General features: G+C 35.6%; 5 protein-coding genes and 2 pseudogenes across 7 annotated transcripts in view; 3 read left to right on the top strand and 4 right to left on the bottom strand.

Annotated features, from left to right (window-relative positions):
* Positions 1-9,407: 9,407 nt before the first annotated feature.
* LOC126698735 (pentatricopeptide repeat-containing protein At5g48910-like) lies at positions 9,408-62,168 on the bottom strand. Its single transcript, XM_050396152.1, has 2 exons — positions 62,094-62,168; positions 9,408-11,649 (listed from the first exon to the last, which is right to left on the bottom strand). Exon 2 carries the CDS (start codon positions 11,620-11,622, stop codon positions 9,706-9,708), a length of 1,917 nt encoding a protein of 638 aa, XP_050252109.1. The 5' UTR covers positions 11,623-11,649; positions 62,094-62,168; the 3' UTR covers positions 9,408-9,705.
* Positions 15,990-96,183, top strand: LOC126698738 (alcohol dehydrogenase-like). Its single transcript, XM_050396154.1, has 11 exons — positions 15,990-16,008; positions 91,972-92,047; positions 92,280-92,416; positions 92,984-93,030; positions 93,899-94,224; positions 94,335-94,417; positions 94,521-94,596; positions 94,678-94,739; positions 94,853-94,948; positions 95,403-95,564; positions 95,681-96,183. The coding sequence occupies exons 2-11, from the start codon at positions 92,011-92,013 to the stop codon at positions 95,795-95,797; spliced, it is 1,143 nt and encodes a 380-aa protein (XP_050252111.1). The 5' UTR covers positions 15,990-16,008; positions 91,972-92,010; the 3' UTR covers positions 95,798-96,183.
* On the top strand, positions 16,048-20,366 carry LOC126698737 (alcohol dehydrogenase-like). The gene is made up of 10 exons (XM_050396153.1): positions 16,048-16,208; positions 16,473-16,609; positions 17,179-17,225; positions 18,090-18,415; positions 18,520-18,602; positions 18,706-18,781; positions 18,864-18,925; positions 19,039-19,134; positions 19,589-19,750; positions 19,867-20,366. Exons 1-10 carry the CDS (start codon positions 16,067-16,069, stop codon positions 19,981-19,983), a joined length of 1,248 nt encoding a protein of 415 aa, XP_050252110.1. The 5' UTR covers positions 16,048-16,066; the 3' UTR covers positions 19,984-20,366.
* LOC126698739 (uncharacterized) lies at positions 21,369-102,819 on the bottom strand. Of its 2 annotated transcripts, XR_007646574.1 has the most exons (5): positions 102,429-102,819; positions 100,715-100,776; positions 100,476-100,580; positions 97,291-97,544; positions 21,369-21,493 (listed from the first exon to the last, which is right to left on the bottom strand). XR_007646574.1 is itself a non-coding variant. In XM_050396155.1 (4 exons), the coding sequence occupies exons 1-4, from the start codon at positions 102,670-102,672 to the stop codon at positions 97,404-97,406; spliced, it is 552 nt and encodes a 183-aa protein (XP_050252112.1). In that variant the 5' UTR covers positions 102,673-102,819; the 3' UTR covers positions 97,275-97,403. The 2 variants fall into 2 exon arrangements, 1 of the variants encoding a protein (XP_050252112.1); XM_050396155.1 differs by lacking the exon at positions 21,369-21,493 and having other exon boundaries at positions 97,275-97,544.
* Positions 37,818-39,886, bottom strand: LOC126698736 (pentatricopeptide repeat-containing protein At5g48910-like; annotated as a pseudogene).
* Positions 48,488-51,306, bottom strand: LOC126701120 (26S proteasome regulatory subunit 8 homolog A-like; annotated as a pseudogene).
* Positions 102,820-116,264: 13,445 nt separating the features above from the next.
* The window catches only part of LOC126698734 (glycine-rich protein 5-like), a 3,153-nt gene continuing 1,228 nt past the window's right edge, over positions 116,265-118,189 (top strand). Inside the window, exon 1 of one of the 2 annotated variants that reach the window (XM_050396149.1) lies at positions 116,265-116,651. In XM_050396149.1, the coding sequence (XP_050252106.1) occupies positions 116,345-116,651 (307 nt within the window). In that variant the 5' untranslated portion in view covers positions 116,265-116,344. The remainder of the gene's footprint in view (positions 116,652-118,189) is intronic. The other variant, XM_050396151.1, reaches the window with a different exon arrangement.

The raw sequence follows: 118,189 nt of genomic DNA, 5'->3' as shown, positions 1-118,189 counted from the left end.
GAAATCCATAAGCATGAGGGGGAAAAAAGAGAGAAATCCTTGGAATCAATACTTATAGGAATGCTTGAAATTAGTATTGTGTGGGTCAAAAAATCTATTAAAATTGATAAAGAACTAACCGTCACAATTAATTTATATATAACTTGTACAATAATGGAATCTGAGAAGAGAGAATCTATGTAAATGGGCAATACAAACTCGAGAAGAAAAAGACATCAGTTGTATCATTCATAATTAGTCCTCGGGAGTGTTGATGATGGACTTTTGAGTACAATTGTTTCGCACTTACTCTATTTTATACTTCACACTTTTTACTAGAATTTTCGAATCCCTTTTTTGTGGGATTCCCATCTTATTTATAGAGGAAGGGTTCTTGGAATGGAAGATACTTGTCTCATCTTGCTTTTTCCCTTCTTTTAAGGTGAAGGTGGGTGGAAGCATAAGAGCAATTACATCAGTTGATGTAAAATTGTGCAAAATGGAAAAAGGTGCTCATTTTACACAATTTGAGCAAAAAAACACTCACATCAGTGGGTGTAAACTTGTGTAAAAATGAAAAATGGCTACAGTATTTGTGCAAATATGCATGGTTACTATAGCATGTGCATATAATATCTTAATAGTTTTTTCTCTCTCCTCTGTGTACTGACTCTCACCTCCTTCTCTTTCTCATTTCATCAGAGACGCACACAGCTCTCTCTTTCTTTCATCTCATCAATCTGGCCTGCTCTAGCTTCCGTTGATCGCCGAGGAGCAAGCCGAGTCCATCGCCTACAAGATCGAGCAAGCCAAGTCACTGAACGAGTCCATTGACTACGCCGATTCTCTTTGTCAGCGTTGGGATTCTGAGATTTTGGTCAGATTTGGTTGGAGAACATGGCGTCGTCTTCGTCGGTGTCTACTTCGGCAAGAGCTAGAGGAGGCTCCGATCAACCTTCGCAGTCACAACAGAGGAGGATCAACCTTCGGAACCCACTGAAGCGACGAGGCGATGAACGACGTGATGAACGGCGTGATGAACGAGTGCTTCGTTGGAGCTAAAATCTAATGGTTTGTATGGTGGTGGTTTAGGTTTGTGCGAGAGAGAGAGTTGTTCTGAGGGAGATGGGTTTCGGTCCTTTCGGATTGGGTCTGTGAGAGAAAAGCGGTGAGGGAGAGAATAATAAAAAATTGTAAAAGAATGAATATTTTATTGAATAAATGTGTATAATAGATAAACTGATGTGGGTATTTTGTAAAAATGAGTGTGTAAAATAGAAAAAGTAGTTTTTTTTGTGCAAAATAGAAGGAAAATTTACACCAACTGATGTAATTGCTCTAAGTGTATGACACTATTCTAATGAGTCATTCCATAATAAATGCAGCTTGACTAGTAGGTAGAAGGCATTTAATGCGAAAGTGATGGTTTTTGAGTTTTGACATTATCTCACCTGGCTCGCTAGGCGCACTCACTCTTTTAGCTAAGCAGAGTCTTCTATAGACTTTAGAGAAGATCCTTGGATGGATTGTAAAAAATAAAACAATCCTCGGTTGGACCTTCTTGATTAGGCTTTTTGTTGCCTTTGTCCCCCATTTTCCTCAGCTTTTTGGTATGCTTCCTTGAGGCCTGCAAGCTGGGCTTGTCTTGCCCTTCTTGACCCTTCTCTTTCCTTTTTGCCCTAGGTTTACTATGCTTATTTGATCCACCCCCCCCCCCCCCCCCCCCAAAAGTACCGAATACTAGAAGGATATTCCCAACCAAAATTTTATTAGCCCTAAATAAGCGGTTTTACAATAGTGAATCCAAGAGCCATGTTCCCAAATTACATCATAAAAGGAAAGAAAATAATTGGTAATCAAGTAATTGAATACAAAAATAAAAGTAAATTAAATTAAATCTCATCATCAATTACGATTAATGAGGTCTAGTAGAATCAATTAGCATAATCAAGTCAATGGCTATAACTGGTTGTGAACGATCACGACCCTGGCTTGCCAATTTGTTCTCGAATTGGGCCTAACCCCCGAACAAGTGGGATTGTGATGCTCAAAATGTCGAATTCACTGTAAAATGTACTCCCCTTAGATCGAGGGTTTTACATGGAGTCGCCACTTATTTAATTTAAATGGAAAAATAAGAAAACCTTCTCTATAAAAAAAATACTTCTGTTGTATTAATATATATGTAAATTTACATCAATTTTGTAACAAAATTTACGATGTTTTTTTGGTCCTAGATACAATATAAGAAAGTAAATTACATTACTTTGTTTCCTAATTACATTCTAAAAAATGTAAAATTGCATATATAGGAGCCTAGTCTAGAATCCTTGATCTTGGTTCGGAGGCTAATTTATGAGATGGGAAGGGATTAAGCACCCATCTCACTTGGTACAATCGGTCTCCTAGGTTAAGTTGGCCAATATCATGTGATGTCAAACAAATGCAAATTCACATAAACATGTTAATTTGCAAGAATTGTAAACAAACATGTGTTAGGGAATTTAATGTAAAGAGAAACAAAAAATGAAATTTGTTAGATAAAAATGTAAATGTAAAGAAAGCATGATAGTAATGGCATGTTCATCCAAGAATTTAATGTAAAATAGAGAATTCCTAGCTTAGACATGTTCATCCAAGCATGTTTGATAGATCAGAAAATTAGATATGTTCATCCAATCATGTTATAAAAAGTAAAAAATAACTTAGAAGTGTTCATCCAAGCATGTGAAGGAAAACAAAGAATTGTCATGTTATTTGTCATCCACACAATTGCAAAGAAAAAACAAAACATTTAAGCATATTTGATCATTCAAGCAATTATGGAAAAAAAAAGTAAAGAAAAATCAATTAGACATGTTCATCTAGAGAAAATCAGAATATTTAGACATGTTTGTCTAAGCATTTAAAAAAGAGAGTAAAACAACTATCTAGACATGTTCATCTAAGCATTCAAGTGAAAGTTGCGCATTAGCCTAGAAGTGTTCATCTAAGCATGTAAAAGGAACATCAATGAGATCTCTAGACATGTTCATCCAAGTATATCACTGAAACTTTAGAAAATTTGAATGTCATGTGTCATGGGATTAGGGAATCTTATTACATTAATTTCATGTGAAAATGCATTATATTACAAGAAACCAATTCAATATACATATTTGTTAAAAAAAAACAGCATGTGTTATAAGAACAAATTCAACATATCGAGGAAAGATCAAGGATTGGCATACAAAAGGAAGTCGAGTATTTAGTATGTGATGAAGAACTAACATTTGAGCATGTTGGAGGAAAAAAGAAAATCAAGCATGTGGCAGAAAACAAAAGTTTAAACATGTTAGAAGGAAAATCAAGCATGTGAAAATCAAGCATGTGATAGCAAACAAGAGTTTAAGCATGTTGGAGGAAAATGAAACTTAGGCATAGGATAACAAACCAAAGGTTTAAGAAAACTCAACATTTAAGCATGAATATCAAACTAAAGGCCGAATATAAAAAATGTATGAGATCAAAAACTCAAGTCAATGCAATACATATAGTTTATATACATGTGATAGCACATATAGTTTATTAATATGATACATTATATAAACAAGATTAAAAAGAAAGAAACCAAGTAATGAAAAAAAAACTTAATCAAAATTTACATATATTTTATGAGAACATAGAGGAAAGCAAACCGGCAATTTGAGACAAATTATAATGAATCTTAATTTTTTTGAAAGACTAAAGAGATAGCAAGAAATATAAGGGATAATAAACTAGTGCAAAAATTTAAGGAACATAATTAACTACTTACTAGCATAGAGCAAAAATTAAAGGGGGAAGTGATCACTTAAAGGGCTAGAGAGAAAGCAAGGAAGTGCTAAACTACAACCAAAGCAAGAACAATGGTTGCACAACAACTATTCTTTTCTTCTTTCTACCTAGCTCTCCAGAGGGAATATGGGTGCTAGAAATGGAAGACGTCTTCTTTATTATAGGGGAAGGGATGGCTTAGCTTTAAAGCTAAGTTGTTAGCTTTCTTCTGAAGCTAAGGGAGGAGATAAGCCTATTATATAAGCTGGAACAAATTTGGTGTTGAACCCCATTTGAAATTTGAAAGGAAGTTGAAGATGATGCTGAACTTGTGTTATCTTCTGCACTTGTTTGGTGTTTTAGCTAAAACTTTCTGCTCAAAATTCCAATTGATTTGGAATTGATATTTTCTGAAAGGAAATTTAATTCTCTACAACTTTTCCAGATATAGAGAAAACCAAATTTCAATGTTTTCTAGGCCAAAAATGCGATTTAATTTGCTGCTGAAATAGTAATGTTTTTTGAGCTTTTTCTATTTTTTGAAAATTTTCATAAAATGTATCTTTTTCTCAATCCAACTTGTTTTTCAAAAGCTTTCTTCTGAAGCTAAGGGAGGAGATAAGCCTATTAGATAAGCTGGAATAGATTTGGTGTTGATCCCTATTTGAAATTTGAAAGGAAGTTGAAGATGATGCTAAACTTGTGTTATCTTCTGCACTTGTTTGGTGTTTTGGCTATAAATTTCTGCTCAAAATTTCAATTGATTCAGGATTAGTGTCTTTTGAAAGGAAATTTAATTTTCTATAACTTTTCTAGAAATAGAGGAAATCAAATTTCAATGTTTTTAAGTTGCTGCTGAAAATAGTAACATTTTTTTTTGAGCATTTTTCTGTTATTTTTTGAAAATTTTCATAGAATGTATCTTTTTCTTTGTCTAACCTATTTTTCAAAAGAGCTGATAAAATGCCATAAAGGAAAACTCTTTTTATTATTTTTAAAAAAATAATAAAATGAAATGAAATCCAATCAAAATTTACACTTAATTAATGTTAAATTAATTCTTGTTGGAACCAATCAAAATTTAGTGTTTAAAATAAGACGTGATTAGGGCCCATTGTGTAGGTGAGCCACGATCATTGAAAATTTTTTGTATGATAACTTTTGATCAAGTGGTCCAATTAAGGCTCATGACATACTATTGTGACCGTTAGAGCATCAAGATTTGTTTTGTATCACAAATCTGAAGATCTAATTATTGAAATTTCGATCATGCCCTTGGTACAAAATTACTGCTTTATCCTTGAATGTTGGTTAAATTTAAATTGTAAAATGGGGTGTCTACACTGATGTCGGCAACAAAGTCACTCTATTGTTGTATGCATGTACTGTTAACCCATATTTGAGTCCTACATTTCCCATAATAAGCCGAAGCCAATAGATTAAGTTGTGTTGCCATTTAGAATTTGTGAATTATATCTTTCTTTCTTTTGTTATCAAACAGTAAAAGTTATAGTCATCTCCAAACACCTCGCTACAAAAAGGAATCACGTCTCTTTGCATGAAAAGGGACACTCACAACATATGGGCCTCACAACAATGATGAGGCCCATTTGTTTTGAGTGTCCTTCTGCATGCAGTAAAAACACAAGATGCATTTTCCCTCACTACCCTCTTCAGTAATAAATTAAATTCTAATTGGAGATTGAACATGCCCAGTGCAATTCCAATTCATTGCTCCTACATGTACTTGGCTTACGTGTCCATTGACCAGATAGGAGCTAGAGCTACACTTGGTCTAACTTCTTTTTTTGTTGGTTTAAAACGACATTTAGTACAGGAATATTACAAATCTAGTTAGATTATTGAGTTTATTATATACTTATTTTCAAATTTTACTACCTACTTATGATATGGATGATCATAAATTACTATGTAAATAATTTGACCTCTGGATCCCTTTGCTTATTAGTAGAAGTACCTCTAAAAACCGATTAACTAATCTATATATATATATATATATATATTAATAAGTAAAATTCAGAGAAAATTTAATTAAAATTTGAAATTAAAATATAATTTTACGTCATGTGTCTATATTTATGTGAGGATCACATCATAATTATTCACTTAAGTTTGTGCCATGTGTCTACTTAAGTTTTTTAATTTTTGTGCCAAATGAGTTAATGAGTGCAAAATACTAAAAATCTATTTCTATAAAAAAAATTAAAAAAAAAAACCCAATCACATATACTAATAAAAATCACCACACATTTTATCTTATTAAAAATTAGAAAAAAAATGATCATAAGCAGTATTAAATTTAGGTAAAATTTTTAATATGTGACTAATTACAATTACTTTAAAAAAATAATTTGAATAATTATTTATATTTTTATGATAAAAGTTGTGTTTAATTTTAAATGTATCTATACGTACACATGTGTTAAATGCTATTTTTTAAAATAATTTGATTAATTATTTATAATTTTATAATAAAAACCGTGTTTAAATTCAAATGTATTCATGCATTTGCATGTGTTATATTCTAGTATATATATATATAAAAGCTAAATATATGAGATAATCCAATTAGTTTCTCAATTGGATTTCACATGTGGACTAAGTTTAATTTGTCGTACTTATCTAATTATCTAACTTTTTAAATTTTTGTGCCAAAGTGTGAAAACCAAAAGAGACGTAATTGCCAAAATGTAAAACACCAAGGAGACACAATAATCATAAACCAAGAGCATTTAGACTCTAATAGTTCTTATTATTCCACCAGGACGTTGAATAATAACATTACATAGTACATGCTTCGAAGGTACGTAGCAGATGAGACCAAAACAGCAGTTGATCAAAAGAGGAGGCTATGATATGATATGATGCTCCAAGAAAATAACATGCTTTAAGGGTAGCAGATTAGACCAAAACAGGAGTTTACCAAAAGCGAAAGCATTCATTCTTTCATGCCAAATGCTCCCTAATACTTTATGTTTCATGTACAGGAAGTTTTTTACTTTTATTGTAATTCATATTTATTGGACTTTTTACAAGGTTATAAATTGTCGGCATGCCAAATGCTCCCTAATACTTTACGTTTCATGTACAGGAAGATTTTTACTTTTATTGTAATTCATATTTATTGGACTTTTTACAAGGGTATAAATTGTCGGCCTCTCTTTGAATCCTTGCTGTGTTGTTCTCCTCCTACGTAGTTATTCGTTACAATCGGTAAATAGTTGAATGGATAAATATTTTAGCCTTCTAGTTTTTTTTTTTAAGACATGCTTTGCTTAGCTGTTAAGATAAGTATTTCATATATAATTTGTAATAATTTTTCTATTAATATACATGATATTTCGTTTCTCAAAAAAAAAAAAAAAATATATATATATATATATATATATACACATTATATTTCATATCTGGGAAACTAAGTACAAAATGGTTTGTTTCTAAAAAAGAAAAAAAATATAAAACGGTTTGAATATATTAGCTCCTTTTTTTAATATTGTAAGGTACAAGTCTAATTTTGCTTTTTTTCTCTTTTGATTTTTGTTTCACAAAATTGATTTACACTGTACTCTTCTTTTATGAGATTTTTATTTCATTGGAACTAGAATGTGGATAAAAATTGTCGACAATGTCAGCAAAACAAACAAACAATGTTTTATAATAATAAAAAAATGGAAAGAAAAATATGAAATATGATGATATGCGAATGATAGTTTTCTATAGTTTTTCTTTTTCAGCTAGAAATTTAAAGGTATTTACACTCATTTTAGTCATATAGATTTTATATTGTAGCACTAAAATTTCATTTCACATTTGTTTGTATCCTATATGTGCTTTGAATATATTATAAAATTAAAATATTTGCTTAGAAATTGAATATAGTATTGTAAAAACACTATTTTTGTATTTTTTTGGTTTTTTTTTTGCTCTCGTAATTTTATTCACTGTTTATTAACAGCTTATAGTATTGTTTATTGCAGCAACTGATAGAATAATCACAATCACAAGAGTTCTAAGTTTTATTTTTTATTAACATCATAAGGATTTGTCTTCTCTCTTTTGTATGTGTAGATATACAATTCTTTAAACTAAAAAAGTCATGGAATTTTGATTATATTCAACTTCAAAGTTCTGAACAATATTATTATAACTGAGTTTAGATCCTTTGAATAATAATAATAATAATAATAATAATAATAATAATAATAATAATAATTGTAGGGTCATAATTTGAAACCCAAACCCAAAATGTATGGAGTCTTGGTCTAAGGAGCCCAATACAATGAATTTGTAAAGAATGGGTTGGAAACCTGGACTTTTGCGAATTAGATGATCAACCAATAGGTTTTGATGATAAAGAAAGAAAGATAACAAAAGTTTACTAGGGAAAGACATCTTTGGATTTTACCCGAAGAGGTTGATTCTTAAATATTGTTTTTAAGACTTTGTTACAAGCCACCCAAATTGCTCCGGGCCCTTCTTTTTTCCTTTCTTCTTTATTTTATACTATCTTCCTCTCATTTCTACCATCCACGTGTAAATTTAGATTGATAGTGCTGATACTTGTCCCATCAGCCCCTCCCTAAAGTCTTTGGGAGTGGTTGTAAAGGCTGAAAAACACGGTTCAGTTAGTTGCGGAGCATTTAATGCAATAGTAGCAGCTTTCTCTTAGATATTTCTATACCTTCCTTTGTCCTGTTCTTTCTTAATACTTATCATCTTCCATGGAACTGTCCGGAATGTCGCTTTTAATGGCAGATCATTCCCTTCGTCCTTGGCCTTGCCTATTTGAGGAGGAGTTCTTCCTCGGATTGGACCCTTGGCCCAACATATACTTAGATATGGGCTTCCTGGCCTTTCACCCCACAATAATAATAATAATAATAATAATAATAATAATAATTATTATTATTATTATTATTATTGTGTTTCCATGCCTATTCACAAGTTACAACCTAGTATTGTTAATAGTTATGCAAGTGATCATTAAAATTAATGGTTACGTTTGCGATCATTAAAAAAAAAATTGCTTCTCAAAAAAAAAAAAAAAAGTATATGTGTAATTAATCTCTCTTTTGTGAGGTTTTGAAATGGATCAGGGCTTGTAACTCTACTATTAGCTTTAACAAACTTTATATTATGTCTAAAACCACCAAGTAAGCACCGGTCCATTTCTCAACATAGAATTGAGTTAATTCAAGTCAAGGATTCACAATTAGATGAGAGGTACTTAAAAAAAAAACAATTAGATGAGAGGAGAACATCTTTAAGATGATATTATTTCCAATTACCTTTTTTTTTTTTTTTTTTTTAAGGTTGCAATTACTTGTGTGTCACCTCATATACAAAGCTTCCAAGTTCCAACTAGTGCAATGCAAACTTGCCCATTTGCATCTAGGTATCTAAAAAAATACCTATTATACACACACAAAAGTTATTTTATATATTTTACAATCCAATTTTACAACTCACTCAACATTCCAATTCTTATTTTTCAACCCTATTCATTTATTTATTCATTTCTCTCTCTTCCTCCCCAACTCTTTCTTTCTCTTTCACTACTTTTCTATCTCTTCCTTTGAAACAAACCAAATAAAATAAAATAATTTTGTTTTACAACCATGCTACAGTGTTCATAGTTGCTAAAATGTATTAGCAATAGCAGCCCGGAAAAAAGCATGTTTTGGGCTTCTAAGAATATAAAATAGCAATTTGGAGAGTTTTACACCCCCGATGCCAATGCTAATAGACATACATCCACCAAATGGATACAAGCAAGGCTCTGTTTTGAAGAAATAAGACATTGGATACAATTGGTATGACTATGTAATTTTCTAAAATATTTTGAATCAATTGTGTATACGGTTGCACCAGAGAGTCGAGACCGCCAACTATGTACATATAATTGAGTTATTACCAGTAATCCTTACATGAACAAGACCCATGCTCAAAATGGTGAAAGCGCTTCCGGTCACGTATGATTATCTTACGTTTGTAAATTTTTGAGATTAGTTTCATTGAGGAGTGACAATCTTCACATATACGTAGGTTCTTCACAATCCAAAGTGGTGTATGAGGACTTGTACAGATTAAGCCAAAGGCAACTGCAATCTTCTCACTATGATATTGCAAGGCACTTTCTTTTTCTTCTTCATCCAAGTTGAGCAAGACTTGTGAGGTGTCTGGCCTATGGCCTATCAACCTTAATTGGTTGGCAATTTCATCCAACATTGAATGGATTTCTTTGGCTCTAGAATGGGAGTCATCGTCTACTAGAAACTCATGAATTTCTCCGTCAAGCTCTATCCAACTGCATCCAGGGTCTTTCCTTATGTCCATCTCCTTCATCATCAACCTCACATCTGCAACTGCCTCCCAATTTCCTGAAGACGCATACATATTTGAGAGAGCCACATAAGACCCGCTATCATGAGGAACCATATCCATCAAAACCTTTGCAACTCGTCTGCCCATTTCTATGTTACCATGAATCTTACAAGCACCAAGTAAGGCTTTCCAGATCACATCATCTGGCTCGATTGGCATGTTTAAGATAAGCTCTTCAGCTTCTTCTAAATGTCCAGCACGACCTAATAGATCAACCATACACCCATAATGTTCAATTCTGGGTTCAAAGCCAACTGCCTTAACCATGTGGCTGAAAAAAGATCGCCCCTCGTCCACCAAACCAGCATGGCTAAATGCACTCAACACACCAATATAAGTAACATCACTAGGTGTCACTCCAAATCTTTCCATCCTTGAAAAATAATCAAGTGCATCGTTTGCTCGACCATGCATTGCAAGTCCACCAATTATTGTGCTCCAAGTGATTGCATTCTTTCTTGGCAATCTCTCAAAAACTTGAAGTGCCTTCTCAATGCTCCCGCACTTAGAATACATATCAACCAAAGCAGAACCAAGAACATCATCAATTTCAATCCCATTCTTCTCTGCATACAAATGTACCCATTTCCCCAATTCAAGCGCCCCGAAACGTGAAATTGCTGGCAGAACACTAACCAAAGTCACGTAATTTGGGCACACATCTCCTATCTGCATCTCACGAAACATCTCTATTGCCTCCTTAAATAAACCATTTTGAGCATACCCAGATATCATCACATTCCATGACACTACACTTCTTTGAGGCATGCTATCAAACAATTCCCTAGCAGCACCAAACTCCCCAAGTCTCACATACCCATCAACCATTACGTTCCATAAAACTACATTACCCTCTTCCTTTTTTTTATTATTCCTCACAACTTCATCCCCTTCATCAAATTCAATCAAATTCCTTATAAACAACAAATGGGCATCCTTCATAACCCCACACATCACATACATCCTAACAAGATTGCTAACTACAAACTCATCACTATCCAGTCCATACTTCACAACCAACCCATGAACTTGCATCCCTTCTTTAAGCCTCGACGTTTGGGCACAGGCTTTCAACACAGAAGGAAACGTAAACTGATTGGGTTCCACAGAAGCATCACAAACCATTTGAAAGAACAACAACAAGGCAGCCAGTGGTTTACCATCGTCATTGCTCTCAGCAAGAGCTCTGATTATAGTGTTCCAAGAAAAGCAATTTGGTTGGTGCATTTGGTCGAATACCTTGTGTGCGTAGTGGATATCACGGTGATTCGAAAGAGCAGAGAATCTGAGAACTTCGGCAGCAGCCAGAGGGTCGTGGATTTGAGCGGTTTTGATCATATGGGCATGGACTTGCTTCAAGTGTTTGATGGTTTTGCAGAGTGTGATGTTTGGGAAGAGTGAAGATGGGTGGGATGGTGGTGTGGTGTATATTGTGGAATTCATGGATCAGTATGAGTATCAGAGTCAGAGGTTGAGAAGAGACTTGTTTAAGTTAGTTGTGGATGATTCTCTGTTGGAGATAACTGTTTTAACTGTAAATGGTCTTTAGGCTTTCCAATCTCATCTAGTCGAAATTAAGGATTTATCTTTTTATTTATTTTTAGTGAAATTAGAACTAAGGATTTGATTCATTTGAAAAATCACATTCTAAAATTTATTTTGATTTCTTTCTTTCCTTTTTTGAACCTATTATCATTTAGGGATAATTACACTTTATTCACCTGTGGTTTGCCTCTAATTTAATGTGCTTATCCATGGTTTTAATTTTGATACTTTACCCACCTGTGATTCCCACTGTTATTGTGCCGTAACCCACCTCTCCCTCAGCCGTTACTCTAACACAGAATATGTAAAAAACAAAAACCCAAACAAATCAAAAAGTTAAGACTTTTGATTGCTTAAGAACTTCTATGAGAACATATGCTCAGAAAAATCAAACCTAAGTCAACTACTATAAATATCATATTTTCCTTCTCTACATGTCTCTTTCCTCTCACCTATTCTTCTACAACATTCTCTCTCTCATCTCTTTGCTCTCTCTCTCTGATGGTGGAGTTAAGGAGGACATCGGCCACCACAGCGATGTGTTTCATTTTCATTCGTTCTTGCTTCATGGGTTTCATTTTTTTTTTTTTTTTTTTTGTGGTTTTGGTTGTGGGTTCATCTGATTTCCTTCGTTCTTGCATCCGTTGGTCTCAGCCTCCGTCTCGGCGGTTTGGAGCAGATCCAGGAAGAGGGCCGGCGGTGGTTTAGAGAGAATGGAGCTCAATCTCAGCCTCCGCCTCGGCCAAAATGGAGCTTGATCTTGGCCTTCGCCCGGTTCGTTGATGATTGCGAAATCCCTCTTCGTCTCTCTTTTTTGATCAACGATGGTGGTAGTGGGTTTGGTTACTTTGTTGGCATGGGTTTGTTGATTGATCGGTGGGTTTGGTGACTAATCAGTGGGGTGGATCTTTGGTTTGGTCGGCGGGGTGGTGGGGTGGTGGTGGGATCTGGGTTTGATTGTGTTGGTCTGGGTTTGATTGTGTTTTTCTGGGTTTGTTGTGATTGGTTTCTTGATCTGGGTTTGATCTGAGTTGGTTTGTTTACTAGGTTTATGGGTTTGATTTGCTGAGAATTTGGTGTTGATTATGTTAGAATTTGGAGAAGAACATGAAGAATTCGAAGGACCAGTTGTAAAATGAAGAACAAGTTGAAGAACATTAAGAAATGTTTTTTAATTATAAAATTTTAATTAAATTAAAACAGAGAAAAAAATTTGACAAATACCCATTTGATTGATAAATTCAAAGGAAACAAGAAGATAGAAAAATACCCTCATCTTCATTTGTCCTCTAAGCTTTGATTGATAAATTCAAAGGAAACAAGAAGATAGATACCCATTTTATTTTTTTAGTGTAACGGCTGAAGACAAAAACCCTAACTTTTTTGATCTGTTTGGGCTTTTGTTTTTGACATATTTTGTGTTAGAGTAACGGCTGAGGGAGAGGTGGGTTACGGCACAGTAACTGTGGGAATTACAAGTGGGTAAAGTGTCAAAATTTAAACCACGGGTAGGCACATCAAATTAGAGGCAAACCACAGGTGGGTAAAGTGTAATTATCCATATCATTTAATTTTTGGATTTATTGTTAAGTGAGAAAAAAGGGAATGTGAAATTCAAAAAATAAAAAAAATGCTTGCTAGACTAGACATTAAATATATATTATATATATCTAGACTTTATATCATGTTTCATACTAGGTTCCTAACTTTTAAATTGTTTGTCAATTTAGTTTATGATCTTTCAAATTTGTCAATTTAATCCCTAATCTTTTGGTATTATGTTAAAAATTGTTCCTACCGATGAAAAATGTTGACATATCTAACGGTCAAAATATAATATTATTTTCATGCCAACTAAGATGACACATGTAATTCCATGTAGATTAAAAAAAAATGGTTAAAGAGTTAGAGATAATGTCATATTTCATATTAATAGAGGAGTTTATTTTAGAGAGATCATTTGAATATCTCTAAATCTTTCACGGAGCGTAGTCCTACACCCACCTTGGTGGCTTCTAAGTCCTATCTTATAATATGGCATAATTTCATGCATTTGGCCAAAATTATTAGTATTTTACTACTGTTTGAGAAATATTTAGCGATTTATCACTTCGTAAAACTCGAGTTCGTAAAACTCGAGTTTTACATATAACTCAAATGCTAAAAAATCAAGTTACTTAAAAATGGGTCACAGTGATACCTACTAATTTGGCATTTTTTAATTAAAAAAGTTCACTCGGAACTTGAGTGGGTGAAAATTGAGCTGTGTGGAAAATTTAACATAGAACTTGAGTTTAAAAACCGGAGATCTTTGTACTATGGACTTAAAGATCTACTTTATAAGGTGGCCATATACTTTAGTTGATGGCCCACAAACTAGCCGCCTAATATGACTCTTGTTCATATGATGAAAACTTTATAAGCTGGATCATATACTCTTCACGTGTCCTACTTTTTTATATGACTTGTCTCTATTGTTATCTTTGAGTCTGACACTCTCTTCTTCTCTTCTCTTCTCTTCTCTCTCAACCAAATTTCAGCCCTTCCAGTAGGGAATTAGGCCGAATTTCCAACCTGTGAGAAACAAAAAAAATAGAGAAAACACACGCAAAAAAAAAAAACAATCACATGCACAAGACAATATTTACGTGGTTCGACAATTTATCTACGTTCACGGAGTTGCAGGGATTTCATTATTTTCAGGGAAGAATACAATACTACATGCAGCTACAATATTTTCTCTATATATGAAACACGGCAACTGACTCCACACTAAAAAACCCTAATTACAAAAGGCGGTTCCACAATGGGCTAAACGGGTCAAAAAAATTTTCTCAGGGGCAACGCCCTCGGACCCCAGAGGCGTTGCCCCCAAACCCCTAGAGGCTTGTCCATGAGCGCTCTGGCTTCAGTAAATCTTCCATTAAAAACCACGCAATATTATTCGGATCGGGTCAAGTCGTCAAACCAGATCAAACAAAACTAGGCTCCACAAATCCCAACACTTCCTTCCTTCGTTCTTGCTTTCGGTTGGAGAGGTAACTCACTCTCTTCTTTTTGCTTCAATATTAATTTTGGTTCCATTCTTTCACTTGGGAAGTGATGCTATTACAAAGATCCACGAGATTTTGAGGAAGGATGGGATCACCCATGTACTGAACTGTGTTGGGTTTGTTTCTCCTGAATATTTTGTATAAAATACTTTGGTTGCAAGATAGCCCATCTGAGGATTACAAGCATAGTAAAATTTATTCATTACTTGAGATCATTGAGCTTGAGTTTTATATCACAAGGAACTAAAGTTCTAGAAAATCGAGTTCTGCGTAGCATTTTTTAATTCAAATGATTCACATTAGCGGGTGCCACCATGGTATATTTCTATATAACTCAAGTTTATGGAGATGGAGTTTTACGTTAAACTCGAGTTTCACATTAAAAAAAAGGTGGTACATTACTAAATATTTCTTAACAGTGGTAGAATACTAATAATTTTGGCTGAAGGTAGTATTGGGCCATTTTGGCTATAGTTTCATCCTTGCAGGTGTTGAGTTCTTCCATGTCTATAGGCAAGGCAATATGCCTACTTATTTGTTAGCAAAACATGTTTTTGACATTGATGATTTTTTTGTTTAGATTGAAAATAGTCATTGTTTTCTTGAACAAGCTCTTGTCCATGATGTTATTTATATTTCCTAATTAATGTAGTTTCAGTTTCCTATCAATATATATATATATATATATATATATGAAACATGATGTTAACTCCACCCTTATATGTAATTCCCGAAAATAAAAATAAAAAGTTCTATAGTTTATTGATATTATTCAATTCAGCTCATGGAGAGGAATCTCAATTCAAATTTCTCTCACTAGTTATACTTAAAAAGAAAGGAAAATAAAGCCTGGCCGGAGAACTTTTTTGTGATAGAAAAATTTTCTGGGAAAAAAAAAAAACATTATAATGGTTGATAGGATTGATAGCAAAAGAGTGAAGAGGGAAAGAATCTACATTGCAAATGGTAACATTAAAACTTAACAATCGTGTACGTAAGGTATTGATTCCAAATCGTAAGAATTTTTGGTATAGAAATGTTGTGTCTGGAAAGGAGCAAAGGATTTGGCAATCCACAGAAAGCAAGCCTACTTATTGGGCAGTTTTACAGAGAAAGCAAACGGAATATATGCCTATAAACTTTGTGTGCTGCCTTCCTAATCGCAGCGGTTTATATTTTTGGCTTTGTAAATCCATGGGCAGCCAACAGCAATTTGTGTTTGAGTTTTACTGTAAGTTATATCAGTGTACAGTGTCATCAAAAAAATATCTTTGCACAGTGATATATAAATGTATAAGCGGTTGGGTTCTTTGGTGTCCTATTCCTATGCTCATAACTCTAAACTCCTCACACAGAAACATTTTCGCTTCGTTCATTCTGAAATTGAACCAACCATGTCTGCTACTTCTGGCCTTGTGATTCCCTGCAAAGGTATGAACACTTTTATATTTTATCATGCATTTACATTTTGTTTTTATTTTATTATTTCTGTGCTTTTTGGTTGTTAGAATCTTTTGTTTTGGCCAAGTGGGTTTTTTGTTCACTATATTTTAGGACTATGTATATGCTCTTTTTTTTTTTTTTTTGGTAGTCAAAAATTTATTTTTTGTTGATTAAGAAATGTTTTTTTTTTTTTTTTTTCAATGTATTCGAATTATAATTGGAGGTGTGGCTTTTGTACATGTTTATTTGAAGCTGCCATTGCGTGGGAGGCAGGGAAGCCACTGGTGATAGAGCAAGTGGAGGTGGCTCCACCACAGACTATGGAAGTGAGGATCAAGATCAAATATACTTCACTTTGCCATACCGATCTCTACTTCTGGGAGGCCAAGGTTGGATATGAAATATTTTTGTATCAAAATTTTTTTTTCCTAATGGTTTCCTTTCTTCCTATTTCTTTAAAAGAATACAGTTGCTACTTGCTACAGAGTCCTATGTTATGAAATTGCACAGTTCTCACTCTAAATTCGATAGAGATGTCTTGGTTCAGCCATTCACAATAAAGTGAAATTTAAGATTAACTTAGGAATATGGTAGTCGAAAATCTCCTGGACCTCCATGTTGTGCCAAAAGTAGATTGATGTATTGGTTACAACAGATGCAGTTGGCCTCTATACTAAAAAAAAAGTGGCGTCCGTTGTTTCCTTCTTGAATGCATTGAGTTAATTGTCCAGTTTGTGATTGTCATTACAACTCATATGTCATGGAATCTAAATTATCTAATAGAATCAATACCTTCTGGCCTTAATTTCTCTTCCTATGAAAACAAAGGCGTAAACTTGGTGATTCTTGTTTGAAACAACAATTTGAGTTGGCTTTTATTATTAATCCTTTGAGAATGCACTTAATTTCTCTCTCTTTTGTTTTTCATTTTTCATTTTCTCTTTTCTTTAATTTTCAGGGCCAGAATCCACTGTTTCCTCGAATATTTGGCCATGAAGCAGCTGGGTAAGTTGTAGATTTATATTGCTATGGCATATTTGTTTTTAATTAGTAATACTTTACACTGAGTGCCACATTCCCTAATCAAATTTTCTGAGTGAGAAATCTTAGGTTTTTGATGGAATTAACCATGATCTATGTCCATGAGTTCTGTTATGTTTGAATATTGCAGTAGTATGAGTCTTCAAGTAATGCAGCAGGCTACACGGACAAGTTTGTCAATTAATCCCATTATTCATTTAATACTTGTGTATGTTTGGATTGCACTGAAAACAGCAGAGGTGTGCGTCTGTTTTTGTTTTGTGTGGGTCCCGTGCATTGTTTACGGAACCCACAAGTATGGATTTCAACAAATTTTTCTTTAAAACTGGGTCTCATAGCACTATTCACACATTTAAAAATTATTTTGCTACAGTATTTTTAATTTTCAGCAATAAGCAGTATCCAAATAGACCCTATATGGGTTATCTTAAAAGCATCCCACGCGGCAGGAGCTCGCAGGCATGATGAATATCTACTATCTTAGAAGCTTTTGAAGCAGAAATCCTCTAGAATGAAGGTGTTACATGATGAAATGATTCATTATGAAGAAAACAAGTCATCATAAGAAATGAACAAAGAATTTGCAGCAATTTCACATCATCAAGATGGATTGCATGCTCACAACTCTGACAAGCACATAAATCCTGCATTTGACTACTAGAAAAAAAATAAGATAATTTTGTCCCCATGAAGTGTCTAATTACAACTTGAGTCTTGATTCTGTTCTTCATTCATTTTCTTAGATGATGAATTTATACAGTTATGTATTTTACTATAGTTTGTTATAAATGCAATAGCATGTTCATTGCCAAGATTTTATTCTAACAGGGTTGTAGAAAGCGTTGGGGAAGGTGTATCAGACCTCCAAGTTGGGGATCATGTGCTTCCGGTGTTCACTGGAGAGTGTGGTAACTGCAGGCACTGCAAGTCTGAGGAAAGCAATATGTGTGACCTGCTGAGAATAAATACAGACAGAGGAGTTATGCTTAATGATGGAAAATCCAGGTTTTCTATCAATGGGACTCCTATAAATCACTTTCTTGGTACATCCACATTCAGTGAGTATACTGTTGTTCATTCAGGATGCCTAACTAAGATTAGTCCGCTAGCACCTTTGGATAAGGTCTGCATCCTCAGTTGTGGCATCTCAACAGGTTTTATGTCCAATGAAATCTTGTGTTGGTGATTTCTGTATTACATCTGAAACTTCCACCTAGAGGTTTATGTAAAATCTGAAATTTTTTTAAAAAAATTTCAGGATTAGGTGCAACTTTGAATGTTGCAAAACCAAAGAAGGGATCTACAGTTGCTGTTTTTGGTCTTGGAGCTGTTGGGCTGGCTGTATGTTGTGGAAAATTTTGTTTGAAATCTTTGTTCTGTTTATTCTTTTTGTAAGATTTGGATCCTTTCTACACTTTAATTTATTTCTGTTCTATTTCTTTAGGCTGCTGAAGGTGCAAGAATTGCTGGGGCATCAAGGATTATTGGGATTGACTTCAACCCCAAGAGGTTTGAGGAAGGTAGGTACTCTTTCATCATTTTTGTTGATTGAGTTTTTATTTTCCATGATATTGAGCTTATGATTCTCTCTCTTATTGCTAGCCAAGAAATTTGGAGTAACTGAGTTTGTAAATCCAAAGGACCATGACAGACCAGTTCAAGAGGTGTAAAACTCTTCTGTATTCTAAAGTTCACTTTTCCTATAGTATCTTGCTGCATGAATTCCGTAGTATAAGTGAGTCATATTTTAGATTCCTAATACTTTGTAACTACTCAGGTTATTGCTGAGATGACAAATGGTGGAGTTGACAGGAGTTTAGAGTGCACCGGCAACATCAACGCCATGATCTCTGCTTTTGAGTGTGTTCATGATGTATGTTTTCTAGATAATTTAACAATTAACTCATCTTATTCATTGGTAATAATAAAGATAGAGCTTGGTCTGACATTAGGTTGGTTCTATGATAACAATGTAAACTAAAGAAGCTTGAATGTCCTATTCTTTGTATGATAATTATTCAATACTATGAGTACAACAATGTGATGCTTCCCCCCTGTCAGATAATAGTAGATCTCTTCTTTAATTTCATTATGGAAATTATCATTTATATGAGAAGAGGGAAAGAGGGAATACCACGGCGCTGTACTCCGAAAGTACCAAGTTGCTGTCCTTCAGGAATTGCTTATAATATTCCCTGTTCTTTTAATTATAGTTTTAGTAGTTATAGTTGGAGTGTGTGTATTAGTTTTAGGCCAATACTTGGCTTGGTACTCCAGACTCGTACTGTCAAACTTTAACCTGAGTCTTGTTTTTTTGGTTAATGCAGGGATGGGGTGTAGCTGTGCTCGTAGGAGTGCCGAACAAGGATGCGGTGTTCATGACCAAGCCCATTAATGTGCTTAATGAGAGGACACTCAAAGGAACTTTCTTTGGAAACTACAAACCTCGGACTGACCTTCCCTCAGTTGTTGACATGTACATGAACAAGGTACTCTCATTTTCTCATGCTTTAACGAGTTTTGGGTTTTTATATACTTGTCTAATGTCATGAAGAAACAAAGAGGAAAAAAATACCTTATTTTATTTTTTAAATTTTCCTTGCAGAAATTGGAAGTGGAGAAATTTATAACCCACCGGGTCCCTTTCTCCGACATCAATAAGGCCTTCGAGTACATGTTGAAGGGAGAGGGTTTGCGGTGTATAATTAGTATGGAAGAATAGAGTTTTCGACAGAATTAAGAAATAAATACAGGTTTTTGAATCTGGATTCTCAGGTTTAATTTACTCTTATGAATAAAGTTACGAAAAAAACATTTTCACAACAAACCTAAGTAGCAAATTATTAATGGTAAGCTTTATTGTGAAATTGTTGTGGATGTAATAGTGCCTGGATTCTTTTATGTATTATGGGAATGGGCCATCCTCTGACCGTTTAAATGTAATCATATAGAAATAATGTGCCCCGAAAGCCCGGGTTGTGCTCTCTCTTTCTGATACGCATATACATACATCGTATATGATGGGAACTTGTGCTTTGAGAATTAATTCAGGTGCTGAGGTATTGTATTTTTCTGGAATCTAAATGAAAGTTGAGTTGTATAGAACTGCCAAATTTGTACCAGCCACTTTCATTTTCCATATTGTATAATCTGTTTATTTTTAGCTTAAAATTCTACCATATTTTCACCTCCAGCTAATCTAAACACACAGTAATACGACTTTCTTTTGAAAAGTAAATGAATTTTTATGGAGAACCTATTAGATAGTTCATTGATCAGATAACAGAAGGTTATGGGGCAATTTGGAAAATAAATACTGAAGAATATGTTGAGATCATGATATCAAATTGTGACAGGAAACGAATATCTTTCTTTGACAATTATCAAGAATTGAATTGTGACAAAGAAGTGATAACCAAATCCTTTTGTCCGCATTGTGCCAATCAAACTTTTAGATGTTCTCTATTGCTGTGTCCACCAATTTTTGACAAATCATGGCCCACCTGTTTTGTTATTTGGCAAGAGCTCCAAGAAAATTTTTATATTATAATTTTTCAAAGAAAAGATGGGAGTATGATTGTATGCTTGCTGGTGTAGTTACAACAATTGACCATCCTAATCATGACACGGATCTTCTAGAAAAAGAAGCATTCATTTTATATCTTATGATATGACTGCTTTAATGTAGACTCAGATAGCAGCTTGATGATCAAGTTAGCTGGACCATTCTCAAAAGCATATTAGAGCAAAGCTTATGGATGGACTTAAAAAATGAAACAATAGTACAATACACGTGACTAGGCTTATTGTCTTGGCAGATTGGGTGTTGGATTGCCTGGTAATGTTCTACATGAGTGCATAAACAGCAATGATCCTCATCTTAAAATAAATAGGTGATGAAAGGGGTTGGGCTAGTTCTAATGGAAGGAATACCGAAATCTGAATAATACTAATTAACAAAAATATGCACAGACCATTTTGCGTATGCATAGCATTAGAACTCCCCCCCCCCCCCCCCCCCCCCCCATACAGCAACTCTAATGAAAGATAAAACAGAAAATGACATTGTATCTGTAGTAAGATTCATCCGAGATTATGTTAGCTCAATTTGACTCAACTTAAAAACATTGGACATATTATAAAGCTTTGCAGAACTCAAGATATGATTTTGGCAAAGCATAGAAGCATCTATAAAGTTGAGATATGATTCAAGCAATTTAAAAGAAAAGAAGGTATACTTGCATTCCTTTCTTGTATGTAAATTGAATAATGGAGAACCAGCATACTTACTCTTTGCCTATTTTACTTGTACTTTTCCATTATTCTTTTCGCTTCTTCTAGAGAGTCCTCCGTACAGGTGGTGCCTCCAGGCCCTCCACTCCCTTTTGGCCCATCATCTTTATTCATGGCTATGAATGCGAAATATATGAGTCCCATCGTGGCCTGCAATCAAGAAATCTATTACTTCTCGCCATTAAAATTTGATGCTGAAAAATCACTTTTTAAACATTGACTATTATATCATGTCATTACTTGAAACTTTGACAAATACCCCATCCCCTATGCCCTTCTTACCTTATCTTTTCCTTCAGCCCCTTCTAGAAACAGAATAAAATTAATTGAGAGATGATTTTTTAAATTTGTAAGTGTAAAAGTGAACTACTGATTTCAAAATAGTCCACTTTTGAAGAATTGTGCCTTAATTATTTCTATAACATAAAGAAAATAGATATAAAAAATTCTCTCTATAACCAATGCATCTCAGAAGTCAGAAGTGAATATTAAGGAGTCATCAGAAGTAAAATAAGTGAATATTTAGGGGAGTTTCTGGCAATTAGTTGTGTTATACATGTTTCTAAAAGAGTACTAAATATTTTTCCACAAGAATCATAATGGGAGTTGAATTTCCGATTTAAACAAATGAAAAGAGTATTATTACCAAATGAATGAATGACTGCACGTACGTGAGCGTACTAATAACAGCTCAAAGAGAAAATATGTATAAAAGATATTTGCAGGGTGTTGGACTAACTGAGAGAGGAACATGTTACTGGACGTATAAAGAGAATGATATATTGTTTCATCTCCATAACCCAGTTGTAGTGCCAAGATATTCTAATCCACACAACCTGATTATGATAGGAAACTGATTCAAGCAAGGTGTAAAAAGAAACCTAAATTCTTGAGAAGCATATTTAGTGAGACTCACAAAGAGATCAGTGATCTGAAGCAAAACTGAGAAAAGAGGGCCACGTTCTCACTTTTTAATCTAGGCCAAGACTCTAAATCAAGATTTGCAATCAGGCACATTTTCTTAGTTTATACTACCAGTGGCCATCCCTCGCGTGGCAAATTGTGTTGCATGAGCTACAAGGTGGTGAGGTCATAGATTATGAGTTCATTTTTCTCATGCCACCAGTCACACGCAGGTGACTGGATCTTGCCTATATTTGAAGGAGTAAACTATTTCGGTTGAAGTCGTAGTTGTTAATTTCATTCTCAAAAGACTAACAGGAACTTGCTGTGTTTATCTCAATTTATGCAGTTCAGGTGGTGAAGTCTCTTAAATTTGAAAGGAAGCTTAAGCTCTTTAGTATGTGTTATTCATTATGAAGTTTGTATGAAAGAAGTGTTGTATTTTACAGACATCACCATACTAAGTTGTATGAGTAATAATATTTTTAACCTCTTTCTTAGATAAAACTCAATACTTACTATTTTTTTTTTACTTTCAATTTAAACAAACCCCATTTATCCAAATACACAAATTCTGAGATAGAAACATGTTTAATACTTAAGCATACTCAAGAAGATCATCTTGACCCAAGGTGAATAACTTTTTTTTTTTTTGTTTAGTTTGATAATTCAATAGCTATAATAAAGGAAGGGGAGATTTGAATCCTGGACGTCTCGTTGGATACACCAAGAGGTGTTAGTTGAAGTAAAAGGCTCTTCACAACAAGTGATGCAATCAAGAACAGCAATAACAACAAATAAACCCTTAGTCCCAAAATTTTGGGATCAGTTCTATATTCTCAAAATACAAATTGAGATCGGTCACATGAATCGCTAGAAGGGAATGCCCCAAGTTATGTCTATAAATGTCCCATTCATAATAATGCGACTAAATTTTGACATTGGCTATCAATCTATTGCAACACTCCTTTTTTTGGGAGTGCAATGAGAATGATTTACTATAATTTTCCACTGAAGTCTATGTTTTTCAGAAGGAAACAAAGAGAACTTCTTGAGTGCTTCATTAAGCAAACCCTAGTGTTCTACAAAGAACCTAGAAACCAAAGACAATTTTCATTGATGTCAAAAGGTCCAGAAGTTAAAATGGCTTTAAAATCTTCTATCCATAACATAAAATGCTTAGCTTGTCATGGCTGAATGCCCTTGGATTATCCAACAATTGGTTTTGGCAGGTAGGGTTAGTTGCTTGTAGGTTTTCTAGCTAGAGGCAAGTCCAAAGGGTTTTTTCTTTAGAAAAGTTGACCAAGTTATTAAAAAAAGAAAAAAAAGTAGACAAGACTCTGAAACCCTGGAAAGAATTAGTCACGACCCTTCATTTAGACTAATCTTAACCATGCATTATAAAAAGAAACCAAAAAAACTCAAATACCCTTAATTAGCATTAGATATACTAGGCCAATATGGTACTGCAAACAATACAGCTACAGTAGTGTAAACTGTAGTCCCCTCCTCCCCCCCAATGTTGTCCTGCATCAGTAAAGACAGATCACCTTTATTTTTATTTTTATTTTTTTTGGTAAGATTAAGAAATTTTTCCTTAATTAAGAAAATATCAACAGACCTGAAGCACATATCTTCCTACTCTTAAGTCCTTTTCTTTTTTGGTGTCCCTGGGACTAAAGTGTAAGAAGCTTCTGAGTTCATGGACTTATCCCCATGCAAACCAAGATACATGTGCCTGAGACCCAAATCTTGGCTGCTTTGAGTTGAGTGGCAAAGGTAAACTTCGCGCTGCAAACTCACATGTTCATTCCTAAGAGATAAATGTTTTTTATCTAAAAAATGCATTTTATGCGAAAAGAACTTAATAATTAAAAGAGAGATAGTGTACTGCTGCTTCCAAAGTAAAAAATCAGTAAAAAAAAGGGAAAAAAACTTGTAAGTTACTGAAACAACACTATTGTATGAGTATTATGCACAATCAAGCTAAAATGGAATCAGCTTTCCCCAAAAAAGCCATCTGCTAGTTCTTTTTAGATTAAACCAACTGCATTAACTTTGAATTGCAATCATTTAAAAGATAAGAAGTACACTTCATATGCAGAATATGCAGCAGTAAAGATCAAATGGAATAAGCAATCATCAATCCTTACAGATGGAAAGGAAGTAGAAAAAATACCAGCGCAAAGAAAGCTGTAGACAGGAAAGACTTGAGTACAAGGAGTGAAACAGTCAGTGCAACTACTGTGACAAAAATCCTTGCTATTGGTCTGGGTACAGAATCCTAGAAAGATGTAGAAAAAAAAAATTTAGATCTTCCATTGAGAAAATAAAGGATGGTTTCAAACTTTCAATCATACATAAAACTGCTAATTAGTTTGTTAGTGTAGACTTGGAAGTGATACAAAATAAACTTACGGGCACCAAATTGGTTCCTGCCTCAACACCAAATAAACTCGGAGCGCCTTTTGTTGACCGTAGCTCGCTTACACTGCCACGGCGAAACTTGCACCAATATGAGCGTGTTGTGACAAAAATAAAAAAAGAGAACAATCTAATGATATTCCGTAGGTCTAGGTATCACATGCTATAATTGGCAGAAGAGCTGGCCGCTGCAACGAACAGACAACTCACTTTGACGGAACGTAACAATGTCCTCAACTACGAGAACTACCTGTCAGAGTGAATGCCTATGTGGTATATGTGTTATGTCTAGGGTTAAGCTAATAAAGTTTGTAGTGTTATTGTTCAATATGCAATGCATGCATATTGGTGCCATCGTATAAGTTATTTTAAGTTTTCTGTGTTATGTTGTAGGTACTTATTGAAAAACATCATGTGTGAGAATATTTAACTTTTATGGGTTATGTGGGAATAATCTAGATTACGAATAATGTACATGCTCCTCACAATCAATAATAAGGTTTACATAGTACAAATGCAATAACAGTGACACACATACATTTAAAACATAGTTAAGCAAAATAGTTTTCCAACAAAGTCTAATTACACCACGACACGATAACTCTTCATCTGATATCTCCACGTCTGATTGATAAATGGGATCAGCAAGAAGTGATTTAATGAATTATGCGTGCTCGCACCACCCTCCCTCCACTGACTCTCGAATCTCGACTTGGGTCCGATATTGATTAAGACGTATCTTCATTTGATTATTTTCTTCTCTTATGCAGTTTAATGTTTTACAAAGTTTGTCGATCGTGTCTCTGGGCATCTGCGATGCGAGTTGCCGAGGCACTAGTAACTTAAAACCAACCAACTAATTATAAAACATTTGTTGTTCACGAAATAAACAAGCCCACTCTTGTCTCATGGTATTGTGAACGTAAGCACTATTTCGCAGATTCGGATTGATCAGATAGCTGAACTCATCTTCCAATACCCAGCAACGACCCATAGCAGTGAACACATCATGAGGCTTATAGAGTTGTGGGTTTCCAAAACCAGACATTGACGTTGAATACAATAACATCAAATGATCAAGTTAACAATATGCATCAACTGTTGGTAAATAATGTAATGCTGCATAAGATGGTACACAACAAAGACATTCATAAATTTGTATACTATTACATGCTAAAAATAAAATACTAACACTCACATTTGACCATAAACATTAGATGTTGTTAATGTCTACACGATGTGTGCAATACAAAATGTTGTTGTTAATGTCTGACTAGTAATAAGTATTTACATTCAAGTTTTGCAAATCTAAAGATTAACTATAAATTAGTTTTAGCAAATCTAAAGATTTTCATTTTCTGTCAATAAAATTTACACCAGCAAAGACCCAATATAACTCAATGTACACACATAACACTCATCATCATTTCTATAGATTATTGTACATTTCTTGTGGCACCAAACAACTAATATAACCCTAATCTACTCACATAACACTCATTCAAGAAAATACCAAAGCACAAGTAATACAACCTATTAAATGAAAATTCTTTTCTAACAAAAACATACATTATAGTTGATAAACTTTTATAATATCTACAACTACTTTTACCTACACAATAAAATTCTCTATGTATTTCAAAGAAGAAAATGAGTTTCTCACGTGAGATGATAGAGAGATAACACCAACTTCTGACATAAAATTCTGAAAATGAGGAGAAGCTGATCTGAAAATAATTAGGAGAATTGCATTAGAAGCTGATCTGTGGAGGGGGTAAGTAAATACCAGAACAACTCGACTATACTAGAGCCGAGTAAACTTAATAACTCGATTTCACGTTCATTGGGTTTGGCTTTACATGCAAATAAGTGATTTGAAATCCCGTCAAAGCATAGCAGAGCAACTCAATTATGCCAGAGCCGAGTAACATTAATAACTCGATTTTCTATCCATCGGGTTCAGTTTCACATGCTAATAAGTGATTTGAAATCCAGTCAGTAACTTGGTTTCCCCATTGCCAAGTTATAAACAGAAACTCGGGAATATTTTATTGGGTAAAAGCCAAGCTTGATTGCCAGTATGGCAAGAACTTGCCTAGAACTCGGCTTAAGCATAACCGAGTACTTTAAGTAACTCGATTTTAGTGTCATCGAGTATCGAAATAGGGGTACGCTCCTATATAGTTTGAAAATAGGGGTATATTGCCAAATATTTTGCCAAATAGGGGCAAAAGGCTAGATTCTCCATAATTAAAGTATATAAGAATATAGTGGCATTCTATTGCATTCTCTCTCTCTCTCTCTCTCTCTCTCTCTCTCTCTCTCTCTCTCTCTCTCTCTCTCTCATTTGTTTGATTTTTGTTTGACATAATAGTTAGTTATTTTGGAAGTGAGAATTTAAATTTATATCAAAATACAAATTTGGCTATGTATTGAAATGTGCCTATCTACTATTTCAGTAATATCAACTATTTGAGAAATTTGAATACTATATTTGAAACTTTAAAGAGTTTATTTGTACTAAAAAAAAATTTAGGAAAATATAATGCACCATAACATAGTTTAGAAAAATATGGACCACCTCAAAAATGAATAATATCAATCAAACACATCCAAAATAATAAAATAATATATTTGTAGAGATGGATAGATGGAAACAATTTTAGAAATTGTTTAATTTTTAGGAAAAAAAAATTATCCTCCACAAAATTTAAAGAACAAATTATACATTATATCACAATTACAAAATAATTATCTATTCCTACACATCATGTGAGTCTGTGTGGACACAACGGATGAGAGTCGCTACCTAGTTTTTGCAATGGTTTAGGAACCATATATATAGCGTCCTCTCAAGAAATGACCTTTTGATCTTGCTACTAGAGATATGGGTTTGGAGTTAAGGTATGGTCTTGGGAAGGTGTTAGGCATCCAAAACCACCTAACCCTAAGGCTGGCTTCCCTTCATTGTGTCTTATGTTTTAACCCTATTAAAGACACACTCAACATTGCATCTACTCACACACACACTAGCATCAATCATCCCTAACCATACATCTATCATGGCAATCAAACAAAGCCTAACATTCATCTAATATGGCATACCCTAACATACATCTAGCATACAAATAAAACAATCTAACATTCATCTAATCATGGCATACCACGACTTCAAACTATCATACATCTAGCATGGCATCTCCTATCATATTACATCATCTAAGGTAGCAACAAAATAAGGCAGAGACACAAACATGAAAAGATTCATGCAAGCATGTGATCAAGCATAACTCATCAAGCAAGCATGCTCAAATCTATTGTTAAGCAAAATCATATTTGAATATGCATATTCACGTGAATGTGTGACTTACCTGCCTTACCTTACAGTAACTCAGCACCTATGGCATTATGCACGAACATATGAATGAATGGCATAGCATTTAACAAAGAAATGAAAACAAACCCTAATTTAAACATGTGAAAGGCAAATAAACAAGCATACATGTGAAACAGAGACTCAAACTTATATACATATAAAAAGAGGAACAAAACAGAAGCTTAACATGTGAGACAAATAGAGAAAACAAAACAAAAACTTGAACAAGCCTGTGTATGCATAATTTGGCTTGCGTTCATGTGCTGAATTATGCATACGCGGGTTTAGCCCAGAAACCCTCGCCAAAAACACAGCAACACAGAAAATAGAGTAGAATTTTAAAACAAAAAATCTAACAATCTAACATGCTATAAATGTAAAAACTGCATAGACTTGACTAAACAAACATATTAAAACACATATTAAAACACATAAAAGCAAAAATTAAATCAAACAGAAAGATCAAAGTCAAAAAAGAAAAAGAAAAGAAAAGAAAGAACATCTCAAAACAAAACTCTTGAAGTTTGATTTTTGACCATTCCCCTCAGTCAAATCTATTTACAAATCAATAAAAATGCGATTAGTAATCTTAAAATTCAAAGATCAAGGCCAAAAATGGTCATAATCAAATAAAATTGACTTGAGGATATTTTATGAAAAACTCCCTTTTTGATTCACTATTTCTAGTGAATCTTAGTGTTTTCCAGTGGGATTTTTGTGTGTTTTAAAAAGGTACCATGTATGGCTATTTATATTGTGAAAATGAGGGTTTGGAACGGCTTTTAGACGACGTGGGATTTGTTCCAAACCTCAGTCTTTAATGCAGAAAAATTGTCTTTCATAGGTTTCCGAAAGCCTACCTGCTTGTGCAGGCTTATGCCTACGTGTGCAGGCTTATACCTGTGTATGCAAGTCGAGGGTTATTTTCCAAAAATAGATTTTTTGCTCATTAAAAAGTTATATTTTCCTTTTTAACATCTTTCAAGTCAATTTGTAATTTGATTGAGCCCTAAACCAACCTTAGGTCTTAGGATTTCGGCATCATTGAAGAACGGGGGCTTGAGTTGCAAAAGGTACAAAATGCAATGTCTATAGTTTGAAACTAGTTTAGAAATAAAAACTTTGACTTGAAATCCATAGGCATGAGGGGAAAAAAGAGAGAGAAATCCTTGGAATCAATACTTATAGGAATGCTTGAAATTAGTATTGTGTGGGTCAAAAAATCTATTAAAATTGATAAAGAACTAACCGTCACAATTAATTTATAGATAACTTGTACAATAATGGAATTTGAGAAGAGAGAATCTATGTAAATGGGCAATACAAACATGAGAAGAAAAAGACATCAGTTGTATCATTCATAATTAGTCCTCGGGAGTGTTGATGATGGACTTTTGAGTACAATTGTTTTGCACTTACTCTATTTTATATTTCACACTTTTTACTAGAATTTTCGAATCCCTTATTTGTGGGATTCCCATCTTATTTATAGAGGAAAGGTTCCTGAAATGGAAGATACTTGTCTCATCTTGTTTTTTCCCTTCTTTTAAGGTGAAGGTGGGTGGAAGCATGAGTGTATGACACTATTCTAATGAGTCATTCCATAAAAAATGCAGCCTGACTAGTAGGTAGAAGGCATTTAATGTGAAGGTGATGGTTTTTGAGTTTTGACATTATCTCACCTGGCTTGCTAGGCGCACTCACTCTTTCAGCTAAGTAGAGTCTTCTATAGACTTTAGAGAAGATCCTTGAATGGATGGTCGAAAATAAAACAATCCTTGGTCGGACCTTCCTGATTGGGCTCTTGGTTGGCTTTGTATGCTTCCTTGAGGCTTGCAAGTTGGACTTATCTTGCCCTTTTTGACCCATCTCTTTCCTTTTTGCCCTAGGTTTACTATGCTTATCTGATCCACCCCCCCCCCCCCCCCCCAAGTTCCAAATACTAGAAGAATATTCCCAACCAAAATTTTATTAGCCCCAAATAAGCGGTTTTACAATAGTGAATCCAAGAGCCATGTTCCCAAATTACATCATAAAAGGAAAGAAAATAGCTGGTAATCAAGTAATTGAATACAAAAATAAAAATAAAAGTAAATTAAATTAAATCTCATCATCAATTACGATTAATGAGGTCTAGTGGAATCAATTAGCATAATCAAGTAAATGGATATAACTGGTTGTGAGTGATTGCGACCCCGGCTTGCCAATTTGTTCTCGAACTGGGCCTAACCCGCCTAACAGGTGGGATTGTGATGCTCAAAATGTCGAATTTACTATAAAATGTACTCCCCTTAGATCGAGGGTTTTACATAAAGTCACCACTTATTTAATTTAAATGGAAAAATAAGAAAACCTTCTCTATAAAAAATGCTTTTGTTGTATTAATATATATGTCAATTTACATCAATTTTGTAACAAAATTTACGATGTTTTTTTGGTCCTAGATACAATATAAGAAAGTAAATTACATTACTTTGTTTCCTAGTTACATTCTAAAAAAAATGTAAAATTGCATATACAAGAGTCTAGTCTAGAGCCCTTGATCTTGGTTCGGAGGCTAATTTATGAGATGGGAAGGGATTAAGCACCCATCTCACCTGGTAAAATCGGTCTCCTAGGTTAAGTTGGCCAATATCATGTCATGTCAAACAAATGCAAATTCACATAAACATGTTAATTTTCAAGAATTGTAAACAAGCATGTGTTGGGGAATTTAATGCAAAGAGAAACAAAAAATGAAATTTGTTAGATAACAATGTAAATGTAAAGAAAGCATGAAAGTAATGACATGTTCATCCAAGAATTTAATGTAAAACAGAGAATTCCTAGCTTAGACATGTTCATCCAAGCATGTTTGATAGATCAAAAAATTAGATATGTTCATCCAATCATATTATAAAAAGTAAAAAATAACTTAGAAGTGTTCATCCAAGCATGTGAAGGAAAACAAAGAATTGTCATGTTATTTGTCATCCACACAATTGCAAAGAAAAAACAAAACGATTAAGCATATTTGATCATTCAAGCAATTATGGAAAAAAAAAAAGTAAAGAAAAATCACTTAGACATGTTCATCTAGAGAAAATCAGAATATTTAGACATGTTTGTCTAAGCATTTAAAAAAGAGAGTAAAACAACCATCTGGACATGTTAATCTAAGCATTCAAGTGAAAGTTGCGCATTAGCCTAGAAGTGTTCATCTAAGCATGTAAAAGGAACATCAATGAGATATTTAGACATGTTCATCCAAGTATATCACCGAAACTTTAGAAAATTTGAATGTCATGTGTCATGGGATTAGGGAATGTTATTACATTACTTTCATGTGAAAATGCATTGTATTACAAGAAACGAATTCAATATACATATTTGTTAAAAAAAAACAGCATGTGTTATAAGAACAAATTCAACATATAGAGGAAAGATCAAGGATTGGCATACAAAAGGAATTCGAGTATTTAGTATGTAACGAAGAACTAACATTTGAGAATGTTGGAGGAAAAAGGAAAATCAAGTATGTGGCAGAAAACAAAAGTTTAAACATGTTAGAAGGAAAATCAAGCATGTGATAGCAAACAAGAGTTTAAGCATGTTGGAGGAAAATGAAACTTAGGCATAGGATAACAAACCAAAGGTTTAAGAAAACTCAACATTTAAGCATGAATATCAAAATAAAGGCCAAATATAAAAAATGTATGAGATCATAAACTCAAGTCAATGCAATACATATAGTTTATATACATGTGACAGTACATATAGTTTATTAATATGATACATTATATAAACAAGATTAAAAAGAAAGAAACCAAGTAATGAAAAGAAAACTTAATCAAAATCTCCATATATTTTATGAGAACATAAAGGAAAGCAAATCAGCAATTTGAGACAAATTATAATGAATCTTAATTTTTTTGAAAGACTAAAGAGATAGCAAGAAATATAAGGAATAATAAACTAGTGCAAAAATTTAAGGAACATAATTAACTACTTACTAGCATAGAGCATAAATTAAAGGGGGAAGTGATCACTTAAAGGGCTAGAGAGAAAGCAAGGAAGTACTAAACTACAACCAAAGCACGAACAATGGTTGCACAACAACTATTCTTTTCTTCTTTCTCCCTAGCTCACCAGAGGGAATATGGGTGCTAGAAATGGAAGACGTCTTCTTTATTTATAGGGGAAGGGATGGCTTAGCTTTAAAGCTAAGTTGTTAGCTTTCTTCTGAAGCTAAGGGAGGAGATAAGCCTATTAGATAAGCTGGAACAGACTTGGTGTTGATCCCTATTTGAAATTTGAAAGGAATTTGAAGATGATGCTGAACTTGTGTTATCTTTTGCACTTGTTTGGTGTTTTAGCTATAACTTTCTGCACAAAATTCCAATTGATTTGGGATTGATATTTTCCAAAAGGAAATTTAATTCTCTACAACTATTCCAGAGATAGAGAAAACCAAATTTCAATGTTTTCCAGGCCAAAAATGCGATTTAATTTGCTGCTGAAATAGTAACGTTTTTTGAGCATTTTTCTATTTTTTGAAAATTTTCATAGAATGTATCGTTTTCTCTATCCAACTTGTTTTTCAAAAGCTTTCTTCTGAATCTAAGGGAGGAGATAAGCCTATTAGATAAGCTGGAATAGATTTGGTGTTGATCCCTATTTGAAATTTGAAAGGAAGTCGAAGATGATGCTGAACTTGTGTTATCTTTTGCACATGTTTGGTGTTTTGGCTCTAACTTTCTGCTCAAAATTTCAATTGATTCAGGATTAGTGTCTTTTGAAAGGAAATTTAATTCTCCACAATTTTTCCAGAAATAGAGAAAACCAAATTTCAATGTTTTTAAGTTGCTGCTGAAAATAGTAACATTTTTTTTTTAAAACATTTTTCTGTTATTTTTTGAAATTTTTCATAGAATGTATCTTTTTCTCTATCTAACCTGTTTTTCAAAAGAGTTGATAAAATGCCATAAAGGAAAACTCTTTTTATTATTTTTTTAAAACTAATAAAATGAAATGAAATCCAATCAAAATTTACACTTAATTAATGTTAAATTAATTCTTGTTGGAACCAATCAAAATTTAGTGTTTAAAATAAGACGTGATCGGGGCCCATTGTGTAGGTGAGCCACGATCATTGAAAATTGTTTATATGATAACTTTTGATCGGGTCGTCTGATTAAGGCCCATGACGTACTATTGTGATTGTTAGAGCATCAAGATTTGTTTTGTATCACAAATCTGAAGATCTAATTATTGAAATTACGATCATGCCCTTGGTGCAAAATTACTGCTTTATCCTTAAATGTCGGTTAAATATAAATTGTAAAATGGGCTGTCTACACTGATGTCGTCGACAAAGTCACTCCATTGTTGTATGCATGTACTGTTAACCCATATTTGAGTCCTACATTTCCCATAATGAGACAAAGCCAGTAGATTAAGTTGTGTTGCCATTTAGAATTTGTGAATTATATCTTTCTTTCTTTTAAATTTTTTCTTTTGTTATCAAACAGTAAAAGTTATAGTCATCTCCAAACACCTCGCTACAAAAAGGAATCACGTTTCTTTGCATGAAAAGAGACACTCACAACATATGGGCCTCACAACAATAATGAGGCCCATTTGTTTTGAGTGTCCTTCCGCATGCAGTGAAAACACAAGATGCATTTTCCCTCACTACCCTCTTCAGTAATAAATTAAATTCTAATTGGAGATTGAACATGCCCAGTGCAATTCCAGTTCATTGCTCCTACATGTACTTGCGTACGTGTCCAGTGACCAGAGAGGTGCTAGAGCTACACATGATCTAACTTGTTTTTTTGTTGGTTTAAAACGACATTTAGTACAGGAATATTTCAAATCTAGTTAGATTATTGAGTTTATTATATTCTTATTTTCAAATTTTACTACCTACTTATGATATGGATGATAATAAATTATTATGTAAATAATTTGACCTCTGGATCCCTTGGCTTATGAGTAGAAGTACCTCTAAAAACCGATTAACTAATCTATATATATATATATATATATATATATATTAATAGGTAAAATTTAGAGAAAGTTCAATTAAAATTTGAAATTAAAATCTAATTTTGCATCATGTGTCTATATTTATGTGGGGATCACATCATAATTATTCATTTAACTTTGTGCCATGTGTCCACTTAAGATTTTTAATTTTTGTGTTGAGTGAGTTAATAAGTGAAAAATACTAAGAATCTATTTCTATAAAAAAATTAAAAAAAAAAAACCAATCACATATACTCAATAAAAATCACCACACAACAAAAATCAATACACATTTTATCATTAAAAATTAGGAAAAAAATAATCATAAGTAGTATTAAATTTAGGTAAATTTTTTAATATGTGACTAATTACGATTAATTTAAAAAAAAAGAATTTGAATAATTATTTATATTTTTATGATAAAAGTTGTGTTTAATTTTAAATGTATCTACACGTACGCATGTATTAAATGCTATTTTTTAAAAAAATAATTTGATTAATTATTTATAATTTTATAATAAAAATTGTGTTTAAATTCAAATGTTTTCATGCGTTTGCATGTGTTATATGCTAGTATATATATAAAAGCTAAATATATGAGATAATCCATTAGTTTCTCAATTGGATTTCACATGTGGACTAAGTTTAATTTGTCGTACTTGTCTAATTATCTAACTTTTTAAATTTTTGTGCCAAAGTGTGAAAACCAAAAGAGACATAATTGCTAAAATGTAAAACACCAAGGAGACACAATAATCATAAACCAAGAGCATTTAGATTCTAATAGTTCTTATTATTCCACCAGGACGTTGAATAATAACATTACATAGTACATGCTTCGAAGGTACGTAGCAGATGAGACCAAAACAGCAGTTGATCAAAAGAGGAGGCTATGATATGATATGATGCTCCAAGAAAATAACATGCTTTAAGGGTAGCAGATTAGACCAAAACAGGAGTTTACCAAAAGCGAAAGCATTCATTCTTTCATGCCAAATGCTCCCTAATACTTTATGTTTCATGTACTGGAAGTTTTTTACTTTTATTGTAATTCATATTTATTGGACTTTTTACAAGATTATAAATTGTCGGCATGCCAAATGCTCCCTAATACTTTATGTTTCATGTACAGGAAGTTTTTTACTTTTATTGTAATTCATATTTATTGGACTTTTTACAAGGTTATAAATTGTCGGCCTCTCTTTGAATCCTTGCTGTGTTCTTCTCCTCCTACGTAGTTATTCGTTACAATCGGTAAATAGTTGAATGGATAAATAGTTATTCGTTACAAGTCTCATTTTGCTCTTTTTCTCTTTTGATTTTTGTTTCACAAAATTTTAATTGATTTACACTGTCCTCTTCTTTAGTTCTTTTATGAGATTTTTATTTCATTGGAACTAGAATGTGGATAAAAATTGTCGACAATGTCAGCAAAGCAAACAAACAATGTTTTATAATAATAAAAAAATGGAAAGAAAAATATGAAATATGATGATATGCGAATGATAGTTTTCTATAGTTTTTCTTTTTCAGCTAGAAATTTAAAGGTATTTACACTCATTTTAGTCATATAGATTTTATATTGTAGCACTAAAATTTCATTTCACATTTGTTTGTATCCTATATGTGCTTTGAATATATGTATAAAATTAAAATATTTGCTTAGAAATTGAATATAGTATTGTAAAAACACTGTTTTTGTATTTTTTGTATTTTTTTTTTTTTTTTTTTGCTCTCGTAATTTTATTCACTGTTTATTAACAGCTTATAGTATTGTTTATTGCAGCAACTGATAGAATAATCACAATCACAAGAGTTCTAAGTTTTATTTTTTATTAACGTCATAAGGATTTGTCTTCTCTCTTTTGTATGTGTAGATATACAATTCTTTAAACTAAAAAAGTCATGGAATTTTGATTATATTCAACTTCAAAGTTCTGAACAATATTATTATAACTGAGTTTAGATCCTTTGAATAATAATAATAATAATAATAATTGTAGGGTTACAATTTGAAGCCCAAGCCCAAAATGTATGGAGTCTTGGTCTAAGGAGCCCAATACAATGAATTTGTAGAGAATGGGTTGGAAACCTAGACTTTTGCGAATTAGATGATCGACCAATAGGTTTTGATAATAAAGAAAGAAAGATAACAAAAGTTTACTAGAGAAAATCGTCCTCGGATTTTACCCGAGGAGGTTGATTCTTAAATATTGTTTTTAAGACTTTGTTACAAGTCTGGTACCCAGATTGCTCCGAGCCCTTCTTTTTTCCCTTCTTCTCTATTTTATACTATCTTCCTCTCATTTCCACTGTCCACGTGTAGATTTAGATTGATAGTGCTGATACTTGTCCAATCAGCCCCTCCTTAAAGTCTTTAGGAGTGGTTGTAAAGGCTGAAAAGTACGGTTCAGTTAATTGCAGAGTATTTAATGCAATAGTAGCAGCTTTCTCTTAGATATTTCCATGCCTTCTTTTGTCCTGTTCTTTCTTAATACTTATCCTCTTCCATGGAACGGTCCGAAGTGTCACTCTTAATGGCAGACCATTCCCTTTGTCCTCGGCCTTGCCTATCTGAGGAGGAGTTCTTCCTCGGATTGGGCCCTTAGCCCAACATATACATAGATATGGACTTCCTGGCCTTTCACCTCACAATAATAATAATAATAATAATAATTATTATTATTATTATTATTGTGTTTCCATGCCTATTCACAAGTTACAACCTAGTATTGTTAATAGTTATGCAAGTGATCATTAAAATTAATGGTTACGTTTGCAATCATTAAAAAAAAAAAAAATTGCTTCTCAAAAAAAAAAAGTATATGTGTAATTAATCTCTCTTTTGTGAGGTTTTTAAATGGATCAGGGCTTGTAACTCTACTATTAGCTTTAACAAACTTATATTATGTCTAAAACCACCAAGTAAGCACTGGTCCATTTCTCAACATAGAATTGAGTTAATTCAAGTCAAGGATTCACAATTAGAAGAGAGGTACTTATAAAAAAAAAAAAAACAATTAGATGAGAGGAGAACATCTTTAAGATGATATTATTTCCAATTACCTTTTTTTTTTTTTTTTAAGGTTGCAATTACTTGTGTGTCACCTCATATACAAAGCTTCCAAGTTCCAACTAGTGCAATGCAAACTTGCACATTTGCATCTAGGTATCTAAAAAAATACCTATTATACACACAAAAGTTATTTTATATATTTTACAATCCAATTTTACAACTCACTCAACATTCCAATTCTTATTTTTCAACCCTATTCATTTATTTATTCATTTCTCTTTCTTCCTCCCCAACTCTTTCTTTCTCTTTCACTACTTTTCTATCTCTTCCTTTGAAACAAACCAAATAAAATAAAATAATTTTGTTTTACAACCATGCTACAGTGTTCATAGTTCCTAAAATGTATAAGCAATAGCAGCCCGGAAAAAGCATGTTTTGGGCTTTTGAGAATATAAAATAGCAATTTGGAGAGTTTTACACCCCCGATACCAATGCTAATAGACATACATCCACCAAATGGATACAAGCAAGGCTCTGTTTTGAAGAAATAAGACATTGAATACAATTGTTATGACTATGTAATGTTCTAAAATATTTTGAATCAATTGTGTATACGGTTGCACCAGAGAGTCGAGACTGCCAAATATGTACATATGATTGAGTTATTACCAGTAATCCTTACATGAACAAGACCCATGCTCAAAATGGTGAAAGCGCTTCCGGTCACTTATGATTATCTTACGTTTGTAAATTTTTGAGATTAGTTTAATTGAGGAGTGACAATCTTCACATATACGTAGGTTCTTCACAATCCAAAGTGGTGTATGAGGACTTGTACAGATTAAGCCAAAGGCAACTGCAATCTTCTCACTATGATAATGCAAGGCACTTTCTTTTTCTTCTTCATCCAAGTTGAGCAAGACTTGTGAGGTGTCTGGCCTATAGCCTATCAACCTTAATTGGTTGGCAATTTCATCCAACATTGAATGGATTTCTTTGGCTCTAGAATGGGAGTCATCGTCTACTAGAAACTCCTGAATTTCTCCGTCAAGCTCTATCCAACTGCATCCAGGGTCTTTCCTTATGTCCATCTCCTTCATCATCAACCTCACATCTGCAACTGCCTCCCAATTTCCTGAAGACGCATACATATTTGAGAGAGCCACATAAGACCCGCTATCATGAGGAACCATATCCATCAAAACCTTTGCAACTCGTCTGCCCATTTCTATGTTACCATGAATCTTACAAGCACCAAGTAAGGCTTTCCAGATCACATCATCTGGCTCGATTGGCATGTTTAAGATAAGCTCTTCAGCTTCTTCTAAATGTCCAGCACGACCTAATAGATCAACCATACACCCATAATGTTCAATTCTGGGTTCAAAGCCAACTGCCTTAACCATGTAGCTGAAAAAAGATCACCCCTCGTCCACCAAACCAGCATGGCTACATGCACTCAACACACCAATATAAGTAACATCACTAGGTGTCACTCCAGATCTTTCCATCCTTGAAAAATAATCAAGTGCATCGTTTGCTCGACCATGCATTGCAAGTCCACCAATTATTGTGCTCCAAGTGATTGCGTTCTTTCTTGGCAATCTCTCAAAAACTTGAAGTGCCTTCTCAATGCTCCCGCACTTAGAATACATATCAACCAAAGCAGAACCAAGAACATCATCAATTTCAATCCCATTCTTTTCTGCATACAAATGTACCCATTTCCCCAACTCAAGCGCCCCGAAACGTGAAATTTCTGGCAGAACACTAACCAAAGTCACGTAATTTGGGCACACATCTCCTATCTGCATCTCACGAAACATCTCTATTGCCTCCTTAAATAAACCATTTTGAGCATACCCAGATATCATCACATTCCATGACACTACACTTCTTTCAGGCATGCTATCAAACAATTCCCTAGCAGCACCAAACTCCCCAAGTCTCACATACCCATCAACCGTTACGTTCCATAAAACTACATTACCCTCTTCCTTTTTCTTATTATTCCTCACAACTTCATCCCCTTCATCAAATTCAATCAAATTCCTTATAAACAACAAATGGGCATCCTTCATAACCCCACACATCACATACATCTTAACAAGATTGCTAACTACAAACTCATCACTATCCAGTCCATACTTCACAACCAACCCATGAACTTGCATCCCTTCTTTAAGCCTCGACGTTTGGGCACAGGCTTTCAACACAGAAGGAAATGTAAACTGATTGGGTTCCACAGAAGCATCACAAACCATTTGAAAGAACAACAACAAGGCAGCCAGTGGTTTACCATCGTCATTGCTCTCAGCAAGAGCTCTGATTATAGTGTTCCAACTTCCAAGAAAAGCAATTTGGTTGGTGCATTTGGTCGAATACCTTGCGTGCGTAGTGGATATCACGGTGATTCGAAAGAGCAGAGAATCTGAGAACTTCGGCAGCAGCCAGAGGGTCGTGGATTTGAGCGGTTTTGATCATATGGGCATGGACTTGCTTCAAGTGTTTGATGGTTTTGCAGAGTGTGATGTTTGGGAAGAGTGAAGATGGGTGGGATGGTGGTGTGGTGTATATTGTGGAATTCTTGGCGAAAGTGGGTAATTACCCATAAAAAACTAACTATATAGTTAATAGGGTCCGTTTATAAAGTATTAGGAATTTTAGCAACTCGAGCCTCAAAGGCTCGATTTTGGGCCTCTAAATCGAGCCTTTAAGGCTCGGTTTAGGTAGTTTGATGTGGCAAAAATTCAGGCGGTGTCTACGTGGAACTCGAGTTTCTGAGACTCGAGTTCCACGTAGACGCCACGTCCACACGCTTTAAACTTGAGTCTTTGAGACTCGGTTTACTTAAAGTGAAACCGAGTCTCAGAGACTCGAGTTTCAAACACGTACCTACACTTGTGTGGGCGGGATGGGGCTGTTCTTTAAACTCAAGTCTTTGAGACTCGGTTTACTAAAAGTGAAACCGAGTCTTAGAGACTCGAGTTTCAAAGCACTATGCCCTGCTACTCTGGTCATGTCTGGTTGTCTGGTCATGTCAAACTGTCTTTGTTGCTTGTGCTTTGTGCTAGTCCATATATATTAACTGAGTACGTTGCTTATCTGGTCATGTCAACAGTCTTTGTTGCTTGTGCTTGTACTAGTCTATTAATTGAGTACGTTATTGAAGGACATGTCAAATGCTTTGTCTGTTTTGAGACATATTCAAAAAATATATTAGACTAGCACAAGCACCAAAAACTTCTCTCAGACTATTTTGAACCAGTTTTGTCTGTTTAGGAACATACTCAATGAATATTAGACTAACAATAAAAAACTCTCACACTACTCTCAGATGCAGAGAATATTTTGACTAAATACAACTCTCACGCCTTCAACAACTTGAATCACAGAACCTCAACAACTCTCACACTTTCAGCAACTTCAATCACAGAACCTCTCTCAACAACTCTCATAGAAACTCAAACTCTCATACATATTTAGCAGCAAAACATTGCTCCTCTCACTCTCATACAATCTCAGCAGTACATTTGCACATCATTATGTCAAGTAAGGGTCTCCTCACTCTCTAATTAGTTGTTTAGTGTATATAGCTGCTTTAAAAAGTGTTGCTTGCATTGAATTTGTCATGCCATTTCCTAATAAAATATTTGTTTGTATTAGGCAAATATATTTGTTTCCTGATAAGATATTTGTTTGTATTAGGCAAATATATTTGTTTCCTGATAAGATATTTGTTTGTATTAAAATATGTATATTTGTTTCCTTATAAAAAATATGTATATATATTTATATTTATATTTATACAACTATATAATTAAATATTTATATATACATATTTTTATTTATATATTTATAAAACTATATAATTAAATAATTAAATATTTATATAAATATATTTATATAAATATTTAAATATTTAATTATATAATTGTATAAATAGGCTAAATATATATATATATATATATATTAGAGAAAGATACAGGAATCCACTAATAATCCATCCACATAGAAATATGGAGTAGACATGCATAGGTTCCAAATATGGAGGGAGATTTTCTTCTTTTTCTCTCTTATTCAATCTTGCACACAAATTCTTCTACCCAATAATGGATATGTGAACCTGGCGGCTGGCTACTTCGCCCATTGTGGACAAATGTTTAAAAATTTAAAAACTTAGGCATATAGTTCGAAAGCTGTTAAAAGATGCTGAGTCTATCAAAATATGACAAGTTGATGATTTTTTGTTCATAGCTTTTTCTCCATCTATATATAATGAATTTTGCAGTGAAAATTATTTCATTGAAAAGTAGGCATATAGGACTTCAAAACGAATATAATTTGATTCAATGGTGATTTTAAATAAGTGAGATGCGACCGTTTGAAATTGGCAAAACTATATTTTCTTCAATATTTTCACTTGAGTAAAATGTTCTTGTTCCTATGCAAATTTTTAGGTTGTGAATTCTCATTTGTAGAAAATGTAAAAAACGTATACAAGGCACAAAACAGCAACTTTTTCGTCAGAGAGGGCAGTCACGAAATGAAGATCTTGAAGCCTTTCTCTTACTTAATTTAGAAACAAAAAATAAAATAAAATAAAAAACTTGGGAAAAAAAATAAAAAAACTCATCTATGTGCTGTGATCCAAAAAAACAAGTTATTAGAATTCTTGATAACACCTTAAGCCTTAAACCTTTAGAAGTTAAATCCCTAGAGTTGTTTTTCCTTTCAAGATTTAGTGTTTTACCTTAGTTACCAAATCTTGTGCTGATAATTAGGCTTTATCATTATTGCTTTAGATTTTGAAGTTATCTGCTTCCTTTCTCCATAATTTGGATGAAATTTGAGTTTGTATATCACATCTGGTATATTTGATTGTATATTAATGCCTTGATTTTGAAATTAGATGATATGTCTAATTTGATTGATCATGATTATATTCACACTAGTGTTTTTTTTTTTTTTTTTTTTTTTGTTTGTCTGATGAACCCTGCTCTATGTTATTTCATCAATAGTAGTGTAATAGGGTATGACATTAATTTAAAATTACTTGAATGATGTTGTTACATAATTGCACTCATTCATTTGCACATCCTCATGACTTTTGTTGTTTGGTTTGATATTTTTATTTATATTTTTGTTAGAGCTGAGTTTCAATTTTGTAATGGGGGTGAGTTTTGTCTTTAATTTTTTTATTTGTTTGAGTATGAAATTATAATGATTGAGTGTGTTTGTATGTGATGTGGGGTGAGTATATGCAATTGTTACACTTTTAGAAGTTGTGATTCTTGTACTTTGAGTAGATAGAAAAGATTTTGTAATTGATGTTAAATGAAAGAGATCAAATATGTCACTAACATAAATTTACTTGGCTCTCTAATAGGTTCACAATTTTTGAAGAATATTGACATAAATGTATACTTCGGTGGACCCCTTTACAATCCTGAAGGGATTGACGGATTCCCATTTAGAGGGGAGGGTATCGAATGCTACTACATGATGTTACGTCGTAAGTTGAAGACGTTGACTGATTTGAAGAGGAAAATAATGGACGAATTGAAATTGAACCCTGCTTGGTATGACATCAAGATTATTTATCGTTACCCACAAGAAGTCCTTCATGAACGGATAAATTACGGGTATATGGCGATTAAAGAAGATAAACATGTAAAGATGATGTTTAATAGGATCCAGAAAATGTCCCAAGTAAATGCTGCTGAGTTGTATGTAAGTTTGGAGGCGGGTGTAGACAACACTACTGAGGTGGTGCAACAAACATCTACGGCTTTACAATTTACAGCCCTAGATGATGGATGCACTACAATGGGAGGGTATGCAATGGGAGGTTATACGCTCCCATCTCAAGATTATGTTGCGAATATTGGTGAAACCCTCTACTCTCAAGAGACACATTTAGAGGAGGAAGACGAAGACGAAGATCATGCTGCGAATGATGGTGAAAATAATGATGATATTGATCAGTATGAAGAGAGGATTGAGCAAGGTGACTTTGAGAACGATGTGGATGAGCATGAAGTCGTTCCTAATTTTGAAGAGGAAAATATGGAGTACCATGATGAAGGTGATGCAGATGATGATGATATTGGTGTCCAGCATGATACAGATACGACCACTGGCTACAGACCTCCTGCGGACTCATTCTACGCAAATACTTGGGAAGATATGGTTAATCCTTCACGTCTTCAGATACCATTTCTTTGTACTTGGAAAGATGGGATGCATTTTTGTAAAGGGTTGACTTTTGCAAATAAAGTTGCGGTGAAGCGTGCATTGATAATATACGCAGCAAAGGATAATAGAAATTTCTCCATCCAAAGGTCGACCACAACTCAATTGTGCGCTGCATGCGTTGACGACAACTGCAAGTGGTACGTTGGGGCATACATGAAGCCTAAATTCAATGGTCTGTGGATAGTCACGTCTTATGTGGGTCCACACAGTTGTATATCCTTTAGGCTGCGAAGAGATGGTAGAATGATGGATTCTAATTTTGTTGCATCAGAAATTGTAGGAAGATTGCGAAAAAAGCACACTGCTACTATTGATGAGCTTTGGGAGATCATACGTACTAAGTATGATTATGAGCTTTCTTACTATAAAGTATGGGACGCAAAACAAAAGGCAATTGCTAAGATTTTTGGGGATTGGGAGGAGTCTTACCAAAGGTTGCGAAAGTTGTTGTTGGCATACTTGGATCAGGATTCGGGTACCCAGTACAGCTATCACACCATACCGAAGCCATTAGAAGGTACTACGTTACTGCGCTATGTATATTGGGCATTCGCTCCATGCATTGCTGCATTCCAGTATTGCAGGCCAGTGATCAGTATTGATGGAACTCATTTATATGGTAAATACAAAGGGGCATTGATGATTGCAATGGCAACCGATGCTAACCAAAAGGTTTTGCCTATCGCCTTTGCTGTTGCGGACAAGGAGTCAGGGCCTAGTTGGGGGTGATTTTTAGAGTGTCTTAGGACTTCGATAGAGCGTGTTATACCTAACAAGGACATTTGCATTATTTCTGACCGACATAAATGTATCAAATGTGCCATTCGAGAGTGGCCTAGAGGGCAAGACGGAAGAGAACGGGTATATCATCGATATTGCCTTTGACATGTTGCTAGCAACTTCAACACACACTTTGATAACCCGACTCTAAAGGCTTTGGCCTTGAAAGCTGGATATGCGACTCATAATGCTAAATTTGTGTCCATAATGCAAACCATTAAGGAGGCCGAGATTAATTTACTGAGGGGTGTAGACCCTACTGATCGCCGGATTACACGTTATATGCCATACACATATCTAATGAGTGAGGATCTGGACAAATGGACCCAGTTACATGATGGTGGAAGACGTTACGGGGCAATGACAACCAATATCTCTGAGTGCTTTAATGGGGTACTTAAAGGTGCCCGCGGTTTGCCCATTGCTGCAATGGTTGAGTTCACTTTTTTTAAACTTGTTGCATATTTCCACGATCGACATAAACAAATTACTTCTGATCTCTCTCGAGGTAAGGTGTGGAGTGATTATGCAATGGAGATCTATGACAAAAATGAGCAGAAAATTGCAGGACACACTCTGAGGAATTATAATTATGCAGAGGGTATATATCAAGTGGTTACCCTGTATAACGACCATAGAGCTGGAGGGGGAAATCACAGTCATGATGTGCGCATATTTGATAGAACTTGTGGTTGCGGAAAGTAGCAAAACTTGAAGATCCCTTATTCACATGCAATTAAAGTTCTTAAAGGTCTGCATCTCGATGCGCCCAGCTATATTGACCCATGTTACAGTCTGAACAATGCCATTCTCACATATTCACATAATTTTGTGGTGCCAAAGTCAGAGTCATTATGGACAGACGTTCACGGACCACGGTGGGTGCCTGACCTAAAATTGTTGTAAGGTTGAATTTATTCAACCATCTAATTGGCTTTATTCCGTGCCAAATTTGCTTGTAATTCAGCATTTAGTAACCCTGTATTTAGGTGGGATTGTTGTAAGGGTAGTGAGTGAGATAGAGTGAAGTTTGCTCAAGAGTGTGCAAGAAAACAGAGTGTCGCGGCTGGGACTCGCGGGTGGACTCGCGGCTTCAACCCGCCAGAAGATGCACACGTGCCAAGCATGCTGGAAGATGAACAGTCATGCTAGCTGGAGCACTACAGGACAAAACAGGACAACTGGCCATACGGTTAACTCGCGATTGGAACTCGCGACTTAGTCAAGCCGCGAGCCACCCCTGTTTTGGAAAAACCTGACGTTTCGCATTCCTCTTCACTCCAGTATAAATACCCTTTTAATCCACGATTGAAAGAGAGCTTCCAGAGAGAATTTTGAGAGAGAAACCCTAAAGAAAAACCAGATTGTTTCACCCACAATCTCTACCTTAGAGTCTCATCAAATTCCCTCACTCTCTTCCTCTCCATTGTCAAATCCTTGAGAGGCATTATACCAAACCTGGTTCTCACCATTATCATCTCTGTGAGACAGTCGTTTGGAGTTCTGGGAAGCAGTTAGGAAGGAGCCAATCTTCATTGGTTGATGCTACGGTGTAGTAGCGGAATCCGGAAAGCTAGAAAAGAAAAAGGTTCGGCGCAACCTCGTTGGAGCAAGAAGCTTGGAGGGCTTAGGTGCACTGGGTAGATTAGGCTTGGAGGGTCTATTGTTGTCCTTGTATCCCAACTGTATTTTCTAGTGGATTGATTACCGCTTGAAGGGCGGCGGAGAGGTTTTTCGCCGAGGTCTTCGGTTTCCTCTTCGATAACACATCGCGTGTTGTCTTTGTGTTTGCATCTTCCTTCCTCTCTATCTTTGCCTTTATATTATCTGCTGTGATTTTATTATGTTATGGCTTAGATAGTATTTAACCTATTTCACATTATAGCATATGTTAAGTTTCCGCACACTTGTTGTTTGACATATTGCTTGTGTTGGTTAAGTTTATTTTTGGGGGTCTAAACGTTCAAAAGTGTTTATACACGTTTTTGAACTTTCAATTGTTGCGGGCCAAAGGTCGTCCTACGATGTCAAGAATAAGGAATGAAATGGATGGGGTACGGCGAGAACGGGGAAGCCGGAGGGAAGATCCGGACTTAAGGGAGATTCAACCGAGGCAACGATGTGGAGTGTGCCATCAAGAGGGGCATAACCGCAGATGCTGTCCCAATTCCCGTGGGGCTTTGACAAGTGGTAGTGCTATGAACTAGGCAAGTGCCGTCACTGTTTTTATATAATATACTCAGAATGTCATTTGGTTTTTGTTCTTTGCATTTGGAAACTAATAACCGTATTTAATGTTTGTCAGGCAAGCGGAGATTTGATTTTCGTAAGTGACATTGTACGTGAGACTTGTCGTTATCTTCTGTATGGACAAGTGCTAGGTGATTATGTAGAGTATGTTGTATCAGTATGGACAAGTGTTAGGTGACTATGTATAATATGTTATATCAGTATGGAGCTTTCGCTAGGCGAATATGTAGACTATATTGTATTAACTTAGTTGTTATTTTGTTTATTGTTGTAAATTACGGATAATTGAATTATTTGCTATCCATTGTACTCGTTACATTAGTTGCGTGATGCAGCTTTTTCCTATAATACGAACAATGATATTACTTTGGCAAGTTCAACCACAAGGCCCTTCTAGTATTGAACTGCCATTGTGTGGTAAGAGGGCAACTATAATTTTATTGAATAGTTACTGTTTTAATTTGGTTGTAGAATTTTAATGTATGCTCCCTTTGCCTATCATATGCTTGTATGTAGTTGTTTGATGTGTTCTAGACCCTGGAAAATCTACTGCAGGGGAAAAGTAATTCTGGTCCCATGCTGTGAATACCTCCGGCAAAAAAAAAAAAAAACATCCCATAGAACTCGAGTATCTTATCCTCGATTTCCATAAATAGAAATCGAGTCTCTAAGACTCGATTTCTATTTATGGAAACCGAGTATAAAATACTCGAGTTCTACTGGGATTTTTTTTTTTTTTTTTTACCCCAATTTGAGAACTAATTCTGGTCCCATGACCTGCAGCAAAAAAAAAAAAAAAAAAAAAAAAAAAAAATCCCAGTAGAACTCAAGTATCTTATAGTCGGTTTGCATAAATAGAAATCGAGTCTTAGAGACTCGATTTCTATTTATGGAAATCGAGTATAAGATACTTGAGTTCTACTGTGATTTTGTTTTGGTTTTTTTTTTTTTTTATTACCCAATTTGGGAACTAATTTCAGGTAATTTCAAGTACAGATAAATTTAAACTATTCGTCCCCAATAGTTTTTTTAAATGTACCACATTTATCTAAATGAATAAAGCATCCTTCTCCAAAAAAATGAAAAAAAGACAGAAAAAAAAAATGCACGTTGTGACCAAGAAGAAGAATAATAATACAGGTTCTTTTTTTCCTTTATTACTCTTATATCACACACAAATATATATATATATATATATATAGCAGTATTAGCACATTAAATCAAAATATATTAAATATCTTTTTTCTTATATATATAAAATTATAAATTCATTATTTTTATTTTTTCTAATTCGATACGTACTAAAGATGGAAATTTGATTCTACAAGAAAAATAAACAAAAAAAAATGCTCTTCCTTGTACTCTGGTTGTTTTCTACTAAACCGCCAACATCGAGGAGTAAATACCTTGTAAATCCAAAAATATAACTGAAAATAAACAAAATAAAATTATACAATCTGGTTTTTTTGTTTTCAACTGCCAACATCTAAGTAACCCAACCCTGTAAATCCAAAAAAAAAAAAAAAAAGAAAAAGAAAAAGAAAAGAAAATCAACATCTCATGTCTTCACAATCCAACAATACACAAAAAGCACACATTCAGTATAATTTCATATCACATTGTAATGCACAAACTATAAGCAAGAAAATTGAGTGGAATATTAAAAGTTCAAACTTGTTCTTTTCATTTTATTTTGAATATAATTGAAGTTCTAACTCTAATTAGCTCATTTACAACCACTACATGGTATCATTGATCCCTGAGTGCTATGTCCCATGCTACAGCTACACATGCCCAGAAAACTAAGCCACATGTGCTTGTCCACTAGAGGAAATAATTTTTATTAATCATTCCGGTCGTCTAACCAATAGATTGATAAAAGATTGACAGTCATTGTCTACGAACATTCTTGTCAGATACTTGAAGTAAAACACATATTACATAAAAATGTATCACAAAAGAATATTTAACAAAATAAACAGAGATGCCAGTGGTATTTAAAAAACTTCAACAAAGTGTAGGCACCCCCGCCCTGTTTTTTATATCCATACAAAGAACAGAACTATTGGCTGTGTGTGAAGAACAAAGCCATGGATCAATGGCTCAAAGGGTGGTGGAGTGAAACAAAACATTAACATGGAGACACACTACTTCCATAGCTTCTGCAATGACATGTTTTTCTCGGTCTCCTTCTTCATTACCTTTGCCACTACCATCTCAAAATCTTCTTGTGTTACATCAACCCTCCTCTCCCTCAGAGCAAACATCCCAGCTTCTGTGCACACAGCCTGCAAAAAAAAAAATGAAAAAATGTGTGACAATATGATTATGGACAAAGAAAACACACAATCTTTCACTTCTGAAGACTTTAATAGCCCAGTGCAATAGCTCGTTATGGAATTAACAAGACTATACTTATCATTCTGTCCAAATCCATCCAAAAGAGTTGAGATTGTTTAAATTGAATAAAATACTGGCAATCTTTACAAGAATGAACAATATTTTGACATGCTTGCCAAATACTTACAATAAGAGATGAATCTGTTTAAATAGTTGAGGTCTCAATAAAGAAAAGTACCAAAAACTAAACAACCCAATTTGCATAATGAAAACACACACAATACCTTTATTTTATTTGATGCTTCAAATCCATCCAGCTGATTGAGAAGCTCCAGCATAGTCCGCTGCACTTCACTGTCACCATTGCCACTACCAGATTCCATTCGAGCAGATCCAATACTGTCTATTTCATCCATAAATATGATTGATGGAGCATGTTCCTTGCCAAAGAGAAAGAGAAGTTGATATCCAAAATGCTTAGTTTAAAAGAGTGTATGATTTACAACCTAATATGCCTCCCTAATCAAGGAAGTAATATGGAGACACAATAAGCATTGGAGTTTAAATGCATAAAATAAAAGGGTACACGAGGCAAACCTCCTTTATCTCTTTAATTTGTTGGTCAAGACCGCCAATCATGTCATATGTGGAATCTGGAACCTTTTCAACTTTCATGAGGTTGACCAATGGATCAACTTTGCTTGGCAAGATTAAATGAAGCACATAACTGTCATTACGGAGAGCAACTCTTGTTGATGGAGTTATCTTGGTGATATCTTCAAGCTACTTGAACGTGAGAGGTAGGGTCCAAGGAAACTGATGAAAAGACTAATGAGGTTCTAAAGTTGGATAACTTGGACTGTTGGACTCTAGAAAATCATTACAGATGGTCTAAATCTAGAAATGTTTAACACTTAGATTCAGTCCATCCGTAGTGATTTTCTGGCGTCCAACAATCCAAAATATCCTACTTTAGAACCTCATCAGCCTTTTCATCAGTTTCCTTGGACCCTACCTCTCACGTTCAAGTAGCTGCACTAATATCCACTGCATGTGATTGAATCCCCACCTAGAAAGAGTCATACAGTAGTCTGTGAGATATATACATAATTACTTTGACTAGAACAGGTACTCTCTCTCTCTCTCTCTCTCTCTCTCTGTTTATAAATTACCAATTTTCCCAAAAGTTTAAGCTAGGAAATAATGAATTCAATCACTTAACTAAAATTCTAACACTCTGTCTCATATGTGGGCCCAAACTCCCCCATATCAAGTGGGACTCAACACGTAGGATTTAAACATCATGAGGAATTAATTGTATGAGGAATTAATTCCAAAGACAAACGACTCATCTGATAACATCAAGGTACCAACCTTCCAGTAAATATATGTTCCCTAAGCCCAAGAATTGTATGGTGCCTCACACCATCATGCTTTTTAAGAAATTCTTGAAGCAAATTCCTCATTTTTAATGCTTCCTCCATGTAGTTATCCTAAGAAATAGACACTTTAACCAACTGATATATGTTAAGAGAGAAGGTAGGATGTATATTTAGATTTAATAATAAATATACCTGGTTCATATCTATTGTTTGCAAGCCTTCACCACGTGTAAATATAATGGCATGGTTCTGATTTTCTGGCTTTCCCTCACCTAAGATTGCTGGTCCAGGAAGTTTTATTTTATAAATAATCTGCATGGACATTGAGACAATCAAGTTGAATATATTTTAATTTGGGAGATTGATAAAGACTAAAGAGAGTTTGTGAAGCTACACTCATACACACACAAATTGACATTAAATTAATAAAAGAATAAATGAGTTTGAAATTTTTTAGAGAGAGTGAAAAGAAAATGAATTTATAAAAAAGAGTTATCTGCACAAAAGTCAACTGCTTCTCCCAGCCACTCACTCAACATTTTATCTCCACACATTTGGCTGTCACAAGGACTACTGTATACACATAAGATGGTTGTTCATTTTTTTTTTGGTAAGCAACAATAATTCATTCTTCTGGGGAGCAAATTTTCACCTCATTTACTCCCATCCCTTAAACTGTGCTAGCGAGCAAGTGAGAGAGGGCCACAACCTGTTATGTTATGCATATAAATGGATCTACTGGAGTCAACATAGACAGGCGATGATTCCTAGGTTTATTTTTATTTTCTAATCTTATTGAATTTGTCCTACATCAGAATATCTTCATTGGGAGATAATAAATAGAGACTATTAGTTAAGCACCATTACACTTGATCTTAGCCAAAAGGCTGAGAAAGGAATTACTAATAGTTACGCACTATTAAGATCAGTTCAGTAAAACAAAGGCTAATACAGTAACCAGGAAGGACAAAGAAAACTAACTTCAAGCACACTCATTTCATGACCAACTGGCATTTTCTGCCTGACGCCAGAAGCACTTGTTGTCTTGAGTAATTTTGACCCAGCAGCAGATATTTCACCATGTGAAACCTTTAAAAATAAATAATAATGTGAGAAAACAATATATGACTAGGAAGATGATAGAAGACAGTGTGAAAACTTAAGTCACCTTGGAGGAAAAATCATCATGATCAGAGGAACTTTTAAGTTTTAACTCTTCTTAGATACATTGCTTCTCCAGCATGTACCAGCTGTAAATAGAAGTGACAAAGGATGATTCAAGATTTTAGAGATGGCATTGGTTTGACATTGACATCTCCTCAGATATCAATATTAGTAATGAACAGTTTTGTCAACTGACTAGGAACTTACTTTCACTATTTCTCGATCATTCCAAGGCCCCTTGTCAGATCTAAGACACCCACCTTCATTTGGGCATGAGCAAGTTCCACCAAGAAAATCTGGTAGTTGGCTGTTTTAGCAGATAGATGTTCAAATAATTTTTGTAATGAGTAATAATAACAGTATGCTTGTAATTAAATACCAAAAATACTATGGTAAATGGTAAAAGTCAAGAAGGAATCCCAAACCTTGAGTCTATAGCCTCCAACAACTTACTATGGAATCTGCTGCCTAAAACCTGTGGAATTAGTGAAAGAACAACTATTGATGAGTTCATATAGTCTCCATAAGCAAAAAAACACGAATATAACAAAAGAACTTGTACATGTATCTTCGAAGTGGTCCTTGGGTCTAGAAAGCTTTTTGCTGTATTCCATAGTAGTTTGAACCCACTACCAGCATTAACAATGAACATCTGATGTAATGTCTGTAAAAAAAATGCTAATATCAGAAATGATTTGCAGATTCATAATCCAAGAATTCACATACTATATTTCTTTAGTTTCATATGCTATTAAACCACCTCAGGATAGTTATCACCATCAATTTTCTGCATGTGCATAACAAGATCATGGGCAACCTTGCCAAAGCTAACCCAATTCTGCAAAAAATAAAAAGAAACGGAGCAATGAGAAGCAATGATATTGTACAAACATATGCAGAGGTGAAATAGATACAATAGTAAGCTCAAATTACCAGCCCTTGCACGTCCAGTACTGTCGTTGTAGAATCTATGTGTCTCTTGGCTGCAATGGAACATGCTGGGAACTTCTCACTGAAGACCTTCTCAAACCCCTGAACATGATACTCTAAAAACCGGTCCACAGTAGTGACATTCATCAGCTTGCTGAGTTCAATTTTACCAAGTCTTTCAATATAAACAGGTCGCCCCGCTTTGTCTACACCATGGTAGCCATGTGGATACCAACGCCGAACTTCTTCGTATTCATCATATACAAAATCCTAGACATAAGTCATTACAATGCAGAATCTGTAAGAATTGGAAACATTATTATAAATTACTACTAATACAACAGGTAGTTCAGGAAAAAATTTCAACAAAAATACTACAAAGGTTTAATCCCAACCAAAACAACATGCCTTGACTGCCCATTCTGAATCCTAACATTGGCCAAGACTCTTTAGCTTCTATATGTTAGACCATTCTTCTTATCAAATTCATATTTAGGAGAAATCCTGATGACATATTACCTTTAGAATAGAATCTACTCCAAATTCTTTCCTCCAGTTAAGCATTTCAACCCACATATAGAGAGTTTTATCCATGTCAAACTTCCTTGCCTTTAGAAACCTGCAGCAAGATATCATTAAGTAGAATAAACAGGAAAACAAAACATAACATGCATTAAAAAAACACTTATTCAGGAAAATAAATTACATGGTATTACTAATAACTCATGATTACTTCTAAAATAATGATAAATAACAGATATAATTATAGATTACCCCCCCCGGGCAGGTGGTGTAGCACATTTGCACCTTGCCTACCTATGATTTAAAAAGTTGCACATTACCCACTCGATTCATTGAAAAATTCTAATTTTTTCTCAATGTTCCATGACTTGGTTATCAAATCCCAAATTTCTCAATTCTCAAAATAAAATGATCAATTTTTTTTTATTAGGAGCTTGTAGTAGTACTCCAGAATGATAAGTGTATTGAGATTTCAAGTCAGCCAAACAAATAAAAAACACCAAAACATAAGCACAAGAGAACATTTTATTAATAAAAATAAATAAATTCATTTCACTTTCTTTTTTTTCTTAAAAATTCTTGAATCAACCATTAATTAATTACATCATATACTAGAAGTGTGAATGTAGTACAAACAAAAAGCAGAATATATATATAATATAATATAAAGAGAGTGGTGTTGGTGTTACCTTCTGCTTGAGATAAGCAAGATCATTTAGATAAGCTTTGAGTGTAGCCAACCCATTTTCTCCGATCACATCGGGATGTGCCTCTGCAGAGACCAAATATTATTAAGCAGCAGAAACAAAAGAATCAAGCAAAAAACACAAAAACAAAAGAAGAAAATAAACCTGGATAACCAGCAACGGTAATGCCAAAGTAATCACCATATTGGAATATCTACCTCCAGCTAATGTCCTTATTTGAGGCATTCACCTAGTTCCAATAATGTGCGTTCAAACCATATTGAAAACATAAATAATCTTATTGAAATGTGAAAAGAGAAATAATAATGGAATAAAGTGTGTTGTTTCACATTAAGCTTTCAGATACCTTTTTTGAATTTTACGCCGTCTCGTATAATGAGAAGGAGGTCTTGCATGTCCTTCGTCAGATGCCTCGGGCCTAACATTGTGTCCATGTTTGTGCCCCCTGTCCCACACGGAGGTGCCTTTGATATGCGTTTAGGCCGACCTTCAGCCGCTGTAGGTAACCCAACCGCCTGCTTAGCCTGAACATGGGGTGGGTCAATGGCTGAAAAAGGGGTACTAAACGAACTATGGGAGGGTGGCTCCTGCTGCATGTCAGGTGGGGTTAGATTAATACCCAGGTCAAAGGATGGAATGGGTGACAGCTGAAGAAATGACTGTGGGGTGGGTGGACGAACGTCAGACCCAGGACAAGGAAGTGGGGTGGGTGGAGGGATGGTGGGGCAAGGAGATGGATGTGGGGTGGGTGAAGGGATGGTGGGCGTAGGGGCTGGATGTGGGCTAGGTGAAGGGATGGTGGGCGTAGGAGCTAGATGTGGGTTGGGTGAAGGGATGGTGGCGGTAGGGGATGGATGTCGGGATGGATGTGGGGTGGATGAAGGGATGGTGGGGCTGGCGGATGCATGTGGGGTGGATGGAGAGGGATCGGGGGTAGGGACAAGCTGAGAGGTAGCAACAGGCGGACGAGATTGACATCCGGCCGGAGCTATGCTTGTGCTTGGGCCGGCAGGCATAGCTGCCTCCTCAATCGGGGCCTCAGGGATAGGAGGTTGGACACGTGTCATCGCCTGCACTGCCGTCAGCACCTCAGTAATGTCGTTGTGGTCCTCCGTGCCCACTGGGTGATGCCTCAACAAACGGACGTATCCTTCAATCTGCACATAGAAAAACCACACATATTAGTAATGTAATACGAAATCAACAATGCCAATCGATAATAAAATAAATGTTGGTTCTGAATTGGTTCTGCTACTAATAATTGCAAATTAAAGGAAGATGAAGTGCTAAGCAAAAAATGTAGTAACAAACATCATGCTCTCTAAACAGTGGTTTCATGGTAAGAAATACGGTAAGATGTAGAAGACATTGAGAAGTTACCAGCAGAGTCATTACAGCACCAGGCCTATCGATGAACCTCCGAGTCACCCTTTTGAACCAGTCGTGGTACTTGTGCTGTAGAGACATATCACCAAGCACTGCTTCACAACGCCGATAAAAGCGATTACCCTACTCAAGGATATGCACAGCATGTTTCTGCATCCAATTAACACCGATCTTCCCCCTCAAATCAATGCCATGAAGCACTCTGTCAGTGTTAACATCGAGGGGAATTTCTTGGATCATCCCAAATTGACGAACTACACAATCTGGTGTATGTCTCTCTACTAGGTGGAAACATACAAGCGGAACCGTTGCCGTCCATACGGCCCTCCCTGCAACGCACCACGGTAGGAGGTCGTCAAAATGAGCTTCATATGGCTGCCACACCACCTACAATAGCCACAAAAGAAGTGCACAACACATTAGGGAACAATGTTTATATTTCAAAGTTCACGAAACCTATATAGACGTTCGTAAAAGCGTAAAATAAGGCATTTTCATACCTGGTCTGGCAATATGGAAGCTAGTTGCTCGCGATACCTGTCCCTGAAGATGTGGACGGGCCTATTTTTCTTGTTTGGGACCCACAACCACCTACAATCAAGAAGAAGGGATTAATAAGTACTGAGATAATCTTAAAACTATAATGTAATCACATATAATGTAAAAACTATAATGTAAAACTAAGATAATGTAATCACATATAAGTACTGAGATAATCTTAAAGATATTAAACTAATTAATAATATCACTAGAATAAGAAACGGCCCTTTTAAAAGACAAAGCACAAACCAGCTATATTGAGAGTCACAAAATTATAGTAGATTAACATAATCATATACATTGAACCTCGGTTTAAAATTTTGTTATGTTGACATAAAAAATTGCTAGAAGCCTTTAAAATCAATAAATAAAATCAAGTTACATGATTGTGGGGTTGGTAATGATCACATAACAGTATGTTATAGCAATATGAGGTAGAGACTTACTTCAGGGATAGTGGACCACGTACTGGAGGACCATAAGCACCCACTGGCGGGCCACACTTAACTGTCGGGCACAAATAGGGGAACCTGGCCCATGCCCAGTACTGGAGCAACAGTAAGCACCCACCAATCTGACTGGTGTCCTCGCTTGCCCTGCATAGCTCTCGATACAACCATGCAAGGCAAGCACTTCCCCAACTGTACCTCCGTGGGTTGTGAAGGTCTTCCAACTACTTCACCCACATTAGATGCACCCTATCGCCGAATTTGTCCATGAATATTGTGTCCCCCAATAGCGCTAGGATGTAGCATCGTTCGTACTTATGCAGCTGATTCTCTTCAGCATCAGGCGGCAATGGGTTAGCAACTTCCTCCAAAAGCCGGTTGATGAGAATCCTCTGCCCATCAAGTTGCTTATGGTTGTTTTGATTTACAGGTCGAAAGCCAAGGAAGTCCCGGCACACATCCACCCAAGTTTTTTGTGTGCTCCCTGTTATAGCGTCACCATCAACAGGAAGCCCGAGAAGAACCTCCACATCCTGCAATGTGATGGTAACCTCACCATGTGGCATGTGAAAGGTGTGAGTCTCGGGCCGCCATCGCTCCACTAAGGCCGTTATCAGGCCATTGTCAATCTCTCTACCCAGGACCCAGAGGAGTCCCTCCAAACCAACTGTGTTGATGATGTTCCTCACTCGGTCGTCCACCATTGGAGGTTGCTTGGAGAACTCTGAACTATGGCTACGGCAGGTAATGGACCCTGGATCCTGCACATAACAAAACCATGGATTAATATATGACAACAAATACGTGTACATTGTATGGATTAAATGCATGTGCACAAGTAAATATTTAGTGTTGTGTTTTACCTGCCCATTCCAAATAGCTTCGGACCGATGCTTCGCCTGCTGTGACAACACCGAGTTGTCAATGGGTCCAGGTTGTGTATAGTCAATCCGTCCAGCATTTGCAGCAGCCATACTGAAGAAGAATGATAAGCAGTTAGTTTCAGAATTGAACACACAATATGCTTAAATATATAGGCATGAGTTAGAGCAACTAAAGCCAGTTTGTACAATGAGAATTCAGTAAAAGATGAAAGACTGATCCAAAAGAGGCCAATATGAAACAAAGCTTTTTAGACTTAAGATTTTATTTTTAAGGTTACAGTTTTGAACACACGCAGTTTTTGTATTTATTTTTATTTTTTAGAAGAAGATCACACACAGAATAATGCTTAGTTACAAATACCACAATACAATGAAGGGCTTTGATAAACTTACTATCAAACATGAGATTAAAGGGTAATTTAGGAACATAAAAAAAGAAAAAGAAAAAAAGAAACTAATGTATTAATAAATATGATTGATTTCATATCAACAACTAAATAAATTAATTTTTGAATGAAAGAAACAATTTTTTTATATCAATTTTATTACAAAATGCTTACAAATTGACATGATAATTCTTCTCCAAAAAAAAAAAATGACATCATAATAATTGTGATTGATGTCATGACAACCACATAATAAGTAAATTTCTTAATTACTTTTTTTTATGTGTTTTAAATATCAAAATTATTAGAATTTAATTATTATCTCATTTAAAAGTATACATAAAACATAAGTTCATGGATTAGACAATAAAAAAAATCCTATTAATACAAAAATAGGTGTCCATAGTAAGAACAAATAAAATATATAATACAATTGTGGAATTTTCAAAATATTAATCCAATTAAAGGTTATTAAATAGTGTGATAATTAGCAGCTTTTTCCTATTATGAAAAATGTAACTTAATGCTAACTACCTAAGAAAGGGATTTTTTCCCTTTCTCTAAATTGGTTTGGGGGAAATTTTAGTTACATGACCAACTTAATAGTCATGTAACTTGATTAAATGATTTAATTAATCATGTGATTTAATACATAACGATGTCATTATAAACCACCCCTAATGAGTGAGGAGATTCCTCCATCTTGGATTGAAAGAAAACTTTATCCCCTAAGCAATTAAATAACTAATTTTCAAAATTCCAATCAAATCCTACGGAGAAGTTAAAATAGGAGAAAACTCATATCAGAGTTAAGAAACCAATGGGATTAAGAAACCAATAATTTAATTCGTTAGAATTTAACCATACATATCATCATTTTGGATTCAAGCCTCTTATATATTTTGCAATGACAAGCATTTAGTTTTCCTAGGTGAATGACATATAGTACAGAGGTTGAAACTTTTTCATTGTTTTGTGACCTTACTTATCCACCCTCCATGACCCTTTATGAATAAAGAGCAGTCATGGTTTTATCAAACTTGAAGGTTTGGACTCTCTCGAAGTGGTCCATTTTATCAAATTAGGAAGCCTTGGTTCACTTGAAGCAAACAATAAAAGAATTGTGTAAGTAAAAGTTAAAACTAACTTCCTATAATAAATCAATAAGACTCATCATTCATCCTAATCTAAACTAATCTAACTAATCCTAATTCAAAGTAATTTAATTGAATCAATAAAACATCGTTTTGTTAGTGAAGTCTTCCAACAAATTGATAGTGAATTCAACTATCAAGTAACTCGATAGTTGAATTTTTCAAGCATCGTTTTGTTTGATTTCTCTTTATCCTTTGTACACTGCCTGTGTACTTGGCTTCATTGCACTCTTTCGGTTTTTTCAATGAAGTCTTACTTATAAAAAAAAAAGAGTCGTCCAAGTTTGCGCCCAGAAGATTATGCCAATATCTCATGGTCTTCTACTCCTCCTCCTGGTACCATCTCTCACAAATTCTCTCTAAGAGCTGAAACTACTTCAAAGGAAATTAGAAAACAACTTAAGCTCTAGATTTGATCAACATTGGCATTACAAAAGATGAGAATATCGTCGGCGATCAGAAGATGTGATATCACCAAAGGTTCTCCTTCTGCACAGTTAAGAAATCCATTACCACACCAAAATTTTATGTTGCTCTCAATTGGAGTCTAGTAGGCTACTTTAAAGGGAGGAATTAGCTTAGGCACGGTGACTCTCTGTGCACTTAACTATTTGCAATTGCAATAGAGGCTTTTACGATGATTATGCAGCTAAGTGTCAAGGAGTACAAGGAAAGCAGGTTGCTTTTTCGGTACCCATTAATATCAGAGAGATTGAGCTTTCATGATCATCTCTGATTGATAAAATCAATCTGGACAGCTAAAAATCTCTCGGCAGGAAGACCTCAGCTCCTTCAATCAGTAGTCTATAGAATCCATGTTTATTTGGATAGTTGTTTGAACTGCCTAGAATTTTGTAAAAGCTATCGAGCAAGAATTCAGTAGCTTTTTGTAGAAAATTTGAGAGAAGTATGTTGGGGTGCTACAGTTGTTTTGGGCTTGGATTGTGTGCCAATGAAAGGAGGTTTGGGGTTGAAAAGGATAGAGGAATGGAATAAGGCAGCCGTTCTAAAGCATAATTAGAATTTGTTTGTACAAGCAGGTTCTTTATGTGTGACCTGGGTGCACTATAACATTCAAAAGGGGAAGAGCTTTTAAGTTGTTAGGGTCCCTCAATAGTGTACCTGGGGCTGGAGGAAGATCCTAAGCTTGAGAAGCCTTGCGAGACCTTATCTGAAGTTTCAGTTGGGGATGGGATCCTTATTTTCCTTATGCATGATTGGTGGCATGCTGATGGGGGGCATATGAAAAATATGGATACAGAGCAGTATATGGTTCTGCTAGCAACATGGATGCCAAGGTTGCTATGTGTTGAAGGGTTCTGACTGGTGTTGAAATCATGCAAGGCCAGATGACTTAGTCTCCATCCAAAGAAAATTATATCTAATTAAGCTAGAAGATGTGGATCAGCCTATTTGGGTGGTTTCTCTCTCTCTTTTTTTTTTTTTTTTTGGTGGAGAATCTATTTGGGATGGAGGATCTTAGCAAAGTTGTTTGTTTTTTTATGCTTTCTTGTCCTTTGCTTCACATGCAGCATTGAAGCTGCGTGTTGGTGTTTGAACTGAGTTTTTCAATAGTATTTTTCTGATTCATTAAATAAAAATTATAAGGAGAGAGAGAGAGAGAGATAATTTTTTATGTTTTGCTTCCACACATAAATACTCTTTAAGTTAATAACTTTTCTTTGAAGAACCTGCATTGTATGCATTGTTATCCCTACACATTGGTGGTACAAGTTGAATTATCACCTGTTAGTGCTTGTTGCTACTTTTGTAGCTCAATTCAGACTTAAAATGGTTGAATCCTCTTGTACTCTGTTATCTTGCACATAATAGCCCATGTTAGAATCCTTTCTTAGTTGATATTTTTAAACAGAAGGAATAATGCCACACAAGCTGTTCTGGTGGGTCTAATTTTTATCATGTGTGAAAACAAATTGCTTTTCATGTTAAGTTGAACTACCAATTCAAGATTTTTTGCAATTTAGATTTAGAGTTCTTCGAATGATGGGAAAGGTGGTTATTTATGGTAAAGTATGGTATGAAACTTATAAAACTTATGCAGCATTGGTTAACTAATAGAAAAACTATGATCTACTAGTACTATGGAAAAAAAAAAAGAAGGATCTGCATTTTAGTTGATAAATTCATATCAGTTTGGTGTAATCATTTCACCTAAATCATTTCACCTAAAGCATTCATTTCAGAATGCTTTAGCAAAAGTGCAGGAGTATCTGGAACCAGCAGATATCCCAATTGATTTAGAAACTATAACTGATGAGGAGAGACTTTTATTTTGTAATGCCAGATCAAACAGATCAAACAAGCCCATTCCAATACTTGGCTACCCTAATGCCAGATCAAACAGATCAAACAAGCCCATTCCAATATCTCCTAAATGTTTAAATCAATCTATTATAAGTATATTTTGATCATTATCCAATTACAATTACACTAAGCATACGCTTCATATGGAAAATTTAAAATTACTAAATGCGAAAAAAATTTAAAATGACAACCCAATTGAAATATTTAAATGTAAATAAAATTTAAAGGAGCACAGATGCAGAATTCACAAAATTAGAAAAATAAAAAGGGGTTTAAGACATTATCAAATTTACCAAGAAGAAAGTCATCAAACTTTCAGTAACATGGATCAAATTAAACACTAAATCATCAACTTTAACAAAACCTAACATCAACATTTTAATTTAACAAAGACCCAGTTAACAAACCCTAACATCATCACTGCAAAACAATGCATAGTTCAAGATTTGAGTATGAAATTTCCCTCATATCAATAGTTCAACCCACGAACAGAACAAAGCATAAAACAAAACAAAACAAAAAAAATCAAACCCACAAACCAATTCAATCTCAAAACACAATAAAGTTTCGCTCTTTTTTAGCAGGTTTAACAGTTTTATTACAAATTCAATACAGAAACCAAAATAGAAAACAACTTCGTGAAACCAAACTTTCTTTAATTTTTCATGCATGTTTCTCGGCAACCAAACAGTGAACGGTGGGTACAAAGAAACTCACCTTTTTCTTTAGTTTTGAGAGACTGCGTAGACTTAAAGCTTGCTGTGGCTTGATCAAAGCTTTTGGCGAAGGCTGACTGAGACTGAGAGTGAGACTGACTGAGAGAACAATGAGATGAAGAAGCAGGTGAGTGAGAGCGTGAGTGGAGAAAGTGAGTGATGGATCAGTGTGTGAGAGGGTGAGACAGTGAGTGAGAGCGTGAGAGTGCGCTACGCTCTGTGTGAGAGAGAGGGTGAGGGTGAGTGACAGTGGAGAGTGATTTGTGTGAGGTGAGTGAGGCATTATTTTTGAAAATGCCTTATTTGAAACTCGAGTCTCTGAGACTCGATTTCACTTTAAGTAAACCGAGTCTCAGAGACTCGAGTTTAAAGCGTGTGGACGTGGTGTCTACGTGGAACTGGAGTCTCAGAAACTCGAGTTCCATGTAGACACCGCCTGAATTTTTGCCACATCAAACTACCTAAACCGAGCCTTAGAGGCTCGATTTAGAGGCCCAAAATCGAGCCTTTGAGGCTCGAGTTGCTAAAATTCCAAAATCGAGCCTTTGAGGCCCAACTAACTGAATAGTTAGTTTTTTAATGCTAATTACCCATTTTCGCTTGGAATTCATGGATCAGTATGAGTATCAGAGGCAGAGGTTGAGAAGAGACTTGTTTTAGTTAGTTGTGGATGATTCTCTGTTGGAGATAACTGTTTACTGTAAATGGTCTTTAGGCTTTCCAATCTCATCTAGTGGAAATGAAGGATTTGTCTTTTTATTTATTTTTAGTGAAATTAGAACTAAGGATTTGATTCATTTGAAAAATCACATTCTAGAATTTACTTTGATTTCTTTCTTTCTTTTTATGAACCTATTATCATTTAATTTTTGGATTTATTGTTAAGTGAGAAAAAAGGGAATGTGAAATTCAAAAAAAAAAAAAAATGCTTGCTAGACTAGACATTAAATATATTATATATATCTAGACTTTTGTTGAGGTCTAAAAAGGATCATAGTGAAGGAGGCCCAAAAGAATGAGTCAGGCCCAAAAGGAAAAGATCAAGCTAAGTCCAAAGTAGCAGATGCAGGGGAACCACGAAGGAATAAAAAGGCCCAGGAGACTTGAAGCCCAGACGAAGAAGCATTCAGAAGAAAAAAGAAAACTACAGCAAGGGATAAGAAGTTAGGATCCTCAGCAACCATCAAGAGGCACGGATCCTTTCAGGCACAAAGACAAAGGAAGACTAGGATAGCTCGAAAAGAAAAAGACAGAAGAAGAAAATAAGAAACAAAGCAAAAGAACACAAGCGCCAGTAGAACCTAGCGACCTCTCATGGCACAGACAGAAAAAAACCTCGGGGAACCAGAACAGGGAAGCACAAAAAAAAGAATGATAACAAGCGGCTTTCAAGTTGGCAGAACAGGATTCCGCCCAGATGGGAAAGAAAAGGGAAATGTGGAAACTGCCAAAAAACGGTGATGCCGAGAAGGGCATACCTCAGCACATCCCAAAGAAAGTGGCCAATCAGGAACTTTCAAAAGAATCAGAGCTGAAAGAAGGAAAGAATGAGAAAAAACGGGAAATGGGACTTACCGAGTGATAGGCACGGAACAGGCTCTGCTCACAAGAAGGCAAAACAGGGGAACCAACAGTTCCCCGGAAAGACCAGAACTCCATTATAAAAGGAAGGGATGGGTTGCGAAGAAAAGGGCAGCGAAAAGAGAGAAAAAAAAGAAGAGATTTTCTAGAGAAAAACTATCAGTAAATTTGTGGTGAAGAGAAAGAAAACACTAAGGGAAAAACGAATATTGCTTCCCGGTATCCTGTAAAAGCCACTATTGTACATACTCGGATTCAAAGAGAATCAAACTTTGCAAGTTTTGAAGGCTGAAATAGCCACTCAAGACTGTAATTTTTGAGCTTGATTGAACCTTGTATCACGTCCTAGTGAGCTTTCTGTAACTTAACAAACAACGTATTAATGAAATATGTCTCAATAATCCCAGGATCCCCTTAGCATTAATTTTGTACCAGTTTGCTAATCCTGCTTCTTTCCTTTTGAATTTACCTTATTGTTTTGGCATTCTTCAATACGAATATCCTTGCTTGTCATTTTTTTTTTCTTGTATTGTCAGGAGCATCCCCTGTATATCACTTGATTCTTAAACAGCTTGTTAGCTGCGGTGAGTCAAGGCCCGGTTCACCAAACCTCTTATTTAGGCTCGGGATCCTTGGGCCTGAGTATTACAGAAAAAGGCACTCTCACATTTTGGCGACTCCGCTGGGGACTGGGGAAAGAAGAGGGAAGAAGCAATCCCTTCACAGAGTATGCCTCCAAGACAAAGAAACAACAAAGGAACTAATATGCCACCTACGGCCTCTGAGCTCGTAGGAGAGAACGAGGTAGCTTCCAGGCAAGAAGGCGGGATACCCCTGGTAGAACAGGAGGTTGTGTCAGAACAAAGACACACAAGGCAGGAACCATAACTCATGGCCAGGATGACAGCAATGTTGAAGGATCTGGAGCAAGAAGTTCATTTTCTCAAAGAAGGCAGGACACAGGAAATCAGAGACAATGTTCTCCCTACTGGTCACCAAGATGGAACGCAGCCGGAATGAGGGTCAGCAGTGGGAGGAAGAGCTAACCCTCAGTACTTAACACTGGCGGATGTCAATGCCCTTTTGGAGCAAGAAAGGGAAAAACTCTCAGGGATCCCCAAGCAATTCTCTCGGGATCCCCCGTTCCCTCCAGAACTTCTTGGCAAACCATACCCTAAGGGGTACGAACCCCCAAAGTTCCATCCTTTCGATGGAAGAAATGGAAGTGCTGTGAAACATGTGAGTAGGTTTATCTACACTATGGGCCCCTATGCAGGAGACAGAGAATTATGTCTAAGGGAATTTGCCAAGTCCTTAGTGGATAGGGCATACACTTAGTACACCACGCTGAGACTCGAGTCCATCAAAACCTGAGATGAGATGATGGAAAAATTCTGCGCCAAATATTATCCTGGTGAAGACAAGATCACTTTCCAGAACCTGCAAATGGTGAGGCAGAGACCTGGAGAGGATCTCGTCCAGTTCATTAAAAGATTTGAAGATGTGTCCCTAGACTGCTATGGGGACCACGAAGAAAAGGAGCTCGTGGAAACCTGTGTAGCCAACATGCTTTTTGATTACAGGCTCAACCTTGAAAATCTATGTATCACGCAGTTTGCTGACCTGCTACAGAGAACCAGAAGGACAGCGCAAACCATGAGGACAAAAAGGCTGCCCGTGTCCTAAGCTATGACAACATCAGTAGGAGAGAAAAGGAAGAGACCAGATGGGAAGGTGTTCGAGGAACCACCGGTGATCCCATGTACAGCTGAAGAGTTAAGCCATGTCTTAGACAAATGGATCGGAGATGGGGTTGTTAGGCCATTTACTGTGTCCAGGCCACCAACTGAAGAAGAAAGGAAGAACCCTTTATTTTGCAGAATCCATAATTATGTCAAGCACTCCACCAAGGATTGCTGGACCCTTTGCAGACTCTTCCACAAAAAGTTGAGGGAAGGAACCCTGGAACTCACTCAGAAGGAGCCAGAAGTGCAGAGGAACCCCTTGCCTAACCACAAAGGAAAAGGGGTGGTAGCAGTAGTAATACATGGGAACCCAGCAGAAGCAGGTGAATCTGAAGGATCCTTCCACCCGAGCATAGTCAGGACCCTCCAGAAGAATCCCAAGTTCAGGTCACTATTCAACCAATTAGGATCCGGACTAGAAGCAAGAAGAGTGGCCACAGAGTCTCTCATGAGCATAGCAGCAGATTTAGGGATGGAATGCTTTACAGCAGAGTCACATGCTAGTCGAGCTTTCCTGGAGACAACCAATGCAATAACTTTCACTGATGAAGACATGGAAATTGAGCACCCAGACCACCGTAGACCCCTTTATCTAATGGCCACCATAAACGGCGTTCAAGTCAGAAGAGCACTGGTGGACACGGGGGCATCGCTCAATCTCATAGCCTTGAGTACCCTGGAAGCTGTAGGCTTAGTTGACAGAAGGATCCTGGGGGCTCCCATGGAAATAACAGGATTTGGAGGATCGGTGGAATCAACAGAAGGATACGTGCAGCTAGCCTTAAGGGTAGGGCCAATAGTAGCCCTGACAAGGTTTCATGTGATTAATGCAGAAGTTTCTTATCATGTGTTGCTGGGACGCCCGTGGCTTCATAAACATCGCCTTATTCCATCCACGTTCCATCAATGCATTAAAGGGAGACTGAATGAGAGGCCCATAAGGATCCCTACCAACCATAATCCTTTCAGCTAGGGAGAAGTGAACTTTGCAGAAACGATGTTCTATGATGAATTGGAGCCAGATGCTGAGAGCCCCGCCCCAAGGACCCCAGGGGCACCCATCCTAGAAGAAGAAGAAAGAGGGAGGGGCACCCGTGACCTGAGGAACCTTCTGGAAAGAAAAAGACAAAAGAGGGAGCTCAGCTCTTCAGGATCCCGAGAATGTGTGGTGGTGCGGGAACCCGGAGGGAGGCTAATCTACCGTTTGTGAAGGTGCGCGGGACCCGAATGCATTATGCAGGAAGGTCCCGGACCACCAAGCTGCATGATGGCCCAAGAAGAAATTCCAGAAGAACCAGTTAAGGAGGCCCAGATTCAGCCTGAGGAAGAATTAAAGGAAATAGATTTGGGAACGGAACCGGGATCTCGAAAGCCTGTCTTCATTAGCAGTCAACTGGTGGCACAAGAAAGGGAACAACTAGTAACCTTGCTTCAAAAATACAGAGATGTGTTCGCATGGACCTATGATGAGATGCCTGGTTTAGACCCAGGATTGGCATTCTCTTAATGTGGACCTAGGGATGAGGCCAGTAGTTCAACCGGCTAGGGTCTTCCACACTGAGGTAGAAGCTCAAATAGTTCAAGAGGTCAAAAAATTGCTAACAGCTGGTTTTATCAAACCCATCCAACACCCAAAATGGCTTTCCAACATTGTACCTGTGAAGAAGAAAAATGGTCAGATCCGTTGCTGTGTGAACTTTCGCAACTTGAATAAGGCATGCTCTAAAGATGAATTCCCCTTGCCCAATATCAACCTCCTTGTAGATTCAGCTGCAGGAAGCTCAATGTTCTCATTTATGGATGGGTATAGTGGGTACAACCAAATCCGCATGGCTGCCAAAGATGCAGAGAAGACGGCATTCAGAACTCCAATTGGGAACTTTTACTACACTGTAATGCCCTTTGGCCTAAAAAATGTAGGGGCTACGTATCAGCGGACCATGACAGCCATTTTCCATGACATGATGCATGAGGAGATGGAAGATTATGTAGATGACATTGTGGTCAAATCAAAGAACAGAACAGGACATTTCCAAGTACTTGAGCAAGTCTTGGAAAGATGTAGGAAGTACAAGTTACGTATGAACCCCATGAAATGCGCCTTTGGAGTGTCTGCTGGAAAGTTCCTTGGGTTTCTGGTACATCACAAAGGCATAAGTGTGGATAGGCCACAGCTATCGCCACAATGAGAAGACCAATTACTGTTAGGGAACTCAAAAACTTCCTGGGAAGGGTCTCCTATATTAGGAGATTTGTGCCTGGTTTGGCCTCAGCTACAGCAGGTCTATCCAAATTGTTGAGAAAGGGGAATGAATTTACCTAGGGAACGGAGCAGCAGGAAGCTTTTCAAAGAATTCAGGGCATCATGAATCACTTGCCCACCCTCCAGGCACCAGTACGTGGGCGACCTCTGCTGCTATACTTAGCATCAAACTCCCAGGCAATAGGAGCTTTGCTGGCACAAGAAGACGACCAAGGGAATGAGCAGCCTGTATACTATGTAAGCAGAACACTCAAGGATACCGAGACCAGGTACCCCAGAATAGAGAAAGTCTGCCTAGTAATCATTTACACATCCCAAAGGCTAAAGAGGTACTTCTCAGCTCACCAAATCCTTTTGGTAACCAAGTCCCACCCCATAAAAGCACTCCTGCACCAGCCCCTTCTCACGGGAAGAATAGCACAGTGGCTAGTTTTGCTCTCTCAATAAGATATAGGTATAAGAACTCACAAGGCTGTCAAAAGCCAGGCCATAGCAGATTTGCTAGCTCAATTCCCAGGAAAGGAGGAAGGCCCGCTAAGCGAAGAAATCCCTGGTGAGGTAGCAGTAATGGAGATCCTAGGGAAGAAATGGACCATGAGGTTTGACGGGTCGGCTACAGCAACTTCAAATGGGGTAGGAATTGTACTAAGTTGTGAAAATGGGGATATCATACCCTTGTCTTTCAAGCTTGGTTTCTCGTGCTCTAATAATGCAGCTGAATATGAGGCATACTTAACCGGGTTGACTATAGCACTCAACATAGGAGTGAAACATATGAGAGTGTTGGGAGATTCCAATCTTGTAGTCTCCCAAGTGAAAGGTGACTTCGCGTTACGGGAACAAAGCTTAGCAGCCTACAGAACTTGGGCACAAAGGTTGGAGCTGGAATTTTAGACCTTTAGCATAGAGTACACTCAAAGAAGTGAAAACAGGTTTGCTGATACGCTCGCCACCCTAGGATCCCAAATACCATTTAATAGGAAGACAGGAACATTCTATTGTAAGGATCCTCCAAGGGATGTACCCCAAAGAGTCCAAACAGTGGGATTGGAGGAGCGAAGTCAAAGAAAAGATGAAAGAGGCAGGGCCTAGAGGGAACATCAAAGAACTAATGGATTACACTCAGATAGAAGGGGAATTGTATAGAAGGCTGCCAGGAGGAATATTGTCCAGATGTATCACCGAGAAGGAAGGAAAGTTGAAGCTAGAAGAATTACACACCCAAGCATGTGGAGTTGCAGAAAAGGTCAGCCTATATAGAAGGATGCAACGCATGGGGTATTACTGGCCAAATATGGACAAGGAGGCAACAATTATACAGGAGAAATGTCAAGAGTGTTGTTTGGCAATAGATAAAGAAGAAAGCTACGCGGTGTTTATTGCAGAAGATTGGCGGGTTCCTTTCATAGGATACCTGGCTCAGGGATCCTGCCAACCGACAGAACACTAGCCCACAAGCTCAAGAAGCTAGCGGGCAGATATTTCCTGCAAAACGACATCTTATTCAAAAAAGGATACAGTGGGGATCCCCTAAGGTGCCTAGGGCCAAAGGAAGCTAGAGAAGTAGTCAGGGAAGTACATTCTGGAGATTGGGGAAGTCACCCGGGGAAGAGAAGGCTGTATAAACAATTACTATTGTTGGGATATTACTGGCCAACGATGAAAAGGGACTCTGAGGAGCTGGTCAAAACATGTTATGCTTGCCAAGTACATTCAGAGGATACCCCATACCACCCACAAGGAAACGGCCAAGTTGAAGCTACTAATAGGGTAATGTTGAAGATTCTTAAGAAAATGAAGTATGAGTATGGAGGGAAATGGAGTGATCATCTGTCAGATGTACTTTGGGCATGTAGGAGCTCTGTAAAGACAGCCACAGGATTCTCCCCATTCTCCCTAGTCTATGGAACAGAAGCCATCAGCCCCGTGGAGTTAGTCATTCCTACACCAAGGGTAGTCCTGGAGGAAAGCCAAGGAGAAAGTGAGGACACAAACAATGAAAGGAGGCTAGCAGATCTGGAAGAGGTAGAAGAAGAAAGAGTGCTAGCCAAGAAAAGAAGCCAGAGGTACCAGCAAAGAATGACTAGAGCATATGCACAAGCAGTACGCCTAAGAATGTTCACTGAAGGGCAATTGGTATTAAGGATGACGGAACACGTGAGGAGGAACCTGCCAGGGCCCTCCAAGTTCACCCCAAAGTGGGAAGGACCCTACATCATTAGTGCAGCTCATGAGGGTGGGTATTATTACCTTACCAAGGAAGATGGGACAGTCCTGACAGAACCCATAAATGGGAAATGGCTGAAACAATACTATGCATAAGGACGAGGGGATCCCGGCACATCAGGATCCTTTTACCAGCTTCACAATCTGCTAAGTGTTTTTATTTTTATCTTTTTTTTTTTTTTTTTCATTCAGCCTTTGTCATGAATTCTAGTCTAAAATGATTTTGTTCAGGAACCTATGATAGATTGACACTTTGTGGTCAATATTGCACTAAATGATTTTCTTTGTTCCTTAAAAGATGACCATGTTTTAATGAAGTTCCTTTTTCTTCAATATTTAAGTATTTCTTTTAACACTACAAAGTCCAAGTTTGGATAGATTTAAGGAAGGATACCTGAGTCAAAAAAAAAAAAAAAAAAAAAAAAAAAAAAAAAGGTATGTAATACCCTTTTGCATATGGCCCAGGATTCACCTCGTAGATAATTTCAGATACCCCACAGACAGTTCCAAGTGCATAGGTCTAGGATCACAGGCAAAAATAAAATACCCAAGATACCTAGCCTAGCACTTGGCAAAAGAGGGGAACCTGTCAAAGTTCATGAACTAGGACCATATCTCAAAAATATATATATAGGAAAAGATACCAGTGTACCCAGTTCAATACTTGCACAATAGATCACCGGGTACCTGGACTTGAACTTACAGTGACGCCTGTGGGAACTATGGTCCAGGACTCAGGAAAGAAAAGAGAAAAGTCATATATAAAAAAAAAAAAAAAAGAAAAGGCAATATATCAAAGAGAAAGGCAGATTCACATACTAAGAAATTAGAAGCAGTTTTGAAACACAAACAAAAAAAGAAAGAAAGAGGAAAGCAATGTTCAAAAAAAAAAAACTTATACAACCCCAAATTGTTTATATAAATCTAAAGTAAGCTAAGGAATGAGGCCGGCCAATAGGGAGGCATCCGGAGGAATAACAGGCACAGTTGAAGCAAAAAGGATCCTCTGCCGCTTGACCTTCAAATCTTGTAAAACCCTGTGAGCACGACCCAAAGCTTCCTCAACAGCAGCTATCTCGATGTCTATACTCTTGGAGGATTGCCTCTGAAACAGCATATGAGCCAACAGGCGCAAGTGATCTAACAAAAAAGACAAATTGAACTTGGCCTCCAGAAGGTCTTGGACCACCCCTCTCCACTCCAGAAGCTTTTCTTCAGACAAAGAATCCACAGAAGAATTCCTCAGGGAAACCAGCACAGCACATAGCAACTCCATCAAAATATTACCCAAAAAAACGCCTCCCCTGAAGCCACTGGTGAAATCCCCGTGACTCTTGAGTAGACTCTCTAACAGCGGCAGGCCTTCAACAGGAACAGAGAAGCGCAGGAAGTTGCCATAAGAAGACCCATAAGCATGGAAGTGGCTGGCAGGAAGACTGTTAAACTCCAAGAGGTCAAAGCGAGCTAGGAAGGAGGAAAGCCTTGAATCAAGATCTGAGGCAGCCACTCCCGAGGCGTCCCCCATCACTGTGTCACCACTTGCAGAGACTAGAGGACTTGCAGCCTTTTGCTTTAACTGAAGATCAGCAATTCGAACGGATCTCACAATTCCTTCAGGGATAACAGGCTCAGAATCTTTAAAGCCTGTATCAATATTCAAAAAAAAAAAAAGGAAGAACAAATTTAGTCTTAAAAAAAAAAAAAAAAAAAAAAAAAAAAAAAAAAAAAAAAGAGAGAGAGAAGAACAAACCAGTACCAGCTTCTTGAGGCAGAGCCTGTTCTTCCTAATCCCCTGATTTCCCCGAAGATTCTGGGAAAGAACATAAGGCAAGTTGAAGAAAGGGTGAAGAACCAGTGGAAAAATGGCTAAAGGAAGGAAGAGATGCAGGGGGCTTCGCCATAAAAAAAAAAAAAAAAGGGGGGGCGTAGGGAAGGAAAGAAAGGAAAAGGAAACACAGTGGGAGTAACTCGCACTCACCTTCTGAGCTTTCTGATTCTAAGGAAGAGGCAACACTAGGAGCAGACTTCTCACTGGCTTGACCTAAAAGGAGAAAGAAAAGAAGGAACTCAAAAAAAAAAAAAAATTTGGAAAAGAAAATAGAGATGTAACACTATTTCAAGGAAACATGGCTCACCTATTTGTTTGGATAAAGGAGTGTCTCCCAAAGCACCTTTATCTGACAATGTTTGAGAAAACACAGTCCTGATGGGACTAGGAGTGTGCTCAAGATGGGGACTTTGAGGTGCAGGGATCTTAGAGGCTTTGGGATCCTGAGAATCCTGGGAACCCTGCATCGGTTGCCTGGTTTCCTCAGCCAGACCACCACTAGGGGGCTCCTCCCCCATAATAGAAAAAGCAACAAAAAGAGCTGTAACAGTTTCTTCTCCCAGAGTCTTGCCGGTCATAGGAGGAGATACCTCCACCTAAAGGAAAAAGGGGAGGGAAAAGCAGTGCCAAGTGAAAACAACGGGGTAATACTAACAACACAGTGCCAGAGCAAAAGGGAGAGAACATGAACAAAAAAAAAAACACACATACCACGTCGTCACCAGAAGATTGGCTTTTGCCCTTCTTGTAATCAGACTTGCGTTTGGATTGCAAAGGAAACCACCACTCGTCAGCAAAGAGGAAATAAGTGCAACAATGTGAACAAGTGAAAAAGAGAGAAGAAGGAAAGAAGTCTTGCCCTTCTCTCTCTCTCTACAGATTCTCTAGAAGTCTTTTGCTTACTACGAGTACGCCCAGAGGGTCCTAAAGGAGGTTGGGATACAAAACCAAAGGATCCTAAAGAACCATGGACTGAAGTAGTCACAGGAACCTGGGAAAAAAAAGACTCTACCTTGGTCTTCTTTCGGGTCCTTGAAGCTAAAGGTTCCCCGACATCCTTGCCTTCCTGAGATGCCAAGTGTGTTTGAGATTTCCCAGTTTTTCTTCTTTTCGTCTCAGGACCTATCTTCACACCCTTTGTGCTTTCCTCAACATCAACAGCTTTCATTTTTTCCGGCCTGACATCCTTACCTTTACTCGGAGCGGTGGTAGCACCTATTGTCTCCACTGCGCCTTTCTTGATAGGCATTCCAGAGGAAGTGCCAATGATGAGACTACAACCCAGCCAAGTCTTAGGAAAATCCTGTGCATAAGTCACCCAACCTCCCCTGGAGGCATGCCACTCTACGAACCCAGTCTTGCTGTTTACGGCAGCAGAAACAATCCAAGCAGTAGGAAGGGATAAACGCCTATTGGATGTCGGAGCAGAAGCAATACTAAGATTCGGGGTTTCCCGAACTATACCGAAGCCAACATAGTCAATGAAAGACTTCTGTACTCTTCTCCAATAACTAGTATAGCCACTAGAAGCAAAGACTCCTCTCTGGGAGTTGGGCACTGCAAATTGGGGGCTCCTCCATGACCAATAAGAAAAGGCCTGCAGCCTCAAGAAAGGATCCAAAGAAGGAAGGGACGGCACCACGTCCTTAAAAACCGGAGGAATGTCCTGGTCAAAACCAAACTGCCGGAGCACCCGGTGTCCTGAATAATGGGTATATTTTGGGCCACTCGAAGAAGGCACAGGAAGCCAAGAAGGGCTAATGCAGGCAAGATAAGCCAGACTGCCCTCATCACCACAGCGCAAGTCGAAAGTATTACCTATAGAAGATAAAAAAGAAGACAATACAGAATCACACGCAAAGCCAGGGCCAAACTCATGAGGGGATCTCCAATGTAAGTTCCCTGCTTGATCAAATAACTCCACAAGATTGAGGCCACCACCTTTCAAGCTAATCCAACGAAAAATAATGGGAAAAGCATCAGTTGAATTGCCACAAAGACCCTTCACTATGTCAAGGGATCCTTGGAATTTATCCTTCACAAATTTCAAATTCCTACACTTGGCCAAAGTAGCTACAGAACGGTCCCACATGAAAATCTAAATGATAGCACAATGAATAGATGAGGTAATCACATAACAAGAATCACCCTCGGTCTCATCTCCATGAAGCTGGTCCAATTGAGAGTAAACATGACCCAAAAATAGAGGGGCCAAAGGATATTGGGTACCTCGAGCCAACTTGATCGCTAACGGAAAAAATGAAGACTGAACTCCATACTCAGGGAACTCACTGAACAAGAACTTGCTAAGCCAAAAAGCCAGAAAACCAGCCCACCTCACTTCCTTATTTTTCTCACGAGAAAAGGTCATCACCCATCTCCCCATTCTAGCCGGCTTATCACCAGAAAAGGCAGCACGACCACCAAAATGACCAAACAGTTTATCTTCCACCACGAGATCCTCCCCAGAAAGGTTAATATCAAAGGGGCTCTCGTCACTAAATACTGGGAGGAGGAAGTTATTAACCACATCCTCCAAGGTAATCGTCAATTCACCAACAGAAAAGAAAAAAGTATGAAGGGAAGGGCACCAACGACGTACCAGATGCCTGAGCCCTTTGGCGTCTCTGAAACCCTCAAGGTTTCTGGAAATAGCCACTGCCTTTAGGATACTAGCGCACTACAAGCGACCCACAAACTCAGCATCAGACAGTTCCTTGTCTACCCAAATGGGCCAGCCCTGGATTTTTTATGGGACAAAATCAAAGAAGATAGGCACCGCCTCTCGAACTCCTTGTCTAATCTGAAGGTCGAAGATCTCTCTAGGGTCAGGAACCTGGGCGGAACCGGCGAAACCCGCTTGGCTAAAAAACATCCAAGCATGAGGAGATGGAGGAGCCTTGCCATGAGATACATGAGGGAAAAACGGACTGGGAGAATACCAAGGATCCCGTAAAGGAAGGCCGGACGTTCAGTAACCTCGCGAGAATCACTCAAAGCAGAACCAGAAGAACCTTCGCCCTCAGAAGGACTGGGGGTACGCTCTCTCCTCTTTCGAGAAGAAGAAGAAACCATTGGAACAACACGTACAATGAGAAGAGAAGAGATTGAAAGTGCGAAAAGGGGGAAGACCGGAGTAACAGAGAAGAAAAGAAAAAAGAAAGAGAAACCCAAGAATGAAAGACTCAGAGAAGCAAAGTGATAAGGTGAAACGGCTACAATAAAGGCGCAAATAGCAGTTGCGGAAGACAGTGTATGGAAAGACGCGCCAGTTGCCAAAAAATTTAATTTGAAGAAGGGATTAATCAGCGGTTATTAATGAGAAGTAACGGGAAACGAGAAAAGTGGGTAGAGGAATTTTACCTCAAATACTCAACTGCCACGTCCCGTGCAAAGAGGAAACTGCAAAAAAATAAATAAATAATAATAAGGGAACGCAACACACAAAAAAGGAGGTGACCAAAAGCAGCAGAAAAGGGCTGGGATCCCAAGTAAAAAGGAAGGGAACCCAGGAGAAGTTAAAAAGGGGGGGGGGGGGGGATCCTACGAAAATCTTAGAAAACCTGAATTACTCACGCGTGGGCTTCAGGCAACCCACGAGCTCGAGGGGCTAAATGTTGAGGTCTAAAAAGGATCATAATGAATGAGGTCCAAAAGAATGAGTCAAGCCCAAAAGGAAAAGATCAAGCTAAGTCCAAAGTAGCAGATGCAGGGGAACCACGAAGGAATAAAAAGGCCCAGGAGACTTGAAGCCCAGAGGAAGAAGCATCCAGAAGAAAAAAGAAAAACACGGCAAGGGATAAGAAGTCAGGATCCTCAGCAACCATCAAGAGGCGCGGATCCTTTCAGGCACAAAGACAAAGGAAGACTAGGACAGCTTGAAAAGAAAAAGACAGAAGAAGAAAATAAGAAACAAAGCAAAAGAACACAAGCGCCAGTAGAACCCAGCGACCTCTCATGGCACAGACAGAAAAAAAACCTCGGGGAACCAGAACAGGGAAGCACAAAAAAAAGAATGATAACAAGCGGCTTTCAAGTTGGCAGAACAGGATTCTGCCCAGATGGGAAAGAAAAGGGAAAAGTGGAAATTGCCAAAAAACGGTGATGCCGAGAAGGGCATACCTTAGCACATCCCAAAGAAGGTGGCCAATTAGGAACTTTCAAAAAAATCAGAGCTTAAAGAAGGAAAGAATGAGAAAAAACGGGAAATGGGACTTACCGAGTGATAGGCACGGAACAGGCTCTGTTCACAAGAAGGCAAAACAGGGGAACCAACGGTTCCCCGGGAAGACCAGAACTCCATTATTAAAGGAAGGGATGGGTTGCGAAGAAAAGGGCAGCGAAAAGAGAGAAAAAAATAAGAGATTTTCTAGAGAAAAACTATCAGTAAATCTGTGGTGAAGAGAAAGAAAACACTAAGGGAAAAACGAATATTGCTTCCCGGTATCCTATAAAAGCCACTATTGCACATACTCGGATTCAAAGAGAATCAAACTTTGCAAGTTTTGAAGGCTGAAATAGCCACTCAAGACTGTAATTTTTGAGCTTGATTGAACCTTGTATCACGTCCTAGTGAGCTTTCTGTAACTTAACAAACAACGTATTAATGAAATATGTCTCAATAATCCCAGGATCCCCTTAGCATTAATTTTGTACCACTTTGCTAATCCTGCTTCTTTCCTTTTGAATTTACCTTGTTGTTTTGGCATTCTTCAATATGAATATCCTTGCTTGTCATTTTTTTTCTTGTATTGTCAGGAGCATCCCCTGTATATCACTTGATTCTTAATCAGCTTGTTAGCTACGGTGAGTCAAGGCCTGGTTCACCAAACCTCTTATTTAAGCCCGGGATCCTTGGGCCTGAGTGTTACAGAAAAAGGCACTCTCACAACTTTATATCATGTTTCATACTAGGTTACTAACTTTTAAATTGTTTGTCAATTTAGTTTATGATCTTTCAAATTTGTCAATTTAATCCCTAATCTTTTGGTATTATGTTAAAAATTGTCCCTATCGTTAACTAATGGATGAAAAATGCTGACATATCTAACGGTCAAAATATAATATTATTTTCATGCCAACTAAGATGACACGTGGGAACAAGTCTTAATTAGTTTCTTTGTGAAGAGAAGTTGGGTTTTCCCTTTAACTCTGCTTTCACAATAGAATTTGTGTGTCCCTTTGACGAAGGTGTTGAGTATCCTGGGAGTAACACTGTTGCTTCTAGGCTTGTTGGGTTCTTTTTGGGGGTGTGGGAAACTGTTTGAGTGAGTGTGAGGATGGACGAATTGGCTCAGTCATGGAGTCGGCTTAAGTTGTCAGATAGAGAGGGACTAGGGTGTTGCTTGCTTGATGATGATAGTAAGGAGAAGTTTTCCATTGCTGCAAAGTTTTTGACAAAGCGAGCCATTAGCATTGAGGTCATAGTGAAGACGTTTAACCCGCTATGGAGAGCCAAGAACGGTTTCAAGATCTAGAGTTTTGGAGATCATAAAATTCTTTTCACCTTTGATAATAGGGAGGATGTGGAGAGAATTTTAGAGGGAGAACCATGGACTTTCGATAAACAGCTGGTGACAATGAGTTGATATGAGAATGAGTCCTTGCTTCAGGATATAAGGTTTGAGAAGACGAAACTATGGGTCCAAATGCATGGAATTCCAATGAAATTTATGACATTAGAGGTTGCGAAGAAAATTGGTAGTGTTTTGGGGGATGTTTTCATGCCCACGGATCCAAAAATATTTGATGGTGGTCATTTTATCTGAATCCAGGCCTCCATTGATCTATCATTACCATTATGTCGTGGTAGACTGATTTCTGTAGGTGAAGGAGGTAAGCAGATGTGGATATCGTTCAAGTATGAGAGGTTGCCGAATGTGTGCTACTGGTGTGGATGACTAACTCATGATGACAAAGACTATGAGTTGTGGATTAACAGTGAAGGAACTCTTACTCCTGAGCAATGTGAATTTGGTCCATTTTTGAGAGCTCCATCATTTGTTGTTGCAAGACGAAGTGCAATATTAGTCCCTGGGTTCTATGCCGAGAAGAAGAAGAGGAGTTCAGGTACACCGGAAGACATGGATTCAGGCCGGACCTCTGATTCTGGTGGAGAAAGTGTACCAGAGCAGCCACATGGAGTAACGGCTAGCAATAATATCAGTATTGAAGACGAGGAAATAATTGGATCATTAAGGCGTAATGAAGTGGATGGGATTAATAGGGAAGATTCGGTCAATCAAAATGGAGTTAAGGAGATAATTATTGAGGATTCAAAGACTCCTAAGGAAACCAAAATTGCTGGTGAGGGAAGTAATGAGGAGTTAAGTCTGGCTTAGGAGTTTGGGGCAGCTAATTTGCTTGGATCGGGAAGAAGTTTGACAAGAAGCCCTAGTGCACGTGATAACTTAAGTGCACGTGACAACTTAAGTGAGAATCCAACACTTAACAAATCACGTGCTGCTAAGGAAATTAGGGTTCACAAATCACCTACTTCACGTGCTTCTTCTACTTGGACACGCAGAGAAAGGAAAAAGCCTAAGGGTAGCACGGTAGTAAGTTTTCAGTTACAAGGGAGGAAAAGAATGGGACAGAGGCAGATCACACTGAGGTTTCAGCAAAGCGATTCCAAATAGCCCTCAGTGGAGAAAACAAAACTTTTGTAATGGCGGGAGCTGATGTTCAGCCCTGCCAATAGCAATGAGTTGTTTAGCTTAGAACTGTTGTGGGCTTGGGAATCTGTGTACAGGGAGGGAGCTTGTGGAAATCATACGGGCAAAAGATCCCACTGTAGTGTTTTTAGTCAAGACGCTTACAGATGATGCAAGGCTAGAGTTTGTGCAAAGAAGTATTGGTTTTGATCATGGATGGGTGGTACCAAGAGTGGGAAGAGGTGGAGGATTAGTTCTGTATTGGAAAGCTTCGATCAATCTAAAGGTGGAAGATTCGGATAGGTACTATATTGATGCGGTGATTGATAAAAATACGGAGAATGAGTGGAGATTAACGGGTTTTTATGGTGAATCGGATACAGCAAGATGTCATGAAGCTTGGGCAAAACTTAGGGCTTTAAACTCAAGACCTGAAAAACCATGGCTTTGTTATGGGGATTTTAATGAAATTATCAAACAAGATGAAAAGCTTGGGGGTGCAAGAAGGCCTTATAATCAGATGCAGCAATTTAGGGAGGTGATTGATGAATTTGGGATTTGAGGGCTCTAAATTCACTTGGAGCAAGCACTTCGAAAATGGGGTTTCAATTTGGGAGAGGCTTGATAGGTGTTTGGTAAATAATAGTTGGTTCATGAAGTTTGGAGGTTCAAGGGTGTACCATTTGTCATGTAACTCTTTGGATCATGTTCCAATTATTTTATGACTATCAGGCCTGAACCCACCTACTCGGAAAAAAAATTTCCGGTTCGAACAAATGTGGCTCTCAAATTCTAGTTGTGAGGAGGTGGTAGTTTCGGCTTGGGGCAGTGGGTATGAAGTTGGTGTTGAGGGTGATATACTAAGAAAAGTGGAGAAGTGTGGAAAGGAATTGGGGCAATGGGAGAAAAGTGTTTTTGGGAATGTGAGATTGGAATTGAACTGGTTGAAAAAGGATCTAGCTAGAGAAGATAGGGTAGCCATGGTTAGTGGGAATAATTTTAAGGTGAGATAGATTAAAAAAGAAATTGAGGTGTTGCAGGATAGGGAAGCTATGATGTGGGCTCAACAATCACGAATTCTATGGGCAAATCAGGGGGATAAAAATACAAAGTATTTCTATAGCTATGCCTCAAAGAGATATAGGAAGAACTCAATGGAAGGTATTAGAGATGGGGGAGGTGTATAGAGAACTAGACAGGAGGATGTTGGGGAAGTAATGGTGAACTATTACAAGGCTCTATTTACCTCAACAAATGGGAGGGTCTCCATAGGCATCTTAGATTGTGTGCCTACAGTGATAGATGAGGAGATGAATGAAAGTCTATGTAGAGAGTTTGAAGCAAGTGAAGTAGATACTGCCCTCCAACAAATGGCGGCCCTCAAGGCTCTTGGACTAAATGGCATGCCTCAGCTCTTTTATCAACATTTTTGGAGCACGGTAAATCATGATGTCACCTCATCCATCTTGTCATGGTTGAACTCAGGTACTATACCTACTCCCCTAAACCATACTTTTATCACACTTGTTCCAAAAATAAACTCCCTTGAATATGCACACCAATTTCGCCCTATTAGCCTTTGTAATGTCCTCTACAAAATTTATTCCAAAATTCTTGCAAATCGCCTCAAAAAATTACTTCCATCCATTATCACTGAAATTAATTTTTGATAATATTTTGGTGGCCTTCGAGACCTTGCATAGTCTACAAAATTACAAGGGGGGTAATTATGGTTATATGGCACTGAAACTGAATATGAGTAAAGCGTATGACCAGGTGGAGTGGTATTACTTGGAGGGGATAATGAGGAAAATGGGTTTTAGGGAGAGGTGGATAAATCTGATTATGGGTTGTGTGAAAACAGTATCATATTCTGTTTTGGTAAATGGAGAACCCTGTGGGATGATTTTTCCTACAAGGGGGATTAGGCAAGGAGATCCACTTTCCCCCTTTTTATTCCTTCTTTGTATGGAGGGGTTGAATGGCTTAATTAAAAAGGCGGACCTACATGGTGATATCCATGGCTACTCCCATTGTCGAAGGGGCCCAAAACTAACGCATTTGCTTTTTGCAGATGATAGTCTTATTTTTTGCAGGGCAACAATGGAGGAGTGCGACAATGTCTTGGAGATACTAAAAGAGTATGAAGAAGCCTCGGGTCAAAAAATGAATAGGAGTAAAACCTCCTTGTTCTTTAGCAAAGTCTACTCCAGAGGGGGTGAAGCATGGAATTAAGGCGGCTTTAGGTGTGCCAGAAATCTTGCATTATGAAAAATACCTTGGGCTACCCTCCTTGGTTGGGAACGGAAAAAAAGAAAGTTTTAGCTACATGAAGGAGAAGGTTTGGCGGAAACTTCAAGGGTGGGAAGCAAAATTACTTTCACAAGCCGGAAGGGAAGTGCTCGTAAAGGCAGTCATACAAGCCATCCCCACTTACACTATGGGATGTTTCAAATTGTCGGTGAGTTTGTGCAATGAAATTGAGGCTCTAATCAAAAGATTTTGGTGGGGCCAAAGGGATGACCGTAGAAAAATCCATTGGATTAAATGGGAAGAGATGACAAAATCTAAGACTATTGGAGGTATGGGCTTTCGAGATCTTGCTATGTTCAATGATTCCCTCTTAGCAAAGCAAGCATGGCGGTTATTGAATAATAAATCCTCACTCTTCTACAAAGTATTTAAAGCTCGTTTCTTCCCAAATTCATCGCTTATGGAGGCTGCCGATTCAAGGATGGGGTCTTATGCTTGGAAGAGTATCCTTAAAGGACGAGACATCATTCAAAGGGGGGCATTAAGGAGGGTAGGAAATGGAGAAAAAATAAACATTTGGCAGCAACGTTGGTTGCCAAGAAAACACCCAACGTTTCTGCCTACTTGCCCATTGGAGAGTTTTGAAAATTATACCGTAGATCCACTTATTGACCCAAGCACAAGAAGATGGAATGAACAAATGGTGGATGGATTACTTGTGGAAGAGGATGCTAAGTTGATCAAGAAAATTCCCCTAAGTCGACATGTGACAGAGGATACTTTGTATTGGCCTTACTCAACCTCAGGAAATTACACTTGTAAGTCCGGATATAGGTTCCTTAAAGAAGAAGAGGAGCTGCAATTAAATTCTCAAACTCCTCCTATCTGTCATAAGCAAGTTTGGAAGGAAGTATGGCAGATGCAAGCTCCTCCAAAGATAAAAAATTTTCTTTGGAGGGCTTGCCGCAATGTACTTCCAACCAAACAAGCTTTGATGCGTAGGAAAATTTTAGAGGAACCAATTTGTGAGAGGTGTAAACTGGTAGTAGAGGACTCGGTGCATGCTTTGTGGTCATGTCCGGAGCTGGATGTAGTGTGGGCTGATCAGGAAAAATGGGGGTTTAGGTGTGAAATTGAGTTCACATGTGTAAGGGAGCTGCTGTCATGGATGATATAGGAAGGGAAGTCTTTGGAGCTGCTGGCTTACATGACCTGGACTGTTTGGAATCAAAGGAACAAGGTGAGGCTCAATTTGCAAGCTTGTCCACTGCACCATGTTGCTGAACAGGCAGCTGAATTGTTGGCGCAATACCAAGCCAACACAGAAGCATCAGGTACACAGATAAGGAGTAACGGAAATGGAGGAAACAGGTGGAGAGCACCGCAAGCTGGTTTCGTGAAAGTTAACTTTGATGGAGCGGTCTTTGATGATGCAAATAGGTCAGGTGTTGGTGTTGTAATAAGGGATAGCTATGGTGCTGTATTAGCTTCTTGTTCAGAGAAGATTTTTCAGGCGTATAAAGCTGAGGTGACAGAAGCGTTGGCTGCTCGGAAAGCTTTGTCATTTGCACATGAGCTGGGGTTCCAAAATTTCATTCTCGAAGGTGATGCATTACGTTTGATTCAAGCTTTGAAATCTCAAGAACAGAACCTATGCCCATTGGGTCTGCTGGTGGAGGATGTGAAAATTTACTCAAGTAATTTTCAAAGAGTGTTGTATTCTCATGTAAAGAGAAACGGCAATAATGTAGCTCATAATTTGGCGAGACATGCTATAAGCATACCAGATTTTTAAGTATGGATAGAAGATGTACCTTCTCATATTGTGTCGGTTTTACATTCGGATGTAACTCATTTACATTAATTAAAGTACTCAAGTTCTTTCTCAAAAAAAAACTAAGATGACACGTGTAATTCCATGTAGATTAAAAAAAACAAAAAAAAAAAAATGGTTAAAAAGTTAGAGATAATGTCATATTTCATATTAATAGAGGAGTTTATTTTAGAGAGATCATTTGAATATCTCTAACTCTTTCACGGAGCGTAGTCCTACACCCACCTTGGTGGCTCCTAAGTCCTATCTTATAATATGGCATAATTTCATGCATTTGGCCAAAATTATTAGTATTCTACTACTGTTTGAGAAATATTTAGCGATCTATCACTTTTTAAAACTTGAGTTCGTAAAACTCGAGTTTTACATATAAGTCAAATGCTAAAAAAATCAAGTTCCTTAAAAATGGGTCATAGTGATACCTATTAATTTGGCATTTTTTAATTAAAAAAGTCCACTCAGAACTTGAGTGGGTGAAAGTGCCCATTTGTTTCAACTTTTTCAGCCCAAAAAGCCCATTTTGAAAAAAGTCAGCCCAAAAAGTCCGTTTGGTTAGTATAAAACGCAACTTTTTGGAAAACGTTGTGTTTTATACTTGTGAAAAGAACGCGCAAGGAATGAAAGGAGCTCTTCAGGTTCATTTTGCCAAAAGTCCATGCACGTTGTCATACATCCATTGGACGATTTTGGGCAATTACCAAATTACCCTTCAATAAATCATGCTCATGTCCTCAGTTCTCACGCCTGTTCTTCATTCCTCTCATCTCATCTCTCTGCTCTACCCTTTGCCATGAAACTCACTCACGCCTCTCATCTCTTCTCTCAGCTCTGCCTTCTCTGTGCTGCTACAAGCCTCTCTGTGGTAAAAGTCTCTCTTTTCTTTTGTCATCCATTGAATCTTCTTCCTCTTCTTCTTCTTTCTTCGTCTTCTTCAACGCGCATTCCTCTGTATTTTTTTAAAAAAATTTATTTGTCTAATCTGATCTGAGAAATCCATTTTGAAGGTAGAGTTTTGATCAACAAAACACCAAGCAATACTGATCTACTACCAAAAACCACCACGTACCAACATTGATTTGATTTTTTTTTTTTTTTTTTTTTCCAAATCTTGCATGCTTTGTTCTTGCTAAAGATCTATTTGTTCTCTTGCCAGGTACTGAAAAAAATTCGTGGGTACATGCTTTGTAATTTTTTTATTTATTTTGTGGATGCTCTATCTTTCTAAGTTATGCAATATCTGACAAAAAATCGGAATTGGGTATTTTAGTTCCAACCCCCCTTTCTCTGTTCAAGTCACTTTGGATTGAGATCTGATTTTTTAAGTTTAGCATGATTTGGGTCTTCTTTAAATTGGGTATTTTAGTTTTCGTTTCAGGTTTCACATCTTTGGAATTGGAATTAGGTATTTTAGTTCCTGTGGGGCAGTATAGATGTTGGGTATTTCAGTTGGGTTTAAATACAATAGAGCAGTTTTTCATTTTGGGGATGTATGACTAGTACATACGCTCTACATGATTAAATACGATAGAGTACTTGTGAATATTTTGTCAACATCTACTTCCAAAAGAATACTTAAATTCTCTCTTTGTTGCCTTCCACCATCACCTATCTTGAGTTATATTTCATCTTATCCATTTTTGTTGACCTGATTTCTTACATATAGCTATGAGGAACACTAAATAGAGTAGATGTGTGCTATACTTAATTGGCCTTACCATTATGGTAACATGCACAAACTCTCTCTCATTCATCTCCAAATGGTAAATGGGAAAGGCTGGGTATAGGTCTTTTGTTTGTTTTATCACTTGTGCATGCTGATGTTGAAATGGTATTGAATACTATTTGCCTTACTCTCGTACAAATCTTCTTTAATTTTGATGCGAATACACATACTGTTTGCTACTTAAACATTACAGAGAAGTCTTTAATTGGCCTTACCATTATGGTAACACGCACAAACTTTACTTTTTTACATAGTTTCTAGCTATGCATCCTCCATACTTTGTAGAAAACAGAAAAGCATTATGGGAAACTGACTGTATACAATAATAAAATGAAATGTTTATTCTAGTGGTGTGAAATGTGTATAATACAATAATACAAATATGTCTATGAAATGTTTTTTATGTGACCCTTAACATATAATGGAATTTGTATTTACTAGTGGTGTGATTGGCATTGTGAAATTTTGCAATTTGAATGTGTCAAAGATGTGCCATGGAGCCTATATGTTTATGCAAATACATGTTAGTGTGTCACATCTTAATGTTAGGAGTGTATAGGTGTATATGTGTGTGGGGTGCTGATGGGGAGTGCATGTGGTGCTGATGAGGCATGTGTGTGTTGCTGCATGGTGAGGTGTTGCAGGGTGTGCATGGGTTGCTGATGTGGGGTGCATCTGCTGCTGATGGGGCATGCATGTGCAGCTGATGGGGCAGCTGGACAGCTGATGGGGCAACAACACACGCATGCCTAGGGTTGGGTAAAAACACTAGATTATGGTTGCTAGTTCACTAGATTGGAATATTATGAATTTATTAGATCATGTTTGTAACTAGTTCACTAGATTGTGGATGCTAGTTCACTAGATTGGAACATTATGGTTGTAACATTAGATCATGTTTGTAACATTATGGTTGCTAGTTCACTAGATCATGTTTGTAACATTATGGTTACTAGTTCACTAGATTGTGGATTTATTAGATCATGTTTGTAACTAGTTCACTAGATTGGAATATTATGAATTCTATTTTTAGCATTTCTTATGGTAGCTTGACTCTATAGATGGATAAAAACACCATTTCCAAATCCGAGGCAAAAAAGGGTAGAGCATTATGGGGAGATCCAAGTTGGACAACTACTTTTTGTAACCTTTGTGTGGAATAGATTGAAGCCAAGAATAGAACAAAAGATGCTGCCTTTAGTCCCAAAGTTTGGACCATTTTGGTGACTAAATTTTGTGATGAGACCAGTCTAAACTATGATAAGGACCAATTAAAAAGTAGGTGGGATGTATTAAAAGTTGATTGGAGAGTGTGGGAACAATTGAAGAGTCATGACACAGGTTTAGGTTGGGATGCAGTGAAGGGAACGATTGATGCTAGTGATGATTGGTGAGACCGAAAGTTGAAGGTGAGTTGAGTATTTTATTAATATGTACTCCCTCCGTCCCACTTTGTTTGTCCTTTATTCTATTTTGAGATGTCCCAAAATATTGTCCTGTTTCTAAAAATAAAAGTCATTAATTTACTAATGTTCCTTTTATACCCCTATTTTATTAATAATTCAATTTTTTGATAAATTTATTTAAGAGTAGTTTTGGAAGCTTATACATTTTTAAAAGATAGACAAGACAATAAATGATGTCCCCTTAAAAAGTTTGACTTTTCAAATAGGACAAACAAAGTGGGATGGAGGGAGTAGTTAGTTGGAGATAGTTTTTTTATATTATTCTAATATGAGTGAAATGACAATTACATTTTGTAGGAAATACCCAAAGCTACAAAATTTCAGCAGAAAGGTCCACATAATCTAGAACAACTTGATAGAATGTTTAGGGATGTTGCAACAACTAGAGTAGCTGATAGAATTGAGATTCAATTTCTAGAAGAGAACATTAATAGTGAAGCAGGTAGCAGTTATGAGTAGAACTCAGGATCTTTAATAGACCCTGCGATGATGGTTCTTCGTGATTCCATTGCTAATTCCATTTGGGGGGATAATAATTAGTAGTTGTCTTATATATATATATATATATATATATATAATATCATGTAGTGCAATTTAAACTTGGGTTATTGGTATGTATTTTATTATCTTTTTACATTTTATGTTGTACAATTTAAACTTGGGTTATTGGTATGTATTTTATATCTTTTTACATTTTTATGTAGTACAATTTAAACTTGGATTATTGGTGTGTATTTTATCATCTTTTTACATTTTCATTTTGTGCTTCATGATGATGAAAATTATTTAGATTTAATTAATATTGATAAGAAGCCATTAATGGTAATAACAAATAATTATGACACTAAAAAAGAAAAATTGCCCAAACATTATTAAAATAATACCAATAATATATATTTATTATTATTATTATTATTATTATTATTATTTAGTAAGTATATGAAGTAGTTAATTTAAGTATGAATGCTATCAATACAAAGGAGCCATGCCATACTCTATTTGGCCACATCATTTAAGAAATATGGAGCTGTACTACATCTCTAGTGACATGTAATTTCCAACATGTGAGAAGGGAGGGAAACAAGTAGGCACACGCCTTAGCTAGAAGAGTAGTTATATCTACAGACATTGATGTATGGGTAGAAGAACTACCTTCAGATTTGGATGATGTATTCAATCTTGATTTAGTTTAATAAAGTTCACTTGTTCCTCAAAAAAAAAAAGTATGAAATAAACTCTCTTATATATACATTGTCCTTTTTAGTAATTTATCCCTCAAACTGCCACTTTTGTAAGTGCTAGCCAAACACTCAGCTTTTTTAAAAAGCATTTTTTAACAGCTTTTACCACACACTTATCTTTTTGAAAAAACATTTTTTCATTATGCACTTTTTGAAAACTTCACTTTTATCAGAAAGCACTTTTTCAAAAAGTTGAACCAAACTCACTCAAAATTGAGCTATGTGGAAATTTTAACATAAAACTGGACAAAATTGGCCTCTGCCCTTTTCGGGCAAAATAAATAACATTCTACCCCCTTTCCCAAACTAATTAAGAAAATTCCCCTCTTTTGAAAATCGACTTTCTTAAAATCGAGTTTTAAAAAAAAAAAAATTCTGGAGCCTTATAGTAGCGTTTTAAGGAGCCTATAGTGACGTTTTGATGACCTATAGTGGCGTTTTGTAACTCGATTTCCATGAAGTTGAGTTATATGCAATTTTTTTACCTATAACTCGATTTCATGGAGCTTGAGTTAAAAAACGTCAGTATAGGTCTTTAAAAACGTCACTATAGATCCTTAAAAACATCACTATAGTACTTAACTCGATTTTGAGAAAGTCGATTTTCAAAAGAGGGGCATTTTCTTAATTAGCTTGGGGAAAAGGATAGAATGCTATTTATTTTGTCGGCATAAGCCAATTTTGTCCCAAAGAACTTGAGTTTAAAAACCGGAGATCTTTGTACTCAGGACTTAAAATTCTACTTTATAAGCTGGCCATATACTTTAGCTGATGGCCCACAAACTAGCCGCCTAATATGACTCTTCTTCACTATGATGAAAACTTTATAAGCTGGATCATATACTCTTCACGTGTCCTACTTGGTAATATCTGAGATGAAAACTTAGGCCAAAATGGCCAAATACCACGAATTTTTGAAATATTTTGTAAAAAAACACTGTTTCGGAACTATATAGGAAAATACCACTTTTTATGGAACTCGAGTTTCTTAAACTCGAGTTCCTAGGAGTTTTGCCACCGTGGCGCTGCTGAGGTGGAAATTGGGTCATTAAAAAATGCTTTTTTTTTTTTCTAAGGTACTCGAGCTTGGTGAGCTCAAGTACCCTGTAAGGAACACAAGTTTAATAAACTCGAGTTCCTTAATTATTGACAAATAAACATAAAAAAAAAAAAAATAAGTAGCTTTTTTTATGTTTTTATTTATTTAAATAGAAGCATTGTAAAATATAGAGATTTTAATTTCAAAATATGAATTTAATTTCTACATTAAGTAAAACTGTTCATTGTTTTCTCATAAAATTTTTCCCGGGGGCATTGCCCCCGGACCCCCAAGAGGCTTGTCCATGAGCGCTCCGACTTGGGCCTGTCGGCCCAAGCCTCCGCTCCATGGACTAAGCCTCTAAAAATTTCCCATTAAAAACCACACAATATTATTCAAGTCGTCAACATGAATCAAATGATACCCTTAAAGTGTGGATGAAATGTTTTATAATGCTTAGATTTATAAAAGATACTAGTGAAAGTTCCATGCGTTGCATGGCTTTAATCCTGAATTTTCTTTATATATTTTTTTGAGAAATTATAACTAAATGAGTTATTATTACATAATTTTAGAATTATTTTCTAACTATATATAAGACAACTGATGATTATGTACATTCAACTTTTACAAATCTAAAGATTAACTGTTCATTAGTTTTGGTTAAGTTTATATGAAATCATTGTGTCATTTTTTTCCCTACTATTCTTTGTTGCTACATATGATTCTTGTGCTTTGGTTGGACAATGTCCTCTGCTTTGTAATGTAGGAAACACCTTAGGAAGTGAAATGCCTCCAGTTAGATATGTTAATGTTTCCAATATTTGTGTAATTTGAAATGTTAAACACATAACACTTATCACCCAAATTAGATTTATTGTACATTACTTGTAGCAAAAATTAATAAATTCAATACATACAGACTCATCCAAACCAACCACTCTTTCACAAAAAAACCATATGGCTCCTAAAGTAAGGACTTGCCACGTGAATACACAGATATGCAACCCTTTGTAATGCACCATTTTCAAGGATGCAGAGCATCCCTGTAAAGTTTATGCATCAATTTTGGGGGTGAGCTGTCCACCATTACTACACTGATGTTCGTAATGCTGCATGTGCTGCTCAACAATTTGGTACGTTCTTTGGTTTTCCATTGAGCTTACACGATTTTCTTCATTCAACGATTTCGAATTTTTCAACAAATTCAAATGATCAATACATTAGTACACAGTTTTCCATTTAATTTTCACGATTTTGTACATTTAACGAATTCAAACTTTTCAACAAATTCAGACTATCTGTACATCTAATTTACACAATTTTATTTTGTACTTTCAAGATTTTATACAATCAACGAAATCAAATTCGAACGATCTGTACATCTAAATTTTGTTTTTTACAAATTCGAATGATCTGTACATCTAATGTACACAATAACTAAATGAATTTTCATGATTTTGTACTTTTAACGAAATCAAATTTCTCAACAAGTCCAGAATATTTGTACATCTGTACATCTATTCAAATCTGCTTACTACATTCATAAAATTTGTTTTCTGCATTAATTAAAACTATTCATTGTTTTCTCATAAAAATTGTTCACTGTTTTCTACATAAACTATTTCTAGGATTTTGCATAAAATTATTTTCTATTCAGCATTATTTAAAAAATTGTTCACTCTCTTTTCTGCATAAATTATTCTCTATTCACTGCATAAATTGTTCATTGTTCATTGTTTTCTCATAAAACACCTAGTGAAATCGTGTTTTCTAAATTTAAACGCCAAATCTGAATGTTTTTTCTTGTTTGGATTTCACAATAATCGAATCTATTTTTCTGCATTGATAAAATCTATTTCTACATTAATATAATTTGCTCTCTGCACATCATGTTTACTGCATATTCAAATCTGCTTACTGCATTCATAAAATCTTTTTGAGGGGGAGAGAGTACAAAAGTCTTTTTGAGGGAGAGGGAAGGCTATTACAAAAGGCTTTCTAAAACTTGGAACTTAAACGCTTAGAATCTTAGAAACTTAGAAACTTGTCTTCTGTCTTTGTAGTCCGTCTCTTTTATAGGTGAAATGAACCATGGTAAAGTAGGTAAATTTAACTCAAGTTAATCTGTCGGTGGTATGGAAATTAGTACTGATGAGTAGTAGTCTGTCTGCGTCTGTCTGGGAATCTTTCAGATCTCGGGAATCTATCAGATCTCGGGAATCTATCAGATCTCGGGAATCTATCAGATCTCTTTTTACGCATGCTAGTAAACAGTAGTAACTTTTGAACATCTGTCTGGACTGTCTTGATTTGTCTGGAATCTATTCACGCGTGCTGGTGAATAGTAATCTGTCATGGATGCCATCTTTGGTGGTTCTACCCAAGCCATTAAAGATGCAATGGTTGTCCTGAATCAAGAAATTATGTAACTGTGGTAGTCAATGTTGATGTGAATTTGAATTGGTTCAGAACCTTAGGAACAAATACAACGAGTCCATGGCTTAGGTGATTATCTTGTTTTTTGTTTCATTCTCTTTTCCCTTTGCATACAAATTTCATTCTAGATATGATTCACATTTATTTGTTCATTCTAATGATTTCTGCCTTTATATAAACTACAAAATGACAATTCTTTGTTTGGGTTCTTGATTTTGAATAAACAGAGTAATATCAATAACATTCTGGTGAATGATCATTATTGACAACTACCCTCTAGGAAGCTGTTTTATATTCAAGTATTTGTTATTTTGTTAGCTTTAACACATTATTAAATAATTTACGCAAAAAAAAAGAGTAAACAATTTTTTAAATAATGCTGAACATAAAATAATTTTATGCAGAATACTAGAAATAGTTTATGCAGAAAACAAATTTTATGAATGCAGTAAGCAAATTCGAATATACAGTAAACATGATGTGCAGAGAGGAAATTTTATTAATGTAGAAACATATTTTATCAATGCAGAGAAAAAGAGATTCGATTATTGTGAAATTCAAACATGAAAAAGCATTCAGATTTGGCTTTTAAATTTAGAAATCACGATTTCACTAGGTATTTTATGAGAAAATAGTGAACAGTTTTTAAATAGTAAACAGAAAATAATTTACGCAGAAAAGATAGTGAACAACTTGTTATAAAGTTTTCACAGTAAGTTGTTATTAATTCTCATCTGGACCTATTAGTGACATTATATTTTTTCCTACCATTAACAACTTGTCATGCAGACTTTATTGTGAAATTTTTGAAAAAATATTGTGTCCATAACTTGCATAAAGAGAGGTAATTAAAACATATATATTTATATATATCTTGTCTTTTTTGGTAATTTACAAATCAAACCGCCACTTTTATAAGTATTAGCCAAACACTTAACTTTGTCAAAAAGCATTTTTTGATAGTTTTTACCTAACATGCTACTTAAAAAAAAAAAAAAAAAAAAAAAAAAAAAAAAAAAAAAACTCAGTTTCATATTTTACTTTTTAAAACTTCCACTTTTTCCAAAAGAACTGTTTGAAAAAGCTGAACCAAACTCACCTTAGTAGAACTAATAGATTGTGGGTTTTTTTTAGTTGCAACTTACGCATATGCAAGTAACAATAATATGCAAGTATTTATAAAAGATTTAATTGCTTGAGTTTCAAATCATCTCCTTCATTAATAAATAAGGAGTTATAAAAAAAATTAGAAAGGTTTTTTATTGATAATCTTAATTAAAGATATTATATATAAGGACAAATATACAAAATTATGCATGTGTATATTATAATAATCATTCATTTAGTTAGAAAATAATTCTAAAATTATGTAATAATAACTCATTTAGTTATAATTTCTCAAAAAAATATATAAAGAAAATTCAGGATTAAAGCCATGCAACGCATGGAACTTTCACTAGTATCTTTTATAAATCTAAGCATTATAAAACATTTCATCCACACTTTAAGGGTATCATTTGATTCATGTTGACGACTCGAATAATATTGTGTGGTTTTTAATGGGAGATTTTTGGAGGCTTAGGTTGACAGGCCCAAGTCGGAGTGTTCATGGACAAGCTTCTTGGGGTCCGGGGGCAACGCCCCTGGGAAAAATTTTATGAGAAAACAATGAACATTTTTACTTAATGTAGAAATTAAATTCATATTTTGAAATTAAAATCTCTATATTTTACAATGCTTCTATTTAAATAAATAAAAACATAAAAAAAAAGCTACTTATTTTTATGTTTATGTTTATTTGTCAATAATCCCAACAACAAAAAAAAAAAAGTTATAAGGAACTCGAGTTTATTAAACTCGAGTTCCTTACAAGGTACTCGAGCTCACCAAGCTCGAGTACCTTAGAAAAAAAAAAAAAAAAAAAAAAAAGCATTTTTTAATGGCCCAATTTCCACCTCAGTAGCACCACGGTGGCAAAACTCCTAAGAACTCAAGTTTAAGAAACTCGAGTTCCATAAAAAGTGGTATTTTCCTATATAATTTCGAAACAGTGTTTTTTTACAAAATATTTCAAAAATTCGTGATATTTGGCCATTTTGACCGTAAGTTATATCAGTGTACAGTGTCATCAAAAAAATATCTTTGCACAGTGGTATATAAATGTATAAGCGGTTGGGTCTTTGGTGTCCTATTCCTATGCTCATAACTCTAAACTCCTCACACAGAAACATTTTCGCTTCATTCATTCTGAAATTGAACCAACCATGTCTGCTACTTCTGGCCTTGTGATTCCCTGCAAAGGTATGAACACTTTTATATTTTATCATGCATTTACTTTTTGTTTTTATTTTATTATTTCTGTGCTTTTTGGTGGTTAGAATCTTTTGTTTTGGCCAAGTGGGTTTTTTGTTCACTATATTTTAGGACTATGTATGTGCTCAGTTTTTTTTTTTTTTTTTTTTTTTTCACCTTGTTTTTTTCAATGTATTCGAATTATAATTGGAGGTGTAATTTTGTACATGTTTATTTGAAGCTGCCATTGCGTGGGAGGCAGGGAAGCCACTGGTGATAGAGCAAGTGGAGGTGGCTCCACCACAGACCATGGAAGTGAGGATCAAGATCAAATATACTTCACTTTGCCGTACCGATCTCTACTTCTGGGAGGCCAAGGTTGGATATGACATGTTTTTGTATCAATTTTTTTTTTCCTAATGGTTTCCTTTCTTCATATTTCTTTAAAAGAATACAGTTGCTACTTGCTACAGAGTCCTATGTTATGAAATTGCATAGTTCTCACTCTAAATTCGATAGAGATGTCTTGGTTCAGCCATTCACAATAAAGTGAAATTTAAGATTAACTTAGGAATATGGTAGTCGAAAATCTCCTGGACCTCCATGTTGTTCCAAAAGTAGATTGATGTATTGGTTACAACAGATGCAGTTGGCCTCTATACTATAAAAAAAGTGGCGTCCGTTGTTTCCTTCTTGAATGCATTGAGTTAATTGTCCAGTTTGTGATTGTCATTACAACTCATATATCATGGAATCTAAATTATCTAATAGAATCAATACCTTCTGGCCTTAATTTCTCTTCCTACGAAAACAAAGGCGTAAACTTGGTGATTCTTGTTTGAAACAACAATTTGAGTTGGCTTTATTATTAATCCTTTGAGAATGCACTTAATTTCTCTCTCTTTTGTTTTTCATTTTTCATTTTCTCTTTTCTTTAATTTTCAGGGCCAGACTCCACTGTTTCCTCGAATATTTGGCCATGAAGCAGCTGGGTAAGTTGTAGATTTATTTTGCTATGGCACATTTGTTTTTAATTAGTAATACTTTACACTGAGTGCCACATTCCCTAAGCAAATTTTCTGAGTGAGAAATCTTAGGTTTTTGATGGAATTAACCATGATCTATGTCCATGAGTTCTGTTATGTTTGAATATTGCAGTAGTATGAGTCTTCAAGTAATGCAGCAGGCTACACGGACAAGTTTGCCAATTAATCCCATTATTCATTTAATACTTATGTGTATGTTTGGATTGCATTGAAAACAACAGACGTGCACGTCTACGTATTTTTGTGTGGGTCCCATGCACTGTTTACGGGACCCATAAGTACGGATTTCAGCAAATTTATCTTTAAAACTAGGTCCCATGGTACTATTCACGCATTTAAAAATTATTTTGCTACAGTATTTTTAGTTTTCAGTAATAAACGGTATCCAAACAAACCCTATATGGGTTATCTTAAAAGCGTCCCCCGGGTGGCCGGAGCTCGCAGGCATGATGAATATCTTACCATCTTAGAAGCTTTTGAAGCAGAAATCCTCTAGAATGAAGGTGTTACATGATGAAATGATTCATTATGAAGAAAACAAGTCATCATAAGAAATGAACAAAGAATTTGCAGCAATTTCACATCATCAAGATGGATTGCATGCTCACAACTCTGACAAGCACATAAATCCTGCATTTGACTACTAGAAAAAAAAAAGGATAATTTTGTCCCCGTGAAGTGTCTAATTACAACTTGAGTCTTGATTCTGTTCTTCATTCATTTTCTTAATTGATGAATTTTTACAGTTATGTATTTTACTCTAGTTTGTTATAAATGCAATAGCATGTTCATTGCCAAGATTTTATTCTAACAGGGTTGTAGAAAGCGTTGGGGAAGGTGTATCAGACCTCCAAGTTGGGGATCATGTGCTTCCGGTGTTCACTGGAGAGTGCGGGGACTGCAGGCACTGCAAGTCTGAGGAAAGCAATATGTGTGACCTGCTGAGAATAAATACAGACAGAGGAGTTATGCTTAATGATGGAAAATCCAGGTTTTCTATCAATGGGACTCCTATAAATCACTTTCTTGGTACATCCACATTCAGTGAGTATACTGTTGTTCATTCAGGATGCCTAACTAAGATTAGTCCGCTAGCACCTTTGGATAAGGTTTGCATCCTCAGTTGTGGCATCTCAACAGGTTTTATGTCCAATGAAATCTTGTGTTGGTGATTTCTGTATTACATCTGAAACTTCCACCTAGAGGTTTATGTAAAATCTGATTTTTTTTATAAATTTTTTTAATTTCAGGATTAGGTGCAACTTTGAATGTTGCAAAACCAAAGAAGGGATCTACAGTTGCTGTTTTTGGTCTTGGCGCTGTTGGGCTGGCTGTATGTTATGGAAAATTTTGTTTGAAATCTTTGTTCTGTTTATTCTTTTTGTAAGATTTGGATCCTTTCTACACTTTAATTTATTTCTGTTCTATTTCTTTAGGCTGCTGAAGGTGCAAGAATTGCTGGGGCATCAAGGATTATTGGGATTGACTTGAGTCCCAAGAGGTATGAGGAAGGTAGGTACTCTTTCATCATTTTTGTTGATTGAGTTTTTATTTTCCATGATATTGAGCTTTATGATTCTCTCTTATTACTAGCCAAGAAATTTGGAGTAACTGAGTTTGTAAATCCAAAGGACCATGACAGACCAGTTCAAGAGGTGTAAAACTCTTCTGCATTCTGAAGTTCACTTTTTCTATAGTATCTTGCTGCATGAATTCCGTAGTATAAGTGAGTCATATTTTAGATTCCTAATACCTTGTAACTACTCAGGTTATTGCTGAGATGACAAATGGTGGAGTTGACAGGAGTATAGAGTGCACCGGCAACATCAATTGCATGATCTCTGCTTTTGAGTGTGTTCATGATGTATGTTTTCTAGATAATTTAACAATTAACTCATCTTATTTATTGGTAATAATAAAGATAGAGCTTGGTCTGACATTAGGTTGGTTCTATGATAACAATGTAAACTAAAGTAGCTTGAATGTCCTATTCTTTGTATGATAATTATTCAATACTATGAGTACAACAATGTGATGCTTCCCCCCTGTCAGATAATAGTAGATGTCTTCTTTAATTTCATTATGGAAATTATCATTTATATGAGAAGAGGGAAAGAGGGAATACCATGGCGCTGTACTCTGAAAGTACCAAGTTGCTGTCCTTCAGAAATTGCTTATAATATTCCCTGTTCTTTTAATTATAGTTTTAGTAGTTATAGTTGGAGTGTGTGTATTAGTTTTAGGCCAATACTTGGCTTGGTACTCCAGACTCGTACTGTCAAACTTTAACCTGAGTCTTGTTTTTTTGGTTAATGCAGGGATGGGGTGTAGCTGTGCTCGTAGGAGTGCCGAACAAGGATGCGGTGTTCATGACCAAGCCCATTAATGTGCTTAATGAGAGGACACTCAAAGGAACTTTCTTTGGAAACTACAAACCTCGGACTGACCTTCCCTCAGTTGTTGACATGTACATGAACAAGGTACTCTCATTTTCTCATGCTTTAACGAGTTTTGGGTTTTTATATACTTGTCTAATGTCATGAAGAAACAAAGAGGAAAAAAATACCTTATTTTTTTAAAAAAAATTTCATTGCAGAAATTGGAAGTGGAGAAATTTATAACCCACCGGGTCCCTTTCTCCGACATCAATAAGGCCTTCGAGTACATGTTGAAGGGAGAGGGTTTGCGGTGTATAATTAGTATGGAAGAATAGAGTTTTCGACAGAATTAAGAAATAAATACAGGTTTTTGAATCTGGATTCTCAGGTTTAATTTATCTCTTATGAATAAAGTCACGAAAAAAAACATTTTCACAACAAACCTAAGTAGCAAATTATTAATGGTAAGCTTTATTGTAAAATTATCGTGGGTGTAATAGTGCCTGGATTCTTTTATGTATTATGGGAATGGGCCATCCTCTGGCCGTTTAAATGTAATTGTATAGAAATAATGTGCACCAAAAGCCCGGGTTGTGCTCTTCTCTTTCTGAGACGCATATACATACATCGTATATGATAGGAACTTGTGCTTTGAGAATTAATTCAGGTGCTGAGGTATTGTATTTTTCTGGAATCTAAATGAAAGTTGAGTTGTATAGAACTGCCAAATTTGTACCAGCCACTTTCATTTTCCATATTGTATAATCTGTTTATTTTAAGCTTAAAATTCTACCATATTTTCACCTCCAGCTAATCTAAACACACAGTAATACGACATTCTTTTGAAAAGTAAATGAATTTTTATGGAGAACCTATTAGATAGTTCATTGATCAGATAACAGAAGGTTATGGGGCAATTTGGAAAGTAAATACTGAAGAAAATGTTGAGATCATGATATCAAATTGTGACAGGAAACGAATATCTTTCTTTGACAATTATCAAGAATTGAATTGTGACAAATAAGTGATAACCAAATCCTTTTGTCCGCATTGTGCCAATCAAACTTTTAGATTTTCTCTATTGCTGTGTCCACCAATTTTTGACAAATCATGGCCCACCTGTTTTGTTATTTGGCAAGAGCTCCAAGAAAATTTTTATATTATAATTTTTCAAAGAAAAGATGGGAGTATGATTGTATGCTTGCTGGTGTCGTTACAACAATTGACCATCCTAATCATGACTCGGATCTTCTAGAAAAAGAAGCATTCATTTTATATCTTATGATATGACTGCTTTAATGTAGACTCAGATAGCAGCCTGATGATCAAGTTAGCTGGACCATTCTCAAAAGCATATTAGAGCAAAGCTTATGGATGGACTTGAAAAAATGAAACAATAGTACAATACACGTGACTAGGCTTATTGTCTTGGCAGATTGGGTGTTGGATTGCCTGGTAATGTTCTACATGAGTGCATAAACAGCAATGATCCTCATCTTAAAATAAATAGGTGATGAAAGGGGATGGGCTAGTTCTAATGGAAGGAATACCGAAATCTGAATAATAATTAACAAAAATATGCACAGACCATTTTGCGTATGCATAGCATTAGAACTCCCCCCCATACAGCAACTCTAATGCAAGATAAACAGAAAATGACATTGTATCTGTAGTAAGATTCATCCGAGATTATGTAAGCTCAATTTGACTAAACTTAAAAACATTGGACATACTATAAAGCTTTGCAGAACTCAAGATATGATTTTGGCAAAGCATAGAAGCATCTATAAAGTTGAGATATGATTCAAGCAATTTAAAAGAAAAGAAGGTATACTTGTATTCCTTTCTTGTTCCCTCATGTCTGCCACAACTTTACAGGAGAAAACAGTAGCATATGTAAATTGAATAATGGAGAACCAGCATACTTACTCTTTGCCTATTTTACTTGTACTTTTCCATTATTCTTTTCGCTTCTTCTAGAGAGTCCTCTGTAGAGGTGGTGCCTCCAGGCCCTCCACTCCCTTTTGGCCCATCATCTTTATTCAAGGCTATGAATGCGAAATATATGAGTCCCATCGTGGCCTGCAATCAAGAAATGTATTACTTCTCGCCATTAAAATTTGATGCTGAAAAATCACTTTTTAAACATTGACTCTTATATCATGTCATTACTTGAAACTTTGACAAATACCCCATCCCCTATGCCTTTCTTACCTTATCTTTTCCTTCAGCCCCTTCTAGAAACAGAATAAAATTAATTGAGAGATGATTTTTTAAATTTGGAAGTGTAAAAGTGAACTACTGATTTCAAAATAGTCCACTTTTGAAGAATTGTGCCTTAATTATTTCTATAACATAAAGAAAATAGATATAAAAAATTCTTTCTATAACCAATGCATCTCAGAAGTCAGAAGTGAATATTAAGGAGTCATCAGAAGTAAAATAAGTGAATATTTAGGAGAGTTTCTGGCAATTAGTTGTGTTATACATGTTTCTAAAAGAGTACTAAATATTTTTCCACAAGAATCATAATGGGAGTTGAATTTCCGATTTAAACAAATGAAAAGAGTATTATTACCAAATGAATGGATGACTGCACGTATGTGAGCATACTAATAATAGTTCAAAGAGAAAATATGTATAAAAGATATTAGCAGAGTGTTGGACTGACTGAGAGAGGAACATATTACTGGATGTATAAAGAGATTGATATATTGTTTCATCTCCATAACCCAGGTGTAGTGCCAAGATATTCTAATCCACACAACCTGATTATGATAGGAAACTGATTTAAGCAAGGTGTAGAAAGAAACCAAAATTCTTGAGAAGCATATTTAGTGAGACTCACAAAGAGATCAGTGATCTGAAGCAAAACTGAGAAAAGAGGGCCACTTTCTCACTTTTTAATCTAGGCCAAGACTCTAAATCAAGATTTGCAATCAGGCATATTTTCTTAGTTTATACTACCAGTGGCCATCCCTTGCGTGGCAAATTGTGTTGCACGAGCTACAAGGTGGTGAGGTCATAGATTATAAGTTCATTTTTCTCATGCCACCAGTCACACGCAGGTGACTGGATCTTGCCTATATTTGAAGGAGTAGACTATTTCGGTTGAAGTCGTAGTTGTTAATTTCATTCTCAAAAGACTAACAGGAACTTGCTGTGTTTATCTCAATTTATGCAGTTCAGGTGGTGAAGTCTCTTAAATTTGAAAGGAAGCTTAAGCTCTTTAGTATGTGTTATTCATTATGAAGTTTGTATGAAAGAAGTGTTGTATTTTACAGACATCACCATACTAAGTTGTATGAGTAATAATATTTTTAACCTCTTTCTTAGATAAAACTCACTACTTACTAATTTTTTTTACTTTCAATTTAAACAAACCCCATTTATCCAAATACACAAATTCTGAGATTGAAACATGTTTAATACTTAAGCATACTCAAGAAGATCATCTTGACCCAAAGGTGAATAACTTTTTTTTTTTTTGTTTAGTTTGATAATTCAATAGCTATAATAAAGGAAGGGGAGATTTGAATCCTGGACGTCTCGTTGGATACACCAAGAGGTGTTAGTTGAAGTAAAAGGCTCTTCGCAACAAGTGATGCAATCAAGAACAGCAATAACAACAAATAAACCCTTAGTCCCAAAATTTTGGGATCAGTTATATATTCTCAAAATACAAATTGAGATCGGTCACATGAATCGCTAGAAGGGAATGCCCCAAGTTATGTCTATAAATGTCCCATTCATAATAATGCGACTAAATTTTGACATTGGCTATCAATCTATTGCAACACTCCTTTTTTTGGGAGTGCAATGAGAATGATTTACTATAATTTTCCACTGAAGTCTATGTTTTTCAGAAGGAAACAAAGAGAACTTCTTGAGTGCTTCATTAAGCAAACCCTAGTGTTCTACAAAGAACCTAGAAACCAAAGACAATTTTCATTGATGTCAAAAGGTCCAGAGGTCAAAATGGCTTTAAAATCTTCCATCCATAACATAAAATGCTTAGCTTGTTAAGGCTTAATGCCCTTGGATTATCCAACAATTGGTTCTGGCAGGTAGGGTTAGTTGCCTGTAGGTTTTCTAGCTAGAGGCAAGTCCAAAGGGTTTTTCTTTAGAAAAGTTCACTAAGTTATTAAAAAAAGAAAAAAAAAGTAGACAAGACTCTGAAACCCTAGAAAGAATTAGTCACAACCCTTCATTTAGACTAATCTTAACCATGCATTATAAAAAGAAACCAAAAAAAACTCAAATACCCTTAATTAGCATTAGATATACTAGGCCAATATGGTACTGCAAACAATACAGCTACAGTAGTGTAAACTGTAGTCCCCTCCTCCCCCCCAATGTTGTCCTGCATCAGTAAAGACAGATCACCTTTAATTTTTTTTTTTTTTTTTTGGTAAGATTAAGAAATTTTTCCTTAATTAAGAAAATATCAACAGACCTGAAGCACATATCTTCCTACTCTTAAGTCCTTTTCTTTTTTGGTGTCCCTGGGACTAAAGTGTAAGAAGCTTCTGAGTTCATGGACTTATCCCCATGCAAATCAAGATACATGTGCCTGAGACCCAAATCTTGGCAGCTTTGAGTTGAGTGGCAAAGGTAAGCTTCTCACTGCAAACTCACATGTTTATTCCTAAGAGATAAATGTTTTTGATCTAAAAAACGCATTTTATGCAAAAAGAACTTAATAATTAAAAGAGAGATAGTGTACTGCTGCTTCCAAAGTAAAAAATCAGTAAAAAAAAAGGAAAAAACTTGTAAGTTACTGAAACAACACTATTGTATGAGTATTATGCACAATCAAGCTAAAATAGAATCAGCTTTCCCCAGAAAAGCAATCTGCTAGTTCTTTTTAGATTAAACCAACTGCATTAACTTTGAATTGCAATCATTTAAAAGATAAGAAGTACACTTCATATGCAGAATATGCAGCAGTAAAGATCAAATGGAATAAGCAATCATCAATCCTTACAGATGGAAAGGAAGTAGAAAAAATACCAGCGCAAAGAAAGCTGTAGACAGGAAAGACTTGAGTACAAAGAGTGAAACAGTCAGTGCAACTACTGTGACAGAAATCCTTGCTATTGGTCTGGGTACAGAATCCTAGAAAGATGTAGAAAAAAAAAATTTAGATCTTCCATTGAGAAAATAAAGGATGGTTTCAAACTTTCAATCATACATAAAACTGCTAATTAGTTTGTTAGTGTAGACTTGGAAGTGAAACAAAATAAACTTACGGGCACCAAATTGGTTCCTGCCTCAACTCCATCTTTTCCAACCTTCCACACCGTTTGAATAACTATTTGACGAAGATCAAAATGAAAGTTAGCACAATCAAAACATACCAGCAAAAGGAAGTAGGAACTCATGCAATGCAGAAAGCTACCTTAATTGTTGACTCTGATTTACAATGACCTACTACAAATTCAATGTTGGCACAAAAGCTTTTTAGATAATACAAATGCATCACATCAGACAGAGATATTCAGCAAAACCTACTTCAACAAACCCAGCCCATCAATATTAGCTAGGCCTCTTGGATAAAAGCATGTTCTGTCGAGATTTAAGATTAATTTTAAAAGTAAAACTGGCTCTTAGCTAAATTTTAAACCTTAAATAAGTTATGCTCAATCCCCATGATATGTGAAAGGGGAGGGACCATCCATGGAACTTGACTGACATCATGATGCAGGAGCAATACTATTCTTTTAGTCTTTTCAAATATTTTAAATTATGAAATTATGCTGATATGTATGAACAGGACTAAACTTAATTGCTGATATGTATGAACAGGACTAAACTTAATTAAGGGGTCTTTTTGTTTTATTGATAAGTTACACATACCTAGTGGGTTTTGAACCTAAAACCTTTATCCACTCTTATGGTGCAATTTGAGCTAGAGTTCGTTGGCTAAACTTAAATAAGGGCCTTGATTAAAAGTTTATTGGGTTTTATAGCTCCCTTATAAGTAAAGGTTATAACAGATTTATAAAAAAGTCTCACCTCTCGTCATCAATAACAACTCCCTTTTGATTCTACATTCTTTTGAGAAATTTAACATTTGCTTGATTAAGCATCAATGAAGAGGTTTTTCCTTTGTTCTCCTCTAAGAAACTTCATATTTGAAATAAATTGGAGTGTGTTATTTTTTTATCATGCTCCCAACTGTGTCATAACAATTGATGGGGTGAAAAAATCTAGCTATTAGTAATAAAACTCAAACAACTATGACCCTCCATAATTCCATAGGTTCTAGAAAGCGAACAGGGACAGAGGGTAGAAATTGTTGTTATTAGGGTGAAATCATCCTTATGTAAGTGCTTAGTTGCATTAATAAGGGTGTAATTGAAAAGGGAAACTAGATGTATTAGTCATTTTATATTGAAGCACTTTTTTAGGAGAGGGCTTGGATACAGATATTGGCAAGCAAGTTTTAAAGCATTTGCATGTAGAAGTGACAAGACAATCGTGATTGTCAGTTTATCAGAAAGTACTCAAAAGTAGATTGTTCCATCGAAATTTTATTCAAAAATATAATGCAGCTTATTCAAATATGCAGGGTCAACTTTTTCATATTTATATTGAAGACAATCAATTTGCTTATTTTTTTGACCAAATTAGGATGCAGCTAATAAGGCATTGTTCAACATCTTATTTCAGTGACTTCAACATCTTATGTAACCAAAAAAACCCATCAAACTTTCATGGGATTCTTTAGTTGCACAAGCTCTAGATTTTCTCCATAGGAATCCATTAAAAAGATTACCATTATCAAGCAGTAACTAAATTAGAGTGCTTGCTCACAATTACAAAATTATCCCTATTAACCAGTTTGAGACAAATGAAACCAATTCAGAAATAATCAAAAAGTCCGCAAACCCAGATAAGATCAATTCAGTAAATTCAAAAATCATCCCAAAAAAAAAAAAAAAAAAAGTGAGTGAAGCTTACCTTTCAAAAAGTTGGACTGTGCAGCGAAGACAATGGATGCTGCTGAGCGAGATGATTGGATTGTACGATTCTTAATATGGATAGTTGAGAGCAAAGAAGGTCTGTTTAAATTCAAAAGGGATTTGGAGGAAAGAAATTGGGAGTGGGTGAGAGTTAAATTTTCATTTTTGTAACATTTTGGAGAGTTTAGTGCAATGGAGCACATGTTATGGACAATAACTGACGAAGCCATATTCATAGTCATAACATAAACTCTGCGGAATTCTCGTATGTCTTTTTTTCTGTTTTTGGGTATCAAAGTTCAGACAGCTATATAAATTTGGTATTCACTCTATTGAGTTTGAACCTTGTTATCTGGTTTTTAGAATCGTATGGAAGTATCAGGGGTCTAAAGTCGGTTTGGTTTTACTCTGAAGCCTCACCACCTCACAAGCTTAGAGGGGAAGGGCCCACAGGAAGCTGATCTTACTCGGCCCAAAGTTTGTAAAAATAACCAGCTTTCCCCAGAAGTGAGAGCTCTAAAATTTCATGTCTGCAGCCCACATTGGAGATGCAAAAGCTTGTGGACTCAATACAAATTTAGGGCCTGTTTGGTAGTTTGAAGAGTGTTTTGTGCGATTTTAATGACTCAACTCTGAGCCCCACTTTTAAGTTAGCTGCTTTTTTTGTTTTTGTTTTTTTTGGGTAGAAACAGAGACTTTATTTATTTAATAAATATTGTTCATACAACAACAGCTAAAGTCCGCGTTGGGTACATTGTTTATTAGTCCCTAGGCCTAGCATGTCTCTTATATAACATGGGTACACAAAAGTAGGGCAGGCGTCATATATTATCAAAACTTGTTGTTGGTGGTTTCCTCATTTTGCAAGTTCATTGGCACACTCATTTGCTTCACGGTATATGTGGTGCACCTAAACCTCCCAATCCTGCACCATAAGGCTCCTGCAATCACATAATAAAAGAAACATATTAGGAGGGAAAATAACATTCTCATCAGTTAACCAGCCTAGGATTATCATAGAATCTACTTCAAGGTGGATAAATTTAAATCCCAAATCCCAAGCCAACTGAAGCCCCTGTCAAACTGCACCCAGTTCTGTAGCATTATTGGACTTAATGCCCAGATTCAAAGAAAAACCCGAAATCCTTTTTCCTAAACTGTCTCGTAAAAGGCCTCAGGCTCCTGCCCTTTCTAAATTTCCTAAAAAGCTTTCATCCGTTTTAAGTTTAATAACAGGGTCAATCGGTGCAGGCTATATAACAAGGAGATATATTGTACCTAGGACAATTTTTTCGAGCCTACCAAATAATAAAATTCAATTGTTGCCTAAACTGTTTTATAAACAAGTCTATTATGGGAGCTCGATTGATTACGGAATATACGGTCATTGCGTGCTAGCCATAGATTCCAACACAAAAGAGGAAAATAGATCTTCTAGGAAAGGTTCAGGGTCAAGATAACAGCATTACCTGTTGAATTGGTTTTTAACCATGTTTATAATGGCAATTGGAAAAAATTAAGGGACAAGATACCCGGTGAATGATGTCAGGCCTCCTTAGCCCACAGGAAATCTCTCAATATGTGGAGCGTTGTTTCAAGAGAGTTGCATCGAGGGCATCGGTCACCTATATAGGGTCGAGAAAAAGCAAGATATTGTCTAGTAGGAATCCTATTCCGCATGGCTTTCCAAATGAAAAATTGAATCCTTTTGGGGCATAAAAGCTTACAAATCCAACTCCACAGAGGTTTATCATTGGGAACTTTCTTGCTTTGGAAAATGTATTGCGAGGCTGACTTGACCGTATAAATGCCATTTGGGTGGGGCCACACTAACGCATCAGGGATGCTCGTGACCTAGGGCACAGGTATACCTTGGATAATTGCTCTAAATGTTTTGGGAGAATATTTAGAGGTTGTTTGGTTCAAGAAAAATTTGGGAGTATTATTGTGTTGTAACATTTTATAGATGAGAGAATGCTTAGTGCAAGACAAGAAATAATCAGATCCCCAATGGGAGAAACTATTATTTACACCGGGAGGATTGTTGATGTGGTCCTCCCTGATCAATAAGATGACATTTATACAAATGTATGTGTGTGCTTTCTAATCAGCATAAGGAATAAAAAATAAAAATTACCAGATGATGTCATATTTGCATAAATAACAACATTTTATTGGTTGGAAGGTCAGGGAGAACCACGTAAGCAGTTCTCCTAATAGAACTAATAATTTCTTCCCTAATAAAAGCAACTCTAGTAGGTGGTAGTACCAATCCTCGACCCATGGAGGAATTTTCTTAAGGGGTACAAAGAGAAATAGGCTAGATTATGGATAATATAACTAAGAGAATTTGGAGGGATTTTACAATGCGTAAACATTGATTCAAGAAGTATGTGAACATGGTTTTTGTTGTCGTCTAAATTCTTTTGTAGGGAGGAATGTGACATATTCACCTGTTTGTATTTAGCATTTTTGTAAATGGAACTAATTTGTAATGTAGCTTGAACTCACATTTACAACCACGTGTTATATTGGTGATAAGCCTGATGTAATTACAATAATTGTTTATTCAATATTTACTATGACTATGGAAGATGTTTATTTAGCGTTAGTTTTACACATCTTCTAGAGTTATTAGTTTTACATATTAGTTTTAGCATCTCCATGGAATATGTACATTGACTTGATATAATCAACCGTGCATGTTTATAGAGATAAAGATTTACACCTGATGTATCAACTGTTTGTTACTAGTTTTACATATCTCCATAAGCCTACATATATCAACATCAAAATATAAAAAATCATTCATATCCATCACCAAAATAACATCAAAATGTCATTTTAATTTAAACACGAACATCAAAATAATATTCATATCCATGTTCATACAAATACATATACTATTACCAATATAAATATATAAATTTATTCCATTAGAATACTACATAAACAAAATGGAAACTTGGCCAAAGTACGAAATCATCTTACTAAATTAGTGTTTAACACATTAAGACAATACAAAATTCTACAATCATCATGAAAGGCTCAATGTTTTCGATCCAACTTTGTTAATGAGCCTACAAAGAAAAGGAACACAAGGAAGAAGGATGGCAACTCCTCACTTATATCCTCCAATCCCCCCAAGACTTACCCACATATGGAAACAAAAGCATAGACAGATATATGTATGGGTTTTCAAGCATCAGATAAATGTCATTAGCGAAACAATAGATATAAAAATGACCACTTTTTCTCTAAAAGATGGTTGTTGTGAGTGCACAATCACTTGTTGATAAGTAGAGCATATGATAAAATCTATAATTGATTAAATTAGCATGGCTCATAAAGATGATAGACACTAGTTCTAGATTATTTTTTTTATCCCAAACAAAATACTAATCCGATGGAGATGACGCTCTTTTTCATTTTCCAAGGCCTCAAAACAAAGTATTTTCAATACATCAACTAGGTGGCTACACAAGATTACCTAAATCTACACATGTATTGTTTAACAAAATCACAAGTGAAAAGAAAATCCCCAAATCACAAGTCAAAAGAAAACCCCAATTTCAATTGCTTAACACAGCTTAGTAAACAAAATCTAAACCACACTTCAGAAAACCCCAACTTCGTACAGTGAGAGGGAAATAATAACTTTTTGGGTCAATGGTAAGGACTATCGGTGACCCACCCACATCCTAGAGACACATATTGAGAGAGAGAGAGAGAGAGAGAGAGAGAGAGAGAGAGGACTCCATTGATAAGACTATTATGAAGCAGGGTTGAATTATGGAGTGTGGGATCTTTCATATGGGTCCGAAAGTACACCATAAGCATCATTTGTTTGTAAAATACTTAGTATGTTGTGCAATATAACCAAAACAAAGAACCATATCAAGGAAGAAGCACTGATAAAGAAGCTAAAATACAGGACATTTAATATGCATTTTGACAGAAATATCGTGTTGATATTTCTTTTGAGATAAGTATGGAAATTTTTATCAAGGAAAATAGATAGAGCCCTAATCAAAGGAAGTACACAAGAAAAGCCCCTAACTACAAAGAGACAAGATGAACTCTAAGTTTAAAATCAATTTAAGTCTGTAGACTCTGTACAGCCAAACTTCCTTCTTCTTCTTTTTTCCCTATGTCTGAAGTCAACCAAAGTGAAGCTCATACAGAGCTTAATCCCTTTCTTTCTTCCTTCCTTATTCTTGTTCTTTTATTTTTTTTCAATGCATTTTGATTCATGTGTTATGGTAATATGAGAAGTTAGAAGCGAATTGGTTTATATTGCCAAAAATGTCGGCTTTGATTTCAAGCAAACTTTTTATTTGGTAACATATTCAAACTTGACATCTTAGTAGTTAGAATTGTCCCCCTACAATAATATAATAGTTAAATAATTGATGGGGGTATGTGGAATTCACTTTACAGAAATGGAATTATATGAATATGATTGAAATCTTGTTTGTAGTTATGAGATACAATGAACTCTAGTTGTTTGTAGAGTAGCCAAAGCTTTTTGCTATACTTTTTTAATGTTTCCAAATTCATATGATCATATTATGTTTACTAAGATCCTAGTTGCTAATTAGTGGAGGTTGGTTTAGCACACGTCTAATACACCAAGACATGTTTCAATAAACTGGAAATTCTCTTTGCAAAATTTATTGACCAAAGAATGGCATATGCCTTCTCTAAGGGTATAATCTATCCTAAACATAACATCTAATACGTGAATATTGCATGATTTTTTAAGTATCAATATGTGAATTATTCACACATGCTGCAATAATTGTGTTTTTTTTTTTGTGGTAGCAACTTGAGAAATTTTTTCCATGGGTCGTAATCAATGGTAGCTCCGAGAATTTTTCTTAAGGTGTTCCTTAAGAAGCATAAATTACAAAATCTAATAAAAAGAGAAATTCATATATTGACAACAATAATAATAAAAAAACACACAAATACATATAATTTACAATTGCCTTCTACAATTTTCATATTTTGAATTGTTGCATGATAGTCTCATTATCAATGCTATAAGTTACATCTTTTTCAATGTACATAACTAAGCAATCATTCATTTACTAATCTTCCATTCGATTGTGCAGTTCATTCTTTATATATTTCATTGCTGAAAAACTTCTTTCAACTGTTGCAATAGCGACAGGAAGGGTCAAAACTAACTTCACAAGCAAATAGACTAATAGATAAGTCTCATACTTCCATGTCTTCACTAACTTTTTAGCAAGTTCACCAATTCCTTAAAACTTTAAAAACAAGTCATTGTTGCATATATCAAAAATGTAATTTTGAAGTTGAGAGCCAAGTGTCAAGATATCTATCCTAGGAAAATCAGATGAATAAAACTTTGCTAGATGTATCAACTTTTCCTTATCAAAAGACAAAAAAGAATTACTTGGATTCAAGTAAGCCATACAAAGTAGTAAATCGATATTCGTCTCTGAAAAACGGTTGTTAAGCTCTTGAAGTTGCAAATCTATGACTGTGTAGAATAGCTCAACACGAAAAGGATGTAAATTTGTATTTTGTTGGATGTTGCGTCGTGGCCTCCCACTAACTACAAATATTTCATCCATGATCAAGATAGGAATATCATGTGTGGTACAAAATGAAGACACTTTAGTCAATAAAGATATTCATTCATCATTTCTTATCACTTGCAATAATTGTTTAGACATTTTAACAAAATCCATAGCATTTACTATATCTTGATTTTTTTTTTTTTTTTTTTGCAATGCTATTGACAACTCATTTGTAATCCCTAAAATGTTTATCGTCAAGTGTAGAGCAAAAACAAATTCAAAAGATAGAATTGATTTCATAATAGATCGAGTTTCAACTTTTTGGTCAAAGATGCCATCTTCTTCAATAATCTCAAGTACATCAATAACAGCAGAGAACATCAAAATCAAGTTGAGAATATTCCCATAATATGATCCACAACATGTATCACCAGGACGTTTAAGATTTGTCTCTTGATTCAAACCTTGCCCAATTCTACGTACACTATTTTCTAATTCTTCTTTAATTTTGGCAAATTGTGCATCTCGAAGAGCATCTCGTCTCTTACAAGAGACTCCAACAACAGTTACTTAATTACTAACCACATAAAAAAATTCAGCAATGTTTATGTGATTTTTAGCAACAGCATCAAGAGTCAATTAAAGTTGATGAGCAAAACAATGGACATAAAATGCTGACTTATTCTCTTTCAAAATTAAAATTTTGAGACCATTGATATCATCTTGCATGTTACTAGCCTCGTCATATCCTTGCTCATGTAGTTTTGATGAACTCAAATTATGTTCACAAAGTAAACATTCAATAGCATATTTGAGTGACAAAGTGAGGGTATTTGCTACATGTACAATACCAAGGAGCCGCTCTATAATTCCTTTTTTGTTCACATAATGAAGAACGAGGGCCATTTACTCTTTCATTGAGATATCACGCAACTCATCAACTAATATTGAAAAGAACTCATTGTCAAGATCCTTGATGATGGCTTTGGATGTTTCACATGTCATTGCATTCACATTGTCTTTTTGAATTTTATGGTGGGTAAGCTTGCAATTTTTCGGAGCTTTTTGCAACACTTCGTTGATAGATTCATTGTGATTCGCCAAAAATTGTAAAAGCTCAAGAAAGTTTCCTTTATCACTTGAACCTTGAGATTCATTGTGACCACCAAAAGCTAATCCCCAACATAAAAGGAATTTTATGCAATCAAATATTGCATTTAATTGAATCTGATATTCAATTTTATCTTGATTACACTTTAAATGTGTTGCTTTTCCTTCATTAGATCTTCACTCTTCTTGACAGCTTGGTTATGAGCACTATTAACTCCTCCAACTTGGGATAGTAACTTCTCCTTCTAATTCCAAAGTTTGAATCCCTTCATTATAAAAGTATCTCATCTTCTTTGCTTACCAACATTTTGCCCAGATAGGTAGCAATATAAACAAAATACTACATCCTTGTCTATACTATATTCCAACCGGTTTCTATTTACATACCATTCGGATCTAAATCGATGGGACTTTCCAGAAAAATTTGTTAAAGAGTAATCATGGACTTGGAGAACAAGTTGACAAGGGCTTTTTTGTAAATAAAATCTTCTTATTTCATCATGATTACTAGGATGATAAGATGATATCTTTTCTCGTAGCCCAGGATCTGAAGGAAGATTTTCAAAGTTAAAGTCAACATGAATTCGCTTAGAAGATAAAGATGAATCTTGCACAAGAAATGAATTTTGCACAAGAGATGAATCTTGAGTACGTGATTTTCTTATCAAATATTTGTCAATAATTCTAGCAAAAAAAATAAATAATAAACTATAAGTTCATTTGAAATATTAATAAAATTATTAATTATTGTTATTTAGTTGTTTCATTATTTTTCTTTATTGACTATTAGCAATCTAGCACACACCCCACTGTGCATAATCCATGGCTCAACTCACTGTCTAACATAATTTAATTTGTTTTTATTTTATAATGTATTGGTTAATAAAATTATTAATTATTGTTGTTTAGTTGTTTCATTATTTTTCTTTACTAACTACTAGCAGTCTAGCACACACCTTACCGTGCATTAGCACACACCCCATGTGCATTATCCACGGCTCAACCCACTGCCTAACATAATTTAATTTTTTGTCTTTTATAATGTATTGGTCAGTTACTTTTATGCCTTTATTGCCTCTGCCTATCCACTTTTATGTCTTTACTGCCTCTACCTGTCCACTTCCCCAATTCAAATATTCGACCCCACGGCCCTATGGCCCCCATCCATCCCCCACTCAACAAACAAGAGTCATAAGAACCAATCAACATTACTCAAAACATTAAAGATATAAAACATTCACAACACACAACACTCACAATACACAAAATAACAAACTCACAAACCGATAAAATCAAAATGTCAAATAAAGGCAATTAGACATAAGATAAAGCTATTCAATTCCAAAGAGAGAATCACATTTTTCAGTTCAAAGAGAAATAGAAAGAGAGCTCCGCTCTTACTCTCAGAGCACAGCAAAGATGTAAGATGAGATAGAGAAAAAGAGAGAAAAGTAAAGAACTAAAATACCTTGAGGGGCGGCATCACGGCAACACGCCGAGGACTCGAGGCCAAGCCAAGGCAATATTTAATCTGATCTCGCCATCATTGATGTCAATGTGCTCTGGGACTAGGGGCGGTGTGGGGACTATTGTTGTTGCTCGAGGCCAACCACCAACGCAATCTCTTTCTCTTGTCTCTAATCCGATCTTGTTGTCACCGATGGCCAGATGTGTTATGTTGCTATTGCTATTGCTGAGTTTGAGGCGGAGGCACCAATGTGCTTGGTCGTTGATGAGGTTCTTTTTCCTTTAGGTTAGGATTTCAGTTTTGCTTTACCATTTGGGTGCATTAGGTTTGGGTTGGGTTGGGTTGGGTTTTTTTTTTTTTTTTTTTTTTTTTTTTTTTTTTTTTTTTTTTGAGAATCTGTTTGGGTTGGGTATTTAGTTAATAAAAATTTAATTATTTTGATTTAAAAATCTGTTTGGGGTTAGTTTTGTTTAGGATTGATGTTGGGCTTTTTTCCCCTAGGGTGAGCTTGCTATGTTACAAAATTTTTTTTTTCCAAATTTTAGTTCAAAATATTTTTTGGGCCTTTTTCTTTTTGCTTGAAAGTAGAGCAAATTATGGAGCAAAATTTAATTCTATAGGAATGAAAAAAACTGAGGGTGTTCCCAAAATGTTTTTGAAGGGTAGACAAATAAAAAATTTTAAATTATTATATTTAGGTCAGGGTGGTCCTAGGACCACCCTAGCCTTAACATGACGCTGCCCCTAGTCATAATACAAATTATGCATGTAATATACTTCTAAATGACTCTGATTCCGATGATGATTTTGAGATAATTGCGTTTCTTGTATTGGAAGAAGAATGATTAAAAAGAGAGAGGGCATCAACATCACACCGTGGTTCTGTTCCAAGCCATAGGTTCATCCAACATGATCATGAACAAGGCCACCAAAGACTTTTTCAAGACTATTTTGCAGAATTACCAGTATATTCTACTAACATATTTTGGAGGAGGTTTCGAATAAGTTGTTCTCTTTTTCTATGTATTAAATCTAATCTAGAACAGAAAGATGAATATTTTGTTCAAAAAAGAAATGCCGCTGGAGTGCTTGGTTTGTCTTCCCTTCAAAAGATGACTACCACACTAAGGATACTTGCGTATGGAATAGTGCCAGATTTTACAGATGAATATGTGAGAATTGGAGAAAGCATTGCAATAGAGTCTCAAAAAATTTGTTGAAGCCATAGTCAATATTTATTCTACAAAGTACTTGAGGTCACCAAATAACAATGACATTGCTAGGTTGCTAAGAGTTGGTGAAAGGCATGGATTTCTAGGGATGCTAGGGAGCATTGATTGCATGCACTAGAAATGGAAGAATTGCCCATCGGGGTGGAAAGGTTAGTATATTGGTCATAGTCGTGAGCCAACAATTATTTTGGAAGCAGTAGCATCATATAATCTTTGGATATGACATGCATTTTTTGGGTTACCTGAGTCTCATAATGACATCAACGTGCTAGACCATTCTTTTATATTTACCAAGCTCGCTCAAGGTTGTGTACCTTCGGTGAATTACTCAATCAATGGTCATGATTATACAATGGGATATTATCTTGCTGATGATATATATCCTCCATGGTCCACTTTTGTAAAGACAAGCCTAGCTCCACAAGGTAGAAAGAGAAGTCTTTTTGCTACAACTCAGGAGTCAACAAGGAAAGATGTAGAGCGTGCATTTGGAGTTCTTCAAGCACGATTTGCAATTGTTGTGGGCTTGCACGTCTTTGGAGAACAAAGGCTTTTGATTACATTATGAAGGCATGCATAATATTGCATAACATGATAATTGAAGATGAACGTGATACTAATGAAGCAGAAGACTTTGATTATGAACAAGTGCTTGAAAGCATTCCTATAATAGTGGCCCACGAGCCTATAGAAGAATTTAGTCAATTTACGGTGTTCATTGCAGTCCATGAAAAAATTAGAGATAGAGAAACTCATTTTGAACTCTAATCGGATCTCGTTGAGCACTTATGGCAACGATATAGTGAGTCGTAGGATCATCTAATTTTAAGTTTTATGCTCGCAATAATTTTTATGTCTTTAGTCTTTATTGTAATTTGAAATTTCTCTTCATTTATGTTAGTTTTCTACAGGTAAAATTCGATGTAATTTGAAATTTATCATATCTATGTTAATCTTGAAATTTACCAAGTCTTTTTGAAAAATATGACTATTGAAAAATATTATCATTTGAAAAATATAACCCTTAAAAAAAAGGCTATTGAGAAAATATAATTGTTGGAAAATTTGAAAATGTTACTATTGGGAAATTTAAAAATATAGCTGTCAGGAATTTGAAAAATATAATTGTTGGGAATGAATAAAAAAAGATTAAAAAAGAACAAAGAAAGATTAAAGAAAGAATGAAGAAATGATATTTAAATGAGATGGAGAAATGATAGAGAGTTTGTTGGAAAGTGTATTTCAAAAAATAAGTAGGTAAAAAATAAATGTCATTGTTTACTTTCCAAACAATACAAAAGTTAAAAAAGGCTACTAGAGACGCTCAAAGAACTATTTTAAACCTCATACACAAAATGAACACTAGTTTGGACTAAGCCTAGACCTAGGATATGTTTCTAAGAAGATATTAGGCATTCAAGATTGCCCAGTCATATGGTAGGCCTCTCACTTGTATTGTCCCAAGATCCTTTGGTCACGGGCTCCTCTGAATGAAATGACATATTTTCCAAGATCAGTAAGTCATGGGCTTTGAATAAAATGGAATAAAGTATATGAATCGGCCTCATAAGGACAGTTTTGGGGCAAATTGTGAAATAAAATAACATGAAATATGAGATATTGGGCTTTTATAATAATGATGGTTTCTTTTGTGTTCCAATTTGTTAATGATATATGAAATAGCTGTAGAAGTCTAAAATAATTTATGGAGGCTATTTTGGCATTTAGTGAGTGAATAAATGAGATCAAATAAAATTGGGACATGCGACTTATGTAAAAAAAACGTACCTCAACGTTATGTTAATCTAATTTTTAAATTTCTCTTTTATTTTCTTTTTTTTTTAAAGGAGGAAAATTTTTTATTGACAAAAAAACTGTAATTTATCTTGTAGATTTTTCTTATTATTCTTAATTACATTCTTGTCTTAAAATTAAATCACTGAGATTTTGACATCTAATTAATTCAATTAAGGATGAATTAGAATTAAATATTCATAATCACATGGTTTATACTATATTGTGCAAGAATGTGTACTAACCGTTGAATCTTGATGTGGAATAATGTTTTGATTGGATGGTCTGATCATTGCATTTGATATGTCATTTTGATTGTTTTGAACTCAATTATATTTTAGAGTGAGATTCTTGTTCATTTAACGATTCAAACAACGTTTTTACTCATAGAGTATTTCAAAATTTCAATTTTACCTTTGATGAATTCCTTGGTTACAAAATAGGGTGTTGTCTACAAAAGGATCCCCAATCTAGCTTTTAAAATGTTTGTGTTCTCCATCAAAGGATTTCTAAGGAATAGGCTATACACAAGAAGATTTCCTTCATAATTCAATATTTGCTTGTGAAAATTTCTCTACAAATCATTTGAAAATTTCTTCTGATGTTTTGAATTTCTTACATGACACTAACACTAGTTTTGAGAAGTGCAGTTTTTGCCAACTAATGATTGGAATCAGGTAATTTCTAAGTTTGTGAGGTAAAGAGAACGATAGAGAGAGAAAGTTATGGTGTTATCAATTAATTGCTGTTGTGAGATGGAGAGAAGGATAAATAGAAAGAAAGTTATGGAGTTATCATTTACAAAACTAATTGACATAAGAAATTAACTAAAATAGTGAGGATGTATAAAATTGTGAGGACGTAAAAGCTAATATGGTAAAATACTATGTAAAATATTATGAAGTCAATCAAAACTCAAACTTCTTTAATTATACATATAGTTTTTTTAATTAAAACATCATATATTTTTTTAGATACAATTATAATATTGTATATCAAAGAACAATAACATCTGTATAATCTTTATGAAATGACATTATTAGATAACATCATCAGTTTCAATTGTTATAGATATCGTCTTGGAATAATTTTAGTATTATACTACATGCTTTGCCAAAACTATCCTATATGGTGGGCTATGAGTGGTAGAGAAAAAATGATAAGTCCATATGATAGTAACAAACAATTATGGCAAAGTGTATATGAAAGTGTTAAGTAGTATAATTATTCATCTTCTTTAGCTTTGATACATTTACAATAACCTAATCATACATTTATTAGAAAAATATTGAGGCTGATTAAATGATGTTTATTTAGTCTTTTTTTTTTTCTTCATAGAATAAAGTTCAATTATTCTAATATACTCCAAAACAATGGTACACTGATAATAAATATATTATTATTTTTCAAAAAATACAAAACAATTTTGTAATTTTTTGAAATGGTAAATAGTAATTAATATAACATTATTTCTAATTGGCCAAATGCTAAACATCACATGGATTCTAAGTAGCTCAATTAATTAAATTTCTTGTTGTTAAATAAGAAATTAAGGATTTTAACTCCATCTTCACCAAAAGACATTGATATTTTGGCATGATGATAAAAAATAATAATTTTAAAGTGGATATCATAAATTGAAATTTTATCGTATCAATATCTATAAAAAGGACACTAACATTACATCATTTATTATATTTCATTTATGGGAGAAAAGAACGGATGCCCTAAAAGCATTAATTTAAGAAATATTTTTAGAAACTTTTTACGAGAAAAGAAAAAAATAACTAACTTTTTTTTAAAATTTTTATATATCCCATGAAAGTTATATTAAAAATTTCTTAAAATGATCTATTAACAAATTCTTTAAAGATACACATTAACTGGATCTTTCCTTTTTTTTTTTTTTTTTTTTTTTTTTTTTTTTTTTTTTATAACCTATTACCTTTGTAGTTAAGAAAAAAATTGTGAAGTTTATTATTTCTTCTAGACTTAAGCATTTAAATTATAATGAAATATTTAGTTTTATTTTAGGAAAATGTTTAGTGTGCATCCCTTAATGCATATAGTACATATACTCTTTAAAAAAAAAAAAAGAACCGTGGCTTCAAGTCATGGTTTTAAATTTTAGAACTGTAATTTCAAGTCATTGTATTACATTTTATTTATGTTACATTTTATTTTTTAGAAACTATATCTACTATGTATGCAAATGTGTGTAACGGAGGCTCCTCTTTATTTTAAGAGTAATTTTGAGATCATAAATTATTCTATAATAATGTTTTTATCAAATTTCTAACATAACAAACTATGAATAATTAATTTTCACTTATATATGATCCATCATTTTGTTTTTCTTCATCAATCATCTTCTGCCAATTTACAATGGCATATGACAAGAAATTTCAAAATTTTTTGTAAATCTAGACTTTTCTTTATTTTAACCGGGGCCTACGTGCTAGGAGACCGGTCAACACAACGTACAAACGAGGTCATACATGATACATCTCTAAACAAGGTTCCGAAAGCTTATGCTTGAATCCATTGTGACGATGAGCATAACATCTTGGCCATGGACAGCAAACTTCTGAACTCGCATTTAATCTCATTTACTACTCCCAACTGTCACTTACTCTCTTTTGGCCTATAAAAAGTGACCCCCAGCAGTGTGGTTTCATCAGGTACTCTAAAACAGGGCGACAGTAAAGAGAGAGAGAGAGAGTGTGAGAGATTGATAGTGATTGAGAGAGGAAGAGAGATGACAAGGTGGTGTATCATGGTGATTCTTGCTCTTGCTGTAGTCCACACTACAGCAAGAACTGTGCCAAGTGATGCTGGCCTCGACGACCAAAAGAACTTCGTCTCATTCGGTGGGGTTGGCGGCTATTCCGGACTTGGCGGTAATGGACTTCCCTTTGGTGGAGTTGGTGGAGCTGCTGGGATTGGTGGAGGACTTGGAGGTGGAGATGGAGGTGGCTTAGGTGGAGGACTTGGAGGTGGCTTAGGTGGAGGACTTGGAGGTGGAGGTGGCTTAGGTGGAGGACTTGGAGGTGGATCTGGCTTAGGTGGACTCGGTGGTCTTGGTGGTTTGGGTGGTATTGGTGGTGGTGTTGGCGGTGGAGCCGGTGGTGGCGCTGGAGGTGGGAACGGTGTTCTTCCATTCCCTTGAGCTTGAAGTTTGGCATTTAAATTTAGCTTATGATCTACGACTACTAGTGTTTTTAACTTATTTAGTGTGTTGGCAGTTAAGTTAGTTGTGTGAGAACGATATGTCTTAGTACTTTGTTGTGTTTCCTTATGTCTACGTTCGTAGTCAAAAGACTCAAAAATAATAGCTTGTAAAGTGTTTCCATTTGTAGTCTTTGAGTTACTTAGGTTTTTATGGCCTTGTAACGTTTCTGCATTCAAACATTATCGAAATACGTACATTGCGTTGTGTGACATTTTCTATCTTCGTTTCATTTTTTTCACTTTGATGTTTACGAAAGAATTCAGAAATTCATTTCATGACTCTAAAATGCTTGAGCTTCCATGCATAGCAAAATTGCCCCCTTTTTTTTTTTTCAGTCAGAGATTCAGAAAGCAATCCCCTACAGGTTAAACCTCACTTCTACTTTTAAAGAAATTTAGGATCTGTTTGGATCCGCTTATTTTGCTGGCTGAAACTAAATATTACTATAGATAATTAAAATAGTACAGTGAAACTTATAAATAGTATCAAAAAGTGTAATGAAACCCATAAATAATTGCAAAAATAAGTTAAATAATAAAATAAGTTAGCAAAAAATAAAATAGCCAATTAGACATTTATGGTTAATTTACAGGCAGTAACGAACCAAGATTTTGTTTTTTGGGAGCCGAAGTATGGTGATAGAAAATAAACACTTTAGAAGAAATACTCTAAAATATTTTATATAAAAAAATATACTTTAAAACAAATGGAGCAATCACGACAAACATGCGCATGCAGGCTTAAATATATAAGAGTTACAATAACCTGATTGTAGTATATGTGTGAAAATGTTAGGTACAAAATTATTCATCTCCTTTTAGCTTCAATGCATATAAAATAACTTGATCATGCATTTTATTAGAAAGATATTGAGGCTGATTAAATGATGTTTATTTAGTTTTTTTTTTCTTCAAATAAAGTTTAATTATTCTAATTATATACTCCACAAAAATGGTACACTGATAATATTAATAAATATATTACTATCTTTCAAATTAAAAACACAATACAATTTTGTAATTTTTTTGAAATGGTAAATTGTAATTAATATAACATCATTTCACATAAGACTAACACTAAACAATGTATGAGTTCTAAGTAGCTTAATTGGATAAATCTCTTGTTGTTAAATAAAAAATCTAGGATTTAAAATCCATTTACATTAAAAATTAATTGATTTTTTGACATGATAATAAAGAACAAAAATCTTGGAACGAACATTATATAATAATTGAAATTTTATCGTTTTAGTATCTATAAAAAAGATACTAACATTACATCTATTATAATTCATTTATAGAAAAAATTAATAGATGCCATAAGAGCATTAGTTTAGAAAATATTTTTAAAAACTTTTTATAGGAAAAGAAA

This window comes from Quercus robur, chromosome 9 (assembly GCF_932294415.1).
Source record: "Quercus robur chromosome 9, dhQueRobu3.1, whole genome shotgun sequence".
In the NCBI taxonomy this organism is placed as follows: domain Eukaryota; kingdom Viridiplantae; phylum Streptophyta; class Magnoliopsida; order Fagales; family Fagaceae; genus Quercus; species Quercus robur.
Note: the sequence above shows the minus strand (reverse complement) of the source record. Positions and strands in the feature narration are given on the sequence as shown.

Excerpts from the sequence above, each read along its gene's own strand:
- LOC126698735 (XM_050396152.1), bottom strand. The coding sequence starts at position 11,622 with ATGAATTCCACAATATACACCACACCACCATCCCACCCATCTTCACTC.
- LOC126698737 (XM_050396153.1), top strand. The coding sequence starts at position 16,067 with ATGTATAAGCGGTTGGGTTCTTTGGTGTCCTATTCCTATGCTCATAAC. Across the intron at positions 18,926-19,038 it reads ATGACAGACCAGTTCAAGAG|GTTATTGCTGAGATGACAAA; the intron begins GTGTAAAACTCT and ends GTAACTACTCAG. Across the intron at positions 19,751-19,866 it reads TTGACATGTACATGAACAAG|AAATTGGAAGTGGAGAAATT; the intron begins GTACTCTCATTT and ends TTTTCCTTGCAG.
- LOC126698738 (XM_050396154.1), top strand. The coding sequence starts at position 92,011 with ATGTCTGCTACTTCTGGCCTTGTGATTCCCTGCAAAG. Across the intron at positions 94,225-94,334 it reads CAGTTGTGGCATCTCAACAG|GATTAGGTGCAACTTTGAAT; the intron begins GTTTTATGTCCA and ends TTTTAATTTCAG. Across the intron at positions 94,597-94,677 it reads TCCCAAGAGGTATGAGGAAG|CCAAGAAATTTGGAGTAACT; the intron begins GTAGGTACTCTT and ends TCTTATTACTAG.
- LOC126698739 (XM_050396155.1), bottom strand. The coding sequence starts at position 102,672 with ATGACTATGAATATGGCTTCGTCAGTTATTGTCCATAACATGTGCTCC. Across the intron at positions 100,581-100,714 it reads CAGGAACCAATTTGGTGCCC|GATTCTGTACCCAGACCAAT; the intron begins GTAAGTTTATTT and ends ACATCTTTCTAG. Across the intron at positions 97,545-100,475 it reads CTACAGCTTTCTTTGCGCTG|GCCACGATGGGACTCATATA; the intron begins GTATTTTTTCTA and ends TCTTGATTGCAG.